General features: G+C 49.3%; 2 protein-coding genes across 13 annotated transcripts; both read left to right on the top strand.

Moving 5' to 3' along the window:
- The first annotated feature begins 3445 nt into the window (after positions 1-3445).
- KAT6A (lysine acetyltransferase 6A) lies at positions 3446-35936 on the top strand. Its single transcript, XM_079328717.1, has 18 exons — positions 3446-3619; positions 5477-5519; positions 5634-6404; positions 14926-15034; positions 15585-15700; positions 15950-16031; positions 16775-16910; positions 18128-18441; positions 19611-19729; positions 21235-21350; positions 22146-22287; positions 22730-22891; positions 23809-23902; positions 25113-25344; positions 26408-26618; positions 27285-27977; positions 28696-29014; positions 30888-35936. The coding sequence occupies exons 3-18, from the start codon at positions 5802-5804 to the stop codon at positions 33470-33472; spliced, it is 6033 nt and encodes a 2010-aa protein (XP_079184843.1). The 5' UTR covers positions 3446-3619; positions 5477-5519; positions 5634-5801; the 3' UTR covers positions 33473-35936.
- An 8890-nt stretch (positions 35937-44826) lies between these two features.
- ANK1 (ankyrin 1) lies at positions 44827-99906 on the top strand (the record flags this gene model as incomplete). Of its 12 annotated transcripts, none has more annotated exons than XM_079328806.1 (46): positions 44827-44967; positions 62473-62565; positions 70533-70634; positions 72909-73007; positions 74007-74105; positions 74809-74907; positions 75010-75195; positions 75331-75429; positions 76018-76116; positions 76440-76538; positions 77003-77200; positions 77276-77374; positions 77714-77812; positions 78036-78134; positions 78313-78510; positions 78638-78736; positions 78820-78918; positions 79962-80159; positions 80368-80466; positions 80851-80949; positions 81127-81225; positions 81308-81400; positions 81544-81616; positions 82010-82033; positions 82916-83018; positions 83274-83421; positions 83641-83738; positions 83820-84044; positions 84408-84562; positions 84820-85031; positions 85161-85365; positions 85532-85628; positions 85984-86212; positions 86383-86508; positions 86589-86708; positions 86924-87008; positions 87261-87335; positions 87791-87922; positions 88117-88263; positions 89885-90437; positions 91195-91407; positions 92600-92683; positions 92917-93084; positions 93370-93491; positions 94423-95842; positions 95933-96482. In XM_079328806.1, 41 exons carry the CDS (start codon positions 44842-44844, stop codon positions 91199-91201), a joined length of 5394 nt encoding a protein of 1797 aa, XP_079184932.1. In that variant the 3' UTR covers positions 91202-91407; positions 92600-92683; positions 92917-93084; positions 93370-93491; positions 94423-95842; positions 95933-96482. The 12 variants fall into 12 exon arrangements, with proteins under 12 accessions (XP_079184932.1, XP_079184926.1, XP_079184921.1 ...); XM_079328800.1 differs by having other exon boundaries at positions 91149-91407; XM_079328795.1 differs by lacking the exons at positions 93370-93491; positions 94423-95842; positions 95933-96482 and adding exons at positions 98926-99095; positions 99170-99308 and having other exon boundaries at positions 91149-91407.
- Positions 99907-103388: the final 3482 nt, after the last annotated feature.

The raw sequence follows: 103388 nt of genomic DNA, 5'->3' as shown, positions 1-103388 counted from the left end.
GAAAAGCAGTCCTTTGTATCCCATTGAAAAGCTGTCTGGGCACACGGGCTTTCTTACATGGGAGGACTGCTGCATGAAGGGACTGAGGTCTGAGATTTCACACCCAACTCTGATTCATGACTGCGGGCAAATATTTTAACTGGTGATATCCTCAAGTCCGGAACATGTGACAGATTTTGTCAGAATGCAAGCAAAGCCCCAGTTCAGAGTTGGTATCTTTATTTCTATTGATTCGTTGTAGCTAGTTTTTTTTTTTTTTTCCCAAAAATAGGGCACAGGTCAGTTCACTTACCCTGACTCTTTCAACACTAATGTATACATACATCCTTATTTAAAGCATTAGGTAATTCTACATGGACTAGATGAGCTTGTTGCTACAGTAGTACAATAATGAAGGAGAAATGGCATATATATTAATTTCTCTTTTATGATCAGTATTTGTATCAAATGCAATTTTCTTAACGTTTTTAAATGTCCAACTTAAATTGCTGTGATGAATTACACATTTGAGAGCAACACAGAAGCAGCAATTTGTCATTTAATTACATCACTTCTAAATTTAAAGTTTTTCTTTTAGTTTAATCAGTTTTTAACACAAAAGCACTGTAAAGATTATCATATCAGTCTATGAGGAGATTGTATTACTGGGAGTCATATAGGTATCACAGACAGAAAGCAGGAGAACATAGTTAAACTGGCAACAGAACCTTTACACTTTTGGCTCTCCATCAAACACAAAATGGTTCTGTTTTTAACCTGGACTTTAATATCAACAGTCATGGGGTACGCATTTTCAATTAAGGCATTTCTTTATTGTCTCATGAAATGCAATTCAATTTGGACAGTATATTATGTTATTTAAATCCTGCCATTTCCCTCTGACTGCCTGTATACCCATCATTAAAATTTTGTTTTACCCAGTTTGTTATATTGTCACTTTCCTATTTTTCCTACAGTTGCTTTAGCTTCCTTAGCCATCAAGAACATTGGTGCTGAAACAAAAGCAACCATATGGTAACTTGCTAGTTCTGCACACCAGTGGAAAAGGTTGTTGAGGGAAGCTAACTGCTTCCAAACCATTAGACCATGCTTTGTTCTGTAAGTCTGCACAATGGTTTGGGAGCTTACAGAAACTGGGACTTATGGGTAAACATGACAGAATATGCTGCCAGAACAGAATTTAATTTTGCTGGTGAACTTAAGGACAGCCTGAAAATTGCTCAATTTAAGGATATTTTACTTTTTAATTTAAAACCTCAAGAACCTCAAGAGAAAACTGTGCAGTCAAACAGCAGTGCTGCAAAATGGCGCTGCCAAAACATCACTGTCTTTACAATAATACAATTCCTTACCGTCTGTAGTTTGCTATATGCAAAAATTCTGATGATTTAGGTGTTAGCCTGTTCTGTGAAAATACAAGACAGAGTTGATGAAAACAGACCATTTTTTAGTTAAATGGTTTACAAAACCAATTAGTTTTCTGAGATTGCTAATAACAACCTACTGCTAATTCTGAAACAGAATAGAGTCTATGGATCAATGCTGTTGTAGGAACACAATTGGGTTTCACTGTTCTGTACTGCATCCTCTTAGTCTTGCTTTACTTTCTCACCTGGAAATTGCATTTATATCTCTATTAGCTTTTCTGAATATAGCACCACAGCCTTGTAATTTAAGGCAGCCCCATAATTTGGAAGCCTTGCAGACCTGAAGACTTGGGAAGAGGTATGAGAAGGTTAATTTGTTGAGAGAATCCAAGTCTGACAAGACAAGGCCAGATCTCTGCAGTCTATGTTGCAGAAACTGAACTGTTTATAGAGTACCTTGCAAAATAGCACCTCAAGCTCCATTTGCTTCAACTAATAAGCAACTCACTGGGAACATTTAACCTTCACACTGAAAAACTTACTGGTAAAACATCAAGGTAATTTCTCTTGTGCAAAAGAGAAATTTCTCACCTTAAGACACTAAACAAACCATTCAGAAAACATCATGTTTGCTTTATCAACTCTGTCTGTAGAACATTTAATAAGATTTTATTTTTTCTTTTCTAAAACCAGAAGCTCACAAGACACTTTACACAATAGTTGCCCTTTAAAGCAATTGAGAAAAAGCCTATGATGTGTAAACAATTAGTAAGCTGAGCCAGAGGTTACAAAAGGTGAGAAAATTGCATGCAGCACAAAGCCAGCCAGAGCGCATAACAAAATGAAACTTTCAATGAAATATAACCTAAGAGAGAACGCTGTTAAATGAGAGCCTGCTCTTTGCTCATGCCAGCCAAGGTTCGGCACATGCCAGTGGAACGCTGTACCTGTGCGGAGCCGAGGAGGACCCGTGGTGCGAGCCGGGCTGGAGCTCGAACGGGTCCTGGTGTGTGCGAGGGCAGCCAGCTCTGCACAGCCACCCCCAGCACCTAGAGAGCTCCCACAGCTCCCGATCGCTCTCCGCACTCGCGCCGAGCTGTGCTCCCCTCTGCGCTCTCCTCACTCGCGCCGAGCTGCGCTCTCCGCTGCGCTCTCCGCTGCGCTCTCCTCACTCGCGCCGAGCTGCGCTCCCCGCTGCGCTCCCCTCTGCGCTCTCCTCACTCGCGCCGAGCTGCGCTCTCCGCTGCGCTCTCCTCACTCGCGCCGAGCTGCGCTCCCCTCTGCGCTCTCCTCACTCGCGCCGAGCTGCGCTCCCCTCTGCGCTCTCCTCACTCGCGCCGAGCTGCGCTCCCCTCTGCGCTCTCCTCACTCGCGCCGAGCTGCGCTCCGAGCTGCGCTCCCCTCTGCGCTCTCCTCACTCGCGCCGAGCTGCGCTCTCCTCACTCGCGCCGAGCTGCGCTCTCCGCTGCGCTCCGAGCTGCGCTCTCCTCACTCGCGCCGTGCTGCGCTCCGAGCTGCGCTCTCCTCACTCGCGCCGAGCTGCGCTCTCCGCTGCGCTCCCCTCTGCGCTCTCCTCACTCGCGCCGAGCTGCGCTCTCCGCTGCGCTCCCCGCTGCGCTCTCCTCACTCGCGCCGTGCTGCGCTCCGAGCTGCGCTCTCCTCACTCGCGCCGAGCTGCGCTCTCCGCTGCGCTCTCCGCACTCGCGCCGAGCTGCGCTCCCCGCTGCGCTCCCCTCTGCGCTCTCCTCACTCGCGCCGTGCTGCGCTCCCCTCTGCGCTCTCCTCACTCGCGCCGTGCTGCGCTCCCCTCACTCGCGCCGAGCTGCGCTCCCCGCTGCGCTCTCCTCACTCGCGCCGAGCTGCGCTCTCCGCTGCGCTCTCCTCACTCGCGCCGAGCTGCGCTCCCCTCACTCGCGCCGAGCTGCGCTCCCCTCACTCGCGCCGAGCTGCGCTCCCCGCTGCGCTCTCCTCGCTCGCGCCGAGCTGCGCTCCCCGCTGCGCTCCAAGCGCGGCCCCGCCTACTCCTCCCGCCGCGGCGCTGCTGCGGCTCCACAGCGCCCCCCGGCGACCGTCTGCGCCCCACCGCGCTGTTCCGTTGCCTGGCCACCCCCCCCTCCCCCGCGGGCTGTTCCACCTCGCGCCCCCCCCGCCCCCCGCCGCAGCGCGCCGGGCCCAAGATGGCCGCCGTGTCAGTTTCGGGCTTCGCTGCCGTCCGGCCTTCACCTCCTGGGTCCCCGTGCTCGCGGGCCTCGGTAAGTAACGCTGGCGGAGCCGCGCCGGCTGGGGTGGCTGATGCCGAGGAAGTCGGGGACAGGCGGTTAGCGAGCTCCGTGGCCTGAGGAAGGGGAAGGCCTGTTGGGCGCTCCAGGCTCGCGGCCTGTTCCGGCCCCGCCGGCGCTCTGCGCCAGGCCCGGCCCCGCCGTCCGCTCCCGCGGCGCTCGCCAGGCCCACGCCTCGGGAAGGCGGCGGTCGCGGCACGGCACGGGGGAGGCGAGCGGAGCGGTCCGGTCGGGGGTCCGCGAGCTGAGCTCTGTTCGCTGTCTGGAGCGAGAGAGCGCGGCTGAGGCCGGTGCGGGCCCAGTTGTACCAGTGCGAGGAGCTGGCCGGGCTGCACTGCCGGTCTCCGGGAGGATGGAGAGCTGCGTGGGGTTCGTCTGTCTGCCGCGGCTGCGGCCTGCGCCCCGCTTTTCCCCAATTCCTCGGGGCTACTCTCTGTGCCGAGGCAGTGCGCTCCTTGGGGCGCCGTGCGCGGTACCCAGCCGCGGTGGCGATGGGGACGAGCCGTAGCAGGTGCAGTGGTCGCTTGTCACGCAGAGAGCGAGCGAGCGACTGACCCACGGGCGCTGGGACCCTCCCGGTGTCGCCCCGGCCTGGCCGGACGGTTGCATAACGCCCTGCGCAGGGAGCTCGGCCGGGAGCGGGGGACGGAATCCTGCGGGCCTTGGCATCCAGGCGGGCAGGGTCACCGCGGGAGCGCATCTCTGCCTTGCGAGGAGGGCAGGTGTTGAGGACCATATTTCCGTTTGCATCTGTTGTTCGCAGCATTAAAGAACTCTCGGCAAGCACTGCATCCTTTCTGGTTTAAGCAGTCCTTCAGAATCTTTCCAGTACTGGCCGTTGGAGCTCTACTGTTGAGTCTGATGTCTAGATGCAAATGTATTCTGTGTTGATAAATTCTTCAGTACTTACTAGAAGGCAGAGCAGGATATCTGTGTTGTCGGCTTAGCTCTTGTCTAAAACTTCCCTTGTAGAGAGTCGTTATTTTTTGTGATAAACACTTTACAGATCCTTCTTGGTTAGTGTAGTAGTGTATTCCTGAAGTAGAACTTCAGCACAGCAGTTACCACACCTAGAAAAAGCTGTTTTAAAGATAACTAGCTAAAGGCTCTGAAGTAGAGTCTCATACCCTTTCACCAGCATTGTTAAATAGCAGTGTCATAAGTATTCCTTTTAAGCTGTGTATGGTCACCTGTTGTCCTCAGGTGTTTTCAGTGGGCCTCATCAATACTGAAAATTATGTTGTATTCTTTTTTTCTATAGCCTTTAAAAGTAGAGCATTTTATTTTAATCTCTAGCTGTGTTTCTTCATGTTTTTCCTTTGTGGAACAAATGTCACAGCTTTTCTTTACAGAAGGGAAACCCATGAGTACACTCCTGAAAGTGCTCTGAAAGTTTCTTGCTATTTGCTTAAGAGTCTTGGTATTCCTATTTTCTATGGAAGTTTCAGGCAGTGTCTTCCATCTGTTAAAATTAGGAGAGCTGCTACTCTTTCAAGATGTTTGTTGTGTTTTTCTTTTTTTTTTCCCACCCAAATACTAATTTTTGTTGTTATGCTCAGCAGTGATACAAATCTTGGTATAGATTAATGGATCAAAATGGAAAGGATACTTTTCTCTAGATTGGGTGGAGTAATTTTAATGCTGAAGTATGCTTTTGTTACTAGTGAAGATGAAACCTGAAGTATTACTTCAATATTTCAGAACTGTAGTGACTTAAAACTCTGCTATATGTTTAACAAATTAACATTGTCTGCTACTTTTTTTTCTTTTCTTCATAGCTGTTTTTTTTTGTTTTGTTTCATTTTTATTGTCTCTGTTGTTTTCTTTCAGGCCTAACATTAGAGCTCTTTTGATTGTGAGACCAGAAGCTCAGGTGAGATAATGCTGAAATCTTTATACCTTTGTGGAAAACCTTTCTGTGAAGCTGTTATGGGATTTATTGGAAAGAGTATAGAAGTTTCTAACTATTTTGTTTTCTTCTCTTCAGTGTGAAAGCAAATAATGTTTGAGAAAGAAAGATTAATTCAGAACAGAAAACGTGTATGCTATGGTTAGCTGGTTCCCATCATTCGAGGATCTGTTTTCTCATCATTTGAAGCTCATTCAGCATCAGGATAAAGGATAACGACTCTATGGATATACAGAATTCTTCACCATGGTAAAACTCGCCAACCCGCTGTATACAGAGTGGATTTTGGAGGCAATCAAAAAGGTAAAGAAGCAAAAACAACGACCTTCAGAGGAGAGGATATGCAATGCAGTGTCATCTTCACATGGTCTGGACCGCAAAACTGTTCTGGAACAGTTAGAGTTGAGTGTTAAAGATGGAACTATTTTAAAAGTCTCCAACAAGGGTCTCAACTCCTACAAGGATCCTGATAATCCTGGGAGAATAGCACTTCCGAAGCCTCGGAACCATGGCAAGTTGGATGGTAAACCAAATGTGGACTGGAATAAACTTATTAAACGGGCAATTGAGGGCTTGGGTGAGTCCAGTGGCTCATCCTTGAAGAACATTGAGCGCTTTCTGAAAGGTCAGAAAGATGTGTCTGCATTATTTGGAGGTAGTGCTGCCTCCATTTTTCACCAGCAATTACGATTAGCTGTCAAACGTGCTGTTGGCCATGGTAGGCTTCTTAAGGATGGACCTCTGTACCAACTCAACACTAAAGCAACCACTAATGCTGATGGGAAGGAGAGTTTTGAATCTCTTTCCTGTCTGCCTCCAGTGTGTCTTCTTCCCCATGAAAAGGATAAGGTAAGACACAGTTTTTTGCGTGATCATTTTCTTGTGATGGATGGAATGTGTCAGTATAGAGTTGTAATTTGAGGCCTATGATCTTGAATCTGGTATGTTAGAAGTTACAAATGTGTATTTAGGATCCCATTGTATCAAATTTTCTAAACATGAGAGGAAATGTATTGGATTATAATTTGTACTTCGGACCAGAAAATTGCAGATGAGCTACTGTGGGGAATTTACAGTGCTTCTGTGCAGTGGAACTGAAGGTGTGGTAACAGGTTTACTGTAGGTGTGTCAGCAAAAGATAGGCAGTAAGCCATCTCTCTTGAAGGTGAAGTGGATTTACAAAGCAAACTTGAGATGATCTCCTCCTTTCATATTTTTATTTGTCTGCCATTTCTTCTTTCTATTTGAATTCAGGTAACATAGTGAAGGGTTGTTTAGCAATTGCCACCTAATGCTGTCTTAGAGGCTTTCTTTATAGTGGGCAAAGAACTTTATGTCCCAGAACCTCTTTGTTGTGAAATAGGAAGAAACCTCGTCTGGTGGAGGGTGTTTCTACCTGTGACAGGGGGTTGGAGCCGGATGACTTTTAAGGTCCTTGCCCACCCAAGCCATTCTGTGATCTAGAGAGCATGGAGATGCTGGGAGGAGGACTCAGGGACTTCTGCATCCTCTGCCCCCTCCTCTCTCCTCCATTTTAAGTACAAGTTCTTTATAAAAAACAAAATATATTTTTCCTGTTACTTTCTCTTATTTTTCGTGGTTTTCCCCTCATTTCTGCCATACTTCTGCATTCCTAAAGTCATTGATCCTCTGCTCTAACCTCAAGATGAAGTTGTTGGAGTGAAATTCATACTCAGTCAGTATCTTTTTATTCTTTCTGTTACTGTGAACATAGAGTAAAACAGAAGCTTGTCTTTGTTTTACTGAAGATCAATTTGCCAGTGATTCATAATTTGCACTACTTGTCTCTAGGACATCTAGAATGTGAAAATTATAATTTTTTATCCTAAAGAGATAGATTTCTTAGCAGAATAGAAGTTCTTGGATGGTATAAATGTCCTGTTCAGGGATGCGTTCTTTGGGTGTGTCCTACTCATGGTTTTTGAAGTCAGCTTCACTCTCTGGTGAGAGATGCTTTAATGATCTATTAGGATCTGAAGATTTAAAACTGCTATAGGAGTCTTCTTCCTAAAGAAAATAAAATCTACACAGCTGCTTTATCACCAGTAAAGTTTCCCTGAAGTTCTAATTTAACTGTTGGGAGCTTTACTGTGGACACAGTACTTAACTTGTCAGTGTGTTGCGCTGTGGGCTGGCATAATGTAGGAAGTATTACTATGCTGAAAATTCCAGTGTTCTGTCTACAAGTGTTTCCTATTTAGGTCTCCAACTTTGTTTATAATGAAATTAGTATAGTTGTAAAATGTTGTGAAAAGTGGATATAAACAAACCTGGCACATAAGGTGGCTGGATTGAGAGTGTTGGTAACAGATGATAATAGTGGCTGTGCCACAGTATGTTTTACAGCCTATTCAGCCTCCCAGTAATGTGCCAAAACTCAGGAGCAGCTTGATATTCTTTGAGATTAATTGTTCCTTGCACTTTTCTTAAAATGTTATAAATCAGAGTGGTGAATGGTAGTATGAACTACTGAATGTACTCTGGGATTTATTTTTTGTTCCCCTGGAAAAATACAAATTTTGCAAGGGATTTTTTCAATAAATTGTTCTGAGTTTTTGTGTCTATGTTTGTCTGTGCTTAACCCTAGATTTCTGCTCTTCATGTACTATTTCTGTGCTGCGTAACTCAGGCAGAGTTTAATACTAGTTTCTGAAGTAATTTCGAAGATGCTATGTTAAAACATGTAGGTTCTGCCAGTATTGATTGCGCGGCAAGTCAGTGATGGCTCAAAGTTCCTGTTCTCCAGGATTTCGAAGACAGTTTATTTTTTGGTTTTCATTTGTTCTTGGTTGGTTGTTTTTTCCGTGCAGACACTGCAATGACCTTCTTTGTTTTTCTTTAGTGGAATATACTTGGTACAGATTCTTTGGGAGTGTTGTGATAATGTTTCCCTTGATTCTTAGAAGAGCCTTGGCGATAACAGGAACAAAAACAGTTGGATCTCCCACCTGCCAATTGATGGCCTGACAGTCCCTGAGCAGCAGCCCCCAGACAGCTTCTCCCCAGTTTATGTATTGAGCATGACACCAGATGGTCTGGAGATCTCTTTGGGCAGGCTGGGTCAGCTGTCCCAGCTGTGTCCCATCCCAGCATCCCGTGCCTGCCAGCCTCCTCAGTGTGGGTGGTGTAAACCCAACTTGGTGGCAACTGAACCATCAATGAGTTATCCACGGTATTCTCATCCTGCGAAACACAGCACCATACCTGCTCCTAGGAGAAGAATTGACATGATCTCAGCCAAAACCAAGACAACTGTTCAATAGTTAATATAGTAGTGCTACAATGCAGTAATTACTGCATTGCTTTGAGAGACTTCTACAACACAGAAATATTTAGTACTGTTTAAGAGCAAAGAGCCCTTTCCTGGTGCACCATCATGAGAAACTTAAGCTGTAGTAAGTTGCAGGTCTTCAGGCTGGATGCCTTGAAGATAGTCTGCTCTGCTTTTGTTTTGTTGACACTTGTTACAGAAAGAATCTTTGTAAAATTGTTGTATAAATCTTAATTTTTCTTTCTTCACCAATATTTTTCTGATTGTATGAACATCTTTACTCGGAGCAGCTTATAATACTGCTTCTGGCATTAGATGAGAGGTTGTAACATTGCTTGTTTAAATGTTCAAGAATCAGGCAGGCTACCCATTGTTACTGCTGTTGTGGTAAATCTGGACTTGTAGTGAGATGCAGAAGAAAGGAATGAGAAGGGTGTCCAAGAAGAATGACCCTTGAGTAGGAAACAGAATCTCATTTCTAATATATTTGCTTGTTTTGAGGTACTTTTGAAGGTTAGTTAACCAGTCTGTGGACCAATGCATGAACAATAACTTCTGGTTTGAAAATACTGAAAACCGAAAGGTATTCTGAAGAAAGAAGTCTGATTTCTGAAAGAAGTCAACATTTCTCCCTATTTCTGCTGAACTGTCCCATCTGATCTTAAAAGTCCAGAAAAACTGGTGTCAGATACAGCCTTTAGATGAGTGTATGTATAGGTTTAACTTCACTTGGAATTCATGAACAGTATATACAGCCTCTCCCAGCCTTAGGTTTCTCCTCAATACTTGAGACTTAGTTCTGGATATTTAGTAATGCATGTTTTGATTTTAGTGCTGGATCTCTTAATTTGTCTGGGCTCATAGTGAATTCCTTGAAGGTGTGCATGGAAGGAAAGAAGGTAATTCTGATGCTGAGCATTGTAGTGATTGAACTTCAGAAGCTGCTAATCATTAAGCTGCGTGCAAAATCTTCAGTACAATCTCAGGAACAAGTAGATGCACTTACTTAGTGCTGCCGCCAATGGTATTTTTTCCTTCAAAATGTACAACCATAAAATGTTCTGACTTCACCTGGCTTTGCAAATTCAGGATACCTTTGTATGGGTTGTCACTCAGCAACAGACCTGTTTGTAAAAAGTTTTATCAGCGTGTGGGTTTTTGCCACACTTGCTGTATAAGGCTGCTCGTGTGGTGCTAGGAGAGAAAATAGCATGTAGTGACTATGGGACGTGGTTAAATCTTACTGTCAAGAGTGGTATATTGAGCAGTGAATTTTGGTAGTGAAGACTTGCGTGTAGAATGTTTTGTTCTCTCCATTTTATGTTCAAGGTGATAAAGGTTCAAAAACTGAGTAGGATTTGGTATCACAGTTGAACTTGTGTGGGTATCCTGCGTAAACTACAAGCAGCATCCTCGAATCAGGTAGAGATCTTTAACTGACAGCTCCTCTTTCCTGGTATCATGTTTATGTGAGGTTCTGTATTCTGTTAAATATGTTTTTCCATTTTCTAACGGAAGTATTTTCCATTCTTTTAGGGATGCTGCTAATCTTGAAGTAAAGCAGTTTACAGTATTTAGAGGTAGAATAATTACCTCTGTGCACAGACATTACTTAGGTTTTAACAAAATCTTATCCCCAAAGTAACTTGCTATTTCTAGAAATCAAAGTAAATGTTGAAGTTCCTTTTTTTTTCAAGTATTGTGGAATACAAGGGGTTTTTTTCAGTGAGAGGAATTAAGATATTAACTTGCTCTTAATTTGAGGAGGGTGTTTTTCTTTTGCAGCTGTGGCTTAGAAATATCTTTTGATCTAAAATAGAGTAATATAATAATCTTTCACTATCAAGACAACATCCCATATTTTCTTGAAAATTGTGAAGCTGGGAGAAATTGTGAGAGCTCACAGGATATTACTTTGACTAAAGAAAACTTCAGTAACTTGAACTGCTAGGTTCCTGAATCAGTGTCAAGTGAAGGGAGTTTCTTCATAGTGCTGAGAAGGAAATCTGAGCCTCTCTTTCCCCTCACTGCCCTGAGTTTGCAGTCAGGAAGTCTTGGCATGTGATTCTGATTTTGACTAACAAATCTTGCATAGTTTTAATCCTCTGATTACAGAACTTGTTAGTTCTGGGAAGGTTATTTAACAATTGTCCATCTAAGCATTTCCAGTTGACATTCTGTGAAGTTTTTACTGTATCTGGTAGTAAAATAATTTCTTCAGTTTGACTGTCAGCCCCAGATACTATTTACATTGCTTTTTTTGCATTGGTTTCCAGATATCAATAATCACTGTGGAAATACAGCCTGTGTATCCACTAGTATCCAAGCTGTCAGCCTTCACACTTGGTTTTACTCTTGTACCAGCATATCAGATTTTCTCTCCATTGTATTAGGCTTTCCTCAAACAGCAGCACTTATTTTAAATGCCCTTTAATTTTTCTATTTAATGACCCTATGTTTCTCTTAAGAAGAGGTTTGTATTTCATGCTTGTTCTATTCTTGTATGCCATTTGATATTTTCTCCCTTACATTTGTTTTAATGTAGTCTTGTGTTTTAGGCCATCATTCTGCCAAATAAATATGCTTCTTTTCAAATGAGATTCATCAAGTGAATTGGAGATAATATCCATTTACACAGATAAACATACATGTGTATGTTTCAGTAATAGCTTTTCTTGAGTGTATTAAAATATATTTAGCATTGTTTTCTTGAGTAAAAACAGTATTTTAAGGGATTTCTGTTTTTACTCTGTTGCTTAATTTTTTTTCTTCACTCTACTTTCTGGAGGGAACATTAAGAGTTGTGATTTGGTAACTTATATAGAAAAAAGGGTTAGTTACTAACCATTGCTGCTACAAGTTGATATTATTGAATAGTATTTCCTAAATTCTGCAGTTTTCTCCATATACAGCAAAAAAGCCCACATGATTTGTAAAATTACTTTGACAATATGAAATTCATTGGTTCTGATTTTATTGAGGCATGGAACTGGAGCAGTTTTCCTCTCCAGCCACTGATCCAAAAGGCACGTAATCCATGTGATGCGATGCTCACTGAAACATGTTACCTCATGTTTTAAATAATTTTTCCGTGTGGTGTAGGTTGTACTTTCCCTCTGTCTTTTCTGGTTCATCTGCTCTTGACAGGAGCTACAGCTTTTGAGTGAGACCTTTGCAACAGAATGAGCTATTTGAAGTGAGGAGTAATGATTTTTCACTTGCTTAAAAACAACACACAAGAAAATGTTATCTAGTTTGAATTCTCTGAAGTCATCTGTGTGGTTTCTAAGGGGTTCACATTCAGGGGGTCTTAAAGAGCAAAGCAGAAAAAATGTTGCTGTGAGTGTATGTGTTTCTTTTATGCTGGTTTAAATTCTATTCCCACTCGATTTCAACCACAGTGACTACCAGAAAGAGGTATGTGTTGATGGGACAAAGATAGTCCTGGTATTTTGTGAGCCCCAGGTGGTATTAAAACATCTGTAAAGTACTTTAACATTACTGACAAGTGACCATTAGGACATCCTGGCCTGCAGACTTGACTGAGTTTTGAGGCATTTCCCAACTTCACTTCTCCTGAATTAAGAGGACTACAAAGCAGATGGATTGGCCAGAACCAAGACTGTGAAATTACTACACTTCTTCCATAGGCATTTCTCCATAGGTGCCTTTAGGAGAGCAGAGAGAATCTTTAAGGCACATTTGGTTTCTAGAAACCCTTTGTATAGTAACAGCATATGCTGAGAAGCTGGCAGGCTGCAAGACACTGTCAGTCCAATTTGTTCTGGCTCCCTCCCTCACTGAATCTGGTGACATCACACAGATAGATGTGCTTGCTAGCAAAACAGCAGAAGGAGTTGAATGTCTGCCAAAAATTTTCAGTATGAAACTCAGCTGCCTGCTTCCAGTCTTGTTTTCACTAATCTTTCATTGTGTGCTTGCATTTTTCACTTGCCAGGATGTTCTTTGCTGAACAAACACAGCAGCAGTGAGATCTCTCCATACTTAGTGCAACAATCTCACACAGAAGCTTTGGAAGAGTAGCCTGATCTCCACATTCAAAACTGTTCCAATTTAATTAATTATTCTAAAGCATTTTGAATTCTAGTAGAGCTTTCCCTCAAACTGTAGATGTTTTGGGGTTTTTTAAAGTGTGATAAAGTGTTTGCTTGCAGCTTGCCAGGGGTAGTAAATGCAAGAAACATTGAAGCTGTGAAGGATAGTTTTTGAGCTGGTTCTTCCAAACCTAGATAGTATTTACTTGTGGGCATGAGCAGGGTATGCACAAATACTGGCTGGAACAGAAAATAATTACTATCCTAGGCTGTTGACTGTCTATAAAACTCTATTTGATTAAATAAATTGTTCATGAACTTCTTGCAGAGGATACATGAAATAATTTTATTTCTCCCCTAAAAAGTTGCATCAGTGTTACAGCTTTCCTTTCAAAAGGCAGAAGGTAAAAGTAATTCCTGAAATCTTAATTCCAAAGAAATTAAAGCACTGGCTGAACCTTCATATGCAAGGTTCTTTTCCTCCCTGTACACCTGACAGTGACTGGAAGCAGCTAGCTGTCTGGCACCTAGAGCCCAGTCATGAACAAAAAGAGAACAGTTTTTAGATCCCCTCTCTCTGTTAGAAGAGGAGAGGGAATCCCTGCATAGCTTATTTCAGCTCCCGTTGTTCTGGTGGCTGTGACTGGAACGATATTCCTGTGGGCAGTGAAGGTGCTAGCTTCCCCCTCCTACTTGGATAGTAATGATTTGTATGCTTGGCATAACTAGGTACAGTTGTCTTGTTTTCTGTGTTTCTCAAAAGGAGCAAAAGCTGCAATCCTTCAATTAACTAATCCTGTGAACATATTCCAGACTGAAGTAGTTTGATGGGCAGGTGATTTCATGTTAGTTTATACTTCAGCATATTTTGGGATTTACCCAAAGGCTAATATAAATACTTGCATTCTAAATGAAGAATATCAGGCTTTCATTCCTGTTGTGTGGCTGACTTTTGAAACAGCAAATTTCCAAGGTGTTCAGATTGTTTCCATCTAGTGAATGCTTTAAGGACCATACCTCAGACTGAAAGTGTACTGTATGTGCTTTGTGTGTATACTGAGTGAAAGGTAGAGCTTTCACATTTTCAGTTTCTGTATTACAATAATATAAACAAACCTGGTGCCTGCAAGAAACTATTCTGGATTCTGCTTTGGCTTAGGCAGGGTAATGGTGCTTGAAGTTCTTCTGGCATATGCTTCCATGCAGTAATTAACAGTATACACATATATACCTGCAGAATAGCTTCTGAAAAGGTATGTTTGAAATCGCTAACTGTAACCTGATATAGCTATACAAAGAATGTTTTTCAAGACTTGCCATGATCTAACATTATTCCCATTTCCAGGGATTTTAGCATATTTTTATTGTATTTTTAAATTCAATTTTGTGTACATCTTTGGTCTGGAAACTATAAATCACAGGGTTTAAATGTAGAATTGGATTAGAAAGAATTTTCTGGATAGTGAAATCCAACACTTAATGTTAAACTATGCCATCTTTTCACTCTTACTAGTTGATCAAGTACCACTTTGAAACAAGCAATTACTGCACTTGCTACATTTTTGAAGAGGCTGCATGGCAGTCCTTAAATTTAAAAATGTCCTGCTTATTCCAGTCCAAATGCATTGTTGGCTAATTCATGTCTATTTCTTACTTCGCTTGTGCTGTGCCTCATCTTAAAGACATATTTTTTCTTACACAATGTCTAACTCCCCCCATAACTTTTTCAGAGAGATCACACCTTTTTATCTGCTTGTGATTGCTAAATAGCATACTCACATAATTTTCTGCAGGAAGATTTTAGTTTTTCATAACAATGTTAATAGTTGTACTGTTTTTGTGCTTTGGAGTACTAACTTCTATTCAGTTAGTGCTGTATTGAATCTGAGAACCAGGGAAAATCTTTGAGACATGATGTGTATTACATCATATTTATGTGATATATAAATATCTGTGTCAATTTGTGTATTACAGTTTACTCCCTTGAGATCCCCAGTGCTCTTACTGTCTGTTTTCCTCACAGCCGGTTGCTGAACCAATTCCAATTTGCAGTTTCTGCCTTGGTACAAAAGAGCAAAATCGAGAGAAGAAGCCTGAGGAGCTCATCTCTTGTGCTGACTGTGGCAACAGTGGTAGGTAGCCATTGCCAGGGTGCTAGTGTTGCCCTTCCCTGGAGCCAGAGCAGCTGTACCTTGCACAGAGGGAGTGTGCAGCCAGTGGGAATCCTGCCACTTGGGACAGAGAACTCTGCTGTGGTCCCTCCTGCTGGCTCAGACATGGGAGGAATATGTCAGTTAGCTCAGCTGAATCTTAGGCTTCCAGAGGGGAAACAGTTGAGTTAACCTAGCATAAATAATTAATATGGCTCTTGGAAGTTGTTGGTTTTTGGTTTTTGGTTTTTTTTTTTAATGTGGCAATGAAGACCTGTTTCACCATGTTTCTCAATTCAGTTATGAAGAATTATCTTTAGGGTCTTTTGTATGTGGGCCTGCCATTTACTGTCTAGGGCATTGGTTTGTGTTATAAGTAGCTAAGAATAGAAGTACCTAAAAATAGGAGTATTTGAACCAAAATTCTGCATGGGAATGCATCATTGTTGCAGTAGCCTCTATGTGAGCTATGTATGACCATTAACAGAAATAGAATGATTTTACCAGTAAAATTTTCTTTTTTTTTCTCTAGGTCATCCATCCTGTTTGAAGTTCTCTCCAGAGCTGACAGTTCGAGTGAAAGCCTTGCGATGGCAGTGTATTGAGTGCAAAACATGCAGTTCCTGTAGAGATCAAGGAAAAAATGCTGTGAGTAATGGAGTGTGGATTAAATGAAGAGGATACCAGTTTTGTGGCTGATACATTAAACTATAAAATACAATTATTTAAGAGGCAAATATCTGCAGCTTTTATTTTTATCTGGTAGTCTGAGACCTGTGAAATATCTTGAATTGTCTGTAGTTGAAAACTGGGTGCCTGTTCTTCTGAAATTGTGACAAATTAAGGGGGGGCTTGATGCTGATGCACATATAAAGAGAGATTATCGGTCTTCAACAGGATAACATGCTATTTTGTGACTCCTGTGACCGTGGCTTTCACATGGAATGCTGTGATCCTCCTCTTACCAGGATGCCAAAAGGTGAGGAATTTGTTTAAGATGGTGTTGGAAGAGATCAGTGGGCAGACAGTGCTTCCACTTATTTGGTCCTCTTTTAGCTACATTTAGCTCATTTTTGTATGGATTTACCTTTCAGGTATTAGAAACCAAAGAAGGGTCAGAACCTCACATCCAGGCTTTTTTCACTATGTCCTGTCTCCTGTACATTACTCTCTGTGATGGGTTTTGGAAGAAAAAAAAAATCTTGAGGTTTGAAGGAATAGAAGAGATCCCTACAGATTAAGATGATTAGCTTTCATTTGCATGAATAACCTTGTACAAAAGAAAGAGACAGCTCCTGTGTTTTTGACTGTGGAGTATTCTGGACAAGTGAACTTTTCTTTCCAATCAGAAAGCAAATTATCTATGGAAGATTTTTCCTTGGTAGTTAGAAGAGAACTTTCATATTAAAGATAGTTGGAAGTGGTATAGTCATAAGCAGATAATGGGATAATTAACCATTAAATTATGGTTTTCTGATGATGTACTGCCAATTAAGGAAACTTCCTTTGTGTTTGGAACTCTTTGGAGTTTGGGGAATATTAACAGGACTTGAATTTAGATTGTTGAAGCATACACATAATTCTTCTTACACGTCTGTGTGCTAATCAGGGCCTTTGGTACTATTCCTACCCTTAATCTCAGAAGGCCTGTGGGCTGTATTTCTCCCTTTTGTCCTTTATAGATGTCTCTTGCATTTGGTGATGGGGTCTTGTGTCTTATAGGTATGTGGATATGTCAAATATGCCGACCACGGAAGAAAGGGAGAAAACTTTTACAGAAGAAGGCAGCACAGATCAAAAGACGCTATGCTAACCCTATAGGACGTCCCAAAAACAGGTTAAAGAATCAAAATACAACGTAAGTCTTTATAAGGAAAAGTAAGATGTGAGATTCTGTGGCACAGTGGGTATTTCTGAAGTCTCTACTTTGTAAGAAGTTTTCTTTTACTATTAAGAGCTGTTCGTAACAGATTTTCTGAAAAGGGCTGTGAAAGACTACAAGTAACCTCCTCAGTGCTTCTTTTGGCCAAGTTTTTTTACTCTTTGTAGTAATCTACTGTTTATTTTTTAACTACTCCTTACAGTCATAGGCAAATTTTGCAGTTCATGAATCTGTTTTGCTGGATGCCTCCTTCTTCCAGCATAATTGCCTTGCTTTGTATTTCCCAAGAACCTTTACTGTTGTTTAAAGAAATTAAGTAATCACAATGAAGCATATGAGATTGTTTGACATACTTAATCTGACACTGCTGCCAGAAAATATTTGGCCCCTTTCTGCTTCCATTCCACATGTTTCTGCATTTGTGGAGAACTCTATTGAGCCAAGACGGATTGTGTAGCTGCAGCCCTGTCGTGGTTGTTGTCTAGCTAGCTAGTTGTCTGGGAGTTGGATTTGTATGGGCAGGAATTCTTTGGATAACTGTTCAGTCAAAGCAATTTCTGGAATTAAGATTGCTGTGCAGTGCTGGTTATGATGCAGCGCTCTGGACTCTTCAGGGTGCAAAACAGTGAAGGAGCATGTCACAAGAATGTAAGTTTTGGACATGAGATCAGCTAAAAAAGCCAGTTGAACCACCAGTTGACTCTAACCAATAGCACCAGAGGATGTTCTGGAAAACAACCTTACAAAATTCAATGCTGCTAAAAACATAGAGGGGGCATCTCTATTAAACATTTTTTTTCAGTCAGTACAATAACTTTGCATAGAAGAACTCTTAATATAATTCAGAGGAGCAAAAGGAAAACTGTTTAATGATTGCATAAATTGAAGCCTTCTCTGCAATGTATTCATTCTAGCTACTGATTTTAAAATTTGATGTTATGTTAAATTTGGTGAAAATCTATTGTTTATACTCAAATTAGTTTGACATAATGTTCAATGTAGAGGAAAATATTGCAGTACTTCTACTGAGATGTTTAAATCATGTCTCCTGTAGGGAACACAGTCTCTTGATGACTCCTGTGTTATTAGATTTTTCAGCTGACGTTTCTGTGTGGTTGATAAATACGTTTGAGAAGGTGCGAGGCCACCTTGCCACATCTTCTGACCACATCTCTCCCCTTCTCATTCTTTAGATCCAAAGGTCCTTTCAGCAAAGTTCGCACTGGTCCTGGTCGGGGTCGGAAGCGTAAGATGACTCTGTCCAGCCAGCCAGCATCATCAGAAGGAGGATACCTGGAGCAGACAGATGTCTTGGACTTCTGCAGAGATGGCAGCAACACTTTGAAGTTTAACAAGAAAACCAAAGGGCTTATAGATGGCCTTACAAAATTCTTCACTCCCTCCCCTGATGGACGAAAAGCTCGAGGAGAAGTGGTAGACTATTCTCAGCAGTATAGGATCCGGAAAAAGGGTACCAGGAAGTCTAGCACTTCAGAATGGCCCACAGGTAAAGATTTTACACCCTGCCAATGTAAGTATCCTGTATACCAAGCAAATGTTCAAAGAATAGGATGTTGAAGTGACTGGAATTGTTAGAGGATGGAAACTGTTTGGTGCATTGAGGTAGAATATGAACTGGGAAAAGGAATTGATCGTGGAGACTTTAGCCTCTTTGTATATGATGGCAAGGTATGATGAGGAGTTAAATTATTACAGTGAGGTAGAATGCCCATTGGTAAGGAGGCATTTGCAGACAGCCTAGGAAATGGGCTGTAAGTCTAGTAATGTCACATTTAAAAGTAATAACATAGGCAGTGGTTCATGAAAATTAGTAGCAGCAATATAGAAGTATTAAATGGAAAATAGATAACTAAAACCAGTCCAACAGACCCATGAGTTTCCAATCTATGGATGCATGCAAGTGTTTCTGAAATTTCTCAACCACAGAGAAGCCTGATTGTATGGCTCAGCATCTTATTGCTGAAAATCATCCCTTCCCTTTGGAATGCAGTTCAGCTTTCCTTGGTTTTTCTGCTTTTCTGCCTTAAGATATTATCCATGCCTGGACCTTTATTTAATTTCTGTATTCAGCTATTTGCAGTTTTGCTGAACGGTTCTGAATTGTTCCTAAGCAAGCAGTGTGAAATATTCCACAATAAAATACTATGTTTGCAACTTTAGAATAGTTACCTGCATTAACCTGGCTTATACTGGGAGAACAGCAGTGTGACTTAGTGCTTTGGGAGTGAGGTGAGGTGTCTGGAGGATTTTTTTAGGTTTTTTGTTTAGGTTTGTTAGGTTTTTTGTTTATTTTTGAAGGGGTGTTTCTAAGGGATGAATGTAGGTGTCCTGGTTCTGATTTTACCATATGTGGCATTTAAATAGCTGTGCTCCTTGTTTGTGAAAAACAGGCTTATTTGTAAGCCATTTATGCCTTCATGATACTGTGAATATCTAGGTGGTGACATTTGAACCTGCTTAAATATAGGACAGGACTACTTACATTGTCCCAAATTTAGAATGTGTTCTTCCTTTATGGTCCTAAATCTGAATAGAAAGTCCCATAAAAGAAACCTGGCACCGTGTGTGAATACAGCCAGATGTTATTTGTCACTGCACTAAAAGCAAATACTTTTTGGTAATTTAGGTGAACCCAATTTTCTCTCTCATGTACAGACAATCAGGATGGCTGGGATGGAAAGAAAGAAACTGATGAGCGTTTTTTTGGAAGCCAGGATGTCTTAAATGAAAAAGACATGGAGTTGTTTCGAGATATTCAGGAACAAGCGCTGCAGGTAAAGTTAAATTTTCAGTGTCTGGCAGTAGGTACCATATCTGTAAAATAAATTTAAACAAATCTAAAACCACCACCCCAGCAACAAAATAACAACAAGAAATACAAACTTCAGATGAGTCAGTCTGTCGCAGAAGATAATGTACTTGGTTTCTGCTGATTGAAAGTGGTGGGCTGACCTGAAGAGAGCTGAAGGATAATATAAAATTTAACATAGGAGTGTAAGAGGTTAAAGTGGCTAAAAAGCCTTGGTGGCTGTGGCTTTAGTCCTCTCAGAACTGTTAAATACCTGGTAAAACGTGGACTATGAAAACAATACAATATGGGATGTTTTGGTAGCAGCATGGATCACATGGAGTCTCTGAGTAGTTAAAGCATTCTTTTTCTAGATACTTTAACTCCTTGTGGAACAGGATAGAGCATTGTTGTTTGTGTCTGTGTGCACATGGATAGATGTTTACCAATAGAGGTTGCTGTTCCTTTTCATCTAGAGCTCCACAAAATGTGGGTGCCTAGGACTAGATCCTGAGGCGACTTTTGCCAGTCCCGATTAGGAAGCTTAGCGAGATGTTAATTTGGAATGTCGCCTTTCAAACACTAACCCATTGTCCTGGGTATAGATAGCTGTCTCATTCTGCTAGCATAAATTTGCATATAGGTAATTCACTGGTACTCTTCACATTAGTTGCTGACCTGCATGAAGTGTTTTAATTTGTTAGTAACTTCAGTCCAGGTTTTTCATATTATAATGCGAGGCTAGTAGGAATAGTTGGATTTCTATAATTCTGTGAGTGACAGTCTTCAGAGATAAAATCTTCATGAGCTAAGAAAAGCATTTGTTTTCTTTTAAAGTAGATCATTTAGTATCCTTTTTAGTCGCTGTATAAAATATACGCTTACTATCAGAGGGACAGGGGAAATAAAGGTTGTATAAGTAGTTTAAAATCCTCTATTTGTATTTTTTTCTTCTTCTAATAAATGTGAAGTATTTCTTTAATTCTTCAGCACTTGTGATGATAAGCAGATGGCTGCATCCTGAATATTGGTTTGGTAACTGCTACATTCGCAGTAGTCCATCTAATCTCAGAGCTGGGAAGATACTAATGTGTAACGTTAAATACTCACATATTCTAGTTTTTAACCTCAGAAGCAGCTCATGTTTCTGTTCTTCACTATTAAAATAACAAGAAAGAAAATTACAGTGAGACTCAAACTTAGTTTTCTATTAATTTATATTTAAAATTATGACATGCAACACCGTGAATAGTAGTGGAAATACACAGTATGATGATGTTTATTAATTCTTTCTTTTTGTGAATCACATGGTTGCTTGAAGTGTGACTGGTACTGGTTTTCAGTGTCAGAGAGCAACATCTGCATCTTCCTAATTAGCAGTGAGTTTGAACAGAAAGGTCTGTGTAGATTGAAATGTGTTAATTTATTTAATCTTAAAAGTGTTTCACTTGGAAATTCATGAAAACTTGGGATTTTTTTCCCCTTGCATAGAAAGTAGGGGTGACTGGGCCCCCTGATCCACAAGTCCGCTGCCCTTCTGTTATTGAATTTGGCAAGTATGAAATCCAGACCTGGTACTCCTCCCCATATCCACAGGAATATTCCAGGTAAGACTCTGCTTTGTTCTTCTTCAGTGTTTATGGGAAAGCTGTACTCCAGCAGTCATAGAAATCTGGTAGTTTCCACATTTTGGTGTCTGAGAGATTGTTTTGCTGTGCTGCACACATAGTTGCTTTGCTATTCTCTTGTTTAAGAACTTTGCAAATTGTCTGAACTGCAAACTCTGTACTTAGTTCAGAAAGAGGGATGGCTTGTAAGGGCTGTAGCTAGAGGAAGAAAATTTAATGAAACTCTTTGTTCTGCTATTTAATAAGAACAAGTGATCTGTCATAAGGAATTACTCTAGCTATACAAAGACATTCCTGACTAAGCTAGAGTATATAATGGAATTAAATCACAAGAATTTTGGGATACTTGCATTTCAGTCGTTCGTGTAAGTGTAGTATGTAATAGGGTTTTAAAGCAAATGGGTAGGTGGTGACATGACCCATCACTCAAGGGTGTGTACATATTTATCTCATCCATCCTAGCATCATCAGTGTAAAACTGGGAGGGATTGCTGTTTTTTCCTAGGATTTTAATTTATTTCTCCTGGCATAACTTAATAATGTAAATGTAATTTTGCAGGACATTAAGGGCATTTTTTAAATACGCATTTGTTACAGAATAGTGTCATGACTTTAACCATGGTGGTTTTGCCCTCATTACCACACACACAAGGTCAGGGTTGATTTTTGATTTTTTCTTGATATTTTCATCAAGTTCCCTATTGGCAGGTGTGAGGAAATTTATACAGAAGTCTCTGTCTTCAGTCTCTGCTCTTTTTTAATCTTTGCTTACAGGTTACCGAAGTTGTACCTTTGTGAATTCTGTCTAAAATACATGAAAAGCAGAACTATTCTCCAACAGCATATGAAAAAATGTGGCTGGTTTCATCCTCCAGCTAATGAAATTTACAGAAAAAATAATATATCAGTCTTTGAGGTAAGTTAGAAAATGAAACCAGTCACTCTTATCTATAAAATAGGGTCCTCAGCACCTGATCATGTGATAAATATTTGATAGTCTTAAAAATCTTCATTCTTGAAACACTTGAGTTTCCAAGACCAAGGAATAACAAGCATGCAGCCAGTAGGAACTGACCTTGTGTCTAGATTATTCATCCATAAAACACAGAAGACTCACTTCATAAAGATCTGGAATTTTTATTTTACAAAAATTAATTTTAAGTTTTCTCTTAAGCTATTGGATGTAACACTGACTTTGTCACAGCTTCTATTCTGTGGAAGTTTTAAGTCCTTTGAGATGCTTCCTGTGACAGAGAAGTCTCTCATGTTAAGACATTTCAAATGTGCAGGGATACTCAGGTGAAGCCTGTCCTTGTGTAACAGCAAATGTAGTGACAGAACTTTTCCTCCTGTCTCAGGTTGATGGCAATGTCAGCACTATCTACTGCCAGAATTTGTGCTTGTTAGCTAAACTCTTCTTGGATCACAAGACTCTCTATTACGATGTGGAGCCATTTCTTTTTTATGTGCTGACACAGAATGATGTTAAGGGCTGTCACCTTGTTGGCTACTTTTCCAAGGTAAATATTTGGGTACAAATTGTTTGGTATGATGAGCAGTGCTGCTTTGGATTCTTTAAATTGTTGTAGTTTAGGCTCTTGCATTTTATATAATAAATTATGTAATGCAAGTATAAACATCTGTTGGAACCAGATTTTATTTATATTACATTTGGAGACCACCAGTTAGTAAACCCAAGTTTCCTGTAACACTAAATAGCATAAACTTGCTAAGGAAGTTGTACTGCAGCTAGTAGTTAAAGAAACCTTTTCAAATTACTTCCTGCTCTTGGTGGAGATTGGGTAGCACTGTTTGTGAGATAGCATTCCGTGGTAATTCTGTTTATCTCACCTTTTGTTGTGTATATAGATTGTTTTCCAAACAAATTTGGCAGCTTTGCGCCTGATTTGAAGCATTTTCTTTATTTTGAGGAAAGAGGGCCAAGATTTCAGAAGAACTTTTCTTAAGATTTTTGTCCTTAATTTTTTCATGTATTTTAAAATCATTTTATTTGAAGCTTTTTTTTTTTAAGTATTCAGAACAGCAAATATGAGACTGAATTTTGATATGTTATGCTTGTAGCATTTAAAGAATCGCTGGAATATTGCAGGATTTTGCAATGAATTTAGCTGCATTCAGATTTATTCTTAGAATATATCTTCTCTGCAGCCCATGTTCTTTACTATGTACTATGTATCTAAGCAGAAGGTTATGTCAAGTTTTCATTCTTCTTGCTTTTCTTACCTGAAATGATTATAGAATTTTAATATTGTCTCTTTGAAGTCTTTCCTTGGCTTTATTGTTCCTAAGAAATTTTGACTGTAGCTTCCAATCTCACTTTTTCCTATAGAGCTACTTAAGCACTTTTACAAAGCAACTTTCCACTGTTTTCTCACTGATCTGTTTTTCCAATATGGTGCTTTTTTTTTTCCAACAGGAAAAACACTGCCAACAGAAGTACAATGTTTCCTGTATAATGATTCTTCCACAATACCAGCGTAAGGGCTATGGCAGGTTCCTAATTGACTTCAGTAAGGAACTTTTTCTTTACTTTTTTAGTGTGTCTTTTCTTATTTTAAAGGACTTAACAGTAGAAGCAGATACTTTCAAAATAAAACGCAACTCGGGACAAAGGCTTCTACAGCGTATAAAATCATCTGAACTTCACCATTTATTCTTTTTGTTGGAACTTCAGCTCTAAAGACAAATTGATCATTTTCCCCTTAAATCCAATGTTTTCTGTGTAAGCAACTTAAGGTAGAAGCTAAAGGCATGTGTCAGTATAGTGATTTTAGCAGAGGCTTGTCTTATGCATATAATTCCTTACACAGAAACCAGTGGTAAGGCTGCGTGGTCTGTGGGAATCTTCAGCAGCTTGAGGAGGTGAATGAGTGTCTTGAGGAGAAGTGTCTTACATTTTAATTTAACTTTGAGAGCAATAAAACCAGACATACTTAAGCTCTGAATACTCAAATAATTCTGAGATTCCTACATGTATCTCAGTAATGTCATAGGAAACTTCCCCTGTAACTGTACATTGTTTGTTGTGCCTAGGGCAATTTAATACAGCCCTCCCTGTGGACAGGCAAGTTTGGGAGTTCATTTTCAGAGGAAAACTCTGCTGGTAGAATTATATCAGAATGATACCTTTTGTAAATAAGTTTTTGTTCTCCTGAAAATACTGGTGAAGCAAAAGAACTCAAGGATGTATCTTGAGAAATCAACAAATGCAGGTTGTGGTAGAGAAGCGGTGAGAAGGCACATTTGTCATCTTCTTCCATTTTGAACCCATGCAATGTATCACAGTCTTAAATTAATGACATCTCTGCAAATGGAGCTTGATGTTCTCCAGTATGGTCCTGAAGTTTGACAGTAGAGAATTTTCAAGAAAATTATTAGTCATATTAGTTTTAAGAGTGTGTTTTTCCTCCTCATCTCCAAAATTGCTATTGCAGTTGCGCTTCAGGCTTGCTGCAGTTCCTAGGTAGGCACCTGCTGCCATCTCGTGGCATTGCCTATAGTGAGTGTCTGATGGCAGCAGAGTTCAGAAATCTCAAACTCGATCGCTGAGTAACAGGAGTTTAAACAAGGAAATCAAAAATTGGCCCCGTAACTCGAAGTATCATTCAGAGCTGTTGTCTACAACTTGTAAGCACCACTAAGCTATTGTATGAGGCTTTGTAGAAGTGGGGGTGGAAACAGAGGCTCATATTTTGAAAGTTTTTTCTTGTTTATGTTTAGGCTATTTGCTTTCAAAGCGTGAGGGTCAAGCAGGATCACCAGAGAAGCCCCTGTCAGACCTGGGGCGCCTGTCATATATGGCTTATTGGAAAAGTGTAATATTGGAGTGCCTTTATCATCAACATGACAAGCAATTAAGCATCAAGAAATTGAGCAAGCTGACTGGAATCTGCCCTCAAGATATCACTTCCACTCTGCATCATCTACGAATGCTTGACTTCCGTAGTGATCAGTGAGTACCAGAGACTCGTAATCCCAAATACCTTCAGATGTATTTCATTGAAATTCAATAGTGTTTGAAGACAAAACATATCTAATAAACTTGATTTTACTAAAGACTGTAGTGTCCAGATACTCAGACTGTGGTACTCATTCTCTGCCAATGCTGGCTCAGACGTCCAGCTGTGTAGCACTGCAGATGTGGAATTTTGAGTAATTTGCTGCTGTGAGAGCATGTTGGTTTCATAGTTGTGGTTTTTTTTTAATTCCTCAGCCAAATCAGTCTAATACACTCACAAATAGAGAAAGACAGCAACTTCCCTTCTCTAGAGGCAGATCTGCTCCTTATTTTCAGACAATGAGCAAACAGTTGTTTCCTTCCTTTCCTCTTTGTCTCAAGAATGCCATAAATTGTGTGGATTAGCATGGAATGCTTGAATAGTGAGACAAATGGCTGGGAGAGATGAAGTGTGTTGGTATAGAATAGAGGTAGTCTGCTTGCTCAGCCAACAAGTCAGGCGAAATACAGGGAAATAGTCTTGTTTCAGAAAACAGCAGTTTGGTGAGTGGGGTTGTATTCTATTCTGTTTGTGTTAAAGTTGAAACTTATTTGGAAAACTTGAGAATAGTTTTATGTCTTCAGCTCACAGTGCACCTTTAACCAGTGATATTTCTCTCAGACCTTTAAACAAATTGCACCATGATAGTGGGACTGCAAGTTTTCATGAGCAGTTCTTTTATTTCTCTTCAGTAGCTTTCACCTTATATTGCCCATTCCCCAAATGGCATACCCCTTGTCCATAATAAAAATGCAGCTGCATGTTACCCATGGAAGGATAATGGCTTCACCATTAACAAGAAGTGGAAAGAATTTTAACATTTCCTCAGTTGTAAGATGCTTTCTCTGGTAGCCAGGTGGTACTGCAAATTGTACTATTTTAATGAGTTTCTCTTCTCTCTGAAGCACTTGTGGCATCACTGATTGAGAGTAATACAGTTTCTATAATGTATCTGTTTCACATGGCAGCATATGCAGTATGTCACCCGTTACTGATCAGAGTATCATTGCTGTTCAGGTTTGTGATCATTCGTCGGGAGAAGCTCATCCAGGAGCACATGGCAAAGCTCAGAACTAATGTCCGACCTATTGATGTGGATGCAGAATGTCTGCGTTGGACACCTGTTATAGTTTCCAACTCAGTTGTTTCTGAAGATGAGGAAGAGGAAACAGAGGATGGGGAAAATGATGAGCAACAAAAGCAGAAAGAAAAGGGTCCAGAGACCAGCGTAAGAGTGAATCTCTTATTTCTGTGTGGCATGTAGTTTATACTTAATGCTTTTGGAGGCAGCACTAACAAAATTTCAAATGTGAAGCTAGTGCATTCGTAATCATAAAAGGCAATGCAGTCATGGTTAGTTTATGTATCTTTATGGTTTTAGATTAGAAAATAAAACTAGTGAAAACATTGAGGCATAGTCCAAGAGAACAATTCTTGGAGAGGTTGCACTCTTGCATCAGGTGGTGAGTGCTGAGCAGAATACTAAGAGGCAGATTATCTACTGTTACTATATTTACATTAAACTAATTGTGCATTTTAATGGAAAAATAGCTTCCAAATTTTTCTCACTTTTTTCTTGAAAATTGCACAAATGCTGTGTTTGAATGTAGCAAGGTTAAGTTAGCATTCTGGCATACCATGAGTGAATGGCTGACTGAAGTGACTAGTTGGGAAGCTAAGTGAGAGGTATTACCACCTCTGAGGAAAGCAGTAGCAAGTAGCACTACATGGAGCTCTTAAAGGTCACATTTTTTTTTAATTCTCGATTTTTAAAAGTCCGTTTTGTTTAACTTTTCTGACTTTTTGCTGAAACGCTTTTGTGGAATCAAAATTCAGGATAGACATTTATGCTGAAGCAGGTGGTGTGAAATCTATTTGTTCTTATTTAAATCAGGTGGTAAAATCTGTGTCATGGGAGAAGAAAGAGCAAGAGCCTTACTCACCAACAGAGAGTGAAAAAAAGCTAGACATTGTTGCTCCAGCCAATTCTACACGACCAAAGAAGCACATTTTCCCCCTGGATAGTCTTCCTGCAAACAGTCAGCCATCACGAAGAGGTCGATGGAACCGCAAGAGCAAAAAACTTCATGAGCCCTTTTGTGAGAAGGAGCCAGCACTGCCTATCGAGGAAAAAACTGCAGTTGCCAGTGGACGATGCAGTGAATGTGAGGAAAAATCAGCAGCCTCCCGAGGCCGGTGCAGTGACTGTGAGGAGAAGTCAGTGGCCTTGCAGGGAAGATGTGGTGAATGCGAGGAGAAATCTCCAGCCTCGAGAGGCCGGTATGCTGAGGATGAGGAAAAATCTGCAGCTTCCCAGGGACAGTATGGCAAAGGTGAGAAATCTGCAGCTCCCCGTCGGCAGCACAGTGAAGGTGTGGAACGGTGGAGGGGACAGTTGAAGAAGAACACAGAGCCACTGAAATGCAGATTCCCAGAGGACTGTGAGAGATTGCCCCGGCACTACAGTGACAGTGACAGGGCACTTCTGAGGTGTTTCAGTGAGAGCAGTGAAGAGGAAGAGGATGAGCCTGTGAGTCCTCGATCAAGCTCTCCACCAGTTCTCACCAAGCCAACATTGAAGCGAAAGGTGTGTGCCTTGTTTCTTGTTCTTTTTGACTGTGTTACCCAGTCAGTTCTGTAAGTATGGTGGGGCTTTTTGAAGGATGGTGCAGTTCATAAGGTCTGTATTAAGTGTACAGGGAGGACATGTTCCGTGTTCCAGAACTCTCTCTGTGGGGTACTTCCTGCTTACTTTTTCTAGTGCTGGTTTTTGGTGAATTAGAGGTAGGAGTTTGAGGGTTTTTTTCATTCTAGCTTCTGTCTTGTGCTTTTGATTTTTTTTTTTTCCTAACTTAGTTATCAAGGTTTTTCTCAGTCATGCAAAATAGAAACAGATACAGTCCTACTTATGAAAGAAGCTTGCGAAACACAAATGCTCTCTAAACAACTGAAATCAGAAATTATTGAAATTATTTACCATGGAGATGCTAATTTTATTAATGTGTCTAAGCATATGCTTTCTTCATGGGGTGCTGCACTAAAAAGTTCTTTTCTGTGTAATTTTTACACCTTGTTCTAAGCTATTCACATCTGAGTTATAGTGTGTCCAGAGTTCCAGCTGTTATGGATGTGCTGTTGGCTTCAGCTATTTAAATTCTAACTAGTGGCAGGTGCCAGACAGTATTTCTAGTGAATTCTGGATTCTAGAAGGGAGTTCTCTGCTGTTCATGTTTTGTATTTATCTAGTGTTTCATTTCTACCGGACATGATAAAATATCTTCTCTTTTTCCACCTTCCACTTTCAGAAACCAATTCTCCATCGGAAGAGGCGGGTCCGCAAGCGTAAGCACCACAACAGCAGTGTTGTCACTGAAACCATCTCAGAAACCACAGAAGTGCTGGATGAACCATTTGAGGACTCAGACTCTGAACGACCAATGCCTCAATTAGAGCCTACATTTGAGATTGAAGAGGAGGAAGAGGAGGAGGAGGAGGATGAAGAGGAAGAGAGTGAACTTTCATCGAGTGGGTACTTTCGGCACTTAGCCCAACCAGACACACTCAGGCACAGACCCTCTTCTAGGAGGAAGTCCAGAGATGAGGAGGAGTCTGATGACAATAATGGTATGTATGCAGGTACTCTGGTCAATGTTTGATAGGTTGTGTTGGGTGATAACAGCTTATGATAGAACCAGCTGCTTTCTTTGGCTCCTAACTTCCAGCTGAGATGTAGGTTAGGCATAAATTACCAGTCAAACTAGCCTCAGACATTCCCTAGTTTTATGAAAATGTGGTGTATACATTTTACTATCTTATTGGCAATGACCTGATCCCAGGCTATCCTTTTGATTCAGCTTTCCTAATGGAATTGGTGTCTGTGATTATGGGAAAACCCATGCAGCAGAGTCTCTTACAGAAATAAAATGGAAATGAACTGACAAGCCCCCAGTTTTCCATAACAAAGGGAAATATTAAATTGTCTCCTCTGACATCCTCTTCTTCATCATATTGCATGTTCACTCTCTCAGCTTCTCATAGCTCCTTAACGTTCTCTGAACCCTCAGTTCATAAAACAAATTAATTTGGTTCTGACAAAGAGTCCACTGACAATTCAGAAGACAAATCTATCATTCAGATACTCAGTTAGCAATCTTCATTATGGCTATTAGATGTCCTTGTTTTGATGGGCTACACAGTGCAAAGCAGTCAGCCAAATAAAAATGAACAACTGTGTGAAAAACAAGTATGATGCCATTATCACACAAGAAAAAATTGTTGCCTCATTAATTGATGATTTTCAGTTAGGCTGTGGTTACCAGACGGTTACTTCTTTCAAAGTACTTTAATGCTAAAAGCATTGATACAAAAATAGCCAGGTTTACTATCTATTTGGCATCAGATGCCCTTTAATCTTTACTACAGCATATAACTATGTAGTTTTAGAGAAACATACAGACAGCTTTGATTTTGATTCGTGAGAATGCATGCGCAGTCATCTTACACCATTGTTTTGTTAAATTCTCATTAAATACATTTTTGTGATACTCCAGCACCATTAATAAGACTATGGAGTCGAAGGCAGATCTCTTAGATCAGTTGTTTTAAGTCTTTTTCATTTGTGCTCTTCTGAGTGTTTTCTGGTGGAGATGCAGTGGATGCATTTATATATTCTTTCGTAAAATAAATCAGTGATTTTTAACCATCTTCTGCGGACTATAAATAGTCCTTTAAGTGAGCAGGGATCAAAAATGGTACTTGGAAAGCCACTGTTTTAACTCACACCCATTTTATACTACAGTGATATATTTCTGGCTCACCTACTTTATAAATACTTTTCATTTATTGCTTTCTGCTCCCTTGCCTCACTTTTGTTGTGTTTTAGCCCTCCCCTGAACTTCTGCAAGTTGGTCAGAACCCCTGAAGCAATAAAATACTAACTGTATTTTATTTATTTTAGGGTATTGCTGCTCCTGACATCACACAGTATCTGTTGGCTGCTTTTGCCTTCAGTGCAGATGCCTTTAGATATACATATTAAAAAACTCTAATGCTTTTAGAAAAAAGAGTGTGCTGTCAGTTACCTAAACATGTTCATCATAAACAGCTGGCTTTTTATTTTGGTAAAAAATTAGGCTGGGCAAGAGGGACAGCACTGCCTTATGACAATTCAAAAATACAGTGTTGCAACAATTAATTTGTCTTTTCAGGGCTTTATTATATAGCTTAGAGCCTAATTGAATTGTGTATTAAAGGCTCAGAGTTTTGAACATGGAAACATTGATGTTCTTAGAAAATGTCACGTGCAGCATTACATGCTGCTAATGAGCAGACCTTGATCCTTCTAAACTAATATTTCTAAGCTAATAAGTAAATTCTAATAAATATCTAAGGTAATATTGAAGTTGATAAACATTTTTGACATGCTTGGGAAGGCTTCCATGAATGCTTAGGTTAAAAAAAAAAAGTTTGAACAGTGTCTTTCAATTTGTATTTTCAGGTAACCCACCCCTGAAACCATTATCTATGCTGAGGAATAGTGAAGCAAAAGATTCTTCACTTGAGCCAGATACTTCCACACCCATGAAAAAGAAAAAGGGATGGCCAAAAGGGAAAAGCCGAAAACCAGTCCACTGGAAGAAAAGGCCTGGTCGAAAACCAGGTTTTAAACTGAACCAGGAGGAGGTGCCGCTGTCAGTTCAGGATGAAACAGTTGATGAACTGGTTACAAATTCAAAACCAGGGCGTAAGGCCAAAATTTCAGATAAAGAAGAATGTGTTGAGCAGAAAGACCTGCCTCTCACTGAGGAAAGGAAAGAGGAAGATACAAATATGGAAGCAGAAGAGGTAGGGGAGGGAGAAGAGGAAGATGTAGCCAGCAGTGAAGTAAGAGCAGTTTCTCCTGTGGATAGCAACAGCAGTCCAGTGCCAGAAGTAAAAGAACCTGAGGTAGAAGAGGAAGTGGAGGAGAAGCCACGGATTTTAGAAGAGCAGAGGCAATCAGAAGAAGAGCAGCAAGAATTAGATGAACCTGAACATGACCATGAGGAGGAAGAGGAAGTTGCAGTAGTGACAAATCAAAATGAAGATCATGATGCTGATGATGAAGATGATGGTCATCCAGAGTCTTTGAAGAAAAAAGAATTGGAGGAACACCCTGTTAAAGAAGGGGTGAAGGAGGAGCCTCAGGTGCAAGAATGTTTTTTAGAAACAAACATACCAAGCAGTAGAGAAGATGTGAAAGAAAAAGATGAAGCAGAGGCAGATTCTGAGGAAGAGCAAGCTTCCAATGAGACATCAGTGGCCTCAGAGCATGTCCCTGGGTCTGAAGATGATCATGAAGAAGAGCAAAGTAATAAAGAGGGGTTAATTGAATTAAAGGAAGAGGAGGAGATTCCTCATAGTGAACTAGATCTTGAAACTGTTCAAGCAGTCCAGTCCTTGACACAGGAGGAAAGCAATGAGCATGATGTAGCTTACCAGGACTGTGAAGAAACTCTTGCAGCTTGTCAGACTTTGCAGAGTTATACCCAGACTGAGGAGGATCCTCAGATATCAATGGTTGAAGATTGCCAGGCCTCAGAACACAACAGTCCAATATCCTCTGTTCAGTCCCACCCCAGCCAGTCTGTGCGTTCTGTCAGCAGCCCCAACGTGCCTGCTCTGGAGAGCAGTTACACACAGATCAGTCCTGAGCAGGGATCCCTGTCCGCACCCTCTATGCAGAACATGGAGACCAGCCCCATGATGGATGTGCCTTCAGTATCGGACCACTCTCAGCAGGTGGTGGATAGTGGCTTCAGTGACCTTGGCAGCATTGAGAGCACTACAGAGAATTATGAAAACCCCAGCAGCTATGACTCCACTATGGGAGGCAGCATTTGTGGAAATAATTCTTCCCAGAGCAGCTGTTCGTATGGTGGACTGTCTTCTTCTAGCAGCCTCACTCAGAACAGCTGTGTTGTCACTCAGCAAATGGCAAACATTGGCAGCAGTTGCAGCATGATGCAGCAAAACAATGTCCAGCCTGCAGCAAACTGTAATATCAAGTCACCTCAGAGCTGTGTAGTAGAAAGGCCCCCAAGTAACCAGCAACCAACAACACAGCCACAACAGCAGCAGCCTCAGTCGCAGCAGCCACAGCCCCCACCTCCCCCCCAGCAGCAGCCCCCGTTATCTCAGTGTAGCATGAACAACAGCTTCACCCCAGCACCGATGATCATGGAAATCCCTGAGTCAGGCAGCGCTGGGAACATAAGTATCTACGAGAGGATTCCAGGGGATTTTGGTGCCGGGAGCTATTCGCAACCATCAGCCACATTCAGTCTAGCCAAGTTGCAGCAGCTGACAAACACCATTATGGACCCTCATGCCATGCCTTATAGCCATTCTCCTGCTGTGACTTCCTATGCAACCAGCGTTTCTCTTTCCAACACAGGGCTGGCTCAGCTGGCTCCCTCTCACCCCCTGGCTGGCACCCCACAAGCACAAGCCACCATGACGCCCCCACCGAACCTGGCATCCAGCACCATGAACCTCACATCCCCTCTGCTGCAGTGCAACATGTCCGCCACCAACATCGGCATTGCGCACAGCCAGCGGCTGCAGGGGCAGATGCCGGTCAAGGGGCACATCTCCATCCGCTCCAAGTCGGCGCCGCTGCCCTCGGCCAGCGCGCACCAGCAGCAGCTGTACGGCCGCAGCGGCGCCGCCGTGGCCATGCAGGCCGGGCCCCGCGCCCTGGCCGTGCAGCGCGGCATGAACATGGGCGTCAACCTGATGCCGACCGCGCCCTACAACGTCAACTCCATGAACATGAACACCCTGAACGCCATGAACAGCTACAGGATGACGCAGCCCATGATGAACAGCAGCTACCACAGCAACCCTGCCTACATGAACCAGACAGCACAGTATCCTATGCAGATGCAGATGGGAATGATGGGGAGCCAGGCCTATACCCAGCAGCCTATGCAGCCAAATCCTCATGGGAACATGATGTACACTGGCCCCTCCCATCACAGCTACATGAACGCTGCTGGGGTGCCCAAGCAGTCTCTTAATGGACCATACATGAGAAGATGAGCAAGATCAACTTGCATCCTAAAAACTGAAATAAATATAAATAAAGGAACCTTTTATACTGACGAACCAGAGAAAATGGACCTTTTTCCAGTTAAAATATTGCTGTAGATTTAGAGGGATTTTCTTTGGTTTATTTTATTTTTTAGGAAGCCTGGTCTTTATTTTTTTGATTTTTGTTTGTTTGTTTGTTTGTTTGTTTTTCTTTTTCTTCACAGTCGTCAAACATTTTACTGCTAAAATCACTTACAGATATTTTTAAGAGGGGAAACATGCACAAAATCTTCTCATAATTTAAAAAGAGCCTTACTTTGCTGACAAAGTGGACAGACTATGTGTAATGTGATCTTCCTAAATTTTTTTTTTCAATATATGTCCTATTCCCTCCCCTGTGTCCCTCTGTATGCAGTTTCTAGTACTGCAGCCATGTAAAATGTTTGACATCTCAAAGAATAGCAACCCTTCCCTCTAAACCCCACGTAACATTTCCTACTTCTAGCAGGAGGCACTTATTGGGAGATTTGGAAGGGGACACAGAGGATAAATGAAGATCTTTATTTCTGCAAGTCAGGAAAAATCTTTAATTTTCCTTGACTCCCTCACCCTCAATAAAATTTGGAGTTAGATGTAAACAGTAAACCATTCACATTGGTGTTTTTGTAGATGAGTTAATTGAAATTGTATGTTCTATGCTGAAAATATAATGTAATGTTAAAATGATCCCATTCACCACCCAGACATGCACGTGAACACACATGTGCATGCATGCACACATGTTCTGTCACTGAACTGCTGGAAGCATCTCAGGAGAGAGCTCATTTCGTGTCCCTTGGGCAGTGTTGACGAGGACAGGGTGGGTGATGAGCTGTAGGACAGGGAGATGGTTCCAGGCTCTCCTGGTGCCCTCAGGCAGCCCCAGCTCTGAGAGCCCAGACTGCTCTGTGCTGCTGAGAGTTTGGTTCTGAGCCCTGGAGTCAGACTCAGCTCAGGAGCAGCAGTTTCCAGTTAATCTCTTGGCTTGGGAAATGTTGGAAGAAAAGGTGTGCATCTGGTGGCTGGGGTGAGAGCCCTGCCGTGTCCTCGTCACTCCCCGTTCCTGCTCTGGGGTAGAAGTTGCTCAGTGTGCTGTGTTCTGGGGGTCAGTGATATTTTCCTGATTCTCTTACTGTATTTGATACCCATTGTATAGGAATAGCCACACATTTGATCTAGTGTGGGAAAAGAAGGGAATCGGCCTCTTTTACAGCAGTGAAACCGTCCCAACACCATAGCAGGGTCTAAGCGGCAGGATTTTGCTGTTTATTACTGCAAAATCCAATTTACATAATTTTGGCTACACTGCTGGCATGTCACCCACTACAAAAAGGGACAACCCTTTAATGTAAAGTTTTTTTTTTAATTGTATATGAAGTAGAAATGCAGACACATTAATAAGACTAATTCCTTTTGTTTTTAAACCAAAAGAATTTAAAAGTTGGGGTTTCTTCAGATGCACTAAAATGGACTTTCCTCCAGTAACTGCTAACCATACAAGGCAGAATTCAAAGGACTTCCACTTTTTGTTTCTGTTTAGTTTTGAGCATGTACAAGGCTGTGTAGGACCCCATTTCTCTGTATATAATATTCGAGTTCCAAATAACCCGTGTAGAAAGCGCACTGTGCTGCCCTCTCTTCTTAGATCTTCAGCTGTGTCGCTGCTTCCTGGGGTGGGGGTGGGTCTGAGACAGGAGGAGAAGCTGTTGAAATGAGGGCCATGAATTTAGTTTGTTTGCCTTTATGTTTGGTTTGGTTTTGTATGGGTTTTTTTATCAATTGGGCAGCTCCCTTTTCCACAAACCTTTGTGACTGTAGAACTATTGTAGAAAAAAAAAAAGTTCTTTTCTATATATAAAAAGAAATTATCCAACGCAGTAATATTGGTACCTACCATTTTTTCACTTCTGTTTAAAAAAAAAAATGTATTTTTAGCAAGATAACTTGGGTAATCTTCTAAAAGAAATTTAAAAAAACTCACTGTTAGTGACTTCGATGCCTTTTAAAAATAAGAGCTTTTTCATTTCATTCCATCTTTAAAATTTTTTATCTTTGTTGTAGAATATTAAAAACTATTTTAAGAAAGATAAAATTCTCTTTAAAGAGATCTCTAGAGTGTGTGAATAGGAGCTCCAGATGCCTCTAAAAGCCGCATGTACAAATGAAGCTGAGTCTATTCCTGTCTGTTTATATTTGCTTTTCCTGTTTTGTAACCTCTTTGTACTTTGTTCATGGTGACTTGTAAGCTAAGGGGAAGGGGGTGCCTAGATGCCTTTGTAATTCTCCATGTCATACGCTCCTGGCTGGATGGTCTCCCTTCCTCTCCTTGTATGTAATATCACTTTTTTTTCCCCTTTCTAGCAAGTACTTTCAAAAGAACTCTGTACATTTTAACATAAAAAAAATAAATTATGTTGAGCCATTTTGGATGTCAGTTGTGCGTGTAAATTTTTTTTCTTCCAATTGGGTGGTGAATGCTGTCCCTGATTCTTGGTCCTGGGAGTATGATTCCCTGTCGGCCTTTCCACCATCAAGAGAATTCGCATATGAGATCTCGTGTTCATGTTAATTTTTATCTAGAATTTCTAATTAGAGAAAAATTAGGAAGAACAAACTTGAAGCCTTTCCAGAAGGTCACCACCTTCAAATTCCTTTCTGCCAAGGCTGGCCAAACCAAATGTAGTCCTGGTTTTTGTCAGCCTCAGTTTGTAATTTTGACTTGTGTCCTTTCAACCTGGCAGGGTGTGTTTGTCTTTCATTTGCTCTTTCATCTGTAATGAGAACCTTGGATAGGAAGAGAACGAGACATTTCACCCAGCAAGGTTTGCCCTGCAGCTCTAAGGCACAGTTGGATCCCTGGGGTGTCTTGCTGTGGCTGCACGTTCTGCACAGGCCAGAGTTCTGGCAGCGCTGGAGGGAAGCACAGTCCAGAGGCAGTGGGGTCAGTGAAGGAAACAGTCCAGAGGCTGTGGGGTCAGTGAGGGAAGCACAGTCCAGCAGTGGGGTCAGTGAGGGAAACACAGTCCAGAGGCAGTGGGGTCAGTGAAGGAAACAGTCCAGAGGCTGTGGGGTCAGTGAGGAAACACAGTCCAGAGGCAGTGGGGTCAGTGAAGGAAACAGTCCAGAGGCAGTGGGGTCAGTGAGGGAAACACAGTCCAGCAGTGGGGTCAGTGAGGGAAACACAGTCCAGAGGCAGTGGGGTCAGTGAGGGAAACACAGTCCAGAGGCAGTGGGGTCAGTGAAGGAAACAGTCCAGAGGCAGTGGGGTCAGTGAGGGAAGCACAGTCCAGCAGTGGGGTCAGTGAGGGAAACACAGTCCAGAGGCAGTGGGGTCAGTGAAGGAAACACAGTCCAGAGGCAGTGGGGTCAGTGAGGGAAGCACAGTCCAGCAGTGGGGTCAGTGAGGGAAACACAATCCAGAGGCAGTGGGGTCAGTGAGGGAAGCACAGTCCAGCAGTGGGGTCAGTGAAGGAAACAGTCCAGAGGCAGTGGGGTCAGTGAGGGAAGCACAGTCCAGCAGTGGGGTCAGTGAAGGAAACAGTCCAGAGGCAGTGGGGTCAGTGAGGGAAGCACAGTCCAGCAGTGGGGTCAGTGAGGGAAACAGTCCAAAGGCAGTGGGGTCAATGAGGGAAGCACAGTCCAGCAGCAGTGGGGTCAGTGAGGGAAGCACAGTGCAGAGGCAGTGGGGTCAGTGAGGGAAGCACAGTCCAGAGGCAGTGGGGTCAGTGAGGGAAGCACAGTCCAGAGGCAGTGGGGTCAGTGAGGGAAGCACAGTCCAGCAGCAGTGGGGTCACTGCTGGAGTTCCCTGTGGCCAGCTCAGCACAGAGCTGCTCTTCCTGTGCTCCCAGGGCTGGCCTGAGCCATGGAGAGACCTGGTGGCCACAAGAACCTTCCAAAGGCTTTTCCACAGACATGCTGTCACACAGGTTGTCTTCAAGAAGGCAAGCTCTTTATAAAAAACATTATTTGATCAAATAGGCTGCACTGTTAACTGGTTGTTAATTAAAAACTAATACATAAAAACAGCCTCAGTTTGTGTGGGCTGACTTGATGACAACTACACTTGGGAGCCATGAAAAAGGTGACCTCTTTTTTAGAATCTTGTCCAACAAACTATCAAATCCTATCATTAGACAATGACTAAAGAGGGGAAAGGGGGATTGTTGGAGGGGTTTGTGGTTCTTTTTTTTTTGTTGTTGCTGCTGCTGTATTTTTGGGGGTTTTTTTGTCATCGTCTTTTTTGTTGTTTTCTTTTGAGAGACTTTCCAAGCCAAAACAGGATTGAAATCTGGCTGTCTTGAAGAGCAAGAGCCTTTGGTACCACAGAACATAGTGGGAACAGCTGCTCCTGCAGGTTCTCCAGTGCCACAGCCAGGGTCATACTGTGGGCATGGGAGAGTTGCTCTGCTCAACACTGTCAGGTTTGCTCTAAATTAGTTGATAGGTGAACCAAAATGTCTGCTTCCAGCTCTCAGCGAGCAGGGAAGAGTTTGAATGCAACCTACAGCAACAAACTATTGTCTGGGGGACCAGAGTGGTTCTTGAAAGAAACTAACTGAAAGGAGAATGACCTAAGAAGGTTACAAAAGTGAGATAATTCAGAAAAAGCTAAAAAGAACTGAACTTTGTCAATTAGTTCAGGGAAAGAGCTCCTTGCTGGGATGCGATTTCTGCAAGATCTCTGCAAGTAATAGAGAAATGCAGATTGACTGAGACAGACCAAGTTTACAGCAGCTGAGGTGAGGCCTGCAGCATCTTTTATCTTCACAGCTTGTCAGCCAGAATAATTTGCCTAAAAATAGATTACTGAAGTTGAGCTTTGAATACAAAATTATTTTGCTCCAAATACAGAGAATCTCAGCAACTTCATCAAACATTGATTTTTTCACCTAGAGCAAGGCAGAACTTCAGCTACATGGTTAATCTATTGAAACAGCTGCAGTATCTTGCAGTGAGAGTCAGGAATTTGTTTCCGTGCTTCCCTCCTTATAGGAGGTTCTATTGACCTTTATCATTTCATGTCATGATTTTCCTAAGGGTTCATCTGTCAGTATTTGTTTGTTCTCCTTTACCAAATACTTTTCCCTGTGGACTCTAGATGGTGACTGTTGTCACTATGTCAGTATGTTTGTCATTTGTCTCACGTAGTAGAATCCCAGTGATTGAGGTAACAGAGAGTTACAGTAAAAATAATCTGTTTACAACAAAAAAGTGGTAAATATGGTGCTGTGTGACAAATAGTTTAATAAAATTCTTGAGCAATTTCTACTAACGTTGGCTAATATATGCGCATGGTACCTTTCAGCTAAAGGAGAAAGTGTTTACTGAAACTCTATCATCCTCTGTTTCCCCATTTTACCCAACAGGAACAAACAGCAACAAGAGATCATCTACAATTCCAGATGTTTCTCAAACAACTTCTCCAAAGAAGACAAAAATCACTGTTGGACAAAAAAAATTATGTGATGAGTGAAGTGAAATTACTAAGTCCATTTCCTGCTTCTGTCCTGAGTCCTGCATGAATGGTGAAGACAATGAGCTTTTGTTTATATGCAGCAGATGTTTAGAGTCCCTTTTTTACCAGCCATACACCGACAGCATGTAGAAGCTTGGTATCAGTCACAGGCCAAATGCTTCCTGACTGAGAACATCCTGAGTGTCAGCCCCTACTCAGAACAGCCTTACGTGTATGGCAGAGGTACCTACTTCAAGTGGAATTGACTTTTAAATCACACTGTCAAAATTCAAGACAGGTGTTTGAGAAACAGCTACTACTGATGCCAACGACCATTCATCTGACATGCTGCATCTCCCCATCAGAGAGCTAAGCATCAATTCAAATCCCAGCAGCTAGGCAGGTACCAAGACAGCAGCTCTGAACTTAGAGTTTGGTAGGGATGAAATCCCCTCTGATACCTTGGGGAAAGATAGAACGGTGTCACATAGGAAGAATTGAATTCTTACTGGTCAGCGAATTTCTTGGAGCAGGGCTCCAGTCAGTCCCACTGGGAGGAGCTATTCTCCAGGGGAGCAGGGTCAAGTCGCTGCGTGTTCCCTTCTGATAAAAATCTTCTGCAGTCTGAAGTAGGCAAGACTGCAGTTACTTTAGGAGTGTCCTTGTCCTCCTTTGCATTGTGTTAGTGAGCATGATCTTGAGATGAAAGCAAATCACAGAAGCTGATCCTCAGAAAGTGCTCAGAAGTGCCTAAGTATACACAGCATGGGGTCAGCAGGTGATGGCTGAAAGGCTGGGGACAAAGGAAAGCACTGGAAAAACGCTGTCTTTAGAGGCCATTGCAGACACCCTTGATCATCTCTCTGTCTATCCAGCTGTGAGACAGGCACTTTGATCTGTTTGGAAACCTGATTGCTGTCTGCAAGAACCTTCATCACGCATTCTGTACAGGGCTCAGGGAGTCCAAGCAGCAAATGTTGGTGCAGAACGAAGACAGGAAACAGAATTGCAATGTTATATGGTAGCACTGTCTGGAAGCTCTGGCAGTTTATGTACAGCTGCACATAAGGGCGTTACAGTCAGGGTCTGAAGAATACAATATGGCTCTAGGTTAGGTGATAAGGAAAATTATTTTGAACAGGGAAACATTTCTAGCCCTAGAAAAGTGCAAGAAACATTTCTAGCCCTAGAAAAGTGCAAGTATCTCTCTCAGCTGCACTGGTAAAAGCTATTAATCTGCTCAAGTGCACCTTCCTTTTCTGGGGATGGCAAATGATGCTTTCAGTGTCTTTCAGGCTGTACCTGAAGTGCATTAGATCAATAATCCCTTTGATTTACAGATGGAGTCTGAACCTGGGGCTATCTGAAGTCTTACTAGCTCATTCTCTGCTCTGCTTTCTGGGAAGGCAGGGACTTTGTGGTATTTGACAATTCATGTGTATAGAGGTTTTCCAAGTCAAGATTAGTTATGCAGTAATGCACTGGGCCACAGGGACACAGGTTTAGGACCAATGCTATAGCTAGGAAGAGTATTTTGAGAAGTTCTGTGCATCTCATCTTCCCTACAGCATCCATTTCCAGCATTCCAATGAACCTGTGCTTCAAGGGCCTCTAGAGAATGAGACTGGGCCCAAACAATAGAATAATGGAATTGTAGAATAGTTTGGATTGGAAGGGACCTTAAAGAGCATCCAATTCCAGCCGCCTCCTGTGTACAGGGACACTTTTCACTCAGGTTGCTCCAAGCTCCATCCAGCCTGGCCTTGGACACTTCCAGGGATGGGGCAACGTACCTCACCACCTTCACAGGAAAGAATTTTATTCTCACATGTGAATTAGACCTATTCTCTGTCAGTGTGAAGTCATTCCCCTCTGTCCTGTCACCACAGCCTCTTGTAAAACATCCTTCTCCATCTTTCTTGTAGGCTCCCTTCAGGTATTGGAAGGCTGAAATTGGGTCACCACTAGACCTTCTCTTTTTCAGGCTGAACAAACTCAGTTCTCTCAGTCTTTCAGTCTTTCCTTGTAGTTCCATCATGTTCTGTGATGGACTTATCCTGCCCAAATTTATCTACCTCATGTATTTCTTTGTTTTCACAGCACTCTGTAGGAGTGGATTCCACATTTCATTTTTATGTTGAGTAGAAAGATTATTTGGGGGGGGAGGGGGTGGGGGGTGGTTTCTTTAAATATGCTATCTCTGATTCTCCTTTTTTTTCACTTAGTGTGTTGTCTGTATCAGTCACAATTTTATGTGCTCTGTTATTGCCTTTCGTTCAGTCTTGAGTTTCTCTGCTATCGTGTGCAGTCCCTTCATGTATCCCAGAACTGCAGAGTGAGTGAAGTGGGAAGAACATCTGGCAGTCATTTGCTCCAACCCCTGCTCCAGTGAGGACACCAAAAGCAAAGGGGGCACAATCCTAATGCAATTCTGTGGTGGTACAGAGCTGCCTTCTGAACTGTCTGCCAGCTAGTACATGGGAGATTCCTTCAAGCCCCACTATAGGCAGTTTGTGCTTCCTTGTGGAATCATTAGAATATTTTATTTATTTTTGTTCAAATGAATGCCTCATTGTGCATTAAAGAGAATGGCAGCCAAGCATCCAAACAAATGTCTGGAGGCTTTATCAGGTATAAGCCTGCAGGCAAAGTTGAAGAACACTGGGCTAGCTGTGCCTAAGCATATCCAGACTCCAAGAATGGTCACTCAACAAGTTCAAGAGTCTGTACTTGAAGTATAGACTGCCAATGGCACGAGGGGCTCTGATTTGGCAGCTAGCTACACCCATGTTAATGATTTGCAGTTCCTCTGAAAGGTGTCTCCCTTATGGTCACTCAAAGCACTTGCAAAACTCTGAGTTCTTCTGAGCCCTACTGCTCTGAGCTGTGCTGTTAACTTGGAATAGTATATTCCAGTCTGGGTTTGTGAGTAACTTCTTTCTTAGATGGCTTTTAAAACTCTAGTCTCTGAGTTCATTAAGTGTCCCTATTCTTTAATGCTACTGGTTTTTATTCCAGCCCTTTATTTGGAGCATCTGTAACACTGCATAAGGCTGCCTGGAACAGAGAAAGAAAAATAGATAACTGAAGTCTCACAAATTCCCCTTCACTTGCTTCTCACTGTGCAGAAAAAGAAAGAACACAGTGCCTGATGCATAAGTCAGCAAATAGGTTAGCAGGTTAAAAGCAGCAGTGACAAAATAAAAAGCTTTCCAAGAGACTTCTAGGCTCAACAGCCTGGTTTACATACCCAGAGCTGGTGTGCTCTGTTCCTTTTTCCCAGAGCAAACAGGAATTTTGCTTTTTAGCATCTAAGGCATCTCAACGGCATTCCCACAGTGTCCTCTGAAGCATGCATGCAGAGCTTGGCCAGCCTCAGGGTCTCACTCAGGGTTCCAGGGTATTTGGCTGCTGCTGCTGCCCTGTGCTCGCTCTGCTCGGGCTGTGGGGAGTTCAGAGGTGGGATCAGGGAGGAGGAGGAGGCTCTGCCCTGGATGACGCAGGGAAAGGAGAATGCCAGTGCCAAAGGCTGGGGTGCAACACAGCCATCCCTGGTACCAGTGTGCAGACCCTGGCACGGGATGGGGGTCTGGACTCTGAAATATGACCCTGCTTCAACCTTGGCACCTTCCTTGAAAGGAAGGACCTGAGCAAAGGCTCGGACGCCCTTGCTGCTCGCATGAGGAGCTCAGGGTGCTCCTGGCACTGGGCACTCGATGCCCAGACTGGTGGGAAATGAGGCTGTTGCATAAAGTAGAACTTGGTGTCATTTCTGAGTTCCCTGTTTTAAAAAATTAAGAAATTCCACAGAAAGAATTGCAAACTAGCAGAGAGCTGATTTAGGATGGAAAGCCCAGCATCTAGAAGTGAGGTGCTCCAGTGTGTTATGGTTAATTTTGATGACTGCTTCCTGTGTGCCTGCTGAACAAAGGTAACGTTTCCTCAGCCTCACATGGGCTGCAAAGGACTCATGTGGAGGAGGCTCAGTTAGGGAGATAGTTCCATTGTGCTCCCAGCTCCCTTCTGTCTGTGGAGCATTTTAACTCTGCAGCTTCTATTTAATTTTGTGATTTTTTTTTCATAGACATTGACAGAACATTGCTATAAAAAGATGTGCAGCTGTATCTAGACTTGAGTGTATTATTTATCGATGTTGGTAAAATACACAAAACTAAAGCTGTACTAGGAAACACATTGTAAAATTTTATAATTTCCTATTCTTTATATTTTATTAGGACCTTCTCTGTGTTATCAATCATCATATTCTTTTAGAACTGTATGATACTCCAGTCTGTTTTTCTGATTTTAGCACATTCCTTGGTCTATAGATGAAGCAACAGAACTGGGGAAATTTCAAAGGGAAGAGAAATAAAGGGGAAAAAAATGTAAGAATACTTACTCTATCAAGAAAGTGACCCACAGTGTCTTACAATTAAGCATGCATTTCAGCTTCTTGCCAGTCTAAATATCCTGTGACTGTTGGATAGTTGCTGAGGAATGAACATTAATCCCTGCTTTGCCATCTCTTGATGCTAAGGGACCATTACTGCCTAGAATTTGGGGAGCTGGTTCCAGAAAAGTGCAGCATATGCAGAGCTTCCACCAGTGCAGATAGTCTTCCCATGGGTGATTTGCCCATGGGTTTGCACCTAGGCAGTGTTTTTTCCACTGAACAAGAACTAAGCTGATAAAGGCTCCAATAAAGACTAGGAGTGTGAGATTTTGCTCAGAAGTGCCTGAACTGCAGCTGCAGTGGCTGCAGTGGGGTCCCATTTGAAGAGCCCACCCTAAAACCCCCATCCTGGTTTTATCCTGGCCCCCTTCCACACTAGTGTGGAATTGTTTGTGCTTTTGGAAGGCAGCTGCAGGTGAAATGTAGGGCTGTATGTCGAGAAGGGATGGCTGACTCTCTAGGAGTCTTGCCTAGGAGCCCTCAGCATGTTTGAGCTCTGGTGGAGCCTGGCTGGGCAGATCTGGTAGCTTGGGTTTACTTTGCTGCTGCTGTGTGAAGAGCAGAGCGAACCCTTCATTTCTGTCTCCTGTTCACAGCTCAGATCCCTCCCCTCCTCTTGCTGCTCACTCAGCGGGGAGGTGCGGGGTGGGAAGGACGCTGCTGAGCTGCACTTTGCTCCAGCCCTTGGCACATCCTTTGCAGCATCGGCGGTTTTCTGAGCAGAGAGGATGCCTGCCTGCCTGCTGAGCGATGCAGCCCTTCCCTGGTGCTCCCTTGGAGAGAAGATGGAATCGGAGCCCAGGGAGTGAGGAGTGATGCGGCTGCTGCACCGAGACTGACTGTAAGGAGGAGAATTGGAGAGGCTGCCTCAGCAGCACTGCAGTGCTGAAGCCCCTGCCTGAATCCATGCAGGTTCTGTTCTTTAGGCATTGCTACAGAGACCTCGGGAGTCAAATGAAATGCATCAGCCTCCTTTTTCACTGCTTCTCTGTTGTCATCATGCATTAATTGCTGACAGTTATTTTCCTTCCTGTGGCTGACTGCCTGCATCTCTTCTTATACTGCAGGAGAAACTGAGGGAGAGAGCACAGCACCAATCCAGTGTCCTGTCCCACAAGAAGGCTTCTGCATGATGTGCCTGCACAGCCAGGGGCTGCTGCAATGGTGCATAGAGTCTCTGGAACCTCTGGATTTGGGATTATTAATGGTTTATAAAGGTGTCCCAGATTGCATCTAGCAACTACCTGGAGACATTGACTGTCCTTTGGGGCTTACTGACTGCTTTCAATTTTCCTCTCGTTACTGCTTTCACACTCGTCTGGGTCGACAGCCTTTGAGTGAGGGGAAGGTACTTCCTTGGCCAGGAATCAGAGGGTGCTGCACGGAAAGTGCAGCTGTGAGCTCTGGAGGGGACTGCAGTCTGACCAGCCATGGCTCAAGCAGCTAAGCAGCTGAAGAAAATCAAAGATATTGAGGCTCAGGCTCTGCAGGAGCAGAAGGAGAAGGAAGAATCCAATCGCAAGCGCAGAAACCGTTCTCGGGACCGGAAGAAAAAGGTCGGTGCCATGGGGGCTCGCAGCCCTGTACCCAGTGCTGGGGCTGTGACAGCGATGCTGCTTGTGTTTGGGGGCATTGGAAGGTGGGGAGAGAATGGCAGGGGGGCAGCCTGGTCCCTGTATGAGCCTGTGAGCAGTCAGCACCAGAAACAGTCTGTCAAACAGAGGACAACTCTTGGGACCAGAAACCTGCTGTTTACCCCGACAGCTTGCAGAGAGCCAGGGCAGGGAGGAAGGGGGCATGAGTATGAAAAAAGCCTAATGAAGGGGAAAGGGAACTGAGGGGTTTATCAAGGAAGGTTAATAGACTCACTCAGCCCAGTAACAGATTTGATCTCTAAGATGAAATTGCTGGTTTCTAGCTTACTTCAGTTTCCCACAATCACTTTTTGTGTTCAGAGCTTAAGGACAAGAGAATCCCATCCCTTTTTCTAGTGAAGGACTAGTTTTGATGTCCACTCCATCCCCTGCTTCATCTGCACCAGAGTGCTGAAGGCAGGGCATAGCAGGAGCAGAGCCCTAACAGAGCAGGTATCTTTGTGCAGAGGTCAGTGGGTCCTGCTGCTCCTGGGCCAGGCTGGATTTGTGCATGGGACGTGGGTCATCCTTCCCTGCATGCTGGAGCCTGGGCTCTGCCAGCTCTTTCGAGCTGTAGCTCCTCTCTGGAAAGTCACTGCCAGTTTTTTCTTGCTGCCAGCTTCCTGCACAAGTGGGCATATTGCTAAGATAGCTTTGCTGTCTCTTGCAGACCTCTTGAATCTGAATCTTCTTCTCACAGCAGGGTCTGAGGGTCTATCTGCTATGCACCGGTGCAGAAAGGCAGGTGAGGAGAGAGGTGAAACCAAGGATAATCAAGGATACATCCCATAGGAGGTTATGATACAGGAATTCCTAGGTGGGCTTCTCCTCTGTCTCTACCCAAAGAGTTGGAGACTTCCACGTGCCCCTGTGAGCAGGAGCCTCACAGCAGAGCTCTGCTCTTGGAACATCCTGGTAGCTGGGCCCTGAGAGTACTGAGGAGTATCTTGCTTTTCTTCAAGCTGGGCCAGGACAGCCTGGGAGAGGTCTGTGTCCACAGAGAGCAGCTCGCCAAGGGGAGATCAGTGGGCACATGAGGAGAGATGTGAGGTCTGCAGGCAGCAGCAGCTGGGGAGTTCAGTGTGGGGGTCATTCCACTGCCATTGTGTCGGATGCCTCTTTCTGCAGTGATAAAAACTGCTCGGTGCCTGCAGCTCCATGGTTGCTCCCTGCAGGGTCTCTTGTACTGGAAGCTGGAGGAGCAGCTTGCCTCTCACTGCCAGAAGGCTTTAAAGGGGATCTGATGTGAAGAAGCCCAAACCAGGACATTTTTCTATTGGGCCAGCTGTCTCTTGTTAGCCCCTGTCCCAAAGCCTCAGCATCTCTAGTGACAGTGTCCTTCCTTGCAATCTCCTCAGAGGCAAGCGCAGGCCTACCAGGATGTGCTGGAATCTCTCATGTTTTGCTGCAGCAGTTGTGGGGGTTTGGTTTGCCTTGGTCAGTGCCTGCTAGTGCCCTGTGAGCCTGCGTGGGACTCGTGTTGCGTCCCTGCCAAAGGCCCTTGCCCTGGCTGTTGGAATGAACTGAAACCACTTTGGTGCCACTGGCTCCTCCTGCTCCTTTGCCAGTGCCTGCCAGCTGCATCTTGCTCTGTACACAGACACAGCAGAGGCTGTTCATTCCCTTGATGTTTGTTCAGTGCAGGGTATCGGGATCTTGATATCTGGTTGAGCCCACCAAGGATAGCTGCAATGAAAGTTAGTAGAGGCATGACCTATGATCCAAGGAAGTCTTAGCATGACACAGAGCAGAGAAGATGGCCAGAGGGAAGGAGATGGCAGCCTCAGAAGAATTAGCTTCTCATCCCATTCCATGTGAGCTGCTGTTATGAGCTGTTACATCTTCAGTTTAGTATCCATTAGCATTTCCCGGAATTTTTGTGTGCTTGTATGTGTCCCTTGAAGTGCACAGTTGTATCCTGCAAGAACCTTGTATTCTGTGATACTTGGAGGCAGTGAGTTCTGTTATTTAATGCTGTGTTGCCCAAAAACCTTCTCCTTGGACCGTGATTGTATTTGTTGCTTTCCAGTTTCCACAGCAATTTCTTGGGTTTTGTATTAAGTGCATGCTGACTGACCTTGTATTGTCCATTTTTGTGTTCTCTACCTCTCATTTGTCTCTTGGCACAAGGACAGTCCAGGTGTGTAACCTTGTGGGTCCTCCAATATTCCTTGCCACCAGCCTTTGTAACTCAAGATGATGACAGCAGAGCTTTCACTTGTCAGGGGATGCATCAAGAATTTAAGGAACAGTGCCTTGCCTTGTCACACTCATCCATGCTCCCTGCCAAGCCCAGGCACACTTCTTTGGGCAGAGCTGCCACATGGAGCAGCCAGGCATGTCCTGAAGTGTTCCTGCCCTGTGTGCTCTGCAGCTTGTGTCACTCTCAGGATTGCCCCAGAGAACAAGTCTCAATAGTCCTGTGTGTTCCCACCTTTCATGCAAGTGCTGAACTGTGAAGACTTACCAGGGCTGTGGCTTGATGTGTTAGTGACTTCTGGTGATGCCCTGCAGACAGGAAGGTGTGACAGAGAGCAGACATGAGTGAAAGAGAGTGTGAATTAACAGAAGTTCACTCCTATCAGAAAATGTGCCAAGCATCATCTGGGTTGGCTTCTTGCTGTTCCTGCTGCAGGATCCTAGCTTCAAATATCTGTGCATTTTCCTTAGATGTGCAGTTTATAGGGGACCAGAGCTGTTCTGTCATTGCTGCAGGACTGCATGTGGAGTTTCTGATGGTGCCAACTGCACTTACAGGGAAGTAGTGATTGACAGGAAAGATATCCGTGCTTTGGATGCAGCTATATGTCTCTTTTTTGTGGTTTTAGAGGCAGTCATAGTCAAAAACACTTCCTTCCTTTCCCTGCAGATGTGGTAAGGCTGCCTCAGCAGGAAGCCCTCACTGGAAATCAGGCAGAGCCCTTCAAAGGCACAGTCCTGTCTTTGCCAGGGTCAGTGAGCAGCAGCAAAACACATTGGAAGAGTGGACAAGTGATCTTTTGACACTGTTTATGAGGCAGCTCTGTAGCTTGTAATGTGAACACAGTTACTGAGTTCTTTTTGAGTTGCCTGTGACTTATTGTAGTTATGTATTAAAGATAGAAAATAGACCAAATCCCTTGCCAGGAATTCTGGAAGCACTGGCAGAGCTCACCAAATGGGTTGTTAGAAAGGGTCCAAACTCTCCAAACTGGTGCCCAGAGCACTTGCCTTGCCCTTTGTCTCAAACACACATCTACAGGCTTGCAGCTGTACCAGGAGCCCCACAGTCAATGCTAGTGGCATTGTAACCTGACATCCTTTGACTGAGACTAATAAAAGTTAGTACTTCTATGAAAATCTTTCTTCCTATTGAAGTGTACATATTCTGGTATTAAATCCAGTCAAATATTTAGTCAAGCATAAACAGGGGCAGACACCTTCATCTGCCTCTCTACAGAGATGCAGGTTCCAGCTATGCTTCCCAGTGGGCATACAGAATTCATGGAGCAGGAGGCTGGAACCTCTAAAATGTCTATAGCAAGAATGCTCTGCAGCAAATAGCAAGAGGGCTTCAGTAACAGCAGCAGTGCCAATAACGTCCAAAGAATTTGTCAAGTGCACATGTGAAAGCATCCTCAGTCTGTGTGCAGCATACCTGGGCTACGGTATTGAACAACATAACCAAAAGCTTGAACGAAAATTCTGGTGATGATTCCTACCAGTGTTTAAATTATGAGCATGAAATATGCAGTACATCCTCTTAGTATATTCAGAGCAAGCTTTGCTTGGGCATCTAAAGAACAAATGAACAAAGCTGGCTGAGTTTACCACTATTTTGTCTTTTCTTTTTTCTTTTCTTTTCTTTTCTTTTCTTTTCTTTTCTTTTCTTTTCTTTTCTTTTCTTTTTTTTCTTTCTTTTTTTCTTTCTTTTTCTTTCTTTTCTTTTCTTTTCTTTTCTTTTCTTTTCTTTTCTTTTCTTTTCTTTTCTTTTCTTTTCTTTCTTTCTTTTCTTTTCTTTCTTTTCTTTTCTTTCTTTTTTCTTTTCTTTTCTTTTCTTTTCTTTTCTTTTCTTTCTTCTTTTCTTTTCTTTTCTTTTTCTTTTCTCTTCTCCTTTTCTTTTCTTTTCTTTTCCCTTTTCTTTCCTTTCCTTTTCTTTCCTTTTCTTTTCCCTTTTCTTTCCCTTCCTTTTCTTTCCTTTCCTTTTCTTTCCTTTTCTTTTCCCTTTTCTTTCCCTTCCTTTTCTTTCCTTTTCTTTTCTTTTCTTACCGGGGTGGAGAGGGCAAGGAAGGTACAATGAGGAACAAACTTCTTTTCTCTTTCATTTCTGTCTGCTCTCTTTGTCTTGCAATGTTCAAGGGTAAGAGTCTTTCGTCATGGATTTTTAGAGCATCTCCTATAATGCACTCTTGAATAATAAGTGATTCCTAATAAAAAATCCCTGCACAAAACTCCTTGCCAATTTTCTAGTTGATAGTTTCCTGAAAACAGTGTGCAGAGCTGCCTAAGGGCTCGTGGATCTCCACATTAGAGTCTGGCACCCATCCTTAGTGCTGGATTGCTTCTGCATGCTGCAGCAAGAAATGTTCTAGTGCTCAGGATTGCACACTGAAACACCTGCCAGTAGAGGCTGGGAGGGTGCTTTGGAGAAGGGAGACAAGAAATTTGTGAGAGTGGGTTGGAATTTTGTGGAAAAGTGAGAGCAAGGTGTTTCTGTTTGGCAGAGACAGAGCTCTTGCCCCAGCTGGAGTGAAATGGTGTGAAAGAGGTAAGGGAGGACAGAGGATTAAGTGACCCCCTTGCTATATTCAAGCATGGATAAGGGATAAATGCGGGCAATTAAATGACTGATAACAACTGTCAGAAGAAACTCCAGGCTGAGGCATGTGAGGTGACTGGGGAGAGGCAGCACTGAGATAATGTCTGTGCAGGATGCCAATGAGAACACTTTTACGTGGATTCATTTTCCCATCCTTTGGAAGCTAGGGAAATGTGGTAATAGAACAAGTCAGGAAGGGTTTGGACCAACAGCCACAATCGATAGAGGGCAATTACAGATGACTCCTTAGAAGGACAGTTAAACAGTCATGTAGGGTGACCATGCTTGTGCTTGTTGTGTGACAAGAAAAAGAGGTCACTCCAAGACTGTTCACTGAGAGGGTGTATCAGGGTGGCCTGAGCTTAGGATTCTGAGATGGAAAATCAAGACACCTTTGTCAGAATTATGCAAGAAGTACATGAGAAACTGGGGTGAGAAATCGCTGCTGGAGTGCTGCCAAAGAGCAGCCACCGGGTCTGTTCTCTGTTTGCCTGCAAATGGCTGCTTCTTTGCAGCAGCCTTCAGGTCGTGCTGGGCTTACAGAGGATGCAGAGAAAAGAGTGATGGACTAAAGCAGGCCAAAGGATTCCCAGCTGCAGGTAGCTCAGAACATCCCCATGATAACTGGACTTTCTGAGCTCCCCTGTGTCCTGCTCCCATGGATATCTGGCCATCACTGGATTAGGCTACTGCGATTCTTGCCTTCAGTTGCAGTAGATCCTGCCAGAGACATGGCGTGGCTGGCTGGCAGCCACCTGGGTCCTCAGCAGCTGCTGGGAGCTGTGCTGCTATCTTACCTGCAAGCTGGAGCTCAGCAGCAGGAGAAAGGACAGTGCTGCCTGCAGAGTGTGAGTGGCTCCGTGTCCTTTCCCCGTGATGGGCTGGGGTGAACAGGAGCGCAGTGTGGGCTTCTGGATGACAGGGATGTTGGGTAGGAGCAGAATCCCCTGCTGCAGGGATCTGCTGCTGGCAGAAAGCACTGGGGGGATGCTCTGCACTGCTGCTCTGCAGGCTCTTAAATTATTCAGGTAATAACAGCATCTGTATGTGCTTGGTGAGCCCACTGTGCTGAAATGAGCTGAGCAGTATCTGAAACCTTGTGGCATTCAGAAATCTGTTCCAGGGGCAAGTTCTTTCAGGCTGTGCCCTGTCCTCTGTGCCTGGCACCTCGGCCAGGACCTCTGCCTCAGGAGGCACAGGCTGAATGCAGGGGTGAGCCCTGCCCACAGCAAATGCTTGCAGGAGGCTGAGAGAGGACAAAGCCTTCACAAAGGTCCTGCATGTGACAGCCTGGTGGGCTCAGTCTATCCACTGTGGGAAGCACCTGCAGTGTGGTGAAGCTGAGGTTCAGAAAGCTAGATCTGAGCTCAAAGGAAAGCATATTTACAGACTGCTAAAATTAGAAGTTTGGTCTGAATTATGCTAATTTGTTTTGTCTAAGTGTGTCAAGGTTCTTCTGAAATGTGACCTCTCTGTGGTGGTCTGGAGAGGTGCAGCATCACCGGTGGTAAGGTGGAAGGATGGATCAAGGCTGGCAGAGGTTTCTGGGCTCCCTGGCCTGCTTACATCCTTCTTGCAATCCTCGCCTCCAGCTCCCAAAATGCCAGGAGGGCAGATTCTGAAAGCGCTAGCCCTGGACTGAATAGACCAGCCTTGTTAAAACCCTCCATGGGTAGAGGGCAGCTTCCTAGGTGAAGTTCCAGATGTCTCTTCTCTCTAAGGGCACTTCTCAGCATGACAGAACATCTGAAATTCACATTTTCTTTCACAAAATGATTATGTCATGTTTTGAGCCTCAACTCTGCAAGCAGCAGCAAAAATTCAAGATCCCTTTCTATTTACAAATTGGATTTTGCTGACTGGTTGAAACTTTAAGCCAGAGCCATACATCTCTGTGTAGGGGCTGCAAGTGTAGGGGACTTTGTTAAATCTATGGCTTCAAAATGTTGCATCATCAGTGAAAAATGTGCAGCAGACACAAAGCAGCAGGTATTCACTGAAGTGTCTTGGGAGGCGGAAGGAGAGAACACAGTATCAGGAGAGCATTCAGAAAACAGACGAGGTTTCTGTATTTACCCAGAGATGAGGAAGGAAGGAGAGAGCACGCGTTTGTGCAGTGTGGCCAGGCCACAGGAGCATTCCTGTCTAAGAGGAAAGTTGCTCCAGCAGGACAGCAAGCAGAAGTGAAGGCTGTGGTCTGTCACTGCTCTGTGAGGACAGCACTTTGGAGGCTTTGTAGGGTGTGTTTGTGTGCCTAGGTTGGAACTTTTACATGGGACATGTAGAGAACAGCGCGCTGAAACCCTTTACAGAATATTATATTCCTTTGCAGAATGTAAACTACGTTTGATTTTTAACCAGTATGATAATGTTTGCAAAGAAATAATAAATATTGTCACCTTCTTACAGTGTCATTTCTCCAGCAAACTAAGGTGTCCAGTTACTCTGCAGGAAATGCAGTGTGTTGAATACGTTCATGAGGCCATGCTTGGAATTAGGAATTGTGTCTTTCCCAGGATTTGCTGATTACAGCACCAAGGCATAAGATAAATACTATGAGGATATGCTGTTTGGTGGGTGTGTCAGACAGGGATTGGGTGAGTGAAACACATTCAGCTTTAACAATATACTTGCCTGTGTACTAAGCTCTTGGTTCTGTTGATCTGAATGTGGAGGGGAGTAAAAGCTCTTTCTTTGGTCTACCTGGAAATCAGCTGTATTTTGCTGCTGACTGAAGTGTGAGCCTTTACTGTATGCTATAACCATACTTACACATCTTGTAAGTTCTCACACTGCTATTTGAATCAATTATATTCTATTTAAATGCTTTCCATGGACTTGATTATAATTGTGTCCTTAAATAAGATGCTATACTTCAATAATCCAGCATTCTTGACTTGTGAATCTCTGCAAGGAGTTTCTCTTATTTTTGAGTGATTTTTTATTTTTCTCCCCTCTCTATTTCCCTTGTGGTGAATGAAAGTACTCAGACTGACAGTGGGAACATGGAATGGACTACAAGGAGGCAGTGGTGTGCTAGAGTTCTAAGAAAGATAAATCTTCCAGAATTTTGATGTTAGAGTTGCCTTTGCTGCAGTGGGGAGTGTTATAGTTCTTCCCATCTTTAATGCTGAAGGAGAAGTTGCATTTGTGGGACACTGAATTTGGCATGAAGAGGGGTGGTTCAGTGCTAGGAGATGCCTGCATGGGATCAGTATTTGTCTTTAAGGCTTTTATTCTCCATGTTTTTCATTCTTCAGCTCTTTTCCTGGCAGAATCATCTTATCTCACAGTGACAGTAGGTTTGGCCCAAGCAAGAATTGCTCAGTGGAGCGTAGCATGGCAGCTCCCTTTTCACGCAGCTTGGACGTGCCACTGCACTGATGCACAGCAATGTGCTCCTGGTAAAGAGCAGCACGATGGTCAGCAGGCTGGCCCCTTCCTGGGAGCATGAGGAAAAATGCCTCCTGTCAGCCTGCTGTCAAATGGCTGAGATTGCAGTAAGAGGAGCTGCAGTATCGCAGAGCCAAAGGATAAAATATCTGTTGCCCACCAGTATTGTATCAACAAAACTGCTTTTTAAAACTTGTGAACTCATCCCTGCCAGTGGTGAGATGTGCTTCTCAGACCTGTCAGGGAAGTCCTCCATGGCAGCAGCAGCTCGATAAGGCATAGCAAAAATGCCTTCTCTGCATTCAAAAAGTGAGGCAGCAGCATTTTCTGTCTTCTGACAGCATTTTACAGGATCAGCAGCATTGGCCTAAAGGGCCTCTCACACCATGATTTTCAGCACAGGCCCAATGAGGTGCATTTATTCTGCCTTTCCTCTATTGCCAGACAATGTGGGTAAATTGCAGATACTTGGGAACAGGAGCAGACATCTTTCCCTAATTCACTTTGCTTTAAAGTCATGCCTTAGAGCTAGGAAAGCTGTGAAGACACTTGGAGCCGCTGGTTGGGAGGCTGTGCTCACAGCTGCAGTAGTGATGCAACTTCCTCATGACGGGAGGTAAGGTTCATCACCGAGGAGGGGCCCTGCAGATTGAGAGCCTTGGTCTGAACTCACTTTTTATCTGCAGAACTGGTGTGGTTTTTGTCTATTCTGTTAGGAGTAAAGGCAGCATTCTGCCTGCAGAAAGTGCACTATAATAAGATATGAACCTGTTGTTTGCTCTTGACAGTAAAAACCTATTGTAAAACACTGAGGGGGAAAAAAAAAGAGATCAGAGGAGGAAAAGGCTTCAGAGTTTCCTTTGCTGTTCTTTGGAGATTTCTGGGGAGAAAAACAAACACCACAAATGAAGCACATAACATGATTTTTGTCCTCTTTCTGGAGCTGCAGCTGCTGCAATCAGCTCCCCACCCTCAAGCTGTCTGCTGTTTATTGCCAAGCTTTCCCAGGAGGTTGCTGGGATAATATTAGGCTTTTTTAATGACAAAAAAGTGCCTAGAAAATAGGTATCTATAATTTTTGCATTTACATTAAAAGAGGTATATGACATGCCAGTGATCTGGTTGGGAGGTGCCAAGAAACAACAAAGAATCAAAGGAATCTCTTTAAGTGCCCAACCATGAAGAAAGGACCTAATTAGGCTAATATGTTTTTTAAGACAAGAGTGAATAAACACGCATGCAAACATGTTTGGAGGATGCTATGCCTCTGAAGAGGCACTAAGGGCTGCAATAAAGTAGGAGGATAGAGTAAAATGCTGCAGGCTTCCAGCAGGTCCTTGTTCCAAACCATGTCAGCAGATAACACAGCAAAGCAGCCGTAATAGAACTGCTCCTGTCACACACCTGCCACAGTGGGCATCCTGGCCAAAATGCTTTCTCAGCCTCTGCCTGCTGGCAGGTGAAAATGGCTTGCCTTTTCTGTTGAAAAGAACATGAAGAAGTCAAAAGAGGAAATAATAGGATTTCTTTACTGTTTAATTCCATTGACAGACAAGCGCAGCTTTAGCAGTCCCTGTAAAGCAGATACTTAGGCTCCTACAAGAAGTTAAGAGGAGGAAATCTAAAGTTTTAGGTTGACTTGCTTTTGTGAGCCTGATATCCAGCATCCCCTATAGCTGCTGTCAAAGATGCTATGATGCTTTTCACAATGAAGTGTTTGTGTGCATGGACTGACTCTTCTCCTCAGCAAAAATCTTAGGTAATTGTATTCTGTTTCTTTCAAGCCACTTGTTTCCCCAGCTCCTAGAGCTGTCTGTAGCATTTCTGTGCTCTGCTGAGGGCTGCCTTTCTTACCTGCCTGTGGGATCAGTAGTTTAGGAGGAGGGTGAAAGAATGCAAGGAAACTTTGCAGGTGTGGAGTAGGATGAATCTTAAAATGAAAGTGGTGGGAATGACAGAGTGCAGGACACATGTTCTCAATGTAGAAGAGAACTCCTACTCTCTGAAGTACGAGACTACTTCACGTTTCTGTGTTTCAGATTGTAAAGCAAATTTTGTCAGAAGTCTGGCAAAAATATCTCTCACATGTTTCAAATCTCTCTCTCTCTGCCCCTGCACTTCAGAACTTCTTGGCTTGCACTGAACCAGCCTGATTTGGTGGCTCAGTAAGGTAGGTGGGTGCAGGGTCAGTGTCAAGCATTTCCTGGCACTGACAGCACTGATTTTTTGCAAATCCTCAGGGAATCCTAGCACTAAATGCTACAAGAGAGTTAATTTTGTAAGGAAAGCAATTGTGCAGTCATGAGCTCAGAGGTGTCCTTGCCATGCAGGGGATCTCTGGAGAGGGGGGATCAGACCAGCTCCTCCCGTGCTTGGCACAACCTGTGTGTCATGTGGAATTGCTTCCTCCTCTCTGCTGTGATGCAATGGAAGATGGGGAGTGTGTTGTGCTGCATCTTACTTGGCTCTGCTGGCTGCTCCTCCCCTCCCAGATTCCCTATTAATGGCTCTGGGGCCAGTGCTCATAGTGCTTAGCTTCCAGCACTGATCAGATGGAGTACCAGCATCCTGCTTTTTATCATTATGGGGAAGTGGATTTTTTTTTTTTTTTTTTAAATTAATAACCCAAATCACCCTGTGAAGCGGCACTTGTGTGATGTTAAATATTAAAATCCCTTAAGTGGGTGAGCTGGGCACAGAAGCAGCAGCGTGCTGGCAGTGACGGCTGTGGCAGAAGATGAAGTGGGGCTGGACAGCGTGAACACTTTCTCCCTGGAGGGACTTCCATCTTCAGGGCAGCCAGGTGCTCTAACACACAGCTCCCCAGCTTCCAGTAGCATTTTTCACACTTTAAACATTTTGCACGCTTTGAGCAGATCTGAACATCAAAGGCTGGTGGATCCTGGCTCTGGCGTTGCCACGGCAACAGCAGCTGAGAGGATTTGGATGTTTCTGGGCTGGGGTTTTGCTGCTGGGAGTGCTGGGCAGAGCGGGGCTGCTCCTGTCCCCTCGGTGCCGCTCTGGGCTCTGCTGTGCCAGGGGATGCTCAGCAGTGCTGTGCTGCAGAGCTCTGCGCCCCAGTTGCTCACCTCAGCTCCCTCCAGTCTGGGAGAGGAGGAGGAGGGAGCCCTTCCCCTGCTGTGCCACGTGTGGAAGTAGGTCAGCTCAATTATACCCTCAGATATTCTCGTTTCTCTCTGCTGGCGCTCAGGGGAGCTGAGCATTGAGCCCTGCTTCAAGCGTTGGCTCTGTACGAGCCCAAAACGGCTTCTGTGAGCCCACCCTCGGCACGTTGGCTTCAGGTGCCTCTTCTACCCTCCTGCAGCTCCAGATATGCTGGATACAGTGGATTTTCAGGAGTGAACATAAAGCTGAGCTTTAAATACTGAGAAAATATCGCGTTGGTCTGTCTGCTATTGCAGTGTGCCGCAGCGGCACAGCCGAGGGGTTTCTGTCGATCCTCACTGAGTGAGAGTCTGTCTAGCTGTGTGTCCTGGGCAAAGCACCCCATCCTCCTCCCTGAGTGTTGTGAGACACCCCTGGGAATTGGCTGCTGCTCTGTGGATATACTCATGTGGGCCAGCGTCCGAGGGCACGGGCACATGTGGGACTCATGGGATCTGCACACAGCAGTGTCCCTGGGGATGTGCAGAGAGGCACTGGGGACAGCTGAGTGTTTGATGAAGGAGAGCAGGGCATCCTGAGCACCCTGCCTGCTCCTTGTGCTGTCACAGCAACAGGCAACCCCAGACTTGTGATCTCAGTGCTGCTGGCCACTGCATGCTAAAGGAGAAAATATTTTGTCAAACTGCCTGAAGATGACAGATCAAGATCATTTGGGTGCAGGCTGTGGTGTTTAGGAACAGTGCAGACCTCAGAGACTGGGTGGCTGAGAATAAAGGCACACTGAAAGTGTGGGGCAAGATCTGAGTTTTGCTCTCTGGCTTGATTCTCAGGAGCAGAGCAGATTTCTTTCCAAGAGAAGCAGAGTGCAGCTTGCCAGGTGGGGACTGTGCATTCATCTTTTCTCACAGGAGGTCAGTCTCTGCTGCCTCCAGGCATGCACTGCAGCCAAGTGATGGAAATCTCTTGGTCTTGAGATTCCCAAACAGGCATAGCATTTAGGCATCTCTCAGTTACCTGTAGACTTGCAGTTACAGCAGGACCAGTGGATCCAACAGGATCAATAGCTGGGGTGGGATTAACTGCAGCCTGAGAAGGGTCTTGTTACATCTTTCAGATTGGTGCCTGTCTGAATGAAAGCTGAAATCTGCGCCATGAGCAGTAATTAAGAAGTGATTTGCCCTTGGCCCATGTTGTGGGCATAATGCCAAATTCTGTGCTCCCAGATCTGGGAATGTTCAGATTCAGGCTGAATTAGGTGATGCTTTTTGCTGTCAGAAATGCCTGGTCTCTAAGAGGGGTGAGTAAACAGTGAGTGCTAATTCTATGGGTGAGATGTGTTCCACTGGATAAGACTGCTGGGTGCAGAGGCTGCTGAACAATTTTATCTGTGCTGATATCTTCTTTGCAGCCAGGATAGCACAATACTAAGCTGTAGAACAAACAATGGAATGTGAATATTCCTTTCGTTTGGGAGCTTTGCAGCTCTTTCATGTCTTCACTCTGAGAATTTGACTTCCTGCATTTTTATGCTTGAATAAGTATAAATAAGATAAATCAGTGTGATGACATTTTCAGTTGTGTACCCTGGCTTGTTCAAATGATGAGCAAAAAGAACACTTGATAAGACGTGGTGAGGTGCCAGAGGGACACATGCTATGAAGCTGTCTGTCTGCTCAGGGTGTGTGCAGGAGGGGCAAAGGGCTGCTGAAACATCTTGGTTTGGGGCTCAGGCTGCTCCCTCTCCAAGAACTAAATTGTAGTTATGCTGGTTCAAGGCAGCTATTTCTTGGAGTAAGAGAGCAGTCTGCTTCAACTCCAAAGTCATGCCTTTGGAGGCAACAGTGCACAGTTCAAGAAACACAACCTTGAGAAAATCTAATCAATTTGTATTTCTGAATTTCCTTTGGGAATCTCACAGATTAAGTAGTTCTGAACTGATTAATGACGACTAAACTGTTTCTTAGATCAGGGCTATGACAGAAAGAGATTTCTTATTTCTAATAGCTGCAGAGCTTTGCATACCAGTCCACTGGGTTTCTTTTCATTTGTTCTGTGCTTCTGCATGCTGGTTTTTAAACACATTTGGAGAAAAGTACCTTAAATTGGCTTTCCTGTCCTCCCAACAACAACAAAGGAGATAGAGAGCAAGGGCTGGCTATTTGTGTACAGTAAATCTTTGTCGCCCTCCCGCCACATCCCATTGCCCAGCCCCTCCTGGGATGGAGAAGTGAAGAGCAGATATGGGTGAGGACCCCTCATGCAGCCCTGTGGAAGCTGAGCACCAGCAGCACCTCTGGACTTGCTGTGAGGTCAGGAATCACCACGCCAGAAGCCAGAAAACCATAGGAAAGCAAAGCCTCAGCTGTGTGATGCTCTGAGGACTGCCTGCTCTGAGCTGCACCATCCACCTCAGCTCTGCAGCCTCATCCACTCCTTCCTCCCTGCATCACTGCTGCTCTCTCCCAACAGGAGAAATGGCCTGACAGTGCCACTGTTTCTCTGTGTACCTGCTGTTATCCATGGCTGGGCAGCAGGAGCAGAATTGCTAAACATTTAAATTATTCAGCTTCTGTTGTTGACTCAGCTTTAAAACTACATTGACGTTTCCTGAAATAATAGCTTGCTGACTGGAGCCTGGGAGCCTGGCTGCTCCTGGGAGCCTCAGCAGGTGACAGGAGCACAGGGAGTGTTTTCCTCTCTGAGGACAAAGGGACATGCTGGAGTAAAGTGAACCTGTGGGTGTCCATGTCCTTGTACCTAGAGGGTACTGCAAATGCTCAGGGGGAGCAGCTCCTCTCGGTGGCTGCAGCCCTGGACTCACCTGGCATCATTTCTCACGTGCCTGGGCTCAGGAGGGGCTGTGCTTCCTTTCCTGGGCAAAAGCACATACAGCTGCCTCAAAATATTAAAGCCCATTTTTGTGTTATTTATTCTTCTCCGAGGTGAGGTGTTTAAGGTTCTCTGCTGTACACATTACATTCCTCATTCCCTTAAATGAAAGGAAGAACAGCTGAGGACAGACTGGTGGCAGCCAGCAAGTGCCTGGTTCTGGGCAGTCACTTCTCTGGTTACATGGCAGATACCAAAACCGAGGAAGGACCCTTGCATTCCTTCCCAGCTACATCATCACACAGCTGAAGAGTTTCTCCAAAGGTCAGAGACAGAACTTTGTGTCCTGAGGGGAAAAAAAAAAAAAACCCAAAAAAAACCTCTTTGTAGCTGAAGGACTAGTTCTCTTCAGAGACCTCTGCCTTCTGAATTTCTGACAGAGCTTCTCTTCACCCTTGACTCTGTCTGCAGTTGCTGCTGGAATTCAACGTTCTCATCTCAGGTGTGAGCCCTGAATCAATGGCCCTGAGGCACCAGGGATGCTGAGCCTTGTCCCAGGAGCTGCCTCAGGACAGCAGAGGGAGAAATTTGCTTTCATGTGGGTATGAGAAGTGTTACAGCACCCAGGGAACAGCACTTAAGAGAATACTGAAACCCTGGCTTGCAAAAAATCCCTAAAGCCCACAGGAGTTCCCAGAGGTTGTTATTTGGTATTATTCACAGTAATTCTTGGTCACTTTTTCTCAACGTGAATTTGCTCTTTTTTAGACAATATTCCTGTTTCTTCTAGTGTAAATAACGTCCCTTTGCAGAGCCCCAGTTTAACTGTGTGTTAGCTTTTGTGAGTACAGCATGACACTGAGTCCACCTTCTGTTGTTTCTGATGATCATAAGCTCAGATGTCACTAAGGAGAAGACACAGAATAAAATTTTGGGGAATGAACAATGCAGACAATCTCAGTTCAGCATCTGGAAACAGGTAAGTATTAAGGAACTGCCTGAGATTTAGTGGGTTTTTTTAGGTGTTTTCGTGAAAATGGAAAGACCTTTGAGAATGAAAAGCTGTTCATTTATTTGAGCTGTATTTGTTGTTTTTCAAGCTCTCACAGGCTCTGATTTCTCAGACAGGGTTGTGCCCATAGTGTTGGTTTCTGCAGAACTGTCAGGATGTTCCTATTAGATATAACAGTGACAAGCTGCTAGTAAAGCAAGTTGCTCTGAGGTCTGAGTTTCCAGCACTGATATATGCAGCTCAACTGTCTACAGTCAGATGTATCTTTTGGAGATGCCTCAGGTGAGGCGGCAATTAGAGGGAGCAATGGGAAGTGTAAGGAAATTGCACTTAACAAGGGACAGCAATTAACGGAGCAAAGAGACCAGTTTTCTTACAGATGGAGCCTGCAGCAACTTCACAAACAGCCTGGGAAAGAAATGATTTTTAGTACACACTCAAGGCAAAGTGCTCTGTTCTCCCCCATCTTCAGGGAAGGTGGAAAACAGACAGGTGCCTCCCACTCACAGGATCCCCTTCACTCATGTTCCCAAAATTACCTTTACCTTTAGAGCTATAGGTATGTGACTGACAGTAATATTAAGTAATATTAGTAATTAGTATTAGGTAAAATTAGTAATATTAGGTTCTTGAGAGCTGTTTGCAGGCAGAACTCCAGGTCTTAGTGGGAAAGCAGAGAGTCTGAGGCTTGGCAAAACTTGCCAGGAGTATCCCTAAAGGTAATTCTCTGTCAGAGCAGCTCTGACCTGCAGACATGGTGTATTTAGGTGCTTTTCTCATTCCTCACCGTGGTAGAAAGGTTCTGCCTCAGTGGTGGGGACCTGGGGCAATTCCATCCTGTTGTGTCTGCCACAGCACAGTGTGGCCATCACTGCAGACTGCCCGACCAGCACAGCCCCTCCTCCCCTGCCCCTGCTGGGCTGTGGGCCACAGGGGAGTCCTGTGCCAGAGGCAAAGGTGAGTGCTGTTCCCTCCAGCACTGTGCAGGGCTCACCTGTCCCCTCTCCATCTCTGGGCTGGGCACTAGGCATCACTGCATCCCCAGAAATCTGTAGGACTAAGCCAGCCTGAGAGGCTGCAAGGTTTGCTGCCAAGGGGATTGTCCCATGCTTGAGCTTCTCTGCTCTGGGTTTGTGGAAGTCACCAGTGCCAGAGGCTGCACGAAGCAAAGCCAGCCTGAATCCCGCAGTGGGAGGGGTGAGGGAGGCAATCTCCTGGGCTCTGAAAGGCTTTTCCCTGAGCTCTGCTGGGAGGTCAGCCCAGGGGGACTGCAGGGGGCAGGTGGGGCTTTGTCAGGTGTACACTCTGCTGGTGGATGCAGGATCTGGAGAAAGTTTGCGTTGTGCTGGGGGACAGACTCTGAACGGATTCATGAGCTCTGGCTGGTAATGGCCTCTGTCAGAGTGTGGATTGTGCTTGCATTCAGGACATGGAGCTCTGAGGGAAGCAGGATCTGAGGCACTGGTGGACACTGAGTGTAGGTTCAGAGCAGCTGCACTTTTCAGAGCAAATACAGTGTGCCAGCAGTTGCAGTGCCCATCCTTTTGGCAACAAACATTTGAGCTCTACCTGAGCTGAACGTGGAGTGTCCTCTATTTCAAATATCAGAGGGAATCTAGACTGTCAATGCAGTGCTGAATCACTCTGGACAAAGGGAAAGTGTTTTCCCTGGACTGAGGTAAGGACTCGGCTTTGCTCTAATGCTAAACTTGGCCTTTTCTCAGTATAAAAACCTCAATTACTATGTAATGCAAATCATTTTGCCATCCTAACATGTTCTATTGATCTACTTGTCCTACCTCTCAGCTCGTACAAACTTTTCTGGTGGTGGGCTGCACTGTTTTGTAAGAATTCCCTTGAGAGACCCAGATGGCAAAGCTGCAAATGTCACAAACTGGATTGATCTGTATACTGCCCAGGCCTCCCCAGGTGTGATTACCCCATGGCTGTGCATTCACTGGTTTGTGCCTGGCTGGAAGAACCTTGGCCTTCTTGACCCTGCAAGTGGCAAGAAGGGCCAGGTGAATGGGAGCTGGAATAGAAACCAAGCAGTGTGGCTGCCCTGCACGCCCCGAGTGCTTTGCCAGGCTCAGCATCTGGAGCCAGGAGGGGACAGGCAGAGCACAGTGAGAGGGATGACTCCTGCCAGGCAGGCAGGCTGGGCCCCCCCGGGGTCCCCCAGGCTGGAGCCAAGGACAGGGTGGGATGGGAGCGCTCTCCAGGGCTCTGTTCCTCTGGACAATCGGTGACTCCCTTGCGTGTCTTTCAGAGAGGGCATGCACCAACCACTGTGGACCCCTTGCCTTCTTGCTGCAAGCAAGGATCTCCTGAAGGGATGCTGGAGCAGGAGTCTGCTGTGCAGGTAGAGGGGGGAAGGGGCGCGTTCATCGTGTTATAGTGGGCTCTAGGCCCTGCAAAGAGCCCAGAGCTGCTGGCACTGGGCCCCATTTGCTACTCCAGCTCCATCTCGGTGTCCTCCATTTGGGACTTGCCCAGCCAAGCCTGTGAAAAACGCAAGGTCTTCTGCTCACTGCTCCAGCCCAGCCTGCTTTGTGTGGCAGACACTAAGAGACAGTGTGATTCTGGCCACAGAGCTGCTTCATTTTGCTTTATATTGCTGAAGTTTCATCTTCCCTTGTACTAACTGAAAAGGTCATGCACATGGGCTGCTCCCTGCTAACAGCTCACAGACATGTTTATGAAGTGTGGTTCAGGCATGACATTCACCAAACACTGTGCCCAGCCTGGCAGCTCTCCCCAGTTTCCTGACGTGGGACAACCCGTAATCTCCCGGCTCCAGACAGGAGATTCCTTGTTGTGCTGGCTTGCAGTCAGGTGTGCAGTGGTGATAGGGTGCAGTCCAGCTGCTGATAAACCCCCTCCAGCCTGCTCGTACTTGGTTTGACTGCAGCATTCAGCAAAAGTGGGTTGATCAGAGCTGCAGAGCCTGGCTGTGCAGGGAGAGCTGACCTCCTCCTGCAGTGATGACATGCATGCATTGCCTGAGGGTGAGTACTTGGGCATGGCCAGGGGGTTCTTGGGCAGCAAAAGAGGAGAGGAGTCAGGCCAGCTGGTTGCATGAGGGAGTTTAGGTATATTCTGGCTGGTAATATGAACTTCAGTCAAAGATAACGCCTCTTCTCCCCAAACAGCTGCTGCTAAACAGACCTCAGACTGGCAGGAAGGGTTTGCTGCCCTTCTTAGGTCATTGGTAACTTGTCTAAGGTCACCCTTGGAGCCAGTGACAGCCCTGCCATTGAAACCAGGTCCCTTGGTGCTGCATTTGCCTTGTCCTTCTCACCACTGCTTTACTGGGAGAAGGGAGGTGCCCCAGGTGTTGTTTTTTTGCAGTATTGTGATGGTGGATGTTGATTCCTGTGTTGTCACCTCTCTTGTTTTGCCCCTGTGGAGCCCAGGTGCCCAGGATGCTGTTTGTCCCTGAGCACAGTGCTGTGCTGGCTCTGTGTGAAGCAGGTGCCTGTGCTCTGCTCTGCTCCCATGTCCTCTCCAGGGATCTGCTGGCAGAGACACACTGCCAGGCCTGTGCTTCTGGTGCTTTTCTGTCAATGCTTCCTTCCCTGCATATCTTCCAGAGGCTCACCCCAAGCCTGGCTTAAGGCTCAAGACAGTAAATCTGTGGTAGCCACAGCACAAGGACTGTACTGTGATCCTTCCCAGCAGGCAGATGCCAGCAGAAAGCCCCTTCTAAGTGCTCTGTTCATGCAGGCAGGCAAAGCTGGTGTGGACTAGTCCTGCTGGAGGAGAGGTAGGGAATGAGTCAGAACAGACTGCAGAAATCAGGAGCAGTTCATGAGCATCGCTAGGAAAGTAAAGGAAGCTTCTCCACAGGGCACTGGGGGCAGACTCTGCTGGAATGATCTGGACCCCAGCACCTCTCCTGAGCATGAGGGTGCTGACAGGCCCAGGGCAGGCTGAGGCTGGTCCAGAAGCTGTGTCTTAGTGCCCAGCTGGCATCAGGCAGGCTCAGAGCATCTCTGACTCCCCCCTTGCACTGGCAGCAGGCTAGAGCCCCCTGTGCTCATTGCACAGACCTGCCTGAGCCGTGTCATGGTCCAAAAAAGGAATGCATCAGGAAAATAAGAGATAGAAAGCAGTGCTGTGCTGCTGCATCCCTCTCAGAAGCTGTAAATGTTATTATGTTATTAGAAGAGGTGTAGTGCCTGAGCTAAGAGCTCTCATGTATTGCATGTATTGTCTTCAGTCTATGGTTTTTTGGGTTTTTCTTTTATGAGGTAAAAATAGCTTTTCTTTTTCAGGATATGCAGAGAGCAGAGGCTCCAGCTAACATCAAAGGAGAGTGACAGCTTTCCCCTGGGTGTGCATGGCCTCAGCTGGCAGGAGCAGAAGCTCTGTTCATTCTTGCCTTGCCTTGGCTCTGAGTAAAATGAAAGATGTTCTGCTCTCCTTTTCCTGTTCAGGTCTCTGGACCAGCCCCTGCCTCATTCCCCACTGCTGCTGGACCCAGAACTGTACTTCAAAGGGAAAGTGATAGTTTGCAAATGACAGAACAAGATCTTGAACGTATTACTTAGAAAATCCATTAGGCAGCAGGCAGGCACTGCAGGCTTGCACAGAGATGGGGGCTGGAGCCCTCCAGAGGATCCTTATCACAAAAATCAGCCTGCTGGGTAGGGGCAGCTCCTTGCTGCCTTGCCCTGTGCAGAAAGCTGTTTGTGATTAGGCTGTTTGTGTTCTGAAGCTGCTCCAGCTGGAGCAGCCAGCAAAGGGGGCCCAGGAATGAGGCAGGAAGGAGCCAATTGCAGCAGGGACTCAGCTAACCTTGACCCTGACCTGTACCACCAGTGACAGTCCAGAACTACCTCTTCTGTTAAGGGTGCACAAAAATGGGCTTTCCAAAAGCTCATTACTCATGATTATGTAATGGTGGAGGATTGTGCATGGTGGAGAGGCCACTCTGATGCTGGCAGCAGAAAGCTTGCCCTCTCTTCCTTCAGTGCTGTAAAAATGCTAATTGACATTAGTAGAAAGTAGTAGGAAGGGTTGCTTCCCTTCCCACAAACCTGCCAGGGCCCTTCCTTCCCTCCTTCTTCTGCTTTGGGATTTCTCCTTTGCCAGTTATGCCGAGTTCTTCTCTAGCTCTATCCTTTGCACAGGAACATGAACAGATCTTTCACTTCCTGCATGCTCTGATTCACCTGCTGTGGGATGGTTGAGCTCTCCGTGCATCCTGCTTTGGGGGTCTCTGCTGGGTGTATCAGCCATCAGCCTCTGTGCTTTGGGGATGTTGTGAAATCTCCACTAAGCAGAAAGGAGCATGGACAAAGGGTTTCCTCAAGCTGGTGCACGAAATGAGAACAAACTCACTTGGCAGATGCTTTCCAGAGGTGACTTCTTGTGCCTTGACTCTCATCAGTCCTATTAAGATCTGCAGACCTGTGCTAAATCATGTAGGCAGAGGTGTGGAAGACAGGAGAATAGAACTTGGGCATATGGATTTATCTGTCTTGAATCATGTGGATAGGGGTAAGGATGATGAAATAATAGAATTTAAACATTTGGATTTACCCTTCCATCAGATGAATTTTCCCAATGCTTTTGCTTTTTTCTTTCTCCGGGGTTTGCATTGTCTGCCTGGTCTCTGTGTTCTGCTGGCTGACTGCCTGAGGCTTTGCTACTGTGGCCTCTCTGGAGATGCTGTATTCTGCTGAATGCTGCCTTCTACTCAGAAGGCAGAAACCTGCCAGTAGGTTTTGTTTCTGCGGCAGGGCCCACTGAGAGCATCCAGTTTCTCTTAATACATACAGGAGAGAAAGTTCCTGTAAGACAGACAGTATGGCTTCTGTTTCTGAGCATTTTGAATTTAATCTCCCAATCTTCCCTGATTATCCTATGGGGACCTTAGGTGTTATCCCTAACTGCTCTCAATCGTAGCAGCTCTTTTAATGTGTTTTGAGGACTGACAAACCCCTCTCACCTGATAAGGAAGGACTGAGGTTATCACCTGCAGAGCTGTGTACTTGATACCTGCAAGGCAGAGCAGTCCTAATGAGCATTGGCTCCAGGGACATTCCTAGATTGCACAATTACTTAGAAGTAAACCACTACACTGGTGTGAGGTTTTGGTGTTTCTGATGGAAATAATGCCTCAAAGGTGAGGATCATGCCCACTGCTGGACACAAGTCCACATGAGCAAGGAAATGTCCAAGCAAATGGCAAGGGCTGTTGCCCTTGGCAAGGGTTTCTCACGTGTCCTCAGCTGGCAGCGCTGACTTTAGGTTTCAAGGCACTGGCACTAGTGGCTGGAAGGAACTGGATGACCCCTGAGATGTGAGCTGGACCCTTCCACAGCATCTAGACAGGATGCCCACAGCAATACATGGCTTGGTGCCAGGATTTGGGGTTGCATGTCACTGCCAGTCCTGGGGTTCTTTGGCTGTTGGGGTGACTGTGTGCTGCCCACCGCTCGAGTGTTTCCCTGCTGTGCCTCCTGTCTGCTGATCCAGGAGTCTGTGTCAGCTTGGCTGAAGAGACAAGTGGGCAGACAAGGAAAAGAGGGCACTGCAGCAGGATGCATGTGTGCCAGGCTGGAATAGTGTGTGAGGTGCTTCTTGACTGTCTTTGTGTCCCAGAAAACACTGTGAGATCAGCACAAGTCCCTGAACTCGTTTGTACTTGGAAATCATCTCCTTACAGCATTTAGCAGCTCATACAGAGTGGGCTCCTGCCAGGTGTGGCCACCTTTAGCAGGAGCAGGCAATGCTGAGGCTCCCTTTGGTTATCAGCCATGAGCAGGAGCTGCTCCTCCCTGGGTGTGACCGAGAGCAGGCTCTGCCAAAAGAGATTAGAGCAAGAGCTAGCCCGAGGCACAGTGGGCTTACAGACCTCTGACTGCAGCCCTCGAAATCCAGCCTGAGCCTCTGGTTTTGCTTGGTCTTTGCTTATTGCCTTGGCCATGGCTACAATGCAGTGGGCTCGTGTGGTTCCAGGCTAGTGGCATTAATGCTTTGAGAGCAGGAGGACCCCTGAGAAAAGGAGCAGAAGAAGCCTCTCCTCAGGGCCAGGAGAGGGTGTCATGAGAAAAAATTTACTCTGAAACCAGGACAGAGGGAAAGGGAAAAATTTAGATTCTCAGCAGACAAGAGAAGATTTTTCCTGAAGGAAAAGAAAGGGAAGGAGAGTAGAAGCACAGTCTGATATGCTGTTCTAAGTTTTTGACTTTAGAAGGTCTTGGAGCACTTAACAAAGTCCAGATCTGAGGCTTCTCTCTTGCAGAATTGCTGGCAGCAGCCTCCTGACACTTCACAGCTTGATTGTCTGCAAGTCAGTAGAGCATGATTCCTGTATGTAGGATTTAGCTGCCACCTAAGAGTGCAAGAGGTACCCAACAGCAAATGAGGCAGCTTATTTTCTCCCCAGGGATATCTCCTTCCTGGAAAATTGCTAGGAAGGCAAAGAGGAATGGAAAGAAACTCTGCAAACTCCAAATAAAGGGAAATAATCCTCTGCGTCTGGAAGCAGTTGTGTGTTGGGGGGCACACAGCGAGTGCTGGGTGTGCACTGTGCTGGCTCCCTGCCTCTTGCTGGGTGGGGATCCCTGTGCAGGGTGTGTGTCTGCTCTGGGTGAGCTGGGACAGTGCTCACTGCGATCTCTGTGTATCTTCTCCATGTGCTTATCTATTTGTGTTCACCGGCTCTCTGCATTTCTTGCTGTCAGTGCTTCCTTTTGCTGGAATGTGGGAGATGGCAGTGACCAGCCTGACGCTTCCATGTGCTGGGGAGGGAATTGCCTTGAGCAATAGGCAGGCAGTCCCATCTTGCAGCCTGACATCAGAAGGACAGTATCACTGTGGATCTGCTTGTACCTTTTCAGCCGAGCTATTCCATCTTCTCTGGTGGAATGGTGCATGGATTGCTGGTTTCTGATGCCCTGCATCCCTCTGTGCACCTCTGCAAGGTGCATGCTGAGCACGGGGAGCAAAGGGCAGCACCTCTGACACACTCCAGCCTTGGTGTGTTTTCTGGGCCCCAGCATGCAGAGGGTCAGGAGGGAACCCCAACCCCTCTCCTCTGTGAGTTACCTGTGAGCTGCCAGGCTCCTGGGCGTATCTGTGGGGCTGCTTTTCCTCTGCTGCTCCCGAGGTGGTACCTGCAACTCTGACCTCCTCCCTGCACTTGGCAGCAGTCATTTGCTTTCCGGAGGTGGCTTGGTATTAAATATCCTGTCTGACACAATAATGGAGAGAAAATGAACAAATTCCATTAGCAGTTGGCGATCCCTGCAGGGTCTGCATTGGAGAGAGGACGGAGCCTGTATTTTTAGCTAGAATGCAATGTAACTTACTGGCTCTCTCAAAGCTGGAGCTGGGTAGATAACCAAGGAGGGAGAGAGGGGACACCAGGCTCAGGTTTCAGCCGAAGTGCCGGACTATGGCAGCACGAAAGGGCAGGTCCGGTCCAGACGTGGCTGTGAGTATTCCACACACTTCTCCTTCATGCCCACAGAGACCTCTGCTTTGTTTTTCTGCTTGCTTTCTGCTTGTAGTCTCTGCTGCTGAGTGTGCTGGGGCTTTAGGAGCCCCTTTGCTGCAGGACCATGTAGAGTTTTACCATTTAATCTTCTGAGCTCCATGTGTGTCCCATGGATGACAGAGCCTGACTGAGCTGTGCTTTGATTTTCCAAGGGTTTGCTGCCTTATCATTGATCCTGACCTGAGAAGCAGAGGCTTCTGGCAGTGTCTGGAGTTAGAAAAAGCTCTTTGTATTCAGCCTGTTGCTTGAAGCTGTCAGCGTTTCCTCACTGGACCCCAGACAGCACGCAGAGCTCAGAGCGTGAATGTGCACTCCTAAGCACAGCGCTGCTGCCTTCTGCCTCCTGCAGCTGATCCTTCTGTGTCAGCAGGCACTGAGCTGCTATGCCTGCCCTGTGTTCACAGCCTTCCACAGCCATGGCCCTGCTGTGGATCTGGGGGCTCTTCCCTGCTTGCTGGGGCTCTTCTCTGGGCTGGAGCAGGCAGAGTCAGCTGGCACAGCAGGTTGTGCCAGCAGCACACGGAGCCTGCGCACGCGGTGGGCACGGGGCTGTGCCCTCCACCACCTTCCTCCAGAGCCCAGGCTGCCCACAGGGCCATGGCCCCTGACCACTGTGCTGCTGGCCTGGCCTAAGCTCTGTGCCCGGCCCAGCAGGGCCAGTTCACCCTGTCTGTGGGCTCTACAGCAGGGAGCAGGGCATGGCTGCCTTTCTCTGGCAGGAGTGTCAGGCAGGAAGGATGTGCTGGGGGAGGCAGATGGAGGAGACCAGAAGGCATCTGAGTTGTGCTGCTCCAAAGTCCCAATTCAAATGTCTGGGACTGCAAAGAGAAGGGAAGAGAGGAGCCCTGAACTTGTGTGATGCATCATCCTCCCTAATATGTCTCCAGTGCTTTTGTCTCTAGCTGTGTTGCTTCCAGCTCTGTCCAGGAGCTTCCTAATCCTGGGTGCTCCTCTGCAACCAGGCTGTGGGTAATACAGGAGCACTTGGGGTGGCAGAACAGAACCTCTCCTAGCACAGGAGATCCCTTGGTCAGTCCTGATGTGAGTGGTACAAGAGGGGCTCTGTTTTTCTCTTGGAGCTGAAGGCAGAGGATTGTGTCCTGCACCCGTGTCATGGATGTCTTGTGGCTGCAGAGCCCTTTGGGCTGGCCCAAGCAGGCACATACCAGCTCCAGTTCCCAGACTCACAGACCCATAGCACTGCATTTCCACCCTGTTCTCCAGCTTCTAGTGAGCCATGCCATTGTCTCCATTTGCTGCCTCACACTGCTAGGTAGTGTTGCTGAAAGTATTGCTGTGCCTTGCCTGGGCTGGCTGTGGTGTAGCAGGGAGGCACTGCCAAAAGAGAGAGTTGTGACTTTTCCAGCAGTAGGTCGTGGTCATGGTCCCTGCTGCCATACCCGAGCTGCTGCTACCCAGTGGCTTCTGGAGGAGGGTAGGGGTGGCTCATGTAGCTCCATCCCTGCAGCTCTTCAGCCTAGGCACGGAGGGGTTTCCTGGGCCAAGGGAGGCTGTCATGGTGCCAGGAGCTCCCTCCCTACTGTCCCCGTAGTGTGATGGGATGAGCTGCAGAACTTCTGCCCCATTGTCTGGATGCTCTTCACTCTAAGTCCAGGTCCAGCCCTTCTTCTTCCTGTCTGATTTGGGGCACCTCATTCTGTCCCAGCAGTTCCCACTGTGACTTGCCTGGCCTCTGCCTTTTCTGCCTGCTCTGTGTAGTTACATTCTCTGCAGCTGAGCAAAGAGTTGACCTGATGCTGATGGTGGGGGAGAGCAAGGGGGCTCTGAGTTTCATGTTTTTTCTTTCTGTCCCCAAGGCCGATGCTGCAACCAGTTTCTTGAGAGCTGCAAGATCTGGGAATCTGGACAAAGCCTTGGATCACCTCAGGAATGGGGTAGATATTAACACCTGTAACCAGGTAGGTGAAACACACAGGGCTTCTGGTACTATCTGTAGTCCATGTGAAAATGTGGCAGACCAGAGGGCAGACCTGGAGCAGTTGTCTTTGGGGCCAGGAGGGCTGCAATACCTATAAAGGTCTGGGGAGCCTGGATGTACTGGCTGGAGCATAGCAAAGAACATTAACAGGCAAGCAGAGAAGGCTCCTTTAGTGTGACGAGCAGATGGGACAATTTTAAAGAGCACAGCTGCTTCTCAGAGGGCAGAAGAGATGGCTGCAAAGAGTAGCACAGTGGCTGGAACATCACAGGAATGGCTCTTGGGGGTTATTGCCCTCACCTGCAGTGCTGCAATGCTGAGGCTTTTGGATTCCTAAAGCTGCAGTTTATCACAAGCAGTGAATGTTTGCAAAATGCCAGTTGTGGTGGTTTGGGAGGTGTTGGGCAGCAGGACCCCCCGCTCATTCTGCACAGAAACACGTTTGTACAGGAGCAGAGAGCTGCAGGCACTGAGGAATTGTCTGCACATCATCATCAGAACATTTTGTATCTGTGTAGCTGCCAAATGCAAGTGGCTGAGCCTGAATTGGGGCAGATGCTGTAGGGACAGATTCAGGGGCTCAGGCTGAGCAGGGGGAGCAGACAGACTGTGCTGTCCCTGCTTTCTGGAGCAGGGGTGATGCTGGGGAGGCTGACTCAGCAGGTAGCACCAAAGCACACTCATCTGTTTCAGCATCAAGTCCCCAGAGTGAAGTTCAGCCCTGCTGCTCCGTGCACTGCAGAGCCAGGGCAGGCACTGGGGACAGGTCCCACAGGGCAGAGCACTCCTTGGACATTCACTCATTTCCAATAGCAAACCTAAAAGTAGGGTGAGGTTTTCTATGTCCACTGGTCCTGTAATGCTCTGGCTCAGAGGGCTATGGGGTTCTGGAGAGGGATGTGTAAACAATTACAACAGGGTGACTTGTCAGGGTGACAAGCTAAAGATGAACTTTGAACTTCTTTCTCACCAAAAGAGATGGTCTGTCATCAGCTATCTCCCCTGACTGGCTTCAAGTCCTGTTTCCAGCCACATTTCTGGTGCTGGTGAGGGCATTTAACACTTTGATGGAAAGACAATGGCCACAGCAATATGAGGCTCTTCTCTCAGTGATATCTTTGCACCAGTTCCTGCCTGAGGTTAGATGGCACTTTGGGGTTTCCTTCTGAGGAATATCAGACCTGTGGGAAAGGTCCAACCTCACATGTCCTGTATTGAATAAAGAGGGATATATGTGGTCAGACCTATCCCACAGGCCCTGTATTCTTACTCAAGTTCAGAGACCTTGACATGCCATCTGATCTTCATCCCGCCGATGTCACCTCCTTCATTGCTGCATCAGTGTCTTCATCACCCACCTCTCGTGTCTCAAATTCCGGCATGCTCCCATCTCATCCAAGAGGAGCTGGAGGACTGAGGATGAGTCAGAGATGTTCTGAGATGTCACTTTAGCTCTTTGGGAGCTTCCTGGAACTGGTAGAGTCTAAGAGGGACACAGCCAACACCTCCTCTACACTCTTTACTGCAGCTGAACTCTGGGGAACAAAGCCCACCATGGGCTGCAGGGTACTGGTGGGCAGTCTGAAAGCCAGGGAGAAGCCAGCTTCTGGCCTGGAAGCTCACAAACTACTGTGAATTAATTTGGCTGCTGCTTGATAAAATCATTGTCCCAAGCAGTGCCTCTCACTGTCTTTGGAAATGCTAAAGTTTAAGGTTTGTGTGTAGACTTACACAGCAGTTGTGGTGCATCCTTGCTCCGGGCTGTGCACAAAGCTCAGCTCTGTGCTTTAGGTGTGAAAAACCTGACTATGAGAGGGGCACCCATGGGAAGTCACTTGAGCAAAGGCAGGAGTTGACAAGAGGGATGTGCCATGAGCAGGGAGGACTGAAGCAGTTCCTGTGCCTCCAGCTCATGAACTGAGCTGTGGTACCACCCATCCATAGGAAATTGCCTACAAGGGCTGCATGTTTTGCTTGTGGAGAAACCTCCAGCATTAGTCAGCAACCCATCATTCAGCTGTGTGAAGTTTTGCTGGCAGCATGGAGCTGTTTGTGGCACCGTGGCTGGTGCTGGATGTCAGTGCAGAGCTCAAGGACAGGGCAGTCGCTCCTGCCCCCAGCAGCCTGGGCTTTCTCCAGGCACGGGCCAAGTGCCTGCAGTGGTGTCTGCACAGGAGCTCAGAGGAGGGTGCTCCCCAGGGAGCTCCATCTTCAGATGATGCTAACTCCCCTGTCCCACCTCTGCTTCCTCCAGAACGGGCTGAACGCCTTGCACCTGGCCTCCAAGGAGGGCCACGTGAAAATGGTGGTGGAGCTGCTGCACAAGGAGATCGTTCTGGAGACAACGACCAAGGTAAGGACAAGGAATTCTGGCCACGCTGGTGTCAGCTCTGCTCCCTGCCACTGCTGCCACACACAGCAGCAGCTGAGCAGCATCATGCTGTTTGCTGCCAGCCCCCAGAGAGGCTGTGCCAGGGCAGCGCTGCTGGGCTCAGCCCCAGCGCTAGGCTCTGGTTTAAGCACAGGCTTGGCTTCTCCAGGTGGGTGGGAGCTGCTCTCCCCTGTGGGGTCATTGTGGACTTCAAAGGGGAGTAACATAAACCACAACATGTCCTAGTACTGCCTTATTAACATCTCCTCCCGGCACGGGCTGCTGCCCCAGGGCAGCCCCTGCACAGTCCAGTCCATTGGCATGAGCCTGGAGAGCTCTGGTGCTCCGTAAATAACATCTTGTTCTCCCGTGCATCACCACAGCAGGTGTGGCCTTCACTTGATGACAAGCAAGACAACAGCACAAGCAAGCAGGGCTGACAAGTGATCAGCCTGCATAAGCAGCTGAAGGGCTGTGAGAACAGGAGGCCTCGTTGCCACCTCCCTGGTGCTCTCACAGGGCTCTGGACACTGAGCACACTCTGGCATTCTGCCACACCACCCAAAGGCACAAGTCAGAAGAGCCTGTGCGTGCATTTTCCAGCCTGCTCGTCGTCCCCTCAATGTGCTGGGATGCCTTGGCTCCCAGGCTGCAGGTGCACGTTGCAGTTTTGCCTGAAGGCTCAGCTCGGCTCAGCTCCCCCATCTCTGTGCTGAAGATGCACAGCGCCTGATGGTGCATACAGCTTCTGCTGCCAGTAACTTCACAGGAGGGATGAAATCACTCTCCTGCCTGGCCAGCAAATGGGAAGGGTGGCTAGTTGGTCTGTAGCAGGGATGGAACATGGAGTGAGAGCTGCATGGCCTTCTAAAGGTCTTCCCAGCCAGCTCAGCTTGCATTCCTGTCAGCACATCAGCCCCATCTTTCCCTGGCATCCTGGGCTGCTCCAGCCCCTGAGCACTGTCCTGTGGTGTCTTTCAGAAGGGAAACACAGCCCTGCACATTGCTGCCTTGGCTGGACAGCAGGACGTGGTCCGGGAGCTGGTGAACTATGGGGCCAACGTCAACGCACAGTCCCAGGTAGGGTGACCTGGTGTGGACAGGAGGGCACCCAGCATTTGTGGTGGTGCTGTTCTCCTGGTGGGAGCTGGGCTCAGCACAGGTATTGCAGCAGCCCTTTGCAGTTTCCCTCTAGTCTTGCTCAGGAGCTGGGAGTGCTCTGCCAGACTCCTGAGAAGAGACAAGAGTGCAAATGGTGTGGAGGGAGTTTGGAGGCACACGGGGACACCAGTGTGGTCTCTGCTGAATTAGTCCTTGCCAACACACAAAAGCATGCTGAATTTACCCTGGGAGGACTCGTGGCTGATGCCTCCCTGGCAAAGCTTTGAGATCTCCAGCAGCCCCTGCAGTTGAATACACTGTGCTTCCTTTGCTCTCTCTTCATTGGGCCTGCTGGGGCTGTAAGCTCTCCAGGTTTTTCCTGAAGGGAGAATTGTCCCTGAAGCTAGGGACCACACTGGCAGTGAGGAGAAGACAGTGTCCCCTAGATTGACTCTTATGGAGCATTGCCTCTTTTTTTCTGAATATGTGGAGCCTTGGGCTCCATCTCTCTGCGATTGTTCCACTGTTGCCAGGTTCTTTTTTCTTTTTCACACCCACAATGGATGCTTCTGCCCCTGTTAACTGACCTGGGAGTGTGGGTGTTGATGGGGGTGTAGGTCCTCAAAGAACTCAAGAAACACAAGGAAGAGTTGTGTTGATGTCCATGGCCCTGTGTTTGCAGAAAGGCTTCACACCTCTCTACATGGCAGCGCAGGAGAACCACCTGGAAGTTGTGAAGTTCTTGCTGGAAAATGGAGCCAACCAGAATGTAGCCACAGAGGTGAGATCCCTGGGGAGGAGCCTGTGGCCCTGCTTGTGGGGGCTGCTGAGGGATGTGCTGGATCCTGCCACGGCTCCTTGATTCTCTCCCTCTCCTTGGCAGGACGGCTTCACTCCGCTAGCTGTGGCTCTCCAGCAAGGACACGAGAATGTGGTTGCTCACCTTATCAACTATGGGACAAGGGGTAAGGTCCGTCTGCCTGCCCTGCACATTGCAGCCCGCAATGATGACACTCGCACAGCTGCCGTGCTGCTGCAGAATGACCCCAATGCTGATGTCCTCTCCAAGGTGTGTGGTTTTCTATGCTGTCTCTGGGAGCTTCTCTACATCCCCAGGGAGAACAGCAGCTTGGTATGCTGTATTTATCCATGGTTTCATGAGGGAGCATGTGTCTGGCTGGCTGATCCCTCCTTCTTTCCCTAGACTGGATTCACCCCTTTGCACATTGCAGCCCACTATGAGAATCTCAGTGTGGCCCAATTACTGCTGAACCGTGGAGCCAGTGTCAACTTCACACCCCAGGTGAGTGCAGGCTGGGAACCTACTGGGGCTCGTGCTGCTCCAGCATCCGAGGAGGATGCTGTGCCTCCCCTCCATGTAGGGTACAGCAGCAGCTGCCAGGTCACCCTGCTGACGTGGGACTATGCAGAAAGTAGTGCAGATGCATGGGGAGTTGCAATTAATAACCAGCATGGGCCTTTTCTGCTGTCTGCCTTCTGTCAGAAACAGCCATGCATCCCTGAAAGCTCTTGGGGACCTTGTGTCCAGGCTGCGAGAAAGCTGCTGCTGCTACTGCTGCTGCTGCTGCTGCTGCTGCTGCTGCAGGGCAGAGCTCATAGAACCTGCAGTTAGGATGTCTCTTCCAGACCCATGGGTGAAGCCCAGTCCATGAGTTGGTGCTGTCCTGCAAGCTCTCTGTAGCTTCTGCCTGCAGCCTTTAGCTGCTCAGCCCTCTCTCACAGCCCTGTTAAACCAGCTGCTCCCCAGCTGTTCCCCAGCATTGTCCCTGTGCAGAGATTAGCTCTCCCTGCCCTCTGTCCATTGTTTGTCCCTTGCCTCCTTGAAAGAGAAGGGGCTGCTCCTTCTGACAGCCTGCTGTTCCTCCTGCAGAATGGGATCACTCCCCTGCACATCGCTTCGCGCCGAGGCAACATCATCATGGTGCGGCTGCTGCTGGACCGGGGCGCCCAGATCGAGACACGCACCAAGGTGAGAGCACAGCCCACCTTGGCAGGGCTGGCCCCTCCTGAGCTCCTACTGCCCAGGGCTTACCCTGCAAACATCTTGCTGGCAATGTGAGGAAAGGCCTCTGTTGCACGAAGGGCATTGTATCAGGGTTTTTGCTGGCACATGTAGAGGTGAGAGGAGGCTGCACGGCAGCAAAGGTGTGCCCTGGGAGCTGTGGCCAGGCTCAGTTTTGCTTTATATTGCAGACAAAAAGTTATTATTGCAGAGTCCCTGTCAGACATCTACCTGAGGGGGCCCTGCCCTTCCATGCCATTCTGAGCCCTTGAACCCTTCTCTCTTCCCAGGACGAGCTGACCCCTCTCCACTGTGCAGCACGCAATGGACATGTGAGAATTGCAGAGATCCTCCTGGACCACGGGGCTCCCATTCAAGCCAAGACCAAGGTACCCAGAGGACTTGGTGGGGCTGTGACTGGTGCCAAGGTCCCAGGGCAGTACACTAGGGTCACAAGCTGTGCACAGTTGCTGGCTGGCACCTGTGGCTGACTTAGGGCTTTTTTTGGCCTGACGAGGGGTAAGAAGCTTCCTGCCCTACTTGGCCCTAGCTAGAGTCGTTTGCTCGAGGGCTTCGTCCTTCAAAGGGACCAGTCCTGAGGAGGGGATGGCCTGGGTACCGTGGGTACCATGCCTGGGTACAGTTTGCCCCATGGCAGCAGCTCAGGCCCTTCCCTCCACTCCACATTGCTCCTCCGTAAGTCTCAGTGAGGGATTTTGGGGCTCCTCTCTGGGAGCACCCCGGGGAACAGGCTGTCTCCTCTGCCCTGGGGCAGTGTCTGGGGGTGCACAGCAGGGCTGGGTGGATGCTCGAGCCCTCCTGGCCCAGCCCCGAGCCCCTGCTCCCCTCGCAGAACGGCTTGTCGCCGATCCACATGGCAGCACAGGGCGACCACCTGGACTGCGTGCGCCTGCTCCTGCAGTACAGCGCCGACATCGACGACATCACCCTGGACCACCTGACGCCGCTGCACGTGGCCGCGCACTGCGGCCACCACCGCGTGGCCAAGCTGCTGCTGGAGAGGGGCGCCAAGCCCAACTCCCGGGCCCTGGTGAGCAAGGGAGGGTGGGCGGGCCTGGGGAGAGGGAGTGTTCCTGTGAATGACCATCCGTCTGTCTGTCTGCAGAATGGCTTCACGCCCCTCCATATTGCCTGCAAGAAAAACCACATCCGTGTGATGGAGCTGCTGCTGAAGACAGGGGCCTCCATCGATGCTGTCACAGAGGTGGGTGGGCTGAGCCCATCCTCAACTCTCTTTCTTCTGCATGTACAGTGTGGGCAACCCAGCAGGATATGATCTCCCTGTTGCTTCTGCCATAGCCCAGGTGCTTTTTGCAGCTCAGAACCTATTTAGCCTGGCAGCATCTTCCCGAAGGGCAGGAAGATGCAGGGGAGGCAGCAGCTCCCTGTTTCCTCCACACTCACCTGCCAGGTTCCTGGAGCAGACTGGGGACTCAGATTTTGCCTCTGCTGAGACCTGCCCTGGGGAGAAGGAGGAGAGGCAGTAAGAGATATTGCCAAGGCCATAAATCCCATCTTGGTTTCTGGCCTCTTCTCTTCACAGTCCGGCCTGACCCCCCTGCATGTGGCTGCCTTCATGGGACACCTGCCCATTGTCAAGACTCTGCTGCAGCGTGGAGCGTCTCCTAATGTGTCCAACGTGGTGAGTTCCACCCTGGCTGGGACTCTGGGGGCTCAAGTTATTTGGGTTCAGCAGGATAGGCAAGTTCTGCACCCTCTGTTGACCTGAGCCCTCTCCTTTGTGCTGGCACGAGGAACCAGTAAGGGTTGCAGGCACTGCTCTCCTCTGTTCAGAGCAGAGGAATGACTGCAGGAAGGCATTTTCTCTCCTTTGGCCTTACCATTTTATCCTGTCTTTGGTGCAGAAAGTAGAGACTCCGCTACACATGGCAGCCAGAGCTGGGCACACAGATGTGGCAAAGTACCTGCTGCAGAACAAAGCCAAAGCCAATGCTAAGGCCAAGGTAGGTATAGAGGACCTGTGTGATAATCAGCTCTGGGAACAGCTAGTGCTGGTTTCTTTGCAGTCATGTGCACAGAGTGCAGCCCCTACCAGGAGCTGTGCAACAGTGGCAAGAGGGCTGGCACACAGGAAGGGACTGGTCCAGGTCTGCACAAACAGCTTCTTTGCCACCCTCACAGGATGACCAGACTCCTCTGCACTGCGCTGCACGCATCGGCCACACTGGAATGGTCAAACTCCTTCTGGAGAGCAATGCCAACCCCAACCTGGCCACCACAGCAGGGCACACGCCCCTGCACATCACTGCCAGAGAGGGGCACATGGACACAGCCCTGGCCCTGCTGGAGAAGGGAGCCTCACAGACCTGCATGACCAAGGTAGGCTGCTGAGTGCACTGCTGCAGAAGGCATCACCAGCTGGGGCAAGGCTGGGCAGGCTGTGTGTCACACAAGGGGCAGCACTCTTCATCTCTGCCACCCTGTGATGGGCTGCCTTTCTCCTCAGAAAGGATTTACCCCTCTCCACGTTGCAGCCAAGTATGGGAAGGTGGATGTGGCAGAGTTGCTGTTGGCACATGACGCTCACCCCAATGCAGCAGGGAAGGTGAGTGCTGTTGGTGTGAGGGGAGTGGTCTAGCACGAGGAGAGGCTCTGTCTCACCTGTCTGTACTCTCTTCCCCACTGCAGAATGGCCTGACTCCACTGCACGTGGCTGTGCACCACAACAACCTGGAGATTGTCAAGCTGCTGCTTCCCAAGGGGAGCTCCCCACACAACTCGGCCTGGGTGAGTCTGGGCTAGGCTTCCCTGGGGATGTGAGAATGTGGGAATGTGCTGTGTGTCCAGTGCCTGCCAGTCTGGGGCCAGCACCACCCCTCAGCCCTGGCACCCAGGGGATGTATGAGGGACTGATCACCACCAGCCTCTCTCGTGTCTGCTGCTCATGGCTGCCTGTCCTCACAGCAGGCAGGGTGCCAGGCAGGGGTCCTGTTCCAGCAGGCAGGCTGTGTCAGGATGGTCCCTGCTAGCAGCACGGTGGTTGCTGCGTGGGGAACGTGTTTCCATGGCAAGTCCTGCAGAGCAGCGCTGCGGTCTGGCAGTTTGGGAAAGCACAGGCAAATGTTTGCATGCAGCTATGAAGCAGTGAGTCAGAAAACCCAGGCTTGTGAGAGTCATTCGGCTCTGCCTGAGCATGGGGAGCATCTCCCCACAGAGCACGCCAGCAGGCGCCTTGCCTCCCGTGTTGTTTGCAGAAGCTGCATCCTCAGCAAGCCAAGTGGCTGGTGGTGCCAGCCCTGCCCATCTGGCACCTTGCTCCCCTGAGCAGCCGTGCTGGGCTCCCGCTGCTCTGCGTCACGCCAGCCCCGCGTCAGCCTGGGCTCTGCCAGCTGCTCTGCTCCTGCAGCGTGCCAGCAGAGCCTGCTCCAGGCCCTGCAGGCTCTGCCTGAATACTAATGCTGTGTATTGGGAGCCTAGCTCCACACCTCAGCCAGCCACATCCCCGCAGGTGTGTCTGCCCCAGCTTTTTGCAGCTCCCGGAGGCTGCATACTGCTGCAGAAATTCTTGTGTAGAAAACTCCAGGACAGTCCCCACCAGTCAAACCTGAAGCAGGTGGTGTTTGAAACCCCCATGCTGACTTGGCTGGAAGAGTGGGATTTTCTGTCAGTGGCAGGGCAGGTTGCTGTCAGAGGAATGGTGTGTGGGGCATCCCTGAGCTCTGGAGGCAGCTAGGAAGGGCAGACCTGCCCTGCAGAGGCAGGGAGGTACCTCCCGTCCCTTCTAGTCAGCTTGGCAGGGCTGAGCACTGCAACGAGCCTCTCTCCTGCAGAACGGGTACACCCCCCTGCACATCGCTGCCAAGCAGAACCAGATGGAAGTGGCCAGCAGCCTGCTGCAGTATGGGGCTTCTGCAAATGCTGAGTCCATGCAGGGAGTCACTCCCCTGCACCTGGCTTCCCAGGAGGGGCATGCAGACATGGTGGCACTGCTTTTCTCCAAACAAGCCAATGGCAACCTAGGCAACAAGGTAAGTTGTCCCAGCGCATCCTGCCAGGCTGGAGGCAAACTAGCCAGCAGAGAGCAGCAGTCTGGATGGTGGTCCAGGCCCTGTTCCCCCTGCGTTTGGGCAGTGCACTTTGTCAGTCATTTTGCTAGGCTGGAGACCTGACAGAGCCTCTGCTGCTGGACCTGCAGTGATGGCAGTGCCACTGTGCTGAGACCTCCTCTCTTTGCAGAGCGGCCTGACTCCTCTCCATCTTGTGGCCCAAGAGGGACATGTGCTGGTGGCTGATGTTCTAGTGAAACATGGAGTCACAGTGGATGCAATGACCAGGGTAAAATAGTCATTGACCATGGCTTTGGCGAAACACATGGGGGAATACCTCTAGGCCTGCTCAGGGAAGAGCATTTCTTTTCCTTTGTGCAAGAGACTCCCTTCTAGCAGGCATGTTTACCATTTTGCCTGTGTCCTGGGGACTTTTCCTCCTCTTCCCCCCACCTCTCTGGGGGGTGATTCTTGCCTGCTCCTATAGCTCACCTCTGTACCCACAGGTACAGTATGGTTTGAAGCCCTCTGCTTTGGTCTTGGGCTCTTGGGAAGCCCTCGGATGTATGCCTCATCCTTCATGCATAAGGGCTTGCCTGTGGATGAGCATATCCAAGCCAGAAGGGCAGTAAGCAGTGATGAGGGCAGACTGAGACCTGATCTTGTCTTTCAGATGGGCTATACCCCACTGCATGTGGCCAGCCATTATGGGAACATCAAGCTGGTGAAGTTTTTGCTGCAGCACCAGGCAGATGTCAATGCCAAGACAAAGGTACAGAGGTGTCCTGTGCTCCAAGGCCCTTCTGCCATGCCAACAGCATGCAGACTGACGGGGAAGTGGAGCTGTCCTCAGGCTCCGGGCACGAAGCACGGTGTGTGAGGCCTGGGGCCATTCCTGGGGCAGCAGGCTTCCAGAACTGATTGCAGCATGCTCTGTCCTCCCCTGCAGCTGGGCTACACGCCCCTGCACCAGGCGGCACAGCAGGGCCACACGGACGTGGTGACACTGCTGCTGAAGCACGGCGCGTCTCCCAACGAGATCAGCACGGTGAGCACGGCGCTGCCCGGCGCCCCCCCGAGCTGTGCCTGCCCCGGCGCTGCTGCTGAGCCTGTCTTTGCTCTGTGCGCAGAACGGCACCACGCCCCTGGCCATCGCAAAGCGCCTCGGCTACATCTCGGTCACAGACGTGCTCAAGATTGTCACGGAGGAAACCGACATCCCGGTGAGCCCTGGGCACTGGCACCTGGGGCTGGGAGCAGCCTGGGAAAGGTCTGCAGCTGGCTGCTCAGCCCGGGTGTGAGGAGGGGGCTGCAGATAGCTGTGCAGCAAAACCTGCCTTCCTCTGACTCTGCTCTGCTCCCACAGTCAGTTGGTGACAAGCACCGCATGAGCTTCCCAGAGACTGTAGACGAGATTCTGGACGTGTCAGAGGATGAAGGTGAGGGTGGGAGTTGGGTCACACCATCCCAGAGATCTGCTGGGTCGGTGTGGCAGGCAGCAGTCCCGGGGATGGCGCTGATGTTCCAGCTGGAACTGGAACAGCCCAGGGCGGGAATCTCCTGCTGCGGTACTGCAGAGAGGACAAGGGAAGCCCACCAGACCCCTGAGGTGGCACCTCCTGGCTTGGGTGCTTCCCTGCACTATGCAGGAGGGATATGTCTGGACATCTCCGTGATCCCATGCCCAGGGACTGTGCAGAGAGCCCTTGGGCATGCAGAGCCCCCACTGTGCCTTGCTCTGCTGGAGGGTACCAGATCCCAGCCCAGCTGCAGCTGGATTGCTCCTGCACCCTCCCACCAATACCTCACTTTTGCCTCTTCTTACTTTGCAGGCACTGCTCATGTCACAGTAATGGGTATGAAATGTCCCCCTGCCCCAGCTCAATGGCCCATTTCACCCCATGGCCACTAACCATCCGCACGCCATATCCATCTGCTGAGCCTCACTGCTGGCCTGGGGCTCTCCAGCCAGCCCTGCCATCCTCCCTGCCAATCCATGTCCGTGCTGCTTGCTGTGGTGTGACTGCATGAATGGGCATCCTCCCACTCAGGAGGACTCTGACTCCCTAGTCAGACCCAGGCCCTGTCCATGGCAGGTGGAGGAACCTGGTACTGGTGACAAGCACTGGTGTCCCTCCGCAGCTGCCCCATGCCACCCCAGCCAGAGCAGGGATTAACTGAGAGCTCAAGGGTCTCTGTGCTGCTGTGGTCCCCTCCCCATCTCTGGGGCGCTCTATCTGCTTTGGGAGGTGCTGGACACCCTCCCCATGGCACTGGCTAGAGCCAAACTCTGATGAGCTAGTTAGCAGGTGTTAATGGCACCAGTGGTCAGCATTAGCAGAGCTCTGTGCCTCCACTGGGGTGTAGTGTTAGGGCAGCCTCCAGTCGTGCCTATGTCCCTGTCCCAGACATCAGTAAAGCTGTCCCCTGCAGTCTCTGCACTGTGTTTGGTGCTCTGAGAAAGATTAGTGAGCAGCCAAATTTCCTGATGGCTCCCACAGCTCCTGTCCTGCTGGCCTGCCGCAGGGGCCTTGCCTTGCCAGCAAACCCATTCTGGCAGACAGCAAAGCCCCCCATGTCTGTCTGAGACCCAGGGGCCGAGTGTGTGTGTGTGTGTGTGTCAAGCAGTGGGAGCAGGGATGGGCCCTGGCTCCAGCCCTGAGGAGGGGTGGGGGCCAGGGCTGGGTTCGTTCCCTTGTCCAAGTGCCTCTGCTTGCTGAGCCAGCTCTTGGTTTCAGAGGAAGAGCTGATTGCACCAAAGCCCAAGACACCTGATCTCAGAGACCAGGAAGGCAAAAGGGAGATACTGGAGTTCATGACCACAACGACACTGGAGCAAACGTAAGAGACTCTGTGTGGTGGGGAGGGGGCAGGTGGGGGCCCAGGACCAGCCTTGTGCTGGGCTGGGCTCCCTGTGGGCATGTGAGGCTCTGGGCAGTGTTCCTGGCAGGCAAAGCTGGTCAGTGCTGTTCCTGCAGCAGGACATGGCACTGCTGCTTAGTTTGTCTTTGTCCAGCAGCCCCAGGACTCTGTGGGGATGGGCAGGGGCTGAGGGACCCTACAACCTCTGTGTCTGTCACTACCCTCTCCTGGCAGGGTGGAGTCTCCAGCTGTCCTGCAGGTCCCCTGCATCCCACCTGAAACTGTGGTGACCAGAGCTGAGGAGACTGAGCAGGTAGGACCTGTGGAGACAGAAGCTGAGAAAGTCAGCCTGCTGCATGCACCCTCGGTGTCCCCACAGGAGGTGAGCATGAGATCCAGCCTGCCACAGCCTCCCCCATGCATTCCCTGCTGGGGAATTCCCTGCTGCTCCCCCATCAGCACAGAGGTCAAGTGTGTGTTGGGTGGTGGGCATTGACCCGAAGGTACTGGACTGTCCAGCGAGGATTATGTAAGGGGAGGTGGGCTCAACACCCCCAGATAGGACCTTCTGCCCACAGGGTCTCTTCCCTGCCTTACACAGCCCTCCAAAGAGTTTGACGAGGACTCCCTGATCCCCAGCAGCCCTGCCACGGAGACCTCAGATAACATCAGCCCGGTGGCCAGCCCCGTGCACACAGGGTGAGTGCCCAGCCCGCGCAGCACAGGCAGGCTGCGCTCGCCAGCCGGCTGCAAGGTGCCCACGCGCCCCTGTCCCCCCAGGTTCCTGGTGAGCTTCATGGTGGACGCTCGAGGGGGCTCCATGCGGGGCAGCCGGCACCACGGCCTGCGCGTGGTCATCCCGGCGCGCGCCTGTGCTGCGCCCACCCGCATCACCTGCCGCCTGGTGAAGCCGCAGAAGCTCCCTGCACCCCCGCCCCTGGCTGAGGAGGAGGGGCTGGCCAGCCGGATCATCGCCCTGGGGCCCGCTGGTGCCCAGTTCCTCAGGTGAGCACAGCTGGGAAAAGAGCAGCTTGGGCTGCGCCAGGGTCATCCCTCAGGACTGGGGACAGATTTGGGCTCATCTGGAGGGCTTTACCAGGGCAAGACCTCTGCCTGTGGCTGCTTCTTGAGTTTGGCAGAGCAAAGATCCCTCCTCTTGCTGGGTGCAGCCTGTTTCTGGCACGGGTCGTTCAAGAGTAGCCCTGTCCCAACAGGGGTAGAGCCCTCTTTCCCAGAAGGAGGGAGGCCACCAGTCCTTCCCCCAGCAGCTGCACAGCACGGGCAGGCACTCTGCCCAGGGCCATCTTCGTGCCTGCGTGTCCTTGTGGCAGCTCGTGGGTGCCAGTGGCCTCGCTCTGCTGTCTGCAGCCCTGTCATTGTGGAGATTCCACACTTTGCCTCGTACGGACGCGGGGACCGTGAGCTGGTGGTGCTGCGCAGCGAGAACGGCTCTGTGTGGAAGGAGCACCGCAACCGCTATGAGGAGAGCTACATGGACCAGCTGCTCAATGGCATGGACGAGGGTGAGCATGCCAGGAGGGCAGGGGCTGCATCTGCACACCTCAGCTCCCTTTCACCTGCACACCTCAGCTCCCTTTCACCTGCACACCCCACAGATCCCTGCAGGCTCCACACCTCACAGGCAGGGCTGCAGTGCCCTGGGCAGTGGGACAGGGCTGAGTGCTGTGGCCAGTGTAGCACAGAGGGGTGACAGTGACAGAGTCACAGAGTGACAGCCAGGCTTGGTGTATGAGCGCTGATGGCTGTGCTGCCCTTGCAGAGCTGGAGAGCCAGGAGGAGCTGGATAAGAAGAGGGTCTGCCGCATCATCACCACTGACTTCCCTCTCTACTTCGTGGTCATGTCCCGGATTTGTCAGGACTGCGACATGATTGGCCCCGAGGGAGGGTGTTTGAAAAGCACACTGGTGCCCATGGTACAGGCCACCTTCCCAGACACTGCTGTCACCAAAAGAGTGAGGCTGGCGCTGCAGGTGAGTGCAGAGAGCCCGGCCCGGGGCCCAGACAGGCTTCTGCAGTCAGGGGTGGGCAGCACGCCGGGGCTGTGCTCCAGCCGGGGCAAACAAAACCATCCCTGATGCCCATCCCTGTGCCCCCCACAGGCACAGCCTGTGCCCGATGAGTTGGTGACAAAGCTGCTGGGGAACCAAGCCACCTTCAGCCCCATTGTCACTGTGGAGCCGCGACGGAGGAAGTTCCACCGCCCCATCGGCCTCCGCATCCCACTGCCGCCGTCCTGGAAGGACAATCCCCGGGACAGCGGCGAGGGTGACACCACCAGCCTGCGCCTGCTCTGCAGCGTGATCGGTGAGGCTGCAGGCTGCCCTCCTGGGGCTGGCTGGGCTGCCTCGGGGGATGCAGCTCCAGGGGGTTCAGGAAAGGGCACGGCTGTGGAGAAGGCAAATGCCTAGGGGATGCCTAGGGCCCCGGCCTTACGGAAAGACAGTGTGCTTACCCTTGCTTTCTGTGGCAGGAGGGACAGCCCAAGCCCAGTGGGAAGACATAACAGGCACCACAAAGCTGGTTTATGAAAATGAGTGTGCAAACTTTACCACCAATGTGTCTGCCAGGTGAGTCCTGGGCAAACGTGTGCCCGTCTGAGGATATCTGCTGCTCCTTGGGCCTTGCTACAGCCTTTCCCAGGAAAAGCCCCTTACCCCTGGTGCTGCCCTATTCCTACATTCAGGGTGGTTTCCCCTAGCCTTGAGACCCCCATTCCTGAACACACTCCAGGAAACGTTCATGACAGCTGGGTGTACAGAAGGAAGTGGGCCAATATTTGTATTTGGGTGTGTCCCCATCACAGACAGGGTTCTGTGTCCAGAACTCTTGGGGCTTCCTCTGCAGTCCAGGTGACTGTTGAGAGGGGTGGGGGCAGCTCCCGGGTGCCATGCCCAGCAGCACCCCGACCCAGATCTCCTGCAGGTTCTGGCTGGCTGACTGCCCACGCACAGCTGAGGCTGTGCACTTCGCCACCATGCTGTACAAGGAGCTGACAGCTGTGCCCTACATGGCCAAATTTGTGGTGTTTGCCAAGATGAACGATGCACGAGAAGGCCGGCTGCGCTGCTACTGCATGACTGATGACAAGGTTGACAAGACTTTAGAGCAGCATGAGAACTTCACTGAGGTGGCCCGCAGCAGGGACATTGAGGTTTGTCCCCAGCAGCACGTGTGGAGGGCGGCAGGGATGGGGTAACAGAGTCAGGGGACACTGATGCCAGTGGAAGAGCCTGGCCAGGAGAGCCAGGGTTTCCTGCCCTGTCCAGGAGCAGGAGAAGCAGCTCTGCACAGGGTCTAAGCATATTTTCTGCTCCCGGTCAGGTGGTGGAGGGAATGCCCTTGCACGTCGAACTCTCAGGGAACCTGGTGCCTGTCAAGAAGGCCGCTCAGCCCCGCACCTTCCTCTTCCAGTCCTTCCGGGAGAATCGTCTTGTCATCCCCATCAAGGTAATGTCAGAGTGCAGGACTGGGCAAGCAGTTTGGGCCCTTGGCTCGTGCCAAGCTCCTAACCGGGCTCTGGCACTCAGGTGCGGGACAGCAGCCGGGAAGCCAGCGGCTCCCTGTCCTTCCTGCGCAAGGCCATGAAATACGAGGACCTCCAGCACGTGCTCTGCCACCTGAACATCAGCATCCCACCCTGCACCAAGGTTAGTGCAGGATCTTTGGCACTCTGGTAGGGCACAGTGAGGGCCCATCCCTTCCCCAGGTGCAGGGGACAGCCCTTGCTGTCAGCTTTCTTCTTCACCCGCTGCATGTGGCCATGTCATGCTGCTCTGGGGCTGAAGGAGAAGCAGTCGCATCAGGGCAGAGCTGCTGCCCTCTTTTGGAGCTGTTGAGCCCTTGGTTTGTCCCCCCTTTGCAGGGCAGCGGCAGCGAGGAGCGCAGGAGGACGCTGACGCCCTTGTCTCTGCGGGAGCGATACAGCATCCTGAGCGAGACCAGCTTTGGTATGCAGCCTGCTGGGACCGTGCCAGCGCTCACTCCCTGAATTGGGTGCCCAGGCCGGCGGAAAGGCCGGGATAATCCTGGCGTAGCTGCACTCGCTGCAGCTTCCCTTCCTGTGAAGGTTTCCTTGGTCCTGCCTGCAGGGCAGGGCAGTGCCTACAGGCCTGTGAGACCCCCATGCCATCACCCCACTCCCCTCGCCACGCTGTGCAGGGCCCTGTGCAGCTGAGCTGTGACTCCCTCTGCCCCTCCAGGCTCTCTGAGCAGCACGGACAAGGCAGATCAGAAGATGGTGGACATAGCAGAGCAGCTGGGCCTCAGCTGGGCAGGTGAGTCCCCACCCGAGAGCTGTGAGGGTGCACAGCACTCCTCGGCAGGCTGACACTTAGGGAGGCTGTAGTGACTGCTTTGCACTGCACCGCTGCTGGTGAGCATTGCAGGGCACTGGAGTGAACCTTCTCATGGCTGTGCACATGTTCACACACACACGTACCAGCCTGGGGCTTTGTTATCTGTTGTACATTTTCTGCTGTTTGTTGCAGCCACACATCCAATGGCACAGCCCACACTTCCCAGCATGAGATTCTCCTGCACTAGTCACAGCCAGCCTGAGCAGGGGGGCTTCAGCCCTTTCCCCATCCCAGCCCCTGCTCCTGCCTGCTCTGCTGTGTTCAGTTGTATTTAACAGAGGGTCTCTGCACTGGTCCTGGCTGAGCCCTTCACAACGTCCCTAGGCTTGTGGGGGGCACCAGAGGGTGTGACACTGACAAGGTGTTTTCCCCAGAGTTGGCACGTGAGCTGCAGTTTGGGGTGGATGACATCAACAGAATACGTGTGGAGAACCCCAACTCCCTCCTGGAACAGAGCATAGCCTTACTCAACCTCTGGGCCAGCCGGGAGGGCAAGAATGCCAAGAGTGAGTAGCTGTATGCGGGCACACAGGTGGCAGGGCTTGCTACACAGAGCAGTGTGTGCATCTTCCAAGATCACTGGCTGGCTTTACGGTGGTGGTTCATGCATATCTGCCTTCCCTGCCCACCTGGGGTGTGTCTGGGGCATGGCTGTGTCTCCCCAAGTGACTATTTTGCTGACACCACCTTCTCCCTGCAGTTGAGAACCTGTACGCGGCACTGAGGAACATCGACCGTGGTGAAATTGTCAACATGCTGGAGGGCTCTGGTCGGCAGAGCCGCAGCCTGAAGGGAAGCTGGCGCTACACGGACAGAGACTACTCCCTCTCACCATCCCAGATGAATGGTGAGCCCCAGCTTCTGACAGGGAATGCAGGAGGGCCCTGGGGCACAGTCTGTGCAGAGACTGGGGCTAGTGTCTTGCCTGACCACTGAGAACTGAGTGGGCACAAGGCATTGCTGACAGATGTGGCCTCCTCACTGGGGCTTCTGCTGCAGAAAGCTTGGCTCTGCCATACTGCTTTCTCAGAAACTCTCCAGGTGGGACTGTCACGTGTTCCTTATCCCAGTGAGAGGTGTCTCTGTCTGTGCAAGCTGATCAGTGGCCAGGGAGCTCACCGAGTCCTGGCTGTACAGCTGTGGTGGTGGTCCTGGGTTGGGTCCCAGGCAGAGTGTGCCTGGATGTGGGGACACAGCCAGAGTCAGCTGTGGCACATGCTGCTGGGGAGCCATCAGCCAGGGGCAGGGCTTTGTGCTGCTGCAGCCCTGCACTGTGGCTCTGCCCCTGCAGTGCTGGCTCATCGCTCTCTCCCTCTCTGTCTCTCCCCTTGTTCTGTTTTCTCAAACATGCCACCTAGTGCTGCCAGGTGCGGGCACTCCTGTGGGTCACTTCTTTTCACCTTTCTCCTCTGAGTTCATCCTGGCCTCTCCTTCTCTCATCTTCCACTGCCTGTCTCCACTGTCTCCACCTCAGCTAAGCCCTCTGGGAGCCGCATCCTACTCCAGCGACTGCATGTCATCAGGGACCCCTCTTACAGCTGCCATGCTTGCAGGCAGCCTTCCCAGGCATCCCAGCATCTCCTCCTGCACAGTCCCACGCTCCTTCCCTCGCTGGCACTGCACTGCATGCCCCAGCCAGGCACCTGGGTGCCCATGGGTGAGGTGCCCTTTCTGTGCCAAGGGTCCCAGCTGTACCCTGTACCTTGGCTGTGGCTGGCATTCCCTGGCTGCCAGGGGAGCAGAACAGGTGCACTGCTGATCTCCAGGGGTGAAAAAATGCCTCAAAGCGGAAAAAGGCTGAGCAAAACCATCTGCATGGGTAGGAGTGCCTGGCTTGGTTGCAGTTCATATGGATGTGCGTGAGCTGTGCACATGGCTCTGGGAGCCATGAACAATGGCTTGTAGCCCTGGAGACACCAACAGGGTTGTAAGGCCCTGGCTGCCTTCTGCAGGGCCTTGGGGTTGCATGGCATGTTCCAGGACCATCCTTCTCTGCTCATGGTACATCCAGCCTGCTCCTTTGTGCTGTGGAGAGCGTTTGGCTTTGAGAGTTGGTGCCTGCCAGACTTGGCTACTTGAACTAACTGCCAGCCAGCTGATGCTGGATGGGTGCTGTGGGCAGGGACCAGGGGTCTGGTAGAGCAGGGTAGCAAAAAGGGCCCTGTGTCCTGCAGTGTAGATGGAGAATCGTGTGAACACCTCCTCACAGGAAGGAGGCAGCCCCAGGACCTGCCCAAACCAGCCCCAGGACTTGAAGGGAGGCATGGCAGCATTGGCAGGGACCATGTGAAAGCAGCTGCTGCTGTGAGCACAGCCCTGTTCAGCCTGGCCACAGGGGGCTGTGACCAGCATGACCACTGCTGTCCTTGGGGCAGTCGTCCTCCCAGGAGCTGTTTCCCTTTTGCCCTACTGTGCTTGTGCGTGCGTGAGATGGCTGCTGGACATGATGCCTCTGTCTGCCCATCTAGGTTACGCTTCACTGCAGGACGAGCTGCTGTCCCCTGCCTCCCTGCATTACACACTGCCATCCCCGCTGCGTGCCGACCAGTACTGGAATGAGGTGGCCATCATGGATGCTATCCCCATGGCTGCCACTGAGCAGGATGCCCTGATGGAGATGTCCGACATGCAGGTGTGGTCCTCGGGGCTCACCCCCTCGCTGGTGACTGCTGAGGACTCCTCTCTGGAGTGCAGCAAGGCTGAGGACTCGGATGCCACAAGCGAAGGCCGGTTCCCAGGGCAACTTCTAACAGATGCTCATGGCCCAGACCACATGGGCTCTATGGACCTGGTTGAGGATGACACAGTGGACTCAGATGCCATGAATGGCCTGGTTGACCTTCTAGAGCAGGAGGAGGGGCAGAGGCCAGAGGGGAAGATGCCATCTGGTGATCATCAACCAGGGACTGGGGAGCAGGACCCGGAGAGTGAAGTCTCTTTTGTTTCAGTTCAGCAGAAGGTGCAAGCCAGGATCATGACATCACCTACCTTTAGCCATGCTGTGGAGAAGAGTGCAGACAGGTACTGCAGCCTGGGTCACCAGGGTGACTGTGGTAGGGGAGCACAACTGCTTTGCCAGCTACTGCCCTGTGCTGGGCCAGCTGCAATAATCTATCTCCCTGCTTTGCTTGCTTCCCTGCTGGTCTCCAGCTCTGGAGCCCAGGCATTTGCAGTACCTAGAACAATGGTTGGGCCAGGTGCCTCACACCTTCCTGGCAATGCTCTGGAGGGCTCCTTGCAGAACACCTGAAAGGGAGCCCAGTCAGCCAGACCCTGCATGTAGGTTGTACTTACAAGAGCTAACCCTAACCTGGGCTGCCTCCTCCCACACTCCCAGTGCCATTGGACCCATGAGGTCCATGGCAGCACCCAGAAATGCTCCACAGCATTAGAACACATTAGAGCTAGACCACACTAGACAATGACAGCGCAGCATGCTCTTGCCTTAGACCCTGGCAGCCAAGCTGTGGGATGGGCAGGGAGCATGGCATAGAGGTAGCCTGTGCCTTTTGTGCATCTGTGTGTTTTGTGCTGCTTCTGCCAGGCATCCAGCAGAGCCATGAGCTGGGGAGTGGAGCCATGAGCTGGGGAGTGGCGCCAGCACCGTGGGTGCAGGCTGCGCCGGTGCCTGCCGGGCTCGGCTGGTGCTCAGGGTGCAGCACTCCACGCAAAGCTGACTGCCTCTCTCTCTCTGTCTCTCTCTCCCTATCCCTGTCCCTCTCTGGTGCCCAGGCTGAGGGACTGGAATGCAGAAGGCTCCTTTATCTCCTGCCTACAGGACCTGACAGCGGGCTCCTGGCAGGAGGGAGTCACCCGAAGGCTGCTCCCAACGCACACCACAGCCTCCGGGGCACAGGGCCAGGAGCAAGAGCAGGTCCTGGTGCCAGCCACGGGGCTGATGCGGATCAGCTCTGCAGAGGACAGTGAGTGGCAGCCTCAGCACCCCACAGGCGGCTGGCAGGAGGAGGCCGACAGCCGCTTCTTTGGGCAGGTGAGGGCAGAAGCAGGGGACTCAGCCCTGCAGGAAGTGGTGACCCTATGGACAGCCTTTTCTGCAGCCTGCTGCAAGGCCAGTCAGGCAGACTAGGTGCTAGCTCTTCAACTCTTCTGGCATTCTTCCTGCCCCTTGGGGTGCCTCTCAGCCCAGAATAGCCTGCTGTGCCTGATACCTGAGCTCTTGCTCTCCATTTATAACCCAGCCACCCTCCCAGATTCGTTCCTTATTGAGTATCTGCCCTGGCTGCCAGCCCAACAGCCTGCTGGAGCCAGAAATAGAGCTGGTCTAGGGGCCAGGCTGGGTGGTGGGCTTGATACCACGGTCACACAGAGCCAGCAGGTACAAGGTGAGGGCAAGCACCTTTCCCCAGCCGGGGCACGCACAGCCAGCAGGGCCCCGCTCAGAGGTGGCTGCTCAGCTCTGCGTTACCTGAGTCACACATGGTTCCAATGACACCCCAAAGCCTGGCTTTTGCCCAGGGCTTCGTTTGTGCCGTGACAGAGGAGCACCCGCTGCCCTCGCATGCAGTCAGCAGGGCAGGCTGCCGGGCAGGCTGACAGGGAAAGGGACAGGGAGAGGGGCAGAGAGGGACAGAGAGGGACAGAGAGGGACAGCGCCGTCCGCTGCTGCCAGGGCCGGCTGGCCACATGACAGCGCAGCAGTTCGTGCAAGAGCCGCCCCACCTGCCCGCGCCCTTCTCGCCGCCCCCAGAGCTGCGGGGGCAGAGCGGGCACGGCTGCGGAGCCGCGGGCATGGCCGGGCTCTGACAGCGGCACACGGGCGGCTCTGCGAGCCCAGCCACCATGTGGGCTATCCTGGCCCAGCTGCTGATCGCCCTGGTGCTTCTGGCCTTCTTCCTGGTCAGCTGCCAGAACGTCATGCACATCGTCAGGGGCTCTGTCCGCTTCCTGCTCAAACACGCCCACCGGGAGCTGGACAAGGAGCTCGGGGAGAGCCCGGGGCTGGCGGATGACGAGGAGGCTCTCTCGGCCAGAGTCGTCCGCCGGCGGGTCCTGCTGCAGGTAACGGGAGCGCAGCTGAAGCAGCCGGGCACAGCAGAGGAGAGCAGCGCAGGGCAGGGCAGGGGCACACGCAGCGGTGCGGGCACGGCAGGTGCATTGTTCTACCTGCACAACACCTCCCCTCCCCGCGCTCACATGCGCTGATCTCCCTGCTGTTCCCGCAGGGGAACGAAGCCCTTCATCTCCCCGGAGAGCAGGTGACTGAGGAGCACTTCACCGACGATCAAGGCAATATCATCACCAAGAAGGTGAGTGATCGGCGGCAAGATACGGGCAGCGACGCGCAGCCTTCCTCTTGTCCCCTCCACCCCGCAGCCCGGGGCCATGTAGGGTATTCGCGTCCCGCTGTCTTGGGTTACACCGCGGCAGCTCTCCAGCTCATGGGACACGGGCTGCACACCACGGTTCAGAACAGATGCGTGAGCAGCGGTCCTGGTGCCTGGGGCTGGCTGTGACACCCGCTGCGTGTGGGTCTCCGCAGATCATCCGCAAGGTGGTGCGTCAGCTGGGCCCTGGTGACACGGGTGACAGGCACGAGCAGGAGGAGATCATTCTGGAGGGCTCCCTGCAGGAGCCCCGAGAGCTGGAGGCTGAGGATGATCACTTCATGAAATACTCCATCTTGCACCGGGATGGTCTGGGCACCAAGGTACAGTGTGGCTCATAGCCCTGCCTTGCAGGAGCCTGCCTGGGCCAGCACCCAGGACTCTCAGGCTCTGGGACAATGTCACCCTCTGTCCTTTCTTCTGCTCTGCACTCCTCTCCTGTTTCCCCTCTAAGACTTCCAGGGGCAAATCTTGCCCACTGCACCAGTCTTCTTGCTTGATGTTTTCTGCCTGCCAACTGACTCTACCTTTCCCTCTCCTGTCCTCTTCTCTGTGTCTGTCTGTTCACCTGGGTGATGTCCTGCTTCCTGCTCCTGCGGCTCTCTCAGGAGGAGGTGCGAGTGCGTGTCCCGAAACCAGAGGTCTCTGGGGGCAGGATGGGGGCTCAGATAGTGAAACGAGCCAGCCTGAAAAGGGGGAAGCAGTGACCCCTCAAATGGCCTCTTTTGAGGTAACCCTGCCTTTACTCTTCCTTCTGTCCTGGCTCTCTGTGCAGCTGCCTGCACTGAGCTTCTGCTCATGCACATTCTCCTGGGGGAAGAGTGGCAGGGCTGTGCCCAGCTCCCACCTGCAGAGAGGGATTGCTGAGCTGCAGCAAGACTGAGGGTGGGCATCAGAATGCCCCAGCTGATAATCTGCTCCTGGGTGCTGTGGGCACAGCTCTGCAGCAATGCTCCAACCACTGTGTGCACAGCACCTACTGCAGCCACAGTGCCAAGGGCTGCTGCTGCTGTGACAGTGTCCTAGCTGCTCTGGGTGATGGTCCCCAGTGACAGTGGCACAGAGTTGTTATTCCTGGTTACGCCGGGTACTGACAGAGGGATTGTCTTTGTCCAAAGCCATTCCAGGGGATAGATTGCATTTGCATGGAGTCTGAGCAGAACCAACCCCTTCGTGCATGAGCACTAATTGCTTTGCTTTTACAGTTTTTCATGTGAAAGTGGCCCAGGCTGTGCACTGGGGAAGGTCTTCCTCGCTGCTGGGAGAGTGGGGTGCAGTCAGTCTCCCTAGATGAGGTGGGGGGCTCAAGGCTGGCCTCCTGCATCCCAGAACCTAGAGCAGCCAGCCCTGCCAGCTCCTTCCCAGTGCCACGCTGCAGTTGGTGCAGTTCAGTTCCTGCTTGCTGCTCTCTGCAGCTGTGGCAGCACCATCAGTACCATCAATGTCATTGCTCCTAGGTCCAGGCCTGCCACTTAGTGGTGCTCTGTCACTGACTGGCACCCCCAAAACTTGTCTTATGGTTGCTTGGATGCATGTGGGACAAGCACAGTGTATAGGAAGGACTTCCCAGCTATGTACCTGGCTGCCCCCAACATTTATCCTGGATGTGCCACCATGAATGCCTGGTAACCCCATTTCTGTGTCTCTCTGTGTCTCTCCAGGATCACACCTCAACACCAAACCACTGAAGTTCACACACGTTCTGACACATACCTGAGAAGAGAGGCAAGGAGAGCAGAGAGTGGAGGGGAGCAGGGCTGGCTGTACATGTTTCTATAGGCTAATGGCATGATTTTGTATGAGACATACTTACCGTCCTATCCGCATGACCGACCGACTGCAAGACGCATGAGCTACAGTACTTCAAACTGAGGAGGGGCTCCATCCCTGCCCCGCTGCTGCCAGCAGCCCAGAGACAGCACCACGCACCAGGGCCGTGCTCCCAGCTCCTTTGGGAGCCACGAGCTGGAGCAGAAGAAAATGAGAGGGGAGGAGATTCCAGCCCCGTGTGATTGCGTGTGCAGATGCATCCCCACGCCTGTGCTGCAGCTCAGGAGGAAAGTGGGACAGCATGGCGCTGCTCAGCACGGGAGGAGAGGCGCTTGGCCCCCGCAAATGCCTGTGCTGCCTCTGCTGGACTCGCTTCTGATCCCTCCCTGTGAGTGTTGGGTTTTGGGGGCCAGCGGTGGCCAGAGGGTGCAAGGAGGGGCTGCAGGGAGCACAGCTGCTCTGGGCAGAGGGACTGGTGCAGGGCTGCCCTTCCTCTCCCCAGCACGTGCAAAGTCTCCCGCCAGGGCAGAGCTCTGGGCTGAGCACTGAGCTCGTTGCTTATGTTGAAAGTGTAAACTGTACAGCAATCAGCCTTGTGTATATGAACCAATAAATACTATGCAAACCCCTAGGGACACTCTAGCAGTATGTACAAAGCACTAACAGCTCTGCTCTCAAATACCTCTTCAGGCTGCAGGATGGGCAAAGCCTTTGGAATATGTGAGCAGCTCTGGTGAATGGAGCAGGAAGGCTGTAGGAGTGAGGAGGCAGCATCCAACCCCTGTCCTGTGCCCCTCTGCTTGGGCTTGGCCCCTTCCTGGCCTGAAGAGGGGGGCTAGAGGTGCAGTCCCATGGTCCAGCCCCAGTTTGTGTTGTCTCCAGCTGGATTGAAGCTGTAGTCCTGCGTTGAGGTGCTTGGGGCCCAGGGAGGATGTGCTGTGAGAGAGAGCAGTGGGTGCTTGTGCCACACGTGGGGTTGTGCCTAGCTTTACTCAGCACAATATCTGCTCAGGAGATGAGCCAGGAGCTAGCAATAGCCAACAGCTGTGCAATATGCACCCTAGGCAAGGGCTTTGCAGGGACCCTGGCCTCCCTGCAAGGGGGGTTGTAGCCCTGGACACTGACCCTCCCGGGACCAATCCCAGAGACTCTCCAGCTGGAATCTGCCGTGGCAGCAGCCTGAGCCCCAGAGCAGCTGTTCCAGCAGGAGAGCAGTGCTGGGCAGAGCTGCCCAGGCAGCTCAGAGTCGGGCACTAGATTGAACCTGTTGTAATACCTGACCCCAGGAGCACAGTTGGAACGTGGTCCTAGGTCCCTGACTTTGCCCTTTACCTAACTGATGTGGGGACCTGGCATTTGTAGCGCAGTGATGTGGGGACCCCCTGCTCTCTCTCCTGGAAGTGGCCATGGACCTGCTTTGCAGAGTCTGAGTTTGTTCTCTGTGGCCAGGTGCAGAACAAGCGCACCTCCAGCTTCAGGCCATGATGGTGGCCTTGGCAGGGCAGCCCTGCTTTCAGTGGGTGCACGTCTGCTGGGAGAGCCCCTGGCTGCCCTGTGGCCGAGAAGAAGCTTCGCTGCAGTGAAACAACTGACCCAGCTTAGCCTTGGAGAGCAAAACAGTCCCCTCCCCACCCCAACGTTGAGCCATATAGGCACAGACTCTCCATCCATCACCCTTGCTGCGTACAATAACCTCCATAGACCCACTGCAACAGCTGACTCTGTAGCATCACCCTAGAGTTGTGTGTGGGTCCAGTGCTTTGGCCTTGTGTATGCCGTAGGGAATGTGCTGTGCTGCAACCGTGCCAGGCACCTGCAGTGACATTGCTTCGCGCTCAGATTGCTTGTAGGGCTGGTAGGGGGAGGCTGCACCCAACATTGAGCCTAGAGAATGCTGCAGTCTGCACACTAGAAGCTTTTTAGAAGTTTTAAAAATAACTTTTATTTTCTTTTTTTAATTGTTATGGAAACAAGCCTTTTGGATCTCCCTGTCTTAGACCCTGATGTATAGATCATTTCCCTGTACACCAGCTATGAATTAATAAATAAATCAACACAAACAGCGTCTCGTCTCCGCTTTTCCAAAGGTGGGAAGACGGAGAGCGCGGGGGCGGGTGTCCTCTTGCCGGGAGGGCGGTGGCAGCCGTGGGAGTGGCGGCTTCTCGTGCTCTGCCATTACCGGGGGAGCTGGAGCGAGCAGGAGCGTGCGCTGGGCTGGGCGAGGGGGAAGCGTCCGTGCAGCCGGTGCCAGCGGCGGCCCCAGCGCTGCGGGACTGTGCCGGGGCAGCGGCGCTGCCGAGGCCCCGCCGGGAGCTGTCCAGTGTGCGCGCCGCCTCGCGCTTCGGCCGCATCCCATCGCGCCCCGTCCCGTCCCGTCCCGTCCCGTCCCGTCCCGTCCCATCGCGCCCCGTCCCGTCCCGTCCCGTCCCGTCCCGTCCCGTCCCGTCCCGTCCCGTCCCATCGCGCCCCGTCCCGTCCCGTCCCATCGCGCCCCGTCCCGTCCCGTCCCGTCCCACGCGCCCGTCCCGTCCCGTCCCGTCCCGTCCCGTCCCATCGCGCCCCGTCCCGTCCGTCCCGTCCCGTCCCGTCCCGTCCGTCCCGTCCCGTCCCATCGCGCCCCGTCCCGTCCCGTCCCGTCCTCCCGCTCCCGCCGCCGCCGCCGCCGTTCAAAGCGCAATTTGTCTGGGCCGCACCAATCGCGCGCTGCCGCCGAGGTGCAGCCAATGGGAGCGCGGCGCGCAGCCCGCCGGCCAATGGGCGCGCGTTATTCTAATAGAGCCCGTCTTTATCAGAGAAATGTTGGCACTGCCCGAGCCCAAGTTGAGGGTCCGGGGCCGGAGCCGCCGCGAGGTCAGCGGGCGCTCCCCGGGCTGCCCGCGGCCCCGGCCCCGCCGCCATCCCCGTGCCAGCCAGGCGCCACGGCCAGCGCGGCTCTGGGGCTCCGCAGCCGCCAGGCCGGTGGTGATGGGCCGGCCGTCGCACCTCCGGGGTTCCGGGCTCTGAGACCGCCTCGGTGCTAGAGCCATGGATGCCAACCTGCCCGGCACCTTCCTGCTCAACGGCCCCTCGCTGGGCCCCTTCCCCGAGGCCAAGGCTCCTGTTTGCCAGTACTCAGTGCAGAGCTCCTTCTACAAGCTGGGGCCGCCCGGGCTGGGAGCGCAGCTGGCTGCGGGCACCCCGCACGGCATCTCCGACATCCTGGGCCGGCCCGCGGCCACCCCCGGCGGCGGCCTCCTCCCCGGCTACCCGCACGCGGGCGGACTGAACGGACTGAGCTCCCCGGGCGTCTATTACGGGCCCCAGGTGGGCGCTCTCCCAAAGGCCGGCGGCGAGTACCCGCCGCGGGCACGGAGCTGCTGGGCGGAGGCGGCCCCGGAGTGGCGGGGCCGGCAGTGCGGCGGCCGTGAGTACCGGGCTGGGCTGGGCTGGGCTGGGCTGGGCTGGGCTGGCGGAGTCCCGGCTGGCAGCACTCGGGCAGGGGCACGGGGCCGGCTGTGTCTGAGCCATCGCCCCGCACGAGGCACGGCTGGTGGGCTGAGCCAGGACAGGAGGAAAGAGCCCAGACCTGCCGGAGCCCAAACTAGCACCGAACTTTTGGCTCAAGGGCAGGGGCAGCTCTAATGACAAATGCTGATGCTTTGCCTCCGGGCAGCCACAGCTGGCAAGGGCAGGCAGAGCCCTCTGACTGACAAGATCTGCCTGTCTCTCAGCTAGCCTCACTGGGGTCAGCGCCTGGTTTCGGTCATGCCAGAGACAGGCAGGATGGCCAGCCCCAGAGCCCCAGGCTGGCAGCGCTGCCTTCCTGCTGGAGAGCTGTCAGGGCAATTGCAGAGCATGTTGCTGCTGTGCCAGGGGTGGGTAGGGTGGGCACATCCACTGTGCCATGAGAAGCCCCGGGAGGCTGGGTGCAGCTGCTCAGAACCTGCAGCTCTGGTCCCATTCACCCCTTTCCAGGTGGTGATTTTGGAGCAGATGGGTTAGGCAGTTTGGCCATCTGCTCCTGGCACAGCCACGAGCCAATGACCAGCTCTGCCTGTCTTCTGCCGTGCGTCCTGCAAGGTGTGGGGCAGGGGGCACGGTGGTCCCAGCGCTGCATGGCTCTGGGGTCGAGCACTGTTGATAGTGACCCTTGTCCTCTCACCACAAGCACTTAGCACCATCCTTGATTGGGAGGTGTCTAGCCTGGCTCTAGCTGTGTGGGACCTGAACAGAGGGCAGCTCAGCCTTCCTGGGATGGGGCTAAAGCCCTGAAACAGGAATACAGGTTTAATTTGGAGGGGAGCAGGTATGGAGAGACTATTTGGTCACTGAAGGCTGGTGCATGTGGACAAGGGGAGAAATGTCCAGAGTTGTGGGCTGCCAAGAGCTCACCCACTTCTCTTCCTCCCCTGTAGCCCCAGCTCAATTGGCTGACAGCATCCACAAGAAGAAACACACGCGCCCAACCTTCACGGGACACCAGATCTTTGCTCTGGAGAAGACTTTTGAGCAGACCAAGTACCTGGCAGGTCCGGAAAGAGCGCGGCTGGCCTATTCTCTCGGCATGACTGAGTCTCAGGTGAAGGTGAGTGTTGGTCCCTGTGGCGTGGGGTGTGCAGTGTGTTGGCTGCTAACTGAGCTGGGCCCGTGGGGCAACAGGTCTGGTTCCAGAACCGACGGACCAAATGGAGGAAGAAGAGTGCCCTGGAGCCCTCCTCATCCTCGCAGCGGGCGGGGGGCTCTGGCGGAGAGCGGGCGGCCTCTGAGACCGAGGACGATGAGTACAACAAGCCCCTGGACCCAGACTCAGATGATGAGAAGATCCGGCTGCTGCTGAGGAAGCACCGTGCAGCCTTCTCAATGCTGGGCTTGGGCACACACAGCGGCTGAGCTCCAGCACATGCTGCCCCTCCGGGCTGGGGGTGGCTCTGTCACCTCTGTCCTGCCGGGGTGGCTCCTGCAGCAGCAGCTGCCAGGCTTTGGGATAGGCTGGTGACAGCCTGATGGGGAGCGTGGCTTGCAGGGCTGGGAGCAGTACACGTGGTAGCATCAGGTGCAGCTGTGTTATGGGCATTGATGAAATAAAAGTCCTAGTCAAGTCCCAGCACTTGTTTTGTGGGCATGTGCTCCAGGGTGGCCCTGTGAGGCTGGGCCAGAGAAGGGCTGGGGATAGGATGTACGGGGTAGGGTCTGCATGCCAGGCAGGGGCAAGGGCCATGCTGTGGTCCTGAGTGTGGGGCAGGAAGGGTCCACTGGAACAGGGGAGCCCTGGAGATTTTCCCAGGGTTTTCTCTGGTTTGGGCGTGTAGCAGCAGCAAGAGCTGCTGGTTCAAAAGTCACTCATTGGGGCCTCTTATTGGAAGCTCTTAGCAGCAAATAAATATCATTTATCTTAACGGTGTGAGTGAGAGCCCATTCACCTGTCGGGGCTGCAGGATTGATGTGGCATCAATAGCCCCAGTGTGTTTGCCTGCCAACCTGTTGGGCCCTCCTGCTCTGTGCTGCACCCCTGTGCAGTGGGGCTGCACACATGGACATGTGTGTGCCCGTGGGTCTGCACACCCCTGTTCTGGCTCCCTGTGCCTCACCAGAGCCATGCCAGCTGTAGGTGCTGCATGGGGCCAGCTGTCCTTACCTGCTTGGGACACCAAAGGAGCTCCAGCTGGCACAGGCACAGCATTGAAGGCCGGGCAGTTTTTCAGCCAAGAGCCAACTAAGTGCCAGCCAGGTGTGAGCAATCACATGGGCTGTGTCTTGGAAGGAAATCAACAGCAGATAAGGTGCTGCTGCCCCATCGGGCACAGAGAGCAGCATGGCACAGGCAGGGCAGGGGCAGCAATGGGCTGGGGAAGGGATGGGTGCCCAGGCAGTACCTGCAATGGGCTGGTGGCTGAGTGCATGCCTGGGACAGCTGGAGCTCCTGAGCACTGGGACCTTTCATTGCCCAGGGCATCAGCCTCGTGTGGGGCTGCAGATCATCGCTGCACATCCTGCCAAGGCCCACACTTGGCTTAAAACCCTCTCCAGTGTCTCACTGGGCTGTGGGCCCTTTGCAAGAAGGCCTGACTGCTTGCTGCCACCTGTGCTAGCTTAGGGGACCTGTCCAGCCCCTGCAGTGAGCATGGGGCTTTTAATGCTCCCCCTTAGCCAGGCAGCCCCTCCACTGCCTCCACAGGACAGGGGCTGTGCCAGGACAGAGCTGATGGACCCTTTGCAAGGATATGGGATGGCAGGTCCCGTGGGAGCGTGGTGCACAGGGCTGGGGGAAGAGACATCACTGTCTGTGGACAGAGCCAGCACTCAGCAGGAGCAGGTTCCACATGGTGGGAGAAGTGAGGGGCTGCTGGTGGGATATTTTTTTAACATTTTCTAAGCTGCCCAGCTTGGCTGACAATTTTTAATGTACTAACTGCCTGGTCCAGTGAGCTGATTAATTGGTGCTGTGGAGATCAATACAAAACAGAAAATTAAAACAATTTTAAAGTGATTAAGTAGTTTAACACCTGTCTGATGCCACGTCAGGGCTGGGAGACAAATAAAGCAGGTGGCAAAGGGCCTGCTGTAGCCAGGGAGAGTGACAAATGGCTGCTGCAGCTCGGCTGCCCCGTGCATCCCCACATTGAGGCAGGAGCCCAACCAGTGCTGATCCATGCAGGGCCCTGGCAGCCAAGACTGACCCTCTCTGCTCACACTATGGCTCCCACTTTTGCTGGCCACCTGCTGCTGCAGCAGTGCTGCCCCTCAACACCCCATCAACACCCCATCAACACCCCATCAACACCCCACAGCACCCCATCAGCACCCCATCAACCCCCCATCAACACACCATCAGCACCCCATCAACACCCCATCAGTGCCCATCAGCACCCCACAGCACCCCATCAACCCCCCATCAGCGCCCCACAGCACTCCATCAGCACCCCACAGTACCCCATCAACCCCCCATCAACACTCCATCAGTGCCCCATCAACCCCCCATCAGCACCCCATCAACACGCTATCAGCACCCAATCAGCGCCCCATCAGCACCCCATGAACACCCCACAGCACCCCATGAACACCCCACAGCACCCCAGCAACACCCCATCGGCACCCCATCAACCCCCATCAGCACCCCATCAACCCCCCCATCAGCACCCCATCGGCGCCCATCATTGCACATCAGTGCACAGGATCTCTGCACAGGAGTGTTGAGCAGAGCCCTGCTCTGCCCTGCTGTGCCCTGCTCTGCACAGGAGTGTTGAACAGTGCCCTGGCTCTGCCCTGGCTCTGCCCTGCTGTGCCCAGCTCTGCACAGGAGTGTTGAGCAGAGCCCTGCTCTGCCCTGGCTCTGCCCAGCCCTGCACAGGAGTGTTGAACAGAGCCCTGCTCTGCCCTGGCTCTGCCCAGCCCTGCACAGGAGTGTTGAACAGTGCCCTGGCTCTGCCCTGCTGTGCCCTGCTCTGCACAGGAGTGTTGAACAGAGCCCTGGCTCTGCCCTGCTGTGCCCTGCTCTGCACAGGAGTGTTGAGCAGAGCCCTGCTCTGCCCTGGCTCTGCCCTGCTGTGCCCAGCTCTGCCTTTCTGTGCCCAGCTCTGCACAGGAGTGTTGAGCAGAGCCCTGCTCTGCCCTGCTGTGTGGTGCTGCACCCCGGGCTGTGTGGGCAGAGCCTGCAGCAGCAGCTGGGGCTGGAGCACGGCAGGAAGCCTGGCAGGAGGATGGATGGCAGCTCCGCTTCAATTCTGCATCCCTTTTCTCCCAGACAAACCCCGTCGGATTTTCATAAATCAAAGCGCCACACTGTTTAATAAAAATTTATTGACTTACAAGTGATTATTTATCAAAAGGCCATTAATAGCAGCTCCGGGAATGATGTGCTACTGGGTGGTGCGTGGAGACTAATAGCAAATCAATGCCAGCATCCGGGCAGAATGCATATGAGGGCTGCTGGCCCCAGTGGGGTGCACGGCTGCTGCAGCCAGAGCCTGCAGCCCCTGCTCCGGGGGCCTCCCCGCGCTCCCCCCCGGTTATTTATTGCTTACAAATGAAATGATCGATACTTTTAATCTAGAGCTAAATTTATTAACTTTCTCATCGGAGAGAGACATATTGACTGGGGGCACGGGGTGGGAGAGCCGAGGAAAGATGGATGTGTGCCTCCTAACCTGTCCAGCCAGCTCTTGGCTTGCTCTGGAGCGTCCTGGTTGCTGCTGGGGATGGTCCCCACACACAGCAGGATGGCTGGATGTCCCACAAAGCTGAGGAGAGCTGTGCACAGCACCATGGCCAGGGGCAGGGCACCCAGCTGCAGGATGGAGACTTACGGGCACCTGAGGACATGGACACGGGCCGGGAGAGGCCCTGGCCTCCAGCAGTGCCTGAAGGAAAATCCATCCCACCCCCTGTTCTGAGGGCTCAGAACAGCTGCTCAACGGGGAGGAGTGAAGGAGAGCCTGGAGACCCTCCTTGGGCAGCAGGGATGGCAGGCAGTGATGTCCCTGTCCCCAGCAGCTGTGTCCCCAGCTGCAGCACATGGGGAAGCCACCCCAGTTCCCAGGCAATGCCTCAGCAACCCACGGCATGGCACAGGAATCTTCATCCAGATGGCCCTGAGCTTGCAGCCAGAGCAGCAAAGTTCCATCAGGCAAATTAAAAAAAAAAAACAAAACCAAAAAAAAAAAAAAAAAAACCAAAAAAACCAAACAACCAAAAACTCAGGAAAATTCAGATTTAAGGCCACTTACACAGAACAGCTGTCCTCACCTGGCATAGCAGATGCCCTCCCCAACAAACATTTGTACTTGAGGTACAAATGAGGCACTTAGGTAACTGCCTTCTCCAGAGTGCTAGAAAATGCAAGCAGGCTTCAGCACGTAGCAGTGAAACTGCTCATGCTTCT

The sequence above is a fragment of the Erithacus rubecula genome (assembly GCF_903797595.1).
Source record: "Erithacus rubecula genome assembly, chromosome: 29".
NCBI classification, from domain to species: Eukaryota; Metazoa; Chordata; class Aves; order Passeriformes; family Muscicapidae; genus Erithacus; species Erithacus rubecula.
Note: the sequence above shows the minus strand (reverse complement) of the source record. Positions and strands in the feature narration are given on the sequence as shown.

Coding starts and splice junctions, on each gene's coding strand:
- KAT6A (XM_079328717.1), top strand. CDS start 5,802: ATGGTAAAACTCGCCAACCCGCTGTATACAGAGTGGATTTTGGAGGCA. Junction 18,442..19,610: donor CACTTCAGAATGGCCCACAG/GTAAAGATTTTA, acceptor TCTCATGTACAG/ACAATCAGGATGGCTGGGAT. Junction 21,351..22,145: donor TATCCACAGGAATATTCCAG/GTAAGACTCTGC, acceptor CTTTGCTTACAG/GTTACCGAAGTTGTACCTTT.